Raw genomic sequence first — 144,179 nt, forward strand, 5'->3', positions numbered from 1 at the left:
GGGGAGAGGATGATTTATGTATTGGAAGCCAAGCAGCCGGGAATGCCTGGCCCCTCTCAGTGTGGAACGCTGCCTGCTTCATTTTTGGATGTTACTCCCCTGCCTCAGAGACAGCCTACCGTTAATCAGTTATCAAGATAATCCCCTTAAATGTGCTTGTTCAAGTATAAATTCTATACTGCTTGACTATATATCCTACTCTCCTTGCTTATCTAAAAGATTTGAAATCAATGGATAACTCCTATTCTTTCTTATTTATCTATAAAGCATATGGTTAATATATAAGCCACCTTCAGCTCCTTTGTTAGTTGTTAACTTGTATCTAGTAAATACGGGAGGGTGAAGGTTGAGGGCAGGCCTTAGATGGACTTCCAGAGTTCATTAACTGTGAAGATGTTAATGGGAAACTGTGGGAGGAAAGCTTTCTCAGCAGACAGAGATAATGGCTGGACACATTCCCACTTTCTCCTCTCCCTGTTATTCAACAAATATTTCATGGGCACCTACTCTGTGCCAGGTAACTGCTATATGCGGGACACAGCTGCCAGCAAACATGAATCCTGACTGCAAAAACTTCACAGTCCAGATTACCAAGTGTTCAGGAAGTGGGTTTGGTTTCATTATTATCCCATTTCTGAGAGGAAAACTCTTATAGGGAACTAAAGTGTTGTGACCAGAGGAAAACCACCACTGAGAGTGTCAGCTGGGGTTAGAGTCAAGGTTTCCAAACTGTTTGCCTCAGCTGCCTCTGCATTGTTCTCCACACTTGTCATACTCCACGATTCAGTGATGTGGTCCGACTGTGCCTGCAGGCAGAGCCCCGGCCTCACACTCAGGAGGCGCAGTGCAGGGCTCGCTCTTGACATATGAAGCCGGCCAGTCATACTCTCTGAGCCTCTGGTTCTCCTTCTCTAAGGGGATAATCATCCCTTTCCCAAGGTCCTCCCAGGAATGCTCATTCGGTCACGCATTTACTCACACACTTAGCAAATGTTTCCTGAGCTCACAGTCTGGGAGGTAAAGGCAGTGAACTAACATAGTACAGGAAAACCTGATAAGGCCTCTACTGAAAGAATAAATGGGGCTGGGCCCACCCAGGAAGTAGACATTTAAAAACAAGAATGGGATCCTGAAGGGTGAATAGGAATTCACCAGGTGAAGAGTGCTAGGGAGAGGGATAGGCACTAACTGCTCATGGAGAGCATATGAAAGCACATCTGAGAAGGACAAGTAAGTCTCTCAGCTTCACTTTATTCCTGATTCTCTTTACCCAAATTGACTCCAAACCCATAACTCTGAAAGGAAAACAAGATGTTTTTGTCAGGAGTTCTTTGGAAGGCAGCTTTTCTTCCTGCCCTGTTCCTCACCATCTACCTTATTATTCCTACACCCTCCTCCTGTGGCCGACCTTGTGACAGGAGATTCATTACACAACCCATGGGGCCACAGGTCTCTCCATTTCCCCCTAAGTCCTGGGCTCCTGTCCAAACCCAAGTTTGTGTAACCTCATTACCCATGCCTCTCAACTTTCCTCCATTTCTATACTTATTTTCCACCCCTTGCTGGCCAGGCCCAGGGACTCTGGAGCCTGACTCCTTCCCTTGCTTTCATTAGTACCTAGCACATGAGGGGCGGTTGTGGAGAGAGCTTGGAAGTGGGACAGCCTGGGTTGTAATTCTGGGCATAACTCTGGGTTTGCCCCCTGAGTCCTAGGTTTCCTCTACAGAATTGGGGGCATAATGCTTGGTAATAGGTAGCATTTATTGAGCGTTTACTATATTCTAGACACTGAGCAAGGAACTTCATATGTTTTCCCCACAACAATCCTACAAAACAGATTAAAAAAAAATCCTGAGTGTCAGCATGGGAAGATCCTCCTCAGGGGCAAGGGAGTTTTTTTGTTTTGTTTCTAAAGATTTTATTTATTTATTTGAGAGAGAGAGAGAGAGAGAATGCATGAGTAGAGGTGTGGTGGGGTAGGAGAGAAGTAGAGGTAGAGGGAAGACCAGATACCCTATTCAGCAGGGAGATTGATGCAGGGCTTGATCCCAGAACCCTGGGATCATGACCTGAGCCAAAAGCAGTCCCTTAATCTACTGACCTACCCAGGCACCCCAGGATTTGGACTGTTATTTTTTTTTTAATTTTTAAAAATGTTTAATAAACATATAATGTCTTATTAGTCCCAGGGGTACAGGTTTGTGAATCGCCAGGTTTACACACTTCACAGTACTCATAATATCACATACCCTCCCCAATGTCCATAACCCCACCACTATCTCCCTACCCCCCTTCCCCCGGTCACCCTCAGTTTGTTTTGTGACAGTAAGAGTCTCTTATGGTTTGTCTCCCTCCCAATCCCATCTTGTTTCATTTATTCTTTTTCTACCCCTCAAATCTCCCACATTGCATATACACTTCCTCATATCAGGGAGATCATATGATAGTTATCTTTCTCTGATAGAGTTGGGGGAAATTGGAAGGGGAGGTGAGTCATGAGAGACTATGGACTCTGAAAAACAGTCTGAGGGGTTTGAAGTGTCTGGGGTGTGGGAGGTTGGGGTACCAGGTGGTGGGTATTATAGAGGGCACGGATTGCATGGAGCACTGGGTGTGGTGAAAAAATAATGAATACTGTTATGCTGAAAATAAATAAATTTAATTAAAAAAAAGATATGTCTCCAAAGGCAAAGGAAACAAAAGTAAAATTGAACTTTTGGGACTTCATCAAAATCAAAAGCTTCTGCACAGCAAAGGAAACAGTCAAGAAAACAAAGAGGCAACCCACGGAACGGGAGAAGATATTTGCAAATGACAGTACAGACAAAAGGTTGATATCCAGGATCTATAAAGAACTCCTCAAACTCAACACACACAAAACAGATAATTATATCAAAAAATGGGCAGAAGATATGAACAGACACTTCTCCAATGAAGACATACAAATGGCTATCAGACACACGAAGAAATGTTCATCATCATTAGCTGTATTTGCTTTAAATCAATGTCCAATATATGGGGTTGTTTCTCCCATAAACAGGACTCACCCATTCAGTACATAAGGGATAGAAATAGGAGCAGAACCACTCATTTTTACCCCTAGTGATCTGATTAGCAAAATATGGAGAACTTATCCCTGTAACCTTGTGCTGTATTGTCCTAGTGGTCTGATATCCAAAAGTAAGGGTGCTTCCAGCAGGAGACACAAGAATGACTACATGAAGATAACTCTTGGACACTTTGGTCTCTTCCTTGTCTCCACAAGGGTTAGAGAAGCTTCTTGAGATAGAGGTGGATTCCATTCTTGGACATCAGCACAATTCTTGGAGTGGGAACAGGGACCCTGAAGCAGTGACTGTACTGGATCTATCCTGATTACCAAGGGGGAAATTGCCAGTTTCCTTACGTAAGAAAAAATATGCTGGAAATGGAGGAAATACATAGGCATCTCAGAGAACTACCTTGCCCTGTCATGAGAGTAAGTGGGAAAATGCCACAGCCCAATTCAGGCAAGACTAGTAATGGCTCAGATCCTTTAAGAGTGAAGGTCTGGGTCATGGCACCAGGCAAAAAACACAACCGGTTGAGGTGCTTTCACAGGGCAAAGAAAAGAACTGAATGGGTAGTGGAAGAAGGCTGTTATAAATGCGAAGGATGGCCATGTCCTAGGTTACAGAAATAAAGAGGGTAATTATTTCTAGCATTTTCCTGCTTTGTTATGAATATGATTATGCATGTGTGCACATGGGTTTCAGAATTTTTCTTTCTTGTCTTATATCCTGCACAGAAACCAGACATGTGGTACAAATAGTCAACCTTGTGTCATGGCATGTAGGTCACAGGATTTCAGGGAGAAGAGAGAATACCCTCCAATGACTGCTTCCTGGTTAGGGAAAAGGATCAACACACATTCTATCATATGAAGGTTAGTTGGTAGATGTGTGATTTTATTATATTTAGTTTTCAGATTAAGTATGGTTTAATAAAATGTGTGAATGATAAGAGGACAAATGGTGGACTGTGATGACCAGCTTTATGTATCAACTTGGATTGGCGGGAGTCCCCTTTATTCAATTAAACAAAAGTCTAGATGTTGCACTAAAAATTTTTTTTTGTTTTTTGCACTAAAAATTTCATGGGTACTATTAGCATTTGTAATCAATATGCATTTAAGAACAGCATATTCCTTGATAAATGGGGAGGCCTAATTCCCTCAGTGGATAGTCTTAAGAGCAGACTTTTAAAAGGTAGAAAACGCAAGAGAAGAGATTCTCCCTTAGAGGTTCTGTAACACCTTCATTGTGCCAGGGAGACCCATTTCCTATTTCGGATCTCCTAAGCTACGGGATCATCAACTTGTGCTCTTTTAAGGAACCAAGCCTGTGTAATGCAGTTAAGCAACAAGGAACACACAACCAGGCAGAAAGAGATAGCAATGGGGAGAGGGCAGACAGCCTGGGGGGACAGGCAGCTGATCATGACTTACATGGATAGTCAGAGCTACAGCTGGGTAGGAGAAAGGTAACAGGTAAATAGGTAGGAATCTTAGGAAAGGGTAAGATGGAGAAGGTCAGACTTCTGATGTACAAGGGGAGGAAAGCAGGAGGCTGGCAGTGGGCAGAGTGAAAGTGGGAAGTGGGCAGAAGACAGCAGACAGGAGAGACTGACAGGAAGACATGATGGCAGGCAGGAGGCCTTGGGGCTCATCCTTGTCCCCACAAGGGTTAGAGGAGCTTCCTGAGATGCAGGTGGATTCCATTCTTGGACATCAGCACAATTCTTGGAGTGGGAACAGGGACCCTGAAAGGATCTGGTGCCAGCTCAAAGTGGAGCAGGGTCAGGGCCACTGCCACCTTCATCTCGTTCATGGCAAACTGCTTCCCGATGCAGTTCCTGGGTCAGGGAGGGAAAAGGAAATGAGAAGTGACATCAACCCCCCAGCCAGGAACAGCACTTTCAGGGCCCTCCTGCATGGGCCCAGCCCAGTTCCCTTCCTTCAGGACACACACACATCTCTACGCCTGCCCCACCTTGCTTGTTTCACACTCTCCCCTTGACCTTTGACAAAGCCTACACTCTTCCAGGATTAGCTCTTACTCCTATCTGTGCTCTCAGTAGGCCTGAAATCCCGTTACAAGAAGGTCAGCACCTTGAGCCTCAGGGCCAAGTCAAGGGATCAGTAAAACAGTTAACTATTAAGTTGTTCACTCTGCACATGCCATTTCTGGTTTCACAATGCAGAGCAGGACAGGGCACCATAGGGGGTGGGCTGGGCCATCCTTCAGGCCCTAACCATCTGGGGCGCACAGGGATTCAGCTCCTCAGAGGAAGGACAAGACAGAGTTGGGTAAGGAAGTCAGTGTGGCACAGAGAATATTCTGCAGGGGCAGAGCCTTAGTGACTCTCAACCTGCTGCACCATCTGCCTCCCAGGTTGGATCGAGACTCCTGCCTCCCCCTCAGCCACTCAGTCAACCAGCTGCTGTAGCCTACCAATTCTACTGCAGAAATGTCGCTGCTTGCCATCCCTCTACCTCCTCACCCAGACTTTTCTGTTTCCTGCCTCCACTTCCTCTCCTGAAGCCCCAGCCAGGCTCAGAGCCTCCCATGCCCTCCATCACAGGTACAACATGTCCACATGCCTCAGCTGACATCAAAGTCCTCTCTCGGTTGTTGGCTCACTCACTTTTCACCTGTTCAACTCCTCCTCTTCCCAGTTCAGCTCCAGCTGAGGAAATGCCAGAGAATGCCCTCTCTACACCTCTGACTGTTACATTGTCATGGCTAAGGGCAATGCCAGCCTGCCCTCACCCCGATCTCTGCCCACTGTGTCTCTTTATTCCAGGACCTTGACATCACCCTAACACTTAACTCAAGGACACATCACTTTCCAGAGTCAGACAGTGCCAGGAACTTGGTGCTTCCTATAGTGGGGTCAGTTAGGAAGTGAGTGAGTGAAAGAAAAGAAAGAAAAGGAAGGAAGGAAGGAGGAAGGAAGGAAGGAAGGAAGGAAGGAAGGAAGGAAGGAAGGAAGGAAGGTGTCACTTTTGAGTGGAGGCATTTATTTCTTGACGGTGAAATCTTGGAGTCAAGGGCCGTATGCCATGTCTTAACAGAGGACTTGGCACACAGAGACAGACTTAATAGGCAGTCTTAAAACTGAATGATGTCTATTGAACTGAAAAAAATCCCACCCTGAATGGAATAAAATATGAGTAACCATTACTTCTGAGCTAGGACCTGAGCTATCTACCCCTCTCTTGTCTCTACTGGCAGCCAAATGACTTGCACCAATGTATAGGAGGAAGGACTCAATCCCAGGTAGAAACAAATCCTGGAGGCAGTATCTGGAAGCACAGTTTGCTTAAAGATGTTGTGTGAAATTGGGTTCACTCTGTATGTGAAGGATTGACAGATTCCTGTATTTGGAAAATAACATTTTTCTAGGAATTGCTTACAAAGTTTCCTGCAGTTACTGTTTATAGGACACTCTCAGCAGCACTGGAGGATTTCACGGCAGCCATGCTGGAATATAGTCATCCCAATGAACAGCCACCTTATGTGTGCTTTACATTTTACATACCAGGTAATGTTCAAATGCCATGTATTGTGTATTTATACAACAAACTGGATTTTCTCCCCAAAGCAATTTAAGGTCCTCATTTTTATGTATTTGCCCATTTGGATGACTGGACCCTAAGGGTAATATTAAGGTATATAGAGCCCAGATCATACGTAGTGTTTGGACACCTGGGAAAATTGTCAAGTGTACATGACCAGTACCATAGAGTCAATAATTCATTTGGTTGGTGAAAATAATAACACAGATAAGTCAAGTTCTTTATGAAGCCCCTAAGAGACTGTAGGAAACTTTCCTGTGTATGGCTGAAATATTTGAGGCATGCAGGAAGCTGAGTACGGAAACCCATGGAATGTAGTCAATGGTGCAGTGGGGAGGCAGAATGGGGAGTTGAGTAGAAAAGGCTGGATTGACATTGTGTGTAATGAAAACTTTTGAGTGCATCCTGTCTTTGACTTTGACAACACTTGAAAATTACATGTGAGATAATCTAATTCTGTAAAGTCATACTCACAAAATGAAGAACTCACAAGAATACCCTGAGCTATGGAACACCCACTGATACTGAATTGTGGATGGAGATTGTGTAAGAGCAATGGGTCAAAGTCTCCATGGCATTCAGTGATTACCAACTTTCTTTGCATAGAGACACATACCTCTTTCCCAGCACTCCAACATGCCAGGACATATCTACAGAAACCCACATAAATGTAGCAAGTCACAAACATCAAGTATGTACCCCCCAAATAGCCCCTGCCTCCTCCCATTCTGGTACAAGTGCCTTACCTCGAACCTCCTGAGAAGGGCAGGAAAGCATGGCTGTGTCGAGAGGAGCCCGGTGCAAACCGGGAAGGGTCAAACACCTGCAGAGGGATCACCAGGGCCAGGACAGGTGTGATCAAGCCCTTCCTTCCAATCATCCAAGGGACAGCACACCCAGAGGTGGGCCAGGAAGAGGGTTTGACCTGGAGAGGTCATCCCACCTCCTCCTCCCAAGGTCATCATACCTCTGGGTTTGGCCACACCTTTGGGTTGTGGTGAAGGGCATAAAAGGAGAGCGTCACTAAGAATCCTGTGGGGGCAGAATAGAGAAGGCTGGACATACATGCTTGTGGGGCCCAGCTGCACCCACACACAGCTTGGCAGCCACAATGAGAGCTATTTCTCATCACTGTGAATGGAATGATACTGTTGCAGGAGAGATGGGGCAGACATGGCACAACAGGTGTGAATGTGTGCACAGATTAGAAGATTAACCATGACCAGGCTGAGACGCAGGAAGGAACTGGAGGTTTACTTTTTGGAGCAACTCAAGGGACAACTAACATTTATCAACTACCATCCATGACCTCTTGGAAATATCCATGAACACCTACTTCCTCACAATAACCCTCCAATGAGGGTTCCCATCCTCAATCGTTCCCATGAGGCACCTAATTCTCAGGGAGGCTGAGCAACTTGCCTCTGACCACCCAGCTAGGATGTGGCAGGGCTAGGATTCAGAGCAGAGAGGAGACAAACAGTGGCCTCCGGCCATGGCAGGGATCTCAGATCTGGTCATCAGCTGCTCTCTGCCATCATCCTGAGGGCTCCCTGGAGACTGGACCATCTGAGCCATGATGGTGAATTCTCCGATCTTTCTCATTGGCCTAGACCCTATAAGGAAAAACCTCCTATCCCCCTGCTCTGTCTGATGGTCTCTCAGGCACTCACATCTCAAAGAATGAGAATATTAGGGCAAAACCCAAAGCCACATTTAAGGGCTGTGATGTATTTATTTCTTGGATTAAACTCTGTGGGACTCATACCATATACCTCATCTGAACAACAAAGGAAGTATTCATTTTCTTGAGGGAGAAATGACTATGAAAGACATGCACCAACTGTCCAGAACACGTGGATTTGACTTCCCATGCATTCTTGCTAAGTGTTCATTGAGGGAGAATGGGGAAGTTCACACCTTTGGGTAAGGAGCGTCCGTCAGGGAAGGTGATGGGCTTGCTGAGCTCTCTGCTAACACATAGAACTGGTGGATAGAGTCTCAGTGCCTCCTTGATGCACATGGTGGTGTAGGGCATCTGGTCCAAGTGGTCCCTAAAAGAAAGCTATCCTGAAGGGTGGGCAAGGCCCTGGCAGCCAGGGAATTCTCTACTTCAGAGGAAGGGCCTCCCATCTCATGAGCACTCACCAGGTAATGGAGGCACCACCCCCCAGGAGGCTCTGGATCTCTTCCCGACATTTCTGCTGATGCTCTGGGTGTGTGGCCAAAGCATAGAGGATCCAGGAGATGCCACTGGCTGTGGTGTCATGGCCCTCAAACATGAAGGTGTCCACTTCCGCACGGAGGTCCTTATCAGAAAAGCTGCTCCCATTCTCCATCTGGGAAGACACGAAGAGAGGCCAGGGTTTGAGTTTGCCCCCCTCCTCTACACTTGTAGGTAAAACCTCAGGCCTTCCCTGCCACACTCACTTGGGCAAAGAGGAGGATATCCAGGAAGTCCAAGTGCCTCTTGCTCCTGACCTTCTCCAGGTTTCCCTCCTCCTGCAGCTGAGCCTTCCTCAGCTTGATCACTCGGTCTGTCCAGAACAGTGTTCCCAGGCAGAGCTGAATGCTCTGGGTGCCGAGACACAGACACTCACAGTAGCCCCAGTCAGGGTGCCAGGTGGATCAGGAGGAGTGTGGGAGTGGGTATGGTTGTTGGGGTGGGAGCTCTAGCACCAGGTGCTTGCAGGTCATCATTCTCCTCAACAGCACAGCCCAAGAGGCTCTAATTGAATGCTGCTGGCAGGGACTGTCATTCAGCCTTCACCCATGTGGTAACAGATGTAGTTTCTTGCCTAGCACCTGGCACCCTAACATCTGCAGCAGGGGAGTACTTGGGTGAGTGTTTTTCAGAGTCTGGAGGGACAGCCAGGGGCAGGACTCAGCTGAGGGTTAGGGACAGTCCCTTTGGGATGTGCCTGATGAAGGAGGGGAGCTTCCCAGAGGGCATATACAACCTGTGTGTTGATGGGCAAGCTGGCAGGCCCGTTGGTTCCAGCGACCTTCAGTGGTCAGCTTATAGATGATGTCTTTCCAGTAGAAAACATTGCTCATCCGGGAATACACCAGGTTGTTCAGGTCCCAAATGGCTTGAAGGTAGGACTGTGAGTACCTGAAAGGGAGGATGCAGAATGGATTGGATGGAGGGAAGCATCTGACCTGCAGTGTGGTGGGCCTGTGGGTGGAGTATTCCTCAATCAATGGGACAGGAGACCCTAAGTGTTTGTCATGTCATTCTTACATCTTTGAGACCCTCAGCCCTTTATGAGGGACTTTGGTGTCCAGGTTTCTTCCTGTGACAGAGAGCAGGGTCTGTGCTTAAGGAAGGCTTGGCGCAGGCTGAATCTGACTGTGGCCAGGGGCTCTCGGCAGAATGTGACTTTTTTGGCTGGTAAACATCCAAGCTGTGTTAACTGCCTTTCAGATAGTCAATCCCAGTTGGTAAGAAATAGGACCTCACAACTAAGGATTTTACTGACCTATCTGACTGTTGGTTGCCCTGGTAGCTGAAGGCACACTTCATAAGAGTGTCCAAAGTCATCAAGGAAATGTGTCCAAAGATCTCCAGAGATGAGTTCTGGCTGCGGAGTTCCTCCCATTTGTCCTGTGGTAGAGGGACACATATATCTTTCTCTACTCCTCCAGAAGGCCCATGCTGACAAGGTTAGACTCCCTATCTGCCTCTCCACATATTCTGATAAGATGCCCTCACTTTCTAAAGCAGTTGCATTTCATCAGTTTAGGACCATATAGCCAATTTAGGGAGCAAGAGTCAAGGCAAAGGAAAGATCAAGGGGGTAAGACTGGGGTTTCTAAAGAAGGGATATCAGGGACTTCAGTTCCTCTCACTCAACAAATGTCAGCTGAGTACAGTGAGTGAGAAATATAGTCAGGCTCAGAGGTGATGTTATGGCAAGACCCAGCCCTGGAGGGTAGAGACTTGGTCTCCATTTCACTGCACGGAATGGCTAAAATCCATCAGAGGCTTTCAGCCCTAGCCCAGAGCCCATCTGAGTGACGTCATGGCACGTCCACCATGCCACTGAAGCTGCTACTGTTCAGGCCAGCCAGGGGCAGTTTGTCCTGTTGTCTAGGGGCATTGGCTACTCTTCCCGTCCAAGTCAAAGACCTAGAACAGGGACAAGAAGAGACACTTTATCCACCATGACTGTCTCTCCTGTGGGCAGTGAGCAAAGGGTGGATGTAAACAGGTGCCCAGATACTTTTTTGTTCCATCCATCCCCAGGGGGCCCTGTCTCATAGTATGATATAAGTTGTGATTCTGGAGGGCATGTCTAATGGATGTCTGAGGGACACAGCTGTCTGAGAGTGGACTTTGTGAACTGTGCTGTGGGTGTGAGTGTGCAGGTGAGCAGCGGTTGAACTTACCAGCATCACTTGGACAGAGTCGGCCATGAGCCCCACATAGGGCTTCAGGATGTCATAGTGGAAGGCTGGGGTCAGCATTCTCCGGTGCTGGAACCACGTCTTTCCATTCAACAGGAGCAAACCATACCCTGGGTGTGTGTGTGGGGAAGGAACCTCTCAAGAGTTGTCAGGGACAACTGGGGAGGAGCCCAGGGTGTCAGAAGAAGGGCATCTTGGGCAAGGCAGGAAAGGACAGTGCATTTCAGGAAGGGGGCCTCCCAAATCCTGGTGCACAGCTGTGAGATCGAGGTTGAAACAGAGCAGCACTGGGTTAATGGAGGACTTCAATGAAAAGTTAGTCTGAGATCATTATGGAGGACTGAGAAGTGATGTGGGAGAAACTGAGCTGCAGGAGGGCTTCCCTACCATTAGGAAGGGGTGAGGTTTTTATCTGAAGGAGAGAGAGGAAGCTCAATTCAGATTGAGTGGAGTGACTGTGGTGCTGGTCACCTCGTATTTGTCTGGGTCAAATGGATATTTGTTGGCAACCTAAGCAGAAGATGAACCGTAGTTCTTGTTAAATATACTTACCTATCCAGGGAGCCATGAATCTGTAGGAACTATTGGACTTTGGGTCTGAAAGTAAGAAAGGCATTACAGGAAACTGGAGGTGACCAACGAAGACAGGCTGCCCCCAGGAGTTAACTGTGGTCTAGACCATTGTCCCCCATTCCTTCCTGATGATTGTCAGTTGGCAGTTTGTGTCAACCCACGTCCCACTTGCCTTCCAACCAGGACTCTCTGTCTTTCCTGATAGTTACTATAGGCTCGGGAAAGCCAACTGAGTGTCCCACCACAGAACCCTAGGGAGTAGGAATTTGAATCAGTAAGAAATATAGCTTCTGTCCTCAGTACTCGTGAGAAGACAGTAGCTTGTCCAGTGGGGTTTTTGTTTGTTTGTTTTCTTACTTTTTTGGTTTTGTTTTTGTTTTATGATTTTTTTTTTTTTGTGGTGGCACAGTCATTCCACGTGCCAGCACCGGCAACAGATCAGGGTTCCATGCAAGCCATCATCAATAGGAAATTGTCTTGAGTTCTGGGACTGCACCATTGTGGTGAAGAAAGAAATAAAGAAGGAAAGAATAAAAGGGGAAAAGAATAAAAAGTGGAAAGGAGGGAAGGAAGGAAGGAAGGATGAAGGAGTAGAGAGGGAAGGAAGGAGGGAGGGAGTGAAGGAAGGAAGGAGAGAAAGAAAGAAAGGAAGGAAGGAAGGAAGGAAGAAATAGAGGAGGATGTGGGGTGTGACTCAGACTTGTATCTCAGTGCGCGCATGGAGAGTGCAAATGGCTGTGGTTCTGCTGACTGCCTAGGCTCCCCACCCCTCACAGGAGCCACCACCCAGATGCTCACTAGCCATCAGGGAGATTCAAATTAAAACCACAGTGAGGTACCACCTTACACCAGTTAGAATGGCCAAAATTAGCAAGACAGGAAATAACATATGTTGGAGAGGATGTGGAGAAAGAGGAACCCTCTTATGCTGTTGGTGGGAATGCAAGTTGGTGCAGCCAATTTGGAGAACAGTGTGAAGATTCCTTAAGAAATTAAAAATAGAGCTTCCCTATGACCCTGAAATTGCACTACTGGGTATTTACCCCAAAGATACAGATGTAGTGAAAAGAAGGACCGTCTGTACCCCAGTGTTCATAGCAGCAATGGCCACGGTTGTCAAACTGTGGAAAGAACCAAGATGCCCTTCAACAAATGAATGGATAAGGAAGATGTGATCCATATACACTATGGAATACCCAACTTTCATATCAACATGGACGAGACTGGAAGAGATTATGCTGAGTGAAATAAGTCAAGCAGAGAGAATCAACTATCATACGGTTTCACTTATTTGTGGAACATAAGAAATAACACAGAGGAAGGAAATGGGGAAATGGAGAGGAGAAGGGAGTTGAGGGAAATTGGAGGAGGAGATGAACCATGAGAGACTATGGACTCTGAAAAACAATCTGAGGGTTTTGAAGGGGGTGGGGGTGGGAGGTTGCGGGAGCCTGGTGGTGGGTATTATGGAGGGCACGTATGGCATGGAGCTCTGGGTGTGGTGCTTAAACAGTAAATTCTGTTACTGAAAAGAAATTAAATTAAGTTAAAAAAAGAAAGAAAGAAATAGAGGAGGAAAGAGAGGAAAGAAAGGAAGGAAGAAGAAAGATGGAGAGAGCGGGAGGGAGGGAGGGAGGAAGGAAAAAGAAAGCAAAAGAGGTAATTCCTTACATGTGTTTAAACTTTCAAATTGAGTAACTGTATTTGGGTTTCTTCTGGCTCTTGGGCTTGAGGAATGACAGGTAGAGGATCAGATATTTATGACTGAGCCAGCAGTCTTTCCTGAAATGTCACAGTACCCCAGGAATGTATCCAAGCGGGAAGAACCCCTCCAACAGACAAGTGGGTTTGCACTCACCAGATCGCCCCAGGATCACCTTCATGTAGTCTGGGTCATAGACAACCAGGCTAGCCTCACTCCCCCATAGCCAGCGAGGACTGGCACACGGATATTTCTCTGCCCTTTTCTGAAGCTCTTGTAGTTCCTGACCCTTTTGGAGCTGTAACCAAGGGAAAGACAAATCAATAAAACCTTGCTTCCTCTTTAGGTCCAGTGCTTAGAGAGGGGGTGGAGGGTAGGATGTTCACAGGAAGATAGCTCTGGATATCGGCAGTGATTAGGAGTTTGGAAATGTTTCTGATGAGCAAGGCTCTGATAGGGATTCCAGATTCATGGAACTTATTATGTTCTAGTGGGAGTAGAGGTGGGAAAGTCAATCAGGCCCTACACTGAGAAGTGTTGTCCAATGACTTAAGGAGGCTTCTCTATGCTCCCAGGTCATGTCCACCGCTGCAGCTGCCCTTCTCTTTGGATCTGGTGCAGGGACTGCATTGTGGGAGACTCTTACCATGAAGCTGTGTCACCTCATCCTCCAGGGTCCCTCAAACCTATTCAGTAGGACCCTCTGGGGATCCTGTTTAAGCACAGCTGCGTGCCTCCTTTCAGATTGCTTGCTCTCCAAGCCAGCTGGCTTCCAGAAACTCCTGCTCCTGGGTTGTGTCAGTAGTTCCTCTGGGGAGACCAAGGAGCTAGATGGTGTTCTGCCTGGCTCTTCCTCTCTCTGAGTCACTCTGACACCCACTGGTCTGTCAACTTTCCAGACAACTACTTGGGACAGCCATCTCTTTCTGAGCAGGTGTGGTCAGGACCAGCTGAGACTCTTATAGAGGAGATGGTTCCCCTAGTTTCAGTGGCAGTAACTGTGTAGACTGATACTCAGTGTCTACTGGCTTTTAGGCTGTGGCCACTCACACAGACAGTGAGTGGTCCATGACAGCTGTTTCACCTGCCTCCTCCTGGGAACTGGGGTCACAAAAAATGTCTCCAAGTGAGATACCATGACAGTGGGCAGAAAATAAAGGGTCGGCACAGGCGATCAATTGTCAGGTGCTGTGGGCTGTGCTGACCTGTGGTGGGAGGATCTGGGAAAGATGAGGCTGTTGGGTCGTGGATTCCCATACAGGAGTTCCCCTTTCATGGTTCCTGACTGATTTCAGCCCTATTTAGTGCAGCAGGTTTGGTATTCTATAAACATGCTTATCCTTTATAGGTATTACCATTATAGTTAATTTTTATAATTAGAGTATAACTGTGACCTTTGGCCTGTGCCAGCTGACATTCGAAGATTAGTATAACTCACAGAAGACTATAATAATCATCACTCCCAGTTTACAGATGAGGAAACAGAAGGATAGAGCAAGTATTTGAAGTATGTGGCAGAGCTAAGGTAGAATCCAGGTAGCTTAGCTCAGAGGCCAAATGCTTCCCTGTCTCACTTGTCAGTTGTCACCTGGCCTGAAAGACTAACTTTAACCTACTGCATATGGCAATCTAATTCTTGACTTAGCCAATAACAGAGGTACTGAATAAATGAAGTCTCAGATATGTAGGAGGAAGAAAAATCTGGCTGCAATATATTAGGCTAGCAGAAGCTGAGGGCTGATTGGGCACTGGGCGTAATAGGAGTTATGGAAGTAGAACTTGCGTGCTTACAGAGTCTCCACACCATCCATGTAATGAGAGTCAGTGGAGGAAATTTTAGTGGTTGCTTAGGTCAAATCCTAGCTCAGAAAGGTGACAACTGCATCAAGCAAAAGGTTGCAATTTCTCCAAATGGACAATCTGGAAGTCATCAGTGCAATAATCTGCATGAAGAAACTGGCCTATGACTGTCTCCCTGTGGCTGATGTGAAGTTTCTGTCTTTGGCTCCATTCAGCTGAAATTGCTTGGCCTCCTCAGCAACATCCCCGGGCTAGGCTTGTTCAATCCACACAACACAAGACAGCCCCTCCTCACATGCCCCCACTTACTGATTCCCTGCTGAAGGACCAGTACTGACAGAGCTGGAGAGTAAGTACCATCTCCATCTAGCTGCAAGCTGCTCCTTCCTCTGTCATTCCATAACCTGTCCAGGCATCTCTTGGGGTCAGCTCTGTGCTGGTAACTGGGTACTGGAAGGGGGTGACATTCTTAGCCCAAGGAGCCCACAGTACTGTGGTTGGGGAAGGAGAACTAGGAGGTAAATAGATTCTTTTAATGGTGCAACTCAATGTCAATACTCTTTATCTGCCCCATCCTGGAAAACTTCTCTCTCATGAGTGCCAGTAACTTGTCAGGGTTTTAACACTGAAATCACCAGTCTGGAACATCTCATAGTCTCAGGCAAACCAAGCTGGTTGGTTCCTTGCACTCGACATGACACCCCAGGGTCAGGTGAGCCTATTTTCCAGGGACCTGATGCCTGATTCCTGTCTATGGTCTCCATAAGCTGTGAACCCCTCTGCTGTCTGTGTTCCCAAGCAGCTCAGGGCTAGGCTTCGAGGATGGGATTGAGTGGCCAAGGCAGGGAAGGATCAGGAAGGGTGTTCTGAGAGAGGAGCTGGGGCTCCTCAGCTAGGAGGGGGAAGACTCAGGAAGGAACAGCCATCATCCTTAAGGTGCGGTGTAACCGTCTCTCAAAACAAAGTAGTGTGTAAAATATAACCCATGAGAAATTGAACTAGCCTGGCAAGCATGCTTAAATGTTACCTTAAGAAGAACATGCATTAGCAACAGGTCTCCGGGGGAGAGGATGATTTAGAAGCAGGGCAGCCAGGAATGCCTGCTCCCGCTTAGGGTGGAACACCGCCTGCTTTTTTTTGGATGTTACTCAGAGACAGCCTGCCATTAATTGGTTATCAAGATAATCCCCTTAAATATGCTTGTTCAATTATAAGTTCTATACTGCTTAACCATACATATCCTACTCTCCTTGCTTATATATAAGATTTGTAAAAATTTATAACTCATATTCTTTCTTATTTATCTACAAAGCCTATGGTTAATGTATAACCCTCTTCTGCTCCTTTGTTAGTTGTTACCTTGTTTCTAATAAATACGGGATTGAGGAGTTGTTTGGGATGACAGTCTTCTCTACTGTCAACCCCTGCTCCCTTTCTCTTGCAGCTGACTTATTTTTGCCAAATTCTCTGGTGCACACTCAGGACTGCATTACAGCCTGCAGACCTACTTAAGGAAAGAGGGTGAGACCAGCCTGAGGGCACCAGCAAAGGCTTCTTTCCAGAAGGGAGCTCCTGGGAGTGGAATGAGGAGCCAAAATCTGAGCAGAAAACTGAGTGTTTCCCCAAGGCACATGTGCTAGTCACACAAGAAGCCTAAGTGGCATGCATCTGCTGACCAGGATGATTCTGCAAAGCCCTGGACGCCCACACTTCCCACTCCTCTCCAGCCCCTCTTACCTCATGCATGTGCCCAAAGAGCCAGTGGGAAGGAGGGGACGGGAACTCCTGGACTGCTCTGAGCAGCCACTGCCTGTGCAGGTACAGCTGTGCTGCCTTGAGCAGCAGCAGAACCAGCCCTAGCGCGGAGGCCACTTGCAGGAGCCCAGAGACACCGCCCAGGAGTTTGATGACACTCAGCACAGAGACACTCATGGTGCAGCTGCTGCTGGATTGCTGACTCTCCCTGACTGTCCCTGACTGTTGCTGACCTTCCCTGAGCATCCTGGGCCAGACAGTCAGGGGAGGGTTGCCCTGCCCACCTGGAGGGAGGGTGAAGGTTGAGGGCAGGGCTTAGACTTCTAAAGCTCATTAACTGTGAATATGTTAATGGGAAACTGTGGCGGGGAAAGCTTTCTCAGCAGACAGAGATAATGGCTGGGCACATTCCCACTTTCTCTTCTCCCTGTTATTCAACACTCTGTGCCAGGCAGGTGCTGTATGCTGGGACACAGTTGCCAGCAAACATGAATCCTGACAGCAGACATGAATCCTGGCTGCAAAAACTTCACAGTCTAGCTTACCAAATATTCAGGAAGTGGGTTTGGTTTCATTATTATCCCATTTCTGAGAGGAAAACTCTTATAGGGAACTAAAGTGTTGTGACCAGAGGAAAACCACCACTGAGAGTGTCAGCTGGGATTAGAGTCAGGGTTTCCAAACTGTTTGCCTCAGCTGCCTCTGCATTGTTCTCCACACTTGTCATACTCCACGATTCAGTGATGTGGGCTGACTGTGCCTGCAGGCAGAGCCCAGGCCTCACACTCAGGAGGCCCAGTGCAGGGCTCGCTCTTGACATATGAAGCCGGCCAGTCATACTCTCTGAGCCTCAGGTTCTCCTTCTCTAAGGGGATAATCATCCCTTTCCCAAGGTCCGCCCAGGAATACTCATTTGGTCATGCATTTACTCACTCATGCACTCAGCAAATGTTTCCTGAGCTCACAGTCTGGGAGGTAAAGGCGGAGAACTAACATAGTACAGGAAAACATGATAAGGCCTGTACTGAAAGAATGGGGGTGGGTCCACCCGGGAAGGAGACAACTAATAACAAGAATGGGACCCTGAAGTGTGAATAAGAATTCACCAGGTGAAGAGTGCTAGGGAGAGGGATGGGCACTGCCGAATCATGGAGAGCATATGAAAGTACATCTGAGGAAGATAAGTAGGTCTCTCAGCTTCAATTTATTCCTGAGTCTCTTTACCCAAATTGACTCCAAGCCCATAACTCTGAAAGGAAAACAAGATGTTTTTGTCAGGAGTTCTTTGGAAGGCAGCTTTTCCTCCTGCCCTGTTCCTCACCATCCACCTTGTTATTCCTACACCCTCCTCCTGTGGCCGACCTTGTGACAGGAGATTCATTACACAACCCATGGGGCCACAGGTCTCTCCATTTCCCCCTAAGTCTTGGGCTCCTGTCCAAACCCAAGTGTGTGTAACCTCATTACCCATGCCTCTCAACTTTCCTCCATTTCTATGGTTGCTTTCTGTCCATCTCTGGCCCAGACCCAGGTACTCTGGAGCCTGACTGCTTCCCTTGCTTGGCTCAGTATGAGCTTTGCATTTAGCCTATGAGGGACAATTGTGGAGAGAGCTTGGAAGTGGGACAGCCTAGCTTGCAATTCTGGATGTAACTCTGGGTTTCACTCCCTGAGTCCTCGGTTTCCTCTACAGAACTGGGTGCATAATGTTTGTTAAGAGGTAGCATTTCATGAGCGTTTACTATATTCTAGACACTGAGCATGGAACTTTATGTGTTTTCCCTACAACAATCCTATAAGACAGATTTTTAAAAACCCTGAAGTGTCAGCATGGAAAGATACTCCTCAGGGGCAGGGGAGCAAGTCCACACTGAGATGGGTCCTTTAAGATTTGAGTTCATTTGTTTTGTTTCTAAAGATTTTATTTATTTATTTATTTATTTAAAAAAGATTTTTATTTATTTATTTTACAGACAGATTACAAGTAGGCAGAGGAGATAGGCAGAGAGAGAGGAGGAAGCAGGCTCCCCATCGAGCAGCCAGAGAGCCTGATGTGGGGCTCGATCCCAGAACCCTGAGACCATGACCTGAGCTGAATGCAGAGGCTTTAACCTACTGAGCCACCCAGGCGCCCCTATTTATTTATTTTTTTGAAAGAGAGATTGACAGAGAGAGAATGCATGAGCAGAGGTGTGGTGGTATAGGGGAGAAGCAGAGGCAGAGGGAAAAGTAGACACCGGGTGAGAGGGAGACTGATACAGGGCTTGATTCCAGAATCCTTGGATCATGACCTGAGCCAAAGGCAGTCCCTTAATCTACTGACCTACCCAGGAACTGACAAAGCAAGAAAGAATATCCAATGGAAGAAAGACAGTCTCTTCCATAAGTGGTCTCAACGAAGGTAACTTGGGCATGCAGAAGAATAAAACTGGACCACTTCTTCATACCATAATACCATAATAAACTTATAATGGATGAAAGACCTAAATGTGAGCTAGGAATTTATCAAAACTGTAAAGAAGAACAACAGGAGCAACCTTTTTGATCTCAGGCACAACAATGTCTTCCTAGACACGTCTTTAAAGGCAAGGGAAACAAAAGGAAAAATGAACTCTTGGGACTTCATTGGGATAAAAAGTTTTTGCACAGCAAAGGAAACAACAAAACTAAAATGCAAAAGATGGAATGAGAGAAATTATTCACAAAGGACCTATCAGATAAAAGACTACTCTCCAAAATCTATAAAGTACTCATCAAAGTCAACATCCCAAAAAACAAGAAATCCAGTCAAGAAATGAGCAGAAGACGTGTGGAGACATTCCAAAAAAGACATAAAAATGACAAAGAGACTCAAGAAAAGATGCTCAACATCACTCTTCATTAGGGATACACAAATCAAAACCATAATGAGATACCACCTCACACCAGTCAGAATGGCTATAATTAACAACTCAGGAAACAAAAGATGTTTGCAAGGATGCAGAGAAAGGGAATCCCTTTTACACTGTTGGTGGGAATGCAGTACAGTCACTCTGGAAAAAAGTTGGAGGTTCCTCAAGAAGCTAAAAATAGAGCCACCCTTTAATAGATATTTAGTCAAAAGATAGTGATTTGAAGGGCACATGTACCCCAATGTTTATAGCAACATGTCCACAGTAGTGGATCAACAGATGAATGGATAAAGAAAAAAAAATGTATATATATTATATGTGTATAATGGAACATTACTCATCCATCAAAAAGAAATGAAATCGTGCCATTTCAATGGCGTGGATGGAACTATTATACTAAGCAAGATAAGTCAGTCAGAGAAAGACAAATACTGTGTGATTTCTCTCACATGTGGTGAAGGAAAGGAAAATAAGATAAAAACAGAGGGAGACAAACCATAAGAGACTCTTAAGTATAGAGAACAAACTAAGAGTTGCTTGAGGGCAGGTGGGTGGGAAGTTGGGGTAATTGGGTGATGGGCATTAAGGAGGACCTTGATGTAATGAGCCCTGAGTGTCATATATAAGAATGATTCACTAATTTTACCCTTGAAATTCATAATACATATAATTTAAATAAATTGAATTTAAAAAAATTTAAAAACAAACCAAAAACAAAGAAAAAAGAAGCAAGAAAATAAAGAAAATGAGTCACATGGGGAAGGAAAAGAAATGGAGTTTTGAATCCCAGCCACATGTCAGAGATTAAATGCAGAACACTGGAGCCCAGTGTGCCAACAGCCCTGCACATAAAAGGGGTGAGAGCAGGGATCTGATGGAGGCCTAGGACACAAAATGGAGATTATTCACTTTTCTATGAGGGCTACCTGAACAGTGGTAGGCAAGGGATACCCTTCCCCAGATTAGAAGGTGGGGTGGCACCACTTTCCCCCTTGTCACCAACATGGTTAGACTTCAATGAATAACCGAGCACCCCAAGTGTTGGCTGGAGATGCTTACACCAAACCATGCTACCCTCCTCCTGTCAGGGGCATCTTTACTAGCGCAGGTCTGACTGTGAGCCAGCGCATTGGGTCTCTCCCACAGAAGATGAACGCAGTCCCCATGCATGTACCAAGTCTGCTAACCATAGAGTGCTCTAAAGAGTCAGTACAGTTCTGGTGGAAATAGGACCAGGCATTCTTTCTTTCTATTATGTTCTTTTCTTTTTGTCTTTTTTTCCCCTTTGGAATCAGGTTTATAATATTTGTTTTTGTTTTTGTTGTTGTTTCCTTTAATTTTTTTTTTTTTTGATCAGGCTCTTTTTTTTTTTTTTTCTTCTTCTTCTTCTTCTTTTTCTTCTTCTTGGACACAGGCTTATAGGTTTCGTTTGTTTGGTTATTTGTTTTCAAAGAATTCAAAATGACAATTATCAAGGAGCTAGTTGGGCTTGAAAAAACCGTGAATGATACTACAGAATCCCTTTCTGAAGATATAAAATCCCTTTCTGGAGAAATAAAAGAACTAAAATCTAACCAAGTTGAAATTAAAGAAAAGCTACTAATGAGGTGCAATAAAAAATGGAGGCTCTTACTGCTAGGATTAATGAGGCAGAAGAGAGAATTAGTGATATAGAAGAACAAATGATGGAGAAAAAAGAAGCTGAGAAAAAGAGAGATAAGAAACTACTGGACCATGAGGGAAAAATTAAAGAGAGAAATGATACCATGAGATGAAACAATATCAGAATAATTTGGATCCCAGGAGAAAAAGAAAGCGAGAGAGGGGCAGAAGGTATATTAGACCAAATTATAGCAAAGAATTTTTCCAATTTGGAGAAGGGAACAAGCATCAAAATCCAGGAAGCATAGAGATCCCTCCTCAAAATCAATAAAAGTAGGTCCATACCCTCTCATCTAATAGTAAAACTTACAAGTCTCAGTGGCAGAGCTCAGGACAAGGAGTCTGTAACATACAACAGTAGAAATACTACGTTGGCAGAAAACCTATCCACAGAGACCTAGCAAGCCAGAAAGGACTGGCATGATATATTCAGAGCATTAAACGAGAAAAATATGCTGCCAAAAGTGGTATATCCAACTAGGCTGTCACTGCAAACAGGAGACATAAAAAGCATCTGGGACAAACAAAAACTAAAAGAATTTTCAAACACAAAAGAGACCTACAGGTAATTTTAAAAGGGGTCCTCTAAGCAGAGAGAGAGCCTAGAGGTAACAGACCAGAAAGGAACAGAGACAATTTACAGTAACAGTCACCTTACAGGAAGTACAATGTCACTAAATTCATATCTTTCAATAGCTACTCTGAATGTAAATATGTGTTCTTTTTTTTTATTTTTAAGTTAACATATAATGGATTATTTGCTTCAGGGGTACAGGGCTGTGAATGCCCCAGTCAAGAGACACAGGGTATCAGAATGGATAAAAAAACAAGACTCATCGATATGCTGTCTGCGAGAAACTCATTTTAGAACCAGAGACACCTCCAGATTTAAAGTGAGGGGTGGAAAACAATTTACCATGCTAATGAACATCAAAAGAAAGCTGGGATGGCAATTCTTATGTCAGACAAATTAGATTTTAAGCCAAAGACTAAAATGATAGATGAGGAAGGAGGCTACATCATGGTCCATCCAACAAGAAGATCTAACAATTTTAGATATCTATGCCCCTAACATGGGAGCAGCCAATTATATAAATCAATGAATAACAATATCAAAGAAACACATTGGCAATAATACAGTGAGAGTAGGGGACTTTAACACCGTCCCCTCACTGAAAAGTTCGGATCATCTAAGCAAAAGATCCACAAGGAAATAAGGATTTTAAATGGTACACTGGACCAGACGGACATCCCAGATATATTCAGAACATTCCATCCCAAAGCAACGGAATACACATTCTTCTCTAATGCCCATGGAACATTCTCCAGAATAGATCACATCTCTCTATAGGTCACAAATCAGGTCTCAACCAGTACCAAAAGATTGGAATCATTCCCTGAATATTTTCAGACCACAGTGTTTTGAAACGAGAACTCAACCACAAGAGGAACATTGGAAAGAACCCAAATGCACGGAGGCTAAAGAACATCTACTAAAGAGTGAATGGAAATAAAAAGAAAAAAAAAAAAAAAGAAAAGAAAACACAACTGTTCAAAATCTTTGGGACAAAGCAAAGGAAGTCCTGAGAGGAAAATATATAGCGATACAAGCCTTTTTCAGGAAACAAGAAAGGTCTAAAATACACAATCTAACCCTACACCTAAAGGAGCTGGAGAAAGAATAGCAAAGGAAGCCTAAACCCAGCAGGAGAAGAGAAATAATAAAGATCAGAGCAAAAAATCAATGAAATATGAACCAAAAGAATAGTAGAACAAATCAGCAAAACTAGGAGCTTGTTCTTTGAAAGAATTAATAAGATTGATAAACCCCTGGCCAGGCTTCTCATAAAGAAAAGAGAAAGGACCCAAATTAATAAAGTCATGAATGAAAGAGGAGAGAGCAGAACTAACACCAAGGAAATACAAACAATTATAAGAACATATTATGAGTGACAATACACCAGAAAATCTGATAATCTGGAAGAAATGGATGCATTCCTAGAGATGTATAAACTACCAAAACTGAACCAGGAAGAAATTGGAAACCTGAACAGACCCATGACCAGTAAGGAGATTGAAGCAGTCATCAAAAATCTTTCAAACAAACAAGAGCCCAGGGCCAAACAGCTTCCCAGGAGGATTCTACCAAATATTTAAAGAAGAATTAATACCTAGTCTCCTGACACTGTTCCAAAAAAATAGAAATTGAAGGAAAACTTTCAAACTCCTTTTATGAGGCCAGCATTCCCTTGATCCCCAAACCAGACAAAGACCCCTTCAAAAAGGAGAATTACTGACCAATATCCTTGATGAACACAGACGAGAAAATTCTCACCAAAATACTAGCCAATAGGATCCAACAGTACATTAAAAGGATTATTCACCATGACCAAGTGGGATTTATTCCTGGGTTGCAATGTTAGTTCAACATCTGCAAATCACTCAATGTGATACGGTATACTAATAAAAGAAAAAATGAAAACTGTATAATATTCTCAATAGATGCTGAAAAAGCATTTGACAAAGTACAGCATCCTTTCCTGATCAAAACTCTTCAAAGTGTAGGGACAGAGTGTACATATCTCAATATCATCAAAGCCATCTATGAAAAACCCACAGTGAATATCATTCTCAATGGAGAAAAACAGAGCTTTTCTGCTAAGGTCAGGAACATGACAGGGATGCCCATTATCACCACTGCTATTCAACATAGTACTAGAAGATCTAGCCTCACCAATAAGGCAACTAAAAGAAATAAAAGACATCTGCATTGGCAAACAAAACAAAACAAAACAAAACAAGTCAAACTCTTGCTCTTTGCAAATGATATGATACTTTATGTGGTAAATCCAGCAGACTCCACTCTAAAACTGCTAGAATGTATACAGGAATTCAATACAGTGTCATTGTCAAAATCAATGCACAGAAATCAGTTGTATTTCTATACACCAACAGCAAGACAGAATAAAGAGAAATTAAGGAATCGATTCCATTTACAATTGCACCCAAAACCATATGGTACTTAGGAATAAATCTAACCAAAGAGACAAAGAATCCATACTCAGAAAACTATAAAGTACTCATGAAAGAAATTGAGGAAAACACAAAGAATGGGAAAACTTTATGTGCTCATGGATTGGAAAAACAAATATTGTGAAAATGTCTATGCTAACTAAAGCATCCTAACTAACTAAACTAGTGCTAACTAAAGCACATTTAATGCAAACCCTATCAAAATATCATCAATTTTTTTCAAAGAAATGGGATAAATAACCCCAACATTTATATGGAACCAGAAAAGACCCTCAATAGCCAAAGGAATATTGAAAAACAAAGCCAAAGTTGGTGGCATCACAATTCCACACTTCAAGTTCTATTGCAAAGTTGTAATCATCAGGACAGTAAGATACTGGTATAAAAACAGATACATAGATCAATGGAGCAGAATAGGGAGCCCAGAAATGGATCATCAACTCTATGGCCAACTAATCTTCGAAAAAGCAGGAAAGAATGTTCAATGGAAAAAAGACATCCTCTTCAACAAATGGTCTTGTTAAAATTGGGCAGCCACATGCAGAAGAATGGAACCGGACCATTTCCTTACACCAAACACAAAAATAGACTCAGAATGGATGAGAGTCCTCAATGTGAGACAGGAATCCATCAAAATCCATCAGGAGAACACAGGCAGAAACCTCTTCGACATCAGCTGCAGCAAATTCCTCCTAGAAACAGCACCAAAGGCAAGGGAAGCAAGTGCGAAAATGAACTATGGGGATTTCATCAAGACCAAAAGCTTTTGCACAGCAAAGGGAACAGTCAACAAAACCAAAAGACAACTGACAGAATGGGAGGAGATATTTGCAAATGACATATAAGATAAAGGGCTAGTATCCAAAATCTGTAAAGAACTTATTAGACTCAACACCCAAAGAAAAAAGAATGCAATCAAGAAATGGGCAGAAGACATGAACAGACATTTTTGCAAAGAAGGCATCCAAATAGCCAACAGACACATGAAAAAGTGCTCAACATTACTAGCAGTCAGAAAAATACAAACCAAAACCAAACCACAGTGAGATATCACCTCACACCAGTCAGAATGGCTAAAATTTACAACTCAGGAACCAATAGATGCTGGGAAGGTTGTGGAAAATGGGAACCCTCTTATACTGTCGGTGGGAATGCAAGTTGGTGCAACCACTCTGAAAAAACAGTGTGGAGGTTCCTCAAAAAGTTGAAAATAGAGCTACCCTATGACCCAGTAATTGCTTTACTGGGTATTTACTCTAAGGATACAAATGTAGTGATCTGAAGGGGCACATGCACCTAAATGTTTATAGCAACAATGTCCACAACAGTCAAATGATGAAATGAACCTAGATGTCCATCAACAAATGAATGGATAAAGAAGAATGGTGTGTGTGTGTGTGTGTATGTGTATATATATATATGTATATATGTATATATACATGTATACACACACACACACATATATATATATATATACACATATATATATACATATATATATATGAAAACTTTGCAGGCATCAAAAATGGCATCTGATATCTTGCCATTCATGACATGGATGGAACCAAAGGGTATTATGCTAAGTGAAATATGTCAAAGAAAGAAAGGTAATTGTCATATCATCTCTCTGATATGAGAAATTTGAGAGGAAGGGTGGGGGGTCTTGGAAGGAAGGGAGGGACAAAAAGAAACACGAGGGAGACAAACCATGAGAGACTCCTAATCTCAGGAGACAAACTGAGGGTTGCTGATAAATGGGGGTAGGGATAAGGTGGCTGGGTTATGGGTATTGGGGAGATACCCTCCTCAATGGTGCTATGGTGAGTGCTGTGAATTGTGTAAGACTGATGATTTACAGACTTGTACCCCTGAAGCAAAAACTACATTATATGCTAATAAAATTCTTTTTTTTTCATTTATTTATTTTTAGCATAACAGTATCATTATTTTTTCACCACACCCAGTGCTCCATGTAATCCGTGCCCTCTATAAAACCCACCACCTGGTACCCCGACCTCCCACCCCCCCGCCACTTCAAACCCCTCAGATTGTTTTTCAGAGTCCATAGTCTCTTATGATTCACCTCTCCTTCCAATTTACCCCAACCCCCTTCTCTCTAACTCCCTATGTCCTCCATACTTTTTGTTATGCTCCACAAATAAGTGAAAACATATGATAACTGACTTTCTCTGCTTGACTTATTTCACTCAGCATAATCTCTTCCAGTCCCGTCCATGTTGCTACAAAATTTGGGTATTTGTCCTTTCTGATGGAGGCAAAATACTCCATAGTGTATATGGACCACATCTTCCTTACCCATTAATCCGTTGAAATTCTTTTTAAAAGACCCAATGAGATGCTGCTGGCAAGAAACTCACTTCAGACCCAAAGAAACCCTCAGACTGAAAGCATTGGAGAACCAGTTATCATACTAATGGACATAAAAAAAAAAAAAAAAAAAAAGCTAGGGTAGCCACTCCTACATCAGACAAACTAGATTTTAAAGCGAAGAGGCTTATAAGGGATGAACAAGGGCACTATATCATAATAACTGGGTCTATCTAACAAGAAGATTTAACCATTGTAAATATTTATACCCCCCTCTTGGGAGCAGCCAGATATATCAATCAATTAATAACAAGCTTAAAGAAACTCCTTGATAATAGTGCAATAAGAGTAGGGGACTTTAACACCACACTCAAGGCAATGGACAGATCATCTAAGCAGAAAATCAACATGGAAACAAGGGCTTTGAATGACACACTGGGACAGATACACATAAGAGTTCTATTCAGAGATTTTCATCCTGAAGCAGCAGAATACACATTCTTTTCAAGTGCACATGGGACACTCTCCAGAACAGATGGCATACTGAGTCACAAATCAGGCCTCGACCAATGCAAAAAGAGTGAGATCATACGATGCATATTTTCAGACCACAACACGAGGAAACTTGAAGTCGACCATGGGAAAAAAACTTTGGAAGGACCACAAATACACAGAGGTTAACAACAGCCTACTTAAGAATGAATGGGTTCACCAGGAAATTAAAGAAGAAATAAAATATATACATGGAAGCAAATGAACATGAAAACACGACAGTCCAAAACTTTGGGATGCAGCAAAGGTGGTCAAAAGAGGGAAGTATATAGCAATCCAGGCCTTCCTCAAGAAGCAAGAAGAGTCTCAAATACACAACTTAACCTTAACCTAATGGAGTTCGTGGTGGTGGGGGCACAGCAAATAAAGCCTAGAACCAGCAGAACAAGGGAAATAATAAAGATTAGAGCAGAAATAAATGATATAGAAAATTTTAAAAAACCACTGTAGAGCATATCAATGAAACTAGGAGCTGATTCTCTGAAAGAATCAACAAAATTGATAATCCCTGAACCCAGGTGTATCAAAAGAAAAGAGAAACAACCCCCCAAAATAAAATAACAAATGAAAAGGGAGTTATCACAACCAACGCCACAGAAATACAAACAATTATAAGAGAAGATTATGAGCAACCATAGGCCAACAAATTGGGAGTCTGGAAAAAATGGACAAATTCCTAGAAACATATAATCTACCAAAACTGAAACAGGAAGAAATAGAAGATTTGAATGGACTCATAGTTAGTGAAGAAATTGAATCAGTAATCAAAAATCATCTAATGAACAAGAGCCCAGAGCCAGATAACTTCCCAACAGAATTCTACCAACATTTAAAGAAGAGTTAATAGCTTTCCTTTTGGAACTGTTCCAAAAATTAGATCCAGAAGGAAAACTTCCAAACTCATTCTGTGAGGCAATGATTACCTTGATTCCAAAGCCAGATAAAGACCCCACTAAAAGGGAGGATTACAGACCAATATCCTTGACAAACACAGGTACAAAATTTCTCAACAAGTAACTAGGAAATTGAATTCAATGGTCCATTAAAGAATATTCACGCGATCAACTGGGATTTATTCCTGGACTGTAGGAGGTCCAGAATCTGCAAATCAATCGATATGCTACACCCCATTTATAAAAGAAAGGGTAAGAAACGTATGATCCTCTCAACAGGTGCAGAAAAAGTATTTGACAGCATCCTTTCATGATAAAATCCCTCAAGAAAGTAGGGATAGAAGGAACACACGTCAGCATCCTAAAGACCGTAAGGGAAAGACACACAAGTAATACCATCCACAACGGGGAAACAGCTTTTCCTCTAAGATCAAAACATGACAGGTCTAAGGTCTACTCTCACCACTGTTGTTCAACATAGTACTGGAAAATATGACAGGTCTAAAGTCTACTCTCACCACTGTTGTTCAACATAGTACTGGAAGTCTGAGCCTTGGTAAGCAGACAACAGAAAGAAATAAAAGGCATCCAAATGGGCAAAGAAGAAGTCAAAGTTTGACTCTTTGCAGATGACATTATACTCTATGTCAAAACCCAAAAAGAGTCCACCAAAAAATTGCGAGAACTGGTACATGAATTTGGCAAAGTCTCAGCATATAAAATCAATGTATAGAAGTCTGCTGCATTTCTATACACCAATAATGAAGCAGCAGAAAGAGAAATCAAAGAATCAATCCCATTTACAATTAGATCGAATACCATAAGATATCTAGGAATAAACCTAAACAAAGGGGTAAAAGATTTGAAAACTATAAAACACTTATGAGAAAATTAAAGAAGACACAAAGAAATGAAAAACAGTCTCTATCAAAATACCCCCAGCCTTTTCCCCAGAGCTAGAACAAACATTCCCAAAATTTGTATGAAACCAGAAAAGACCCTCAATAGTCAAAGTAATGTTGAAAAAGAAAAGCAGAAGGAGACATCACAATGCCAGACTTCAAGCTGTCATCATCAAGGCAGTATGGTGCTGGCACAAAAATAGACACAGAGATCAGTGGAACAGAATAGAGAACCCAGAAATAGACCCACAACTATGTGGCCAACTGGTTGACAAAACAGGGAAAACTATCCATGGGAATAAGACAGTCTCTTCAACAAATGGTGTTCGGAAAACTGGACAGTGACATGCAGAAGAATGAAACTGGACCACTTTCTTACACCACACACAAAAGGAAAACTCAAAATGGATGAAGCATTTAAGGTAACACAAGAAACCATCACTTTCCTAGAAGAGAAAACAGGCAGCAACCTTTTTGACCTCAGCCACAGCAACTTCTTCCTAGACACATCTCCAGATGCAACAGGAAGAAAAACCAAAATTCTACCCATTGGACCTCATCAAGATAAATCCCTGCACAGAGAAGAACACAATAAATAAAACTGAAAGGCCAACGACGGAATGAGAGAAGATATTTGCCACTGTCTTATCAGATAAAGGGCTACTATCCAAAGTCTATAAAGAACTTCCCAAAGTCTACGTCCATCAAGCAAAAAAATCCAGTCAAGCGATGGACAGAAGACATGAGCACATATTTCTCCAAAGATGACATACAAATAGCACATGAAAAGATGCTCAACATCACTCATCCTCAGGGAAACACAAATCAAAACCACAATGAGATACTACTTCACACCAGTCAGAGTGGCTAAAAAACAACTCAGGAAACAACTGGTTTTGGTGACGCTGCTGAGAGAGGGGAACCCTCTTGCACTCTTGGTGGGAATACAAACTGGTGCAGCCATCTGGAAAACAATATGGAGGTTCCTCAAATAGTTAAAAATACAGTCACCCTACAACCCAGCATTTGCACTATTAGATATTTATCCAAGGAAACAAAAATAGTGATGTGAAGGAGCTCATGTACCCCAAATACAAACCTGCTGTTTATAGCAGCAATGTACAAAAGCCAAAATGTGGAAAGATCCCAGATATCCATCAACAGATGAACGGATAAAGAAGTGGTATATATATACAATGGAATATTACTTAGCCATCCAAAATAATGAAATCTTGCCATTTGCAAGGATGTGGATGAAACCTGAGGGTATTATGTTGAGAAAAATAAGTCAGTTAGTGAAATATAAATACCATAAGATTTCACTCATAGGTGGAACTTAAGAAACAAAAGAGATGAACATAGGGAATGGGAAGGAAAAATAAAATGAAATAAAAACAGAGTGGGAGGCAAACCATAAGCAACTCTAAACTACAGAAAACAAACTGAGGGTTGTTGGAGGGGAGGTGGGTGTGGAGAAGGGATAAATGGGTGATGGGCATTAAGGAGGATACCTGTTGTGATGAGGACTGAGTGTTAGATGTAAGTGATAAGCCACTAAAGTCTACTCCTGAAAACAATATACACTTTGTGCTAAATAACTTGAATTTAAAATAAATAAATAAATAGATAATTAATTAATGAATTAATTAATCCCATAGTCCTCAAGACACAAGCAAGAAACAAAAAGCTTTGCTATCCCATCCAGGGTCACGCTCCAAGTAAGAGGTGGAGCCAGCATTCACCCCAGGCCGAGTGGCCCCAGAGACCTTCCTGTGAAGGATTTGCTGAAAACCACCTTCCAGCCCACACGTGGTAGCTGCTAAGCTTTGCAGGGGACATTTCATGTTTTTTCTATTTGATCCAGTGTTTCCAGGAGCAGAACTATTTCAGGTATCAATCCCACATGTTGCTATAAATTCAAGCCTCCCTATGCAGAGCAGTTTTTGTGAGCAAGTGTAGAGCACACCACGTGGCTAGATGTAGCAGTCATTGAGCATGATGCTCATGGAGAATTTTTTAGTATGTGAGTAGAGTTTAGAGGAAAGTGAGCAAAGCAGAATGCAGAACTGTCTGCCGAGTATGAGGTCAAGTCTTACTTGTGTTGGCGTGGTCAACATTTATTACCCAGTCAATATCTTTCTCATTCATCTGCTACCCAGACAACCCAACCAAGGAGTCTTTGAAGATGCAACAAAGCAACCTTGTGTCTTTAGGCTTCTGAAGTCTGGGATTGAAGGCTGTGCCTCTGATGATGCCCAGTGAATTCTTACTGTTTGATGAATGAATGCAGGAGGAAATCAGGATCACATTGGACCCATTAGGTCACTGTCCTTTTAAAATTTAATTTAATTTTATGTTTTCATTGTTGCAAGATTCATTGTTTATGCACCACACCTAGTTTTCCATTCAATATGTACCCTCCTTAATACCCACCACCAGGCTCACCCAACCTCCCACCATCCTCCTCTTCAAAACCCTCAGTTTGTTTTTCAGAGTCCATAGTCTTTCATGGTTCATCTCTCCCTTTGATTTCCCCCAGCTCACTTTTTCTTTCCTTTTCCTAATGTCCTCCATGTTATTCCTTATGCTCCACTGCACTGTTTTTCAGTATAACCCATGAGAAATTATACTAGTTACCAAGCATGCTTAGATATAGCCTTAAGAAAAACATACACGGGCAACAGGTCTGTAGGGGACACGACAATATTTATTCTTCCTTAAAGCTGAGCAGCTGGGCATGCCCGATCCACTCAGGGTGGAACACTGCCTGCTTCATTTTTCTGTTATCTCCCCTTCCCTGGAGAGCTCCGGTGGCTAACTAAATGATCCCTTTAAATGTGCTTGCTTAACTATAAATTTTATACTGCTTAACCAGATATATTTTGCCTTCCTTCTTGTTTATCTATAAGACATATGATTTATGCTTCTTGCCTGGGGACTTTGTGTAGGAGGACTTTCTAACTGGAATGAGCTATAAGTCATTCTGAGGAAGTGAGGGTACCTGACCCAGTACTCTGCCTTCTTCAGCTCCTTCTGACCCAGTACTCTGCCAGTATAGCCTTCTTAGGCTCCTTTGTTGATTACTGTCTATATCTAATACATATGGGACTAAGGAATTGTTCAGGGTGACAGTCTTTTCTACTGCTGTCCACAGCTTCCTTTCTCTTGCAGCTGACTTGTTTGTGCCTCATTCTTCTTCTGTGCACTGTCAGGAAGAGTCACTCCACAAGTAAGTGAAACCATATAACTGACCTTTTTCTGCTTGACTTATTTCACTCTGCATAATCTCCTCCAGTCCCCTCCATGTTGATACAAAATTTGGGTATTCATCCTTTCTGATGGAGGCATAATATTCCATTATATATTTGGACCATATCTTCTTCATCAATTCATCTGTTGAAGGGCATCTTGATTCTTTCCACAGTTTGACGATTGTGGCCATTGCTTCTATGAACACTGGGGTACATATTGACCTTCTTTTCACTGCATCTGTAGCTTTGGGGTAAATACCCAGTAGTACACCATCTTAAAGAGACTAGGTTCAGTTTAGGTTGCCACATTTTAAAGGGAAATGAGTACTTTTATTCCTAGAGGCTTCCTGGTTCTGTTAACAGGCCACAGGAAGGCAGAGGAGTGTTTGCAGTCAGTCCCCAAGGTGGCAGCTTGAAGGAATTACTCCTGTGGGAAGAGAAGCCAGGCATTCCTGTTTCTGGGACTGATAACATTCTGTTGGATGCTGATGCAATATATCATACCTTGTTGACTTACACTCCCCTATAAAGACTGCATGTCCCAGCCAAAAGGTTTTCAATCCTGAATATTTCTTTGTTTTTCCTACCCAAGTGAAGACACAGAACTCTCACGTTTATTCTTGCCTGGGGACATTGTTTAGGAAGACTTTCTAACTTGAATGAGCTATAAGTCATTCTGAGGAAGTGAGGGTTCCAGCCCAGTACTCTGCTTGGTGTTGGCATGCAGTAAAGCTTCTAAAATATTTTCTCAATATTTGCGTAGAATTTCCAAAGCACAGACATAACCACTGTACAATTTATTAAACCTTATTTTACAGACAAGAAAACTAAGGCCCAGGGACTTAGTTGACTTTGTCAAGGTCATGAAGTAAGTAAATGTCACAGTTAGGACCATGACCTCAAATTTGTACTCCAGTTTTGCTAGTGCTGGATGCCATTTTTATGTATAATGCTTACTCTGTGTTGGCATGATGCCAGAGCTTTCATATATTCTCTACCTAAAGTTTTATAAAGCATCCTATCTTAGAGTACAACCACCCTCTGAATGCTCTCCATCCTCATCTCAGGCCACCGTCCCACCAGGTGGCAGCTCCTGGAGGACACCATTGTTTTCCCTGCCCCAGAGTTTGTCTTTTTTAAAAAAAATTATTTTATTTTTTCAGTGTTGCAAGATTCGTTGTTTATACACCACATGCAGTGCTCCATGCAGTATGTGCCCTCCTTAATACCCACCACCTGACTCACCCATCCCCCACACCCTCCCTTCCCAAACCCTCAATTTGGTTCTCAGAGTCTACAGTCTCTCATGTATCGTCTCCCCCTCTAATTTTCCCCAATTCACTTTTCCTTTCCTTTCCTTTTCCTAATGTCCTCCATGTTATTCCTTATGCTACACAAGAAAGTGAAACCATACGATAATTGGCTTTCTCTGCTTGACTTATTTCACTCAGCATAATCTCTTCCAGTCCCATCCATGTTGATACAAAAGTTGGGTAGTCATCATTTCTGATGAAGGCATAATATTCCATTGTATATATGGACCATATCTTTTTTATCCATTCGTCTCTTGAAGAGCATCTTGGCTCTTTCTACAGTATGTCAATTGTGGCCATTGCTGCTATGAATATTAGGTTACATATGGCTCTTCTTTTTCTAAACGCTTTTGTGCATGCTGTTTGCTCTACCAGGAATGCTGTCCCTTGCTCTTTGCACTGCCAGATGCTTGTCATCCTCCAGGTTTCCCCTTGAATGTCTTCTCCAACCAGGGGCCATCTCCGATCTCCCTCTCTAAGTAGATGCTCCCTGCTAGTCTCTCCCATAGCAGCATGTCTGCTTCCTTCTTGGCACTTACTACTGGGTGTATTCACACTCCTTAATTGTTTAGTTGAATCTAATCCATCTTCTCATGGAATGAAAGGGTAAGACTCTGTCCATCTCATGCCCTGAGATGTCTAGACAGTGCCCTGCACATAGTAGGGCCTCAGAAAAGTATGTCAAATGACATAGGAGGGGCAGAATTGAGCAGATTTCTGCATTGTACAGCAAGCTGGTGTTATCACTCTCATGAAAACAGCCTTAATGTGAATGAAATCTCTTTCTTGGAATAGCATAAATAGAGGGCTGATGACAGGAACTGGATTGAAGCAAGTTGGACAGCTTGGGGTTGTCGAGCTCACCCAGGTACAAGAAGAGGGTGGCTTGAACTTATAGTGGTCTCTCTGGGGCTGGAGAGGGGACTGACCCCAGAGATATATAGGACTGTGACTGGCTGGGAGGGGGATGCAAGATGAGGGAAGGATGCTCCCAGGATCTGTCTGAGCAGTCCTCTGTCTTCTTTGCCCAGGGATGTATGGCCTGGATGGTGACAGTGGTCTCCTGAAGGGCCTTCCATTTTGTCATATTTCTCATGCAGTAGACAGAGAACCTGGACAAAGTTGTATCCTGGGCTCACCAGTTCTCCTATGCCCGTGCACTTGGGTTTGGACAGTCCCTTGGATTCCTGAATATATATGAGCCTGACTTCCCTAAGTTTTTTTTTTCCCCCCACAACTGATAGGGTCAGCATTGGTGGGAGAATGTAGGGCTTCCTTTGAGTAAAGGGTTCAGATACCATGTGGAAAGGAGTCCTAGTGTCTGCATCAAAAGTTTGGGGAGCTAAGGTCCATGCATGTCCTATTTATCCAGAAGCCTCCTCTGGGAATTTCTCAGTCTGTGCATGACATGATCATCTTTCCCTTATAAATCCCATGATGCCAAATGTGGATTTTTGAGTGGGTTTCCACGAGTGGATTGGTGAGTGGGCACCTACCTTCCCTGCCCTTCCCATCCCTGTCTTCTGGTGCTGGATGACCATGATCATTCCCTGACCTTCCCTTCCCTGCTGTTTCTTTGCTCAGTCAGGCATCCCATCGACTAGAACTTGGTCTTTTAGTTAAGGTCTTTTAAGTTAAGCTGATCAGTGTGAAGACACGGGGAACACAAGAAAGCTACTGGCTGGACAGCAAGTGAGGCTCAGATACACTGTCCTTCTGGGTCTGTTGTTTTCTTGCTGGACAGGCATATATCTATTCCACTGGTTTAGTTTTTCTGGTAGTACTCTGACTAATATAAATTTTGGTACCAAGAATGACTCTAGAGAAACAGAATCTTATGTTTTCTGACTTGGTTCTGGGTTTCATGAATTGGTTCTCTAATAGGATTATTTGGAAAGGGACAGATGACTCTATTACCAATGGTAAAGGGCACACCGGTAGCCCAGGGTCTGATATTGCAATACACAAGACTTCACCATTGGATGCTGCTAATCAAAGTCTTGCAAAAGGCAAGGTTCTGGCGACCAAGTATTGGATGCCTTAAAACATGTTAGTGAAACTAAGGAGTTTCACTAACTCCTTAGTTTATTGTACTGGAGAAAGTGCAAAGAAAGAAGAATAATGTGGAGGATTCAAATTCTCAGACATAAATAAATAAATAAACAAACAAACAAACAAACAAACTTGAAAGCTTCTTTTTATTTATTTATTATTTTTTATAAACATATATTTTTATCCCCAGGGGTACAGGTCTGTGAATCGCCAGGTTTACACACTTCACAGCACTCACCAAAGCACATACCCTCCCCATTGTCCATAACCCCACCCCCCTCCCCCCAGCAACCCTCAGTTTGTTTTGTGAGATTGTGTCACTTATGGTTTGTCTCCCTCCCAATTTCATCTTGTTTCATTGATTCTTCTCCTACCCACTTAAGCCCCCATGTTGCATCACCACTTCCTCATATCAGGGAGATCATATGATAGTTGTCTTTCTCTGCTTGACTTATTTCGCTAAGCATGATACGCTCTAGTTCCATCCATGTTGTTGCAAATGGCAAGATTTCATTTCTTGTGATGGCTGCATAGTATTCCATTGTGTATATATACCACATCTTCTTGATCCATTCATCTGTTGATGGACATCTAGGTTCTTTCCATAGTTTGGCTATTGTGGACATTGTTGCTATAAACATTTGGGTGCATGTGCCCCTTAGGATCACTACATTTGTATCTTTAGGGTAAATACCCAGTAGTGCAATTGCTGGGTCATAAGGTAGTTCTATTTTGAAAGCTTCTTTATCTGCACTGAAGATCACTCTGACCTGTAGCAACAAGCTTTAGTCAGGACCCAGATTCTGAAACTAAACCCAGATATCATCAGGCTGGTGTCTGAATTATCAGCAAAGAATTCCATATCTTCCAAGGTATCTTCTGTTACAATGAGAACACTGAGAATCTGGAATGGGGAATATGGGAAGAGCCCCATGAAACTGGAGCCATCAAACCCCTATATTCTACTGAGTCTTATTTGCCAGTTGGGGAGGATATCTATTCCAGCTAGACATTCCAGAACCAGAGAAATAGCCTCAGGATAGGTTTGGGTATACAGTACCAGCTAGGTGGCAATAACTAGCAGGCTTGAAGGAAGGTTCTCCAGGAAGCTGTGTCTGCTTTAAATCAATGTCCAATATATGGTGCTGTGTCTCTCATAGCCAGGACTCTCCCACCCAGGACTCAAGGGGTGGAAATAGGAGAAACACCACTCATTTTTATCCCCAGTGATTTGACCAACAAAACTGGGAATACTTATCACTGCAACCTTATGTTATGTTGTCCTAGTGATCTCAACTCCAAAAGTAGGAGTGGTTCCACCAGGAGACACAAGAATGACTACATGAAGATAACTCTGGACACTTTGGGCTCCACATGGGTCTAACTCAGAAGCAGTGACTGTACCGGATTGATTCTGGTTACCAAGGGGGAAATTGTCAGTTTCCTTACCATAAAGGTGAGAAAAAATGGAGGAAACAGATGGGCATCTCATAGAACTACCTTGATCTGTCATGAAAGTAAATGGTAAAATGCACAGCCCAATTCAGGCAAGACTAGTAATGGTTCAGGCACTTTAAGAGTGAGGGTCTGGGTCATGGCACCAGGCAAAAAGCACAGTCAGTTGAGGTGCTTTCACAGGACAAACAACCGAATGGGTAGCGGAAGAAGGCTGTTATAAATGCGAAGGATGGTCATGTCCTAGGTTATAGAAATAAAGAGGGTAATTATTTCTAACATTTTCCTGCTTTGTTATGAAAATGATTATGCATGTGTGCACATGCATGTCAGAATTTTTCTTTCTTGTCTTATATCCTGCACAGAAACCAGACATGTGGTACTAATAGTTAACTTTCTATCATAGCATGTAGGTCACAGGATTTCAGGGAGAAGAGAGAATACCCTCAAATGACTGCTTCCTGGTTGGGGAAAAGGATCAACACACATTCAATTGTGTAAAGGTTAGTTGGTAGACGTGTGACTTTATTATACTTAATTTTCAGAGTATGGTTTAATGGAATGTATGAATGATAAGAGGACAAATGGTGACTGTGATGGGTAGCATTATGTGTCAACTTGGATTGGCTGGAGTCCCCATTATTCAATTAAACAAAAGTCTAGATGTTGCACCAAAAATTTCATGGGTACTGTTAGCATCTGTAATCAATTGCATTTAAGAACAGCATATTTCCTTGATAAATGAGGAGGCCTCTCAGTGAATAGCCTTAAGAGCAGACATTTAGAAGGTAGAAAATACAAGAGAAGAGACTATCCCTTAGAGGTTCTGTAATACCTTTGTTGTGCCAGGGAGACCCATTTCCTATTTATGATCTCCTAAGCAACAAGATCATCAGCTTGTGCTCCTTTAAGGAACCAAGCCTGTTTAATGCAGTTAAGCAGCAAGGAACACACAACCAGGCAGACAGGAACAGCAACAGGGAGAGAGCAGACAGCCTGGGGGACAGGCAGCTGATCATGACTTACATGGATAGTCAGAGCTACAGCTGGGTAGGAGAAAGGTAACGGGCAAACAGGTAGAAATCTTGGGAAAGGGTGAGATGGAGAAGGGCAGACAGTCTGATGCACAAGAGGAGGAGAGCAGGAGGCTGGCAGTGGGCAGAGTGAAAGCAGGAAGTGGGCAGAAGACAGCAGACAGGAGAGACTGACAGGAAGACATGATGGCATGCAGGAGGCCCTTGGGGCTCGCCCTTGGCCCCACAAGAGTTAGAGGAGCTTCCTGAGATGCAGGTGGATCCCATTCTTGGACATAAGCACAATTCTTGGAGTGGGAACAGGGACCCTGAAAGGATCTGGTGCCAGCTCAAAGCGGAGCAGGGTCAGGGCCACTGCCACCTTCATCTCGTTCATGGCAAACTGCTTCCCGATGCAGTTCCTGGGTTAGGGAGGGAAAAGGAAATGAGAAGTGGCATCAAACCCCCTGCCAGAAACAGCACTTTCAGGGCCCTCCTGCATGGGTCCAGCCTAGATCCATTTTCCTCAAGACACATGCACATCTCTACATGTACGTACCATTGCTCATTTCACTCTCTTTGACCTTTGACAAAGCCTACACTCTTCCAGGATTAGCTCCTACTCCTATCTGTGCTCTCAGTAGGCCTGAAATCCCGTTACAAGAATGTCAGCACCTTGAGCCTCAGGGCCAAGTCAAGGGATCAGTAAAACAATTAATTATTAAGTTGTTCACTCTGCACATGCCATTTCTGGTTTCACAATGCAGAGCAGGACAGGGCACCAGAGGTGGTGGGCTGGGCCATCCTTCAGGCCCTAACCATCTGGGGCACACAGGGGTCCAGATCCTCAGAGTAAGGACAAGGCAGAGTTGGGTAAGGAAGTCAGTGTGGCACAGAGAATATTCTGCAGGGGCAGAGCCTGAGTGATGCTCAACTTGCTGCACCATCTGCTTGCCAGGTTGTGCCCAGACTCCTGCCTCCCCTTCGGCCCCTCAGTTAACCAGCTGCTATAGTCTTCCAATTCTACTGCAGAAATGTCTCTGCTTGCCATCCCCCTACCTCCTCACCCAGACTTTTCTGTTTCCTGCCTCCACTTCCTCTCCTGAAGCCCCAGCCAGGCTCAGAGCCTCCCATGCCCTCCATCACAGGTACAACATGTCCACATGCCTCAGCTGACATCAAAGTCCTCTCTCGGTTGTTGGCTATCTCAGCTTTTCACCTGTTCAACTCCTCCTCTTCCCAGCTCAGCTCCCACTGAGGAGAACCAAGAGAATGCCCTCCCTCCACCTCTGCCTGTCACATGCTTAAGTCTAAGGGCAATGCCAGCCTGCCCTCACCCCCACCTCTGCCCACTGTGCCTCATCATTCCTGGACCCTGACATCACCCTAATACTTTACTCAAGGACACATCACTTTCCAGAGTTGGACAGTGCCAGGAACATAGAGTTTCCTACAGTTGGGTCAATTAGTAAATGAGTGAGTTAATGAAAAGGATGGAAGGAAGGAAGGAAGGAAGTAAGGAAGGAAAGAAAGAAAGAAGAAAGTGAGAGAAAGGAAGAAAGGAAGGAAGAAGGGAGGGAAGAAACTCAGTCTCTTTTGAGTGGAGGCATTAATTTCTTGACTGTGAACTCCTGGAGGCAAGGGCACAATGCCATCTCATAACAGAGGACTTGGCACACAGAGACAGACTTAATAGGCAGTCTTAAAACTGAATGGTGTCTACTGAACTGAAAAAAAAAACCCACCTTGAATGGAATAAAATATGAGTAACCATTAATTCTGAGCTAGGACCTGAGCTGTCTACACCTCTCCTGTCACTACTGGCAGCCACATGATTTGCACCAATGTCTAGGAGGAAGGACTCAATTCCAGTGAGAAACAAATCCTGGAGCCAGTATTTGGAAGCACAATTTGATTAAAGACGTTGTGTGAAATTGGGTTCACTCTGTATGTGAAGGATTGACAGATTCCTGTATTTGGAAAATAACATTTTTCTAGTAACTGCTTACAACGTTTCCTGCAGTTACTATTTATAGGACACTCTCAGCAGCATTGGAGGATTTCACAGCAGCCACTCTGGATAATAGTCATCCCACTGAACAGCCACCTCATGTGTGCTTTACATTTTACACACCAAGTAACCTTCAAATGCCACATTTCGTATATATACAACAAACTGGATTTTCTCCCAAAAGCAGTTTAATGTCCTATTTTTTAAATAATTGCCCATTTGATTGATTGGACTCTAAATGTAATCTTAAGGTATGTAGAGCCCAGTTTAGATGTACCGATTGAACAACTAGGAAAATTGTCAAGTGTACATGACCAGTACCATAGAGTCAATAATTCATTTGGTTGGTGAAAATATAGCAACAACACAGATTAGTCAAGTATCTTATGAAGCCCCTAAGAGACAGTAGGAACATTTCCTGTGTATGGCTGAAATATTTGAGGCATGCAGGAAGCTGAGTATGGAAACACATGCAATGTAGTCAATGGTGCAGTGTGGAGGCAGAATGGGGAGTTGAGTAAAAAAGCCTGGTTTGAGAATGCGTGCAAAAGAAATCTTTTGATTCACTCCTGACTTTGATATCGACAACACTTGGAAATAACATGTGAGAAAATCTAATTCTGTAGAGTCATACTCATAAAATGAAAAACTCACAAGAATACCCTGAGCTATGGAACACCCACTGATACTGAATTGTGGATGGAGATTGTGTAAGAGCAATGGTTCAAAGTCCCCATGGCGTTCAATGATTACCAACTTTCTTTGCATAGAGACCCAAACCTCCCTCCCAGCACTCCAACATGCCAGGACATATCTACAGAAACCCACATAAATATAGCAGGTCACAAGCCTCAGCCACCCCTCCTCCTGTCCTGGTACAAGTGCCTCACCTTGATCCTCCTGAGAAGGGCAGGAAAGCATGGCTGTGGCGAGAGGAATCTGTTGCAAACCGGGAAGGGTCAAACACCTGAAGAGGGAGCACCAGAGCCAGTACAAGTGTGGTCAAGCCCTTCCTTCCAATCATCCAAGGAACAGCACTCCCAGAGGTGGGACAGGAAGAGAGTTTGGTCTGGAGAGGTCATCCCACGTCCTCCTCCCAAGGTCATCATACCTCTGGGTTTGGCCACACCTTTGGGTTATGGTGAAGGGCATAAAAGGAGAGCGTCACTAAGAATCCTGTGGGGCAGAAGAAAGAAGACTGATCACACATGCCTGTGGAGCCCAGGTGCATCCACATACAACTTGGCACGCATCGTGAGAGCCTTTGTTATCACTGTGAATGGAATGACAGCATTGCAGGAGAGGTATGCATGTGTGCACAGGTTGGTAGATTAACCATGACCAGGCTGAAAAGCAGGGAAGAACTAGAGGCTTACTTTTTGGAGCAACTCATGGGACAACTCACATCAAGTACCATCCATGAGCCCTTGGGGAATATCCATGAACACCTCCATACTCACAACAACCCTCCAGTGAAGGCTCACATCTCCATTGTTCCATGAGGGACCTGAGCCTCAGAGAGGCTGAGCAACTTGACTCTGACTACCCAGCTAGGATGTGGCAGGGCTGGGATTCAGAGTAGAGGGGAGCCGAACAGTGGCTTCCAGCCATGGCAGAAATATCAGATCTGGTCATCGCTACTCTCTGCCATCATCCTGAGGGCTCCCTGGAGACTGGACGATCTGAGCCATGATGGTGAATTCTCTGATCTTTCTCAGACCCTATAAGGAAAGACTGCCTATCTCCCTGCTCTGCCTTATGGTCTCTCATGCACTCAAATCTCATAGTATGAAAATATTAGGTCAAAACCCAAAGCTACATTCAGAGGCTGTCATGTATTTGTTTTTTGGATTAAACTCTGTGGGAATCATACCGTATACATCATCTGAACAACAGGAAATACTGGTTTTCTTGAGGGAGAAATGACTCTGAAAGACATGCACCAATGGCCCAGAACATGTGGATTTCTGACCTCGCACACATTCCTGTCAAGTATTTATGGAGGGAGACTGGGGAAGTTCACACCTTTGGGTAAGGAACGTCCATCAGGAAAGGTGATGGGCTTGCTGAGCTCTCTGCCAACACTTGGAACTGGTGCATAGAGTCGCAGTGCCTCCTTGATGCACATGGTGGTGTAGGGCATCTGGTCCAGGTGGCCCCTAAAACAAAGCTGTCCCTGAAGGGCAGGCAAGGTCCTGACAACCAGGGAATTCTCTACTTGAGGGGAAAATGCCTCCTGTCTCATGAGCACTCACCAGGTAATGGAGGCACCGTCCCCCAGGAGGCTCTGGATCTCCTCCCGGCATTTCTGCTGATGCTCTGGATGTGTGGCCAAAGCATAGAGGATCCAGGAGATGCCACTGGCTGTGGTATCATGGCCCTCAAACATGAAGGTGTCCACTTCCGCACGGAGGTCCTTATCAGAAAAGCTGCTCCCATTCTCCATCTGGGAAGACATGGAGAGAGGGCAGGGTTTGAGTTTGACCCCCTCCTCCTCACTTGTGAGCTAAGCCTCAGGCCCTTCCTGCCACACTCACTTGGGCAAAGAGGAGGATGTCCAGGAAGTCCAAGTGCCTCTTGCTCTTGACCTTCTCCAGGTTTCCCTCCTCCTGCAGCTGAGCCTTCCTCAGCTTGATCACTCGGTCTGTCCAGAACAGTGTTCCCAGGCAGAGCTGAATGCTCTGGGTGCCGAGACACAGACACTCACAGTAGCCCCAGTCAGGGTGCCAGGTGGATCAGGAGGAGTGTGGGAGTGGGTGTGTTTCTTGAGGTGGGAGCTCTAGCACCAGGTGCTTGCAGGCCATTACTCCCCTCAACGGCACAGCCCAAGGAGGCTCTGCTTGAATGCTGCTGGCAGGGGCTCTCATTCAGCCTTCACCCATGGGGTGACATATGTAGCTGCTTGCATAGCACCTGGCACCCTAACCCCTGCACCAGAGGAGTTCCCGGGTGGGTGGGAACTTCCCAGGTCCTGGTTGGGCAGCCCGGGGCAGGACTCAGCTTGAGGGTCAGGGCCAGTCCCTTTGGGATGTGCCTGATGAAGGAGGGGAGCTTCCCAGAGGGCAGATACAACCTGTGTGTTGATGAGCAAGCTGGCAGGCCCGGTGGTTCCAGCGGCCTTCAGTGGTCAGCCTGTAGATGATGTCTTTCTGGTAGAAAACATTCCTTACCCGGGAAAGCACCAGGTTGTTCAGGTCCCGAATGGCTTGAAGGTAGGACTGGGAGTACCTGAAAAGGGAGGATGCAGAATGGACTGGATGGAGGGAGGCATGTGACCTGGAGTGTGGTGGTCCTGTGTATGGAGCATTCCTCAATTAACGGGACAGGCAACTCTAGGCATTTGTCATGTCGTTCTTATACCCTCGAGACTCTTAGCCCTTTATGAGGGTCATGGGCGTCCAGGTTTCTTCCTGGGGCAGGAAGCAGGGTCTGTGCCTAATGAAGGCTTAGCATGGGCTTAATCTGACTGTGGCCTGGGGCTCTCTGCAGAATGTGACTCTTTGGACTGGTAAACATCCAAGCTGTGCTAACTGCCTTTCAGATAGTCCATCCCAGTTGGTAAGAAATAGGACCCTGCAACTAAGGATTTCACTGACCTATCTGCCTGTTGGTTGTCCTGGTAGCTGAAGGCACACTTCATAAGGGTGTCCAAAGTCATCATGGAGATGTGTCCAAAGATCTCCAGAGATGAGTTCTGGCTGAGGAGCTCCTCCCATTTTCCCTGTGGTAGAGGGACACATGTATCTTTCGCTACTCCTCCAGAAGGCCCATGCTGACAAGGCTAGAAGCTGTATCTGCCTCTCCAAATATTCTGATGTGATGTCCTCACTTTCTAATGCAGTTGTGTTTCATCAGCTTAGGACCATAGAGACATGTGTTTGTAATATTTTCTCAGAATGTAGTCTGAGAAAGTTAATTGTTATTTAATTAATCATGATCTCTTACCATCTGACTTAGAAGTTTGGTGGTAACCACCTTTTAGAGGAACAGAAAAAATTGTTTCTCAGGGAACTAAGGGGCAACATTTTGTGTCTTGGGTTGATGTTCACATGAAAAACAGGTGAAGTCCCAATTTAGGGAGCAGGGGTCAAGGCAAAGGAAAGATCAAGGAACTAAGACTGGGGTTTCTGAAGAAGGGATATCAGGGACTTCAGTTCGTCCTATTCAACAAATGTCAGCTGAGCACAGTGTGTGAGAAATAAGGTCAGGCTCAGAGGTGATGTTATGGCAAGGCCCAGCCCCGGAGGGTAGAGACTTGGTCTCCATTTCCCTCCATGGAGTGGTTAAAATCCCATCAGAAGCCCTCAGTCACAACCCAGAGCCCACCTGAGTGACATTTCTGGATGTCCACCTTGCCACTGAAGCTGCTACTGTCCAGGCTAGCCAGGGGTAGTTTGTCCTGTTGTCTAGGGGCATTGACTACTCTTCCTGTCCAGTCAAAGACATGGAAGTGGGACAAGAAGAGACCCTTTATTCACCATGACTATCTCTCCTGTGGGCAGTGAGCAAAGAGTGGATGAAAATGGTGCCTGGGTGTTTCCCCATCCCATCCGTCCTCAGGGGGCCCTATCTCATAGTATGGTATAAATGGGTGAATCCAGGGGCCATGTCTAATGGATGTCTGAGGGACACAGAGTGGACTTTGAGTGTGCAGGTGAGCAGGGGTTGAACTTACCAGCATCACTTGGACAGAGTCGGCCATGAGCCCAACATAGGGCTTCAGGATGTCATAGTGGAAGGCTGGGGTCAGCATTCTCCGGTGCTGGAACCACGTCTGCCCATTCAACAGGAGCAAACCATACCCTGGACCACAATGGATGTGGGGGGTGGGGAAGGAACCTCTCAAGAGTTGACTGGGGACAACTGGGGAGATACCCAGGGTGTCAGAAGAAGGGCATCCTGGGCAAGGCAGGAAAGGACAGTGCATGTCAGGAAGGGGACTTCCCAAACCCTGGTGCACAGCTGTGAGATTGAGGTTGAAACAGAGCAGCACTGGTTAATGGAGGACTTCAATGAAAAGTTAGTCTGAGATCATTATGGAGGACTGAGAAGTGATGTGGGAGAAAATGAGCTGCAGGAGAGCTCCCCTTCCATTAGGAAGGGGTGAGGTTTTTATCTGAAGAAGAGAGAGGAAGCTCAATTCAGAGTTGATGGAGTGACTGTGGTGCTGGTCACCTCGTATTTGTCTGGGTCAAATGGATATTTGTTGGCAACCTAAGCAGAAGGTGAACTGTAGTCCTTGTTAAATATACTTACCTATCCAGGGAGCCATGAATCTGTAGGAACTATTGGACTTTGGGTCTGAAAGTAAGAAAGGCATTACAGGAAACTGGAGGTGACCAACGAAGACAGGCTGCCCCCAGGAGATAACTGGGGTCTAGACCATTGTCCCCCATCCCTTCCTGATGATTGTCAGTTGACAGTTTGTGTCAACCCACGTCCCACTTGCCTTCCAACCAGGACTCTCTGTCTTTCCTGATAGTTACTATAGGCTCGGGAAAGCAGACTGAGTGTCCCACCACAGAGCCCTAGGGAGTAGGAAGTTCAATCACTAAGAAATATAGCTTCTGTCCTCAGTGCTAGTGAGAAGACAGTAGCTTGTTCAGTGGGTTTTTTGTTTGTTTTGTTTGTTTGTTTGTTTTCTTACTTTTTTTGATTTCTTTTTTGATTTTTGATTTTTTTGTGGTGGCTCAGTCATTCCACATGGCATTCCACATGGCAGCACAGGCAACAGATCGGGGTTCCACGCAAGCCATCATGAATAAGAAATTGTCTTGAGTTCTGGGATCACACCATTGTGGTGAAGAACGTTAGAAAGAAAGAAGGAAAGAATCAAAGGTGGAAAGAATGAAAAGTGGAAAGGAGAGAATGAAAGCAGGAAGGAAGGAGGAGAGAGGGAAGGAAGGATGGAAGGAAAGAAGGAAGAAGGGAAGGAGGGAAGGAAGGAAGGAAATTTAAAAAGAATGAAAGAAAAAGAAAGAAAGAAATGAAAGAAGGAAAGAAGGAAGGAAAGAAGGAAGGAGAAAGCAAAAGAGGTAATTTCTTACACATATTTATACTTTCAAATTGAGTAACTGTATCTGGGTTTCTGCGGGTTCTTTGGCTAGAAGAATGGCAGGTAGAGGATCAGATATTTATGACTGAGCCAACAGTCTCCCCTGAAATGTCACAGTACCCCAGGAATGTATCCAAGAGGGAAGAACCACTCCAACAGACAAGTGGGTTTGCACTCACCTGATCGCCCCAGGATCACCTTCATGTAGTCTGGGTCATAGACTATGAGGCCAACCCTGCTCCCCCATAGCCAGCGAGGACTGGCGCATGGATATTTCTCTGCCCTTTTCTGAAGCTCTTGTAGCTCCTGACCATTTTGGAGCTGTAACCAAGGGAAAGACAAATCAATAAAACCTTGCTTCCTCTTTAGGTCCAGTGCTTAGAGAGGGGGTGGAGGGTAGGATGTCCACAGGAAGATAGCTCTGGATATCGGCAGTGATTAGGAGTTTGGAAATGTTTCTGATGAGCAAGGCTCTGTTAGGGATTCCAGATTCATGGAACTTGTGCTCTAATGGGAATAGAGGTGGGGAAGTCAATCATGCTTATACTGAGATGTGATGTCCAATGACTTAAAGAGGCTTCTCTGTGCTCCCAGGTCATGTCTATCGCTGCGGCTGCCCTTTTCCTTGGATCCAGTGCAGGGATTGCATAGTGGGAGCCTCTTACCATGAAGCTATGTTACCTCATCCTCCAGGGTTCCTCAAACCTGTGCTGCAGGTGCTCCTGGGGAATCCTGTTTCAGCACAGCTGCCTGCCTCCTTTCCAATTGCTTGCTCTCCAAGACCAGTTGGCTTCCAGAAACTCCTGCTCCTGGGTTGTGTCAGTAGTTCCTCTGGGGACCCCAAGGAACTAGATGGTGTTCTGCCTGGTAGTTCCTCTCTCTCTGGGTCACTCTGACACCCACTGGTCTGTCAGCTTTCCAGACCAACTGCTTGGGACAGCCATCTCATCCTGAGCAGGTGTGGCCAAGGCCAGGTCAGACTCTTGTAGAGGAGATGGTGCCCATAGTTTCAGTGGCAGTAACTCTATAGGATGATACTCAGTGTCTACTGGCTTTTAAGCTGTGGCCACTCACACAGGAAGTGCTCCATGACAGCTGTTTAACCTGGTTCCTCAAGGGAGGTGGGGTCATAAAAATGTCCCCAAAGTAGGATACCATGACAATGGACAGAAAATAAAGGGTCAGTACAGGCAATCAATTGTCAGGTGCTGTGGGCTGTGCTGACCTGTGGTCTCCAAGACAGGGGGGAGGATCTGGGAAAAGATGAAGTTGTTCAGTCATGGATTTCCAAACAAGAGTTCCCCTTTCATGGTTCCTGACTGATTTCAGCCCTATTTAGTGCAGGTTTGGTAACCTAAAAACATGCTTGTCCTTTTGGGCATTACCATTATATTTAATTTTTATAAGTAGAGAATAACTGTGACCTTAATCTGTGCCAGGTGACATTCGGAGATCAGTATAACTCACACAGGACTATACTCATCATCATCATCTTCATCCCCACTTTACAGATGAGGAAACAGAAGGATAGAGCAAGTATTTGAAGTATGTGGCAGAGCTAGGGTAGAATCCAGGTAGCTGGGCTCAGAGCCCGTATGCTTTCCTCTCTCACTTGTCAGTTGTCACCTGAAAGATTAGCTTTAACCTACTGCACATGGCAATCTAATCCCTGACTTAGCCAATAACAGGGGTATCGAATAAATGAAGTCTCAGATTTGTAGGAGGAAAAAAAAAACTGGCTGCAATATATTAGGCCAGCAGAAGCTGAGGGCTGATTGTGCACAGGGGAATAGGAGTTATGATCCCTAACTTAGCCAATAACAGAGGTATCAAATAAATGAAGTCTCAGATTTGTAGGAGGAAAAAAAAAAAACTGGCTACAATATATTAGGCCAGCAGAAGCTGAGGGCTGATTGTGCATGGGGGAATAGGAGTTATGGAAGTAGAACTTGCGTGCTTACACAGTCTCCATACCATCCATGTAATGGGAGTCAGTGGAAGAAATGTTAGTGGTTGCTTAGGTCAAATCCTAGCTCAGAAAGGTGACAACTGCATCTAACAAAAGGTCACAATTTCTCCAAATGGACAAACTGGAAGTCATCAGTGCAATAATCTGCATGAAGAAACTGGCCTATGACTGTCTCCTTGTGGCTGATGTGAAGTTTCTGTCTTTGGCTCCATTCAGCTGAAATTGCTTGGCCTCCTCAGCAACATCCCCGGGCTAGGCTTGTTCAATCCACACAGCACAAGACAGCCCCTCCTCATATGCCCCCACTTACTGATTCCCCTGCTGAAGGACCAGTACTGACAGAGCTGGAGAGTAAGTACCATCTCCAATCTAGCTGCAAGCTGCTCCTTCCTCTGTCATTCCATAACCTGCTCAGGCATCTCTTGGGGTCAGCTCTGTGCTGGTAACTGGGTACTGGAAGGGGGTGACATCCTTAGCCCAAGGAGCCCACAGTACTGTGGTTGGGGAAGGAGAACTAGGAGGTAAACAGATTCTTTTAATGGTGAAACTCAATGTCAATACTCTATCTGCCCCATCCTGGAAAACTTCTCTCTCATGAGTGCCAGTAACTTGTCAGGGTTTTAACACTGAAATCACCAGTCTGGAATATCTCATAGTCTCAGGCAAACCAAGCTGGTTGGTTCCTTGCACTCGACATGACACCCCAATCTGGCAGGTGAGCCTATTTTCCAGGGACCTGACGCCTGATTCCTGTCTATGGTCTCCATAAGCTGTGAACCCCTCTGCTGTCTGTGTTCCCAAGCAGCTCAGGGCTAGGCTTCGAGGATGGGATTGAGTAGCCAAGGCAGGGAAGGATCAGGAAGGGTGTTCTGAGAGAGGAGCTGGGGCTCCTCAGGAGGGGGAAGACACGGGAAGGAACAGCCATCATCGTTAAGGTGCCATGTAACCGTCTCTCAAAACAAAGTAGTGCGTAAAATATAACCCGTGAGAAATTGAACTAGCCTGGCAAGCATTCCTAAATGTTACCTTAAGAAGAGCATGCATTAGCAACAGTTCTCTGGGGGAGAGGATGATTTACGTCTTGGAAGCCGGGCAGCTGGGAATGCCTGGTCCCGCTTAGGGTGGAACACCGCCTGCTTCATTTTTGGATGTTATTCCCTGCCTAGGGACAACCTACCCTTAATCAGTTATCAAGATAATCCCCTTAAATGTGCTTGTTCCGTTATAAATTCTATACTGCTTAAACATATATATCCCACTCGCCTTGCTTATCTATAAGATTTGAAATCAATGTATAACTATATTCTTTCTATTCATCTACAAAGCATATGGTTAATGTATAACCCTCTTCTGTTCCTTTGTTAGTTGTTATCTTGTTTCTAATAAACATGGGATTGAGGAGTTGTTTGGGGCGACAGTCTTCTCTACTGTCAACCCCTGCTCCCTTTCTCTTGCAGCTGACTTATTTTTACCACATTCTCCGGTGCACACTCAGGAAGCGGCAGGGCAGGACTGCATTACAGCCTGCAGATCTACTTAAGGAAAGAGGGTGAGACCAGCCTGAGGGCACCATCAAAGGCTTCCTTCCAGAAGGGAGCTCCTGGGATGGAATGAGGAGCCAAGATCTGAGCAGTAAGCTGGGTGTTCCCCTAAGGCACATGTGCTAGTCAAATGAGAAGCCTATGTGGGATGCATCTGCTGACCAAGATGATGCTCCAAGCCCTGGACGCCCAGCATTCCCACTCCCCTCCAGCCTCTCTTACCTCATGCATGTGCCCAAAGAGCCAGTGGGAAGGAGGGGACGGGAACTCCTGGACTGCTCTGAGCAGCCATTGCCTGTGCAGGTACAGCTGTGCTGCCTTGAGCAGCAGCAGAACCAGCCCTAGCACGGAGGCCACTTGCAGGAGCCCAGAGACACTGCCCAGGGTTCTGGTGACACTCAGCACAGAGGCACTCATGGTGCAGGTGCTGCTGGATCACTGACTCTCCCTGACTGTTGGGGACCTCCCCTGAGCATCCCAGCCCAGACAGTCAGGGGAGGATTGCCCTGCCCACCTGGAGGGAGGGTGAAGGTTGAGGGCAGGGCTTAGACTGGACTTCTAGAGTTCATTAACTGTGAGGATGTTAATGGGAAACTGTGGGAGGAAAGCTTTGTCAGCAGACAGCCATAATGGCTGGGTACATTCCCGCTTGGCTCTTCTCCCTGTTACTCAACAAATATTTTAGGAGCACCTACTCTGTGCGAGGCAGGGGCTATATGCTGGGACACAGCTGCCAGCAAACATGAATCCTGACAGCAGACATGAATCCTGAGCACAAAAACTTCACAGTCTAGCTTACCAAATGTTCAGGAAGTGGGTTTGGTTTGATTATTATCCCATTTCTGAGAGGAAAACACTTAAAGAAAGCTAAGGTCATGTGACCAGAGGAAAACCACCATTGAGAGTGTTAGCTGGGGTTAGAGTCAGGGTTTCCAAACTGTCTGTCTCAACTGCTTCTGCATTATTCCCCACACTTGTCGAACTCCACAATTCAGTGATCTGGGTTGACTATGCCTGCTGGCAGAGCCCTGGCCTCACACTCAGGAGGCCCAGTACAGGGCTCGCTCATGACATATGAAGCCGGCCAGTCATACTCTCTGTGCCTCAGGTTCTCCTTCTGTAAGGGGGTAATTATCCCTTTCCCAAGGTCCTCCCTGGAATGCTCATTCAGTTACGCATTTACTCACTCCGCACTCAGCAAATGTTTCTGAGCTCACATTCTGGGAGGTAAAGGCAGAGAAGTAACATAGTACAGGAAAACATGATAAGGCCTGTACTGAAAGAATGAATAAGGGGGTGGGCCCACCTAGGAAGGAGACAACTAATAACAAGAATGGGATCCTGAAGGGTGAATAGGAATTCACCAGGTGAAGAGTGTTAGGGAGAGGGATAGGCACTGACTGCTCATGGAGAGCATATGAAAGCACATCTGAGGAGGACAAGTAGGTATCTCAGCTTCACTTTATTCCTGATTCTCTTTACCCAAATTGACTCCAAGCCCATAACTCTGAAAGGAAAACAAGATGTTTTTGTCAGGAGTTCTTTGGAAGGCAGCTTTTCCTCCTGCCCTGTTCCTCACCATCCACCTTGTTATTCCTACACCCTCCTCCTGTGGCCGACCTTGTGACAGGAGAATTATTACATAACCCATGGGGCCACAGTTCTCTCCATTTCCCCCTAAGTCCTGGGCTCCTGTCCAAACCCAAGTGTATGTAACCTCGTTACCCATGCCTTTCAACTTCCCTCCATTTCTATGCTTACTTACCACCCCTTTCTGGCCCAGGCCCAGGGACTCTGGAGCCTGACTCCTTCCTTTGCTTGGATCAGTACCAGCTTTGTACTTAGCACATGAGGGGCAGTTGTGGAGAGAGCTTGGGAAGTGGGACAGCCTGGGTTGTAATTCTGGGCTTAACTCCAGGTTTGCCTCCCCTAGTCCTAGGTTTCCTCTACAGATCTGGGTGCATAATGCTTGGTAATAGGTAGCATTGAGTGAGGGCTTACTAAATACATTCTAGACACTGAGGAAGGAACTTTATGTGTTTTCCCTACAACACTCCTACAAAACAGATTTTTTAAAACCCTGAAGTGTCAGCATGGGAAGACCCTCCTCAGGGGCAGGGGAGCAAGTCCACACTAAGATGGGCCCTTTAAGATTTGGAGTTTTTTTGTTTTGTTTTTAAAGATTTTATTTATTTATTTGAGAGAGAGAGAGAGAGAGAGGGAGAGAGAGAGAGAGAAAATGCATGAGCAGAGGTGTGGTGGGGTAAGGGAGAAGCAGAGGCAGAGGGTAAAGCAGACACCCTGCTGAGCAGGAAGACTGATGCAGTGCTTGATCCCAGAATCCTTGGATCATGACCTGAGCCAAAGGCAGTCCCTTAATCTACTGACCTACCCAGGAACCCCAGGATTTGGAGTTTTGACCCTCAACTCTATGGCCAACCAATCATTGACAAGCAAGAAAGAATATCCAGTGGAAGAAAGACAGTCTCTTCCACAAATGGTTTCAACGAAGGTACATTGGACAGCCACATGCAGAAGAATTAAACTGGACCACTTCCTCATACCATAATGCCACAATAAACTTAAAATGGATGAAAGACCTAAATGTGAGCTAGGAATTTATCAAAACTGTAGAGGAGAACAAAGGGAGCAACCTTTTTGATCTCAGCCACAACAATGTCTTCCTAGACACATTTTTAAAGGCAAGGGAAACAAAAGGAAAAATGAACTCTTGGGACTTCATTGGGATAAAAAGTTTTTGCACAGCAAAGGAAACAAAACTAAAACGCAACAGATGGAATGTGAGAAATTATTCACAAAGGACATATCAGAGAAAGGACTATTATCCAAAATCTATAAAGAACTTATTAAACTCAACATCCCCCAAAACAAGAAATCCTGTCAAGAAATGAGCAGAAGACATGTGGCGACATTTCTCCAAGAAAGACATAAAAATGACTAAGAGACTCATGTAAGGATGCTCAACATCACTCTTCATTAGGGATACACAAATCAAAACCACAATGAGATACCGCCTCACACTAGTCAGAATGGGATAATTAACAATTCAGGAAACAAAAGATGTTGGCAAGGATGCAGAGAAAAGAATCCCTCTTGTACTGGGAATGCAGTACAACCACTCTGGAAAAAAAGTCAGAGGTTCCTCAAGAAGTTAAAAATAGAGCCACCCTTTACTAGGTATTTAGTCAAAGGATACATGCAAGGTGATTTTAAGAGCACATGTACCCCAATGTTTATAGCAACATGTCCACAATAGTGCAAATATGGAAAGAGCCCAGATCAGCAGATGAATGGATAAAGAAAAAGTATATATAGGGGATGCCTGCGTGGCTCAGTTGCTTAAGCGGCTGCCTTTGGCTCAGGTCATGATCCCAGCGTCCTGGGATCAAGTCCCACATTGGGCTCCTTGCTCAGCAGGGAGCCTGCTTCTCCCTCTGCCTCTGCCTGCCATTCTGTCTGCCTGTGCTCACTCTCTCTTTTTCTGACAAATAAATAAAATCTTTAAAAAAAGAAAAAGTATATGTATATATATATATATGTATATATATATACACATATATATATAATGGAATATTACTCATCTATCAAAAAGAAATGAAATCGTGTCATTTACAATGATGTGGATGGAACTATTATACTAAGCAAAATAAGTCAGTCAGAGAAAGACAAATACTGTGTGATTTCTCTCATATGCGCTGATGGTAAGGAAAAATAAGATAAAAACAGAGAGAGAGACAAACCATAAGAGACTCTTAAGTATAGAGCACAAATTAAGGGTTGCTTGAGGGCAGGTGGTTGGGAAGTTGGGGTAATTAGGTGATGGGCATTAAGGAGGGACCTTGATGTAATGAGCCCTGGATTTCATACACAAGAATGATGTACTGATTTTACCCTTGAAATTCATAATACATATATGTTAACTAAATTGAATTAAAAAAATTAAAAACAAACCAAAACAAAAACCAAAAACAAAGAAAAAAGAAGTAAGTAAATAAAGAAAATAAATCACATGGGGAAGGAAAAGAAATGGAGTTTTGAATCCCAGCCACATGCCAGAGATTAAATGCAGAGCACTGGAGCCCAGTGTGCCAACAGCCCTGCACATAAAAGGGGTGAGTGAGGGCAGGGATCTGATGGAGGCCTAGGACACAAAATGGAGATTATTCGCTTTTCTATGAGGGCTTCCTGAACAGTGGTAGGCAAGGGATACCCTCCCCTAGATGAGAACATGGGGTGGCACCACTTTCCCCCTTGTCACCAACATGGTTAGACTTCAGTGAGTAACAGAGCACCCCTAGTGTTGGCTGGAGATGCTTACACCAAACCTTGCTACCCTCCTCCTGTCAGGGACATCTGTCCTAGGGCAGGTCTGACTGTGAGCCAGCACATTGGGTCTCTCCCTCAGAAGATGAATGTAGTCCCCTGCTTATACCAAGCCTGCTGACCATAGAGTGCTCCAAAGAATCAGTACAGTTCTGGTGGAAATAGGACCAGGCTTTCTTTCTTTCTATTATTTTCAATTTTTCTTTTTGTCTTTTTTCCCCCTTTGGAATCAGGCTTATGGTGTTTGTTTTGCTGTTGCTGTTGTTTTTGTCTCCTGTAATTTTTTTTTATTTAAATAAGGCTTATATTTTCTTTTTCTTTTTCTTTGGACACAGGCTTATAGCTTTTGTTTGTTTGGTTATTGGTTTTCAAAGAGTTCCGAATGACAATTATCAAGGAGTTAGCTGGACTTGAAAAAAACATGAATGATACTACAGAATCCCTTTCTGAAGACATAAAATCCCTTTCTGGAGAAATAAAAGAACTAAAATCTAACGAAGTTGAAATTAAAGAAAAGCTACTAATGAGGTGCAATAAAAAATGGAGGCTCTTACTGCTAGGATTAATGAGGCAGAAGAGAGAATTAGTGGTACAGAAGACCAAATGATGGAGAAAAAAGAAGCTGAGAAAAAGAGAGATAAACAACTACTGAACCATGAGGGGAGAATTCGAGAGAGAAGTGATATCATGAGATGAAACAATATCAGAATAATTTGGATCCCAGGAGAAAAAGAAAGTGAGAGAGGGGCAGAAGGTATATTAGACCAAATTATAGCAAAGAATTTCTCCAATTTGGAGAAGGGAACAAGCATCAAAGTCCAGGAAGCACAGAGATCCCTCCTCAAAATCAATAAAAATAGGTCCATACCCTCTCACCTAATAGTAGAACTTACAAGTCTCAGTGACAGAGCTCAGGACAAGGAGTCTGTAACATACAACAATAGAAATATTAAATTGGCAACAAAGCTATCCACAGAGACCTGGCGGGCAAGAAAGGACTGACATGATGTATTCAGAGCACTAAACGAGAATAATGTGCTGCCAAGAATAGTATACCCAGCTAGGATGTCACTGCAAACAAGAGACATAAAAAGCATCTGGGAAAAACAAAAACTAAAAGAATTTTCAAACACAAAAGAGACCTACAGGTAATTTTAGAAGGGGTCCTCTAAGCAGAGAGAGAGCCTAGAGGTAACAGACCAGAAAGGAACAGAGACAATTTATAGTAACAGTCACCTTACAGGAAGTATAATGTCACTAAATTCATATCTTTCAATAGCTACTCTGAATGTAAATATTTCTTTCTTGTTTTATTTTAAGTTAACATATAATGGATTATTTGCTTCAGGGGTACAGGGCTGTGAATGCCCCAGTCAAGAGACACAGGGTATCAGAATAGATAAAAAACCAAGACCCATCGATATGTTGTCTGAGAGAAACTCATTTTAGAACCAAAGACACCTGCAGATTTAAAGTGAGGGGGTGGAAAACAATTTACCATGCTAATGAACATCAAAAGAAAGCTGGGATGGCAATTCTTATGTCAGACAAATTAGATTTTAAGCCAAAGACTAAAATGATAGATGAGGAAGGAGGCTACATCATGGTCCATGCAACAAGAAGATCTAACAATTTTAGATATCTATGCCCCTAACATGGGAGCAGCCAATTATATAAACCAATGAATAACAATATCAAAGAAACACATTGGCAATAATACAGTAAGAGTAGGGGACTTTAACACCGTCCCCTCACTGAAAAGTTCAGATCATCTAAGCAAAAGATCCACAAGGAAATTAGGGTTTTAAATGACACACTGGACCAGATGGACATCCCAGATATATTCAGAACATTCCATCCCAAAGCAACGGAATACACATTCTTCTCTAATGCCCATGGAACATTCTCCAGAATAGATCACATCACTCTATAGGTCACAAATTAGTTCTTAACCAGTACCAAAAGATTGGAATCATTCCCTGAATATTTTCAGACCACAGTGTTTTGAAACGAGAACTCAACCACAAGAGGAATGATGGAAAGAACTCAAATACACGGAGGCTAAAGAACATCCTACTAAAGAGTGAATGGAAATAGGGGCGCCTGGGTGGCTCAGTGGGTTAGGGCCTCTGCCATCGGCTCATGTCATGATCCCAGAGTCCTGGGATCGAGCCCCACATCAGGCTTTCTGCTCCACAGGGAGCCTGCTTCCTCCTCTCTCTCTGCCTGCCTCTCTGCCTAGTTGTGATTTCTCTCTGTCAAATAAATAAAATATTTTTTTAAAAGAGTGAATGGAAATAAAAAGAAAAAAAGAAAAGAAAACACAACTGTTCAAAATCTTTGGGACACAGCAAAGGTGCTCCTGAGAAGAAAGTATATAGCAATACAAGCCTTTCTCAAGAAGCAAGAAAGGTTTCAAATACACAACCTGACCCTACACCTAAAGGAGCTGGATAAAGAACAGCAAAGGAAACCTAAACCCAGCTGGAGAAGAGAAATAATAAAGATCAGAGCAAAAAACCAATGAAATAGGAATCAAAAGAATAGCAGAACAAATTAGCAAAACTAGGAGCTTGTTCTTTGAAAAAATTAATAAGATTGATAAGCCCCTGGCCAGACTTCTCAAAAAGAAAAGAGAAAGGACCCAAATTAATAAAGTTATGAATGAAAGAGGAGAGAGCACAACTAACACCAAGGAAATACAAACAATTATAAGAACATATTATGAGTGTCAATACACCAGCAAATCTGACAATCTGGAAGAAATGGATGCATTCCTAGAGATGTATAAACTACCAAAACTGAACTAGGAAGAAATTGAAAGCCTGAACAGACCCATGACCAGTAAGGAGATTGAAGTAGTCATCAAAAATCTTCCAACAAACAAGTGCCCAGGTTCAGGCGGCTTCCCAAGAGAATTCTACCAAATATTTAAAGAAGAATTAATACCTAGTCTCCCGACACTCTTCCAAAAAAATAGAAATGGAAGGAGAACTTCCAAATTCCTTTTATGAGGCCAGCATTTTCTTGATCCCCAAACCAGACAAAGACCCCTTCAAAAAGGAGAATTACCGACCAATATCCTTGATGAACACAGACGAGAAAATTCTCACCAAAATAGGAGCCAATAGGATCCAACAGTACATTAAAAGGATTATTCACCATGACCAAGTGGGATTTATTCCTGTGTTGCAAGCTTAGTTCAACATCTGCAAATCACTCAATGTGATACAATACATTAATAAAAGAAAGAATGAAAACCATGTGATATTCTCAATAGATGCTGAAAATGAAAAAGCATTTGACAATGTACAGCATCCATTCTTTTTTTTTTTAATGTGTGTGGGGATTCTCACTGATTTTTTTTTAATTTATTTTCAGCATAACAGTATTCATTATTTTTTCACCACACCCAGTGCTCCATGCAATCTGTGCCCTCTGTAATACCCACCACCTGGTACCCCAAACTCCCATCCCCCCACCACTTCAAACCCCTCAGATTGTTTTTCAGAGTCCATAGTCTCTCATGACTCACCTTCCCCTCCAATTTCCCCCAACTCCCTTCTCCTCTCTAACTCCCCATGTCTTCCATGCTATTTGTTATGCTCCACAAATAAGTGAAACCATATGATAATTGACTCTCTCTGCTTGACTTATTTCACTCAGCATCATCTCTTCCAGTCCCATCCATATTGCTACAAAAGTTGGGTATTAATCCTTTCTAATGGAGGCATAATACTCCATAGTGTATATGGACCACATCTTCCTTATCCATTTGTCCGTTGAAGGGCATCTTGGTTCTATCCACAGTTTGGCAACCGTTGCCATTTCTGCTATAAACATTGGGGTATAGATGGCCCTTCTTTTCACAACATCTGTATCTTTGGGGTAAATACCCAGGAGTGCAATTGCAGGGTCATAGGGAAGTTCTCTTTTTAATTTCTTGAGGAATCTCCACACTGTTCTTCAAATTGGCCTCACCAACTTGCATTTCCACCAACAGTGTAAGAGGGTTCCCCTTTCTCCACATCCCCTCCAACACATGTTGTTTCCTGTCTTGTTAATTTTGGCCATTCTAACTGGTGTAAGGTGATATCTCAATGTGGTTATAATTTGAATCTCCCTGAGGGCTAGTGATGATGAACATTTTTTCATGTGTCTGATAGCCATTTGTATGTCTTCATTGGAGAAGTGTCTGTTCATATCTTTTGCCCATTTTTTATATGATTGTCTGTTTTGTGTGTATTGAGTTTCAGGAGTTCATTATAGATCCTGGATATCAACCTTTTGTCTGTACTGTCATTTGCAAATATCTTCTCCCATTCCGTGGGTTGCCTCTTTGTTTTTTTGACTGTTTCCTTTGCTGTGCAGAAGCTTTTGATTTTGATGAAGTCCCAAAAGTTCATCTTCGCTTTTGTTTCCTTTGCCTTTGGAGACATATCTTGAAAGAAGTTGCTGTGGCTGATATCGAAGAGATTACTGCCTATGTTCTCCTCTAGGATTCTGATGGATTCCTGTCTCATGTTGAGGTCTTTTATCCATTTTGAGTTGATCTTTGTGTACAGTGTAAGAGAATGGTCGAGTTTCATTCTTCTACATATAGCTGTCCAGTTTTCCCAGCACCATTTATTGAAGAGACTGTCTTTTTTCCACTGTATATTTTTCCTGTTTTGTCGAAGATTAATTGACCATAGAGTTGAGGGTCCATATCTGGACTCTCTACTCTGTTCCACTGGTCTATGTGTCTGTTTTTATGCCAGTACCATGCTGTCTTGGTGATCACAGATTTGTAATAAAGCTTGAAATCAGGTAACGTGATGCCCCCAGTTTTATTTTTGTTTTTCAACATTTCCTTAGCAATTTGGGGTCTCTTCTGATTCCATACAAATTTTTGGATTATTTGCTCCAGCTCTTTGAAGAATACTGGTGGAATTTTGATTGGAATGGCATTGATCAAAACTCTTTAAAGTGTAGGGACAGAGGGTACATACCTCAATATCATCAAAACCATCTATGAAAAACCAACAGTGAATATCATTCTCAATGGGGAAAAACTGAGAGTTTTTCTGCTAAGGTCAGGAACTTGGCAGGGATGCCCATTATCACCACTGCTATTTAACATAGTACTAGAAGTCCTGGTCTCACCAATCAGGGAACAAAAGGAAATTAAAATTATCCAAGTCAGCAAAGAAGAAGCCTAACTATCACTCTTTACATATGATATGATACTATATGTGGAAAACCCAAAAGACTCCTCTCCAAATCTGCTAGTACTTGTACAGGAATTCAGTAAAGTGTCAGGATATAAAATCAATGCACAGAAATCAGTAGCATTTCTCTACACCAACAACAAGACAGAAGAAAGAGAAATTAAGGAATCAATTGAGAAATCTGAATTGGCAAAAAAAGAAGTCAAACTATTGCTTTTTGCAGATGATATGATACTTTATGTGGAAAACCCAACAGACTCCACTCCAAAACTGCTAGAACACATACAGGAATTCAGTACAGCGCCAGTGCCAAAATCAATGCACAGGAATCAGTTGCATTTCTTTACACGAACAGCAAGACAGAATAAAGAGAAATTAAGGAAAACGGAAAAGACCCTAAATAGCCAGAGGAATGTTGAAAAACAAAGCCAAAGTTGGTGGCATCACAGTTCCACACTTCAAGCTCTATTCCAGAGTTGTAATCATCAAGACAGTAAGGTACTGGCACAAAAACAGATACATAGATCAATGGAGCAGAATAGGGAGCCCAAAAATGGACCCCCAACTCTATGGTCAACTAATTTTTGGCAAAGCAGGAAACAGTGTCCAATGGAAAAAAGACAGTCTCTTCAACAAATGATGTTGGGAAAATTGGAGAGCCACATGCAGAAGAATGGAACCAGATCATTTCCTTACACCACACACAAAAATAGACTCAAAATGGACGAGAATACTCAATGTGAGATAGGAATCCATCCAAATCCATGAGGAGAACACAGGCAGAAACCTCTTCAACCTCAGCTGCAGCAACTTCTTCCTAGAAACAGCATCAAAGCAAGGGAAGCAAGTGCAAAAATGAACTATGGGGATTTCATCGAGACCAAAAGCTTTTGCACAGCAAAGGGAACAGTTAACAAAACCAAAAGACAACCGACAGAATGGGAGGAGATATTTGCAAATGGCATATCAGATAAAGGGCTAGTATCCAAAATCTATAAAGAACTTAACAGACTCAACTCCCAATGAAAAAAGAATGCAATCAAGAAATGGGCAGAAGACATGAACAGACATTTCTGCAAAGAAGACATCCAAATAGCTAACAGACACATGAAAAAGTGCTCAACATTACTTGCAGTCAGAAAAATACAAACCAAAACCATACCACAGTGAGATATCACCTCACACCACTCAGAATGGCTAAAATTAATAACCCAGGAAACAACAGATGCTGGCAAGGTGGTGGAAAATGGGAACCCTCTTATACTGTTGGTGGGAATGCAAGCTGGTGCAACCACTCTGAAAAAACAGTGTGGAGGTTCCTCAAAAAGTTGAAAATAGAGCTACCTTATGACCCAGTAATTGCATTACTGGGTATTTATTCTAAGGATATAAATGTAGTGATCCAAAGGGGCACATGCACCCGAATGTTTATGGCAGCAATATCCACAACAGCCAAATGATGGAATGAACCTAGATGTACATCAACAGATGAATGGATAAAGAAGAGTGGTGTGTATGTATGTGTGTGTGTGTATATGTATATATATATACATATATATATATATGTATATATATATATTGCAGTCATCAAAAATGGCATCCAAAATCTTGCCATTCACAATGTGGATGGAACCAGAGGGTATTATGCTAAGTGAAATATATCAATCAAAAAAACACAATTATCATATCATCTCTCTGATATGAGAAATTTGAGAGGAAGGAGGAAGGGCGGGGGGTCTTGGATGGAAGGGAGGGACAAAAAGAAATACGATGGGCCTGGTGAGGGAGACAAACCATGAGAGACTCCTAATATCAGGAAACCAACTGAGGGTTGCTGAGAGGTGGGGAGAGGGAGAGGTGTCTGGGTTATGGACATTGGGGAGTGTATGTGCTATGGTGACTGCTGTGAACTGTGTAAGACTGATGATTCACAGACTTGTAACCCTGCAGCCAAAACTATATTATATGGTGATAAAATTCTTTAAAAAAGACCCATTGATACGCTGCTTGCAAGAGACTCACTTCAGACCCAAAGATACCCTGACACTGAAAGCAATGGAGAACCAGTTATCATACTAATGGAAAAAAAAAAAAAAAGCTAGGGTAGCCATACCTACATCAGACAAACTAGATTTTAAAGTGAAGAGGTTTATAAGAGATGAACAAAGGCACTATATCATAATAAATGGGTCTATCCAACAAGAAGATTTAACCATTGTAAATATTTATACTCCCCTCTTGGGAGCAGTCAAATATATCAATCAATTAATAACAAGCTTAGATAAACTCATCGATAATAGTGCAATAAGAGTAGAGGACTTTAACACCACACTCACAGCAATGGACAGAACATCTAAGCAGAAAATCAACATGGAAACAAGGGCTTTGAATGACACACTGGGACAGATGCACATAAGAGTTCTATTCAGAGATTTTCATCCTGAAGCAGCAGAATACACATTCTTTTCAAATGCACATGGGACACTCTCCAGAACAGATGGCATACTGACTCACAAATCAGGGCTCACGCAGTACAAAAAGAGTGAGATCATACCATACATATTTTCAGACCACAACACAAGGAAACTTGAAGTCGACCATGAGAAAAAAACTTTGGAAGGACCACAAATACACAGAGGTTAACAACAGCCTACTTAAGAATGAATGGGTTCACCAGGAAATTAAAGAAGAAATAAAATATATACATGGAAGCAAATGAACATGAAAACATGACCAAAAGTCCAAAACTTTGGGATGCAGCAAAGGTGGTCAAAAGAGAGAAGTATATACCAATCCAGGCCTTCCTCAAGAAGCAAGAAGAGTCTCAAATACACAACTTAACCTTAACCTAATGGAGTTCGTGGTGGTGGGGCACAGCAAATAAAGCCTAGAACCAGCAGAACAAGGGAAATAATAAAGATTAGAGCAGAAATAAATGATATAGAAAAATTTTAAAAACCACTGTAGAGCATATCAATGAAACTAGGAGCTGGTTCTCTGAAAGAATGAACAAAATTGATAATCCCTGACCCAGGTGTATCAAAAGAAAAGAGAAACAACCCCCCAAAATAAAATGACAAATGAAAAGGGAGTTACCACAACCAACACCACAGAAATACAAACAATTATAAGAGCAGATTATGAGCAACCATAGGCCAACAAATTGGGAATCTGGAAAAAATGGACAAATTCCTAGAAACATATAATCTACCAAAACTGAAACAGAAAGAAATAGAAGATTTGAACGGACTCATAGCTAGTGAAGAAATTGAATCAGTAATCAAAAACTATCTAATGAACAAGAGCCCAGAGCCAGATAACTTCCCAAGGGATTTCTACCAACATTTAAAGAAGAGTTGACAGCTATCCTTTTGGGACCATTCCAAAAATTAGACACAGAAGGAAAACTTCCAAACTCATTCTGTGAGGCAATGATTACCTTGATTCCAAAGCCAGACAAAGACACCACTAAAAGTCAAGCAGAGAGAGTCAATTATCATATGGTTTCACTTATTTGTGGAGCATAACAAAAAACATGGAGGACACGGGGAGTTAGAGAGAAGGGGCTTGGGGTAAATTGGAAGGGGAGGTGAATCATGAGAGATTATGGACTCTGAAAAACAATCTGAGGGATTTGAAGTAGCGGGGGGGGGGAGGTCGGGGTACCAGGTGGTGGGTATTATAGAGGGCACGGATTGCATGGAGCACTGGGTGAGGTGAAAAAATAATGATACTGTTATGCTGAAAATAAATAAATGAAAAAAAAAAAGGAGGATTACAGACCAATATCCTTGACAAACACAGGTACAAAATTTCTCAACAAGTAACTAGGAAATTGAATTCAATGGTCCATTAAAGAATATTCACACGATCAACTGGGACTTATTCCTGGACTGTAGAGGTGGTCCAGAATCTGCAAATCAATCGATGTGCTACACCCCATTTATAAAAGAAAGGGTAAGAAACATGATCCTCTCAACAGGTGCAGAAAAAGCATTTGATAGCATCCTTTCATGATAAAAACCCTCAAGAAAGTAGGGATAGAAGGAACATACGTCAGCATCCTAAAGACCATAAGGGAAAGACACATAAGTAATACCATCCACAATGGGGAAACAGCTTTTCCTCTAAGGTCAAAACATGACAGGTCTAAGGTCTACTCTCACCACTGTTGTTCAACATAGTACTGGAAGTCTGAGCCTTGGTAAGCAGACAACAGAAAGAAATAAAAGGCATCCAAATGGGCAAAGAAGAAGTCAAAGTTTGACTCTTTGCAGATGGCATTATACTCTATGTCAAAACCCAAAAAGAGTCCACCAAAAAATTGCGAGAACTGGTACATGAATTTGGCAAAGTCTCAGCATATAAAATCAATGTATAGAAGTCTGCTGCATTTCTATACACCAATAATGAAGCAGCAGAAAGAGAAATCAAAGAATCAATCCCATTTACAATTAGATCGAATACCATAAGATATCTAGGAATAAACCTAAACAAAGGGGTAAAAGATTTGAAAATTATAAAACACTTATGAGAAAATTAAAGAAGACACAAAGAAATGAAAAACAGTCTCTATCAAAATACCCCCAGCCTTTTCCCCAGAGCTAGAACAAACATTCCCAAAATTTGTATGAAACCAGAAAAGACCCTCAATAGTCAAAGTAATGCTGAAAAAGAAAAGCAGAAGGAGACATCACAATGCCAGACTTCAAGCTGTCATCATCAAGGCAGTCTGGTGCTGGCACAAAAATAGACACAGAGATCAGTGGAACAGAATAGAGAACCCAGAAATAGACCCACAACTATGTGGCCAACTGGTTGACAAAGCAGGGAAAACTATTCGTGGGAATAAGACAGTCTCTTCAACAAATGGTGTTCGGAAAACTGGACAGTGACATGCAGAAGAATGAAACTGGACCACTTTCTTTTTTTTTTCTTTTTTAAAAATTTTCTATTTTTTATAAACATATATTTTTATCCCCAGGGGTACAGGTCTGTGAATCGCCAGGTTTACACACTTCACAGCACTCACCAAAGCACATATCCTCCCCAATGAACTGGGCCACTTTCTTACACACAAAAAGAAAACTCAAAATGGATGAAGCACTTAAGGTAACACAAGAAACCATCACTTTCCTAGAAGAGAAAACAGGCAGCAACCCTTTTGACCTCAGTCCACAGCAACTTCTTCCTAGACACATCTCCAGATGCAACAGGAAGAAAAACCAAAATTCTACCCATTGGACCTCATCAAGATAAATCCCTGCACAGAGAAGAACACAGTAAACAAAACTGAAAGGTCATCCACAGAATGAGAGAAGATATTTTCCGCTGTCTTATCAAATAAAGAGCTACTATCCAAAATCTATAAAGAACTTCCCAAGGTCTACAGCCATAAAGCAAAAAATCCAGTCAAGCGATGGACAGAAGACATGAGCAGATAGTTCTCCAAAGAGGACATACAAATGGCCAACAGACACATGAAAAGATGCTCAACATCGCTCATCCTCAGGGAAACGCAAATCAAAACCACAATGAGATACTATTCCACATCAGTCAGAGTGGCTAAAAAAACAATTCAGGAAACAAGTTTTGGTGAGGCTGCTGAGAGAGGGGAACCCTCTTGCACTCTTGGTGGGAATACAAACTGGTGCAGCCACTGTGGAAAACAGTATGGAGGTTCCTCAGAAAAGTAAAAATACAGCCACCCTACCATCCAGCATTTGCACTATTAGATATTTATCCAAGGAAACAAAAATAGTGATGTGAAGGAGCTCATGTACCCCAAATACAAACCTGCTGTTTATAGCAGCAATGTACAAAAGCCAAAATGTGGAAAGATCCTAGATATCCATCAGCAGATGAATGGATAAAGAAGTGGTATATATATACAATGGAATATTACTCAGCCATCCAAAAGAATGAAGTCTTGCCATTTGCAAGGATGTGGATGAAATTTCAGGGTATTATTCTAAGCGTAATCAGTCTGTTAGTGAAAGAAACAGTCTGTTAGTGAAAGATTTCACTCATACGTGGAACTTAAGAAACAAAGGAGATGAACATAGGGAATGGGAAGGAAAAATAAAATGAAATAAAAGCAGAGAGGGAGGCAAACCATAAACAACTCTAAACTACAGAAAACAAACTGAGGGTTGCTGGAGGGGAGGTGGGTGGGGGGAAGGGGTAAATGGGTGATGGGCATTAAGGAGGATACCTATTGTGATGAGGACTGAGTGTAATATGTAAGTGATAAATCACTAAAGTCTACTCTTTTTTTAAAAAATTTTATTTATTTTTTTGACAGACAGATCACAAGTAGGCAGAGAGGCAGGTAGATACAGAGAGAGAAGGAAGCAGGCTCCCCACTGAGCAGGAAGCCCAATGCGGGGCTCGATCCCAGGACTCTGGGACCATGACCTGAGCCGAAGGCAGCGGTTTTAACCCACTGAGCCACCCAGGTGCCCCCTAAAGTCTACTCTTGAAAATGATATACACTTTGTGTTAAATAAGTTGAATGTAAAATAAATAAATAAATAGACAGATAATTAATTAATTAATAAAATAACCCCATAGTCCTCATGACACAAGTAAGGCACAAAGAGTTAAGCTACCCTGCCAAGTGTCACATTCCTGGTAGGAGTTGGAGCCAGCATTCACCCTAGGGTTGTGGCCCCAGAGACCTTGCTGTGAAGGATTTGCTGAAAACCATTTTCCAGCCCACACGTGGTAGCTGCCAAACTTTGCAGGGGACATTTCATGTTTGTTCTATTTGATCCAGTGTTTCCCAGGAGCAGGACTGTATTTCAGGTATTAACCCCACATAAATGCAAGCCTCCCTATGCAGGGCAGTTTTTGTGAGCAAGTATGGAGCACACTACGTGGCTAGATGTAGCAGTCATTGAGCATGATGCTCATGGAGAATTATTTAGGATGTGGGTAGAGCTTAGAGGAAAGTAAGAAAAGCAGAATGCAGAACTGTCTGCCAAGAATCAGCTCAATTCTTAATTGTGCTGACGTGGTCAATGTTTATTACACAGTCAATATCTTTCTCATTCATCTGCTACCCAGACACCCCAACCAAGGAGTCTTTGAAGATTGCAACAAAGCAACCTGTGTCTTTAGGCTTCTGAAGTCTGGGACAGAAGGTTGTACCTTTGATGATGCTGAGTAAATTCTTACTGCTTGATGAATGAATGGAGGAGGAAATCAGGATCACATTGGACCATTAGGTCACTGGTTTTTTTAAATCTAATTTAATTTTTTCATTGTTGCAAGATTCATTGTTTATGCACCACACCTAGTGCTCCATGCAATACGTGCCCTCCTTAATACCCACCACCAGGCTCACCCAACCTCCCACCATCCTCCCCTCCAAAACCCTCCATTTGTTTCTCAGAGTCCACAGTCTCTCATGGTTTGTCTCCCCCTTTGATTTCCCCCAGCTCACTTTTCCTTTCCTTTTCCTAATGTCCTTCATGTTATTCCTTATGCTCCACTGTAACTGTTCTTCAGAACAATATATTACTTAAAATATAACTTATGAGAAATTATACTAGTTACCAAGCATGTTTAGATATAGCCTTTAAAAAAACATACACTGGCAACAGGCCTGTGGGGGAGAGGATGATATACGTCCTTGAAGCTGAGAAGCTGGGGATGCCCAGCTCAGGGCGGAACACCACCTGCTTCATTTCTCCATTATCTCTCCTTCCCTGGAGAGCACCAGTGGCTAATTAAATGATCCCTTTAAATGTGCTTGTTTAACTATAAACTCTGTACTGCTTAACCAGAATATATTTTGCCTTTCTTCTTGTTTATCCTCAAGACATATGATTAATGTGTTGCCTTCTTCAGCAACTTTTTTTCTAAAGATTTTATTTATTTATTTGACAGAGAGAAATCACAAGTAGATGGAGAGGCAGGCAGAGAGAGAGAGAGAGGGAAGCAGGCTCCCTGCTGAGCAGAGAGCCCGATGTGGGACTCAATCCCAGGACCCTGAGATCATAACCTGAGCTGAAGGCAGCGGCTTAACCCACTGAGCCACCCAGGTGCCCCAGCAACTTTGTTAATTACTGGCTATATCTAATACATATGGAACTAAGGAGTTGTTCAGGGTGACAGTCTTTTCTACTCTTGGCCCCTGCTCCCTTTCTCTTGCAGCTGACTTGTTTGTGCCTCATTCTTTTCCTGTGCGCTGTCAGGAAGTGGCACTCCACAAGTAAGTGAAACCATATAATTATGTTTTTCTGCTTGACTTATTTCACTCTGCACAATCTCCTCGAGTTCCCTCCATGTTGATACAAAAGTTGGGTATTAATCCTTTCTGATGGAGGCATAATATTCCATTATATATTTGGACCATATCTTCTTCATCAATTCATCTGTTGAAGGGCATCTTGGTTCTTTCCACAGTTTGGCAATTGTGGCCATTGCTTCTATGAACACTGGGTACATATTGCCCTTCTTTTCACTACATCTGTATCTTTGAGGTCAATACCCAGTGGTGCACTGTTTTAGAGACTAGATTCAGTTTGGGTTGCCACATTTTAGAGGGAAATTAGTATTTTTATTCCTGGAGGCTTCCTGGTTCTGTCAACAGGCCACAGGAAGACAGAGGAGTGTTTGCAGTCAGTCCCCAAGGTGGCAGCTTGAAGGGATTACTCCTGTGGGAAGAGAACGCCAGGCATTCCTGTTTCTGGGACTGATAACATTCTGTTGGATGCTGATGCAATATATCATACCTTGTTGACTTGTACTCCCCTATAAGGACTGCATGTCCCAGCCAACAGGTTTTCAATCCTGAATATTTGTTTGCTTTACCCACCCAAGTGAAGACACAGAACTCTCATGTTTTTTCTTGCCTGGGGACATTCTGTAGCAGGACTTTCTAACTGGAATGTGCTATAAATTATTCTGAGGAAGTGAGGGTTCCTGACCCAGTACTCTGCTTGGTGTTGGCATGCAGTAAAGCTTCCAAAATATTTTCTTAATATTTGCATAGGATTCCAAAGCACAGACATAACCACTGAACAATTTATTAACCTTAATTTACAGACAGGAAAATGAAGACCCAGGGACTTAGTTGACTTTGTCAAGCTCCTGAAGAAAGTTAATGTCACACTTAGGACCATGACCTCAAATTTGTACTCCAGTCTTGCTAGTGCCAGATGCCATTTTTTAAAAAAAAGATTTTATTTATTTACTTGACAGAGATCACAAGTAGGCAGAGAGAGAGGGGGAGGCAGGCTCCCTGTTAAGCAGAGAGCCCGATGTGGGGCTCGATCCCAGGACCCTGAGATCATGACCTGAGCTGAAGGCAGATGGTTTAACCCATTGAGCCACCCAGGCGCCCCCCAGATGCCATTTTTATGTATAATGCTTACTCTGTGTTGGCATGATGCCAAAGCTTTTTATATTCTCTACCTAATTTTTAAAGCATCCTATCTTAGAGTACAACCACCCTCTGAATGCTCTCCAGCCTCGTCTCAGGCCACTGTTTCAGCAGGTGGCAGCTCCTGAAAGACACCATTATTTTTCCTGCCCCAGAGTTTGCTTGTTGTTTTTTTTTTTTTTTTTTTTTTTTTTTTAGTTTTATTTTTTCAGTGTTTCAAGAGTCATTGTTTATACACCACACCCAGTGCTCCATGCAGTATGTGCCCTCTTTAATACCTACCACCAGGCTCACCCATCCCACCCCCTCCCTTCCAAAACACTCAGTTTGTTTCTCAGAGTCTATAGTCTCCCATGGGTCATCTCCCCCTCCGATTTCCCCAATTCAGTTTTCCTTTCCTTTTCCTAATGTCCTCTGTGTTATTCTGTATGCTCCACAATTAATGAAACCATATGATAATTGGCTTTCTCTGCTTGACTTATTTCACTCAGCGTAATCTCTTCCAGTCCCATCCATGTTGATACAAAAGTTGGGTATTCAGAGGAGTCAAGATGGTGGAGAACTAGCAGGCTGAGATGATATGAGGCAGCAGGAGATCAGCTAGATAGGTTATCAAACCATTATGAACACCTACAAATCCAATAGGAGATTGAAGAGAAGAAGAGCAGCAATTCTAGAAACAGAAAATCAACCACTTTCTGAAAGGTAAGACCCTTGGAGAAGTTAATCTGAAGCGACAGAAAGATAGACTGTGGGGGGAGGGACTGGCTCCTGGCAAGTGGTGGAGCAATGGAGCACAAATTCGGAACTCTTAAATGTCTGCTCCACTGAGGGACATCACTCGAGAGGCTAAGCTGGGGTGAAGCTATGTGGGGACAGCATGGTCTCAGGTCCTGTAGGGTCACAGAAGGATCGGGGGTGTCTGAGTGTTGCAGAGCTTGCAGGTATTAGAGTGGGGAAGCTGGTACAGAGATAGAGCTGAGGAGTGAGCTCTCAACTCGGGGTTACCTTAAACTGTGATTCCTGGCACAGTCAGGCCACTACTCTTTGAGCAGGGACCCTACAAGATCCAGGGAGACACCCCCACCCCCAGGAAAAGCACAGGGATCTGCGGGGTTTGGAGACTCCAGGCGGGGCTGTGTGCCAGAGACAGAGACAGTTGGTCACAGGCTGGGTGAGCTCAGAGTGCAGCCAGCGAACACGGAGATGAGAGTGATTGAGCATTTTCTCTGAGGGTGCACTGAGAAGTGGGGCCCTGATCTCTCTTCTCCTCTGGGCTGGAGATTGGGAGTCTGCCATTTTCATTCCCATCCTCTGGAACTCTACGGAGAGTGTTCACGGAACAAAAACTTCCAAAAGCAAACCTGAGCGGATTCTTAGCCTGGCCCCTGGTAAAGGTGGTGAAATTCTGCCTCAGGCAAAGATACTTGAGAATCATTACAACAGGCCCTTCCCCCAGAAGATCAGCAGGAAATCCAGCCAAGACCAAGTTCACTTACCAAGGAGAACAGCAGAATTCCAGAGAAGGAGAAAGAAAAGCATGGAATTTATGGTTTTCTCCCCATGATTATTTAGTCTTGCAAAGTTAATAAATTTTTTAATTTTATTTTTTCTTATGCTAAAATTTTTTAACTTTTACTCTTTCCTCTTTTGATGTTTTTAAAACTAGTTTATCTTAACAATACCTTTCATTAAAAAATCTTTTTTGAACCTTCATTATTATAGTCATAATTTATCCTTCATTGTATCTTACTTTATTTTTTGTATACACATAGGGTTTTTTTCTTCTAAAAAAATCTGGGATACAACTTCTTCTAATAGATCAAAATATACCCTAAATCTAGCACAGGGCATTGTTCTAGTCTCCAGCCTGAGCAAATTCTATCCACTTTTTTTTTTCTTTATTCTCCCAACCAACTTATCTTATCAACTCCTTTCTTTAAATTTCTTTTCAGTATTCATTGTTTTTTGCACCACACCCAGTGCTCCATGCAATACGTGCCCACCGTAATACCACCACCTTGTTCCCCCAACCTCTCACCCCCTACCCCTTCAAGACCCTCAGGTTTATCAACTCATTTTTAACAAATTAAAAAAAATTATCTTTATAGTCATATTCCATCCCTTCATCAAGTTTACCCTTATATGTTTTCATTCATTAAAATTTGGGAGGTAGTTTCTTCCAAGAGACCAAAATACTCCCCAAATTAAGAGGGTGACCCTGTTCTAGTCACCAGACTAATATATATATTTTTCTTTTTTATATTTTTTCTTCTAAAATTTTTTTTTCTGAACTTCTTTTTACCCCCTTTCATCCCCCCACAATTTGGGGTCTCTTCTGATTTGGTTAAAGCACATTTTCCTGGGGTCTATGCCACCCTTTTAGTACTTTATTCTCTCCTTCATATATTCTTCTCTGGCTAAAATGAGAAGGTGGAAAAACTTACCACAAACACATACGCATGTGTGCACACACACGCAAAAAACAAAAGGCAGTACTGAAGGCTAGGGACCTAATCAATACGGACATTGGTAATATGACAGATCTAGAGTACAGAATGATGATTCTCAAGGAGCTAGATGGGCTTGAAAAAGGTATGGAAGATATTAGAGAAACCCTGTCTGGAGAAATAAAAGCCCTTTCTAGAGAAATGAAAGAACTGAAATCTAACCAAGTTGAAATCAAAAAAGCTATTAATGAGGTGCAATAAAAAATGGAGGCTCTTAATGCTAGGATAAATGAGACAGAAGAGAGAATTAGAAGACCAAATGACAGAGGATAAAGAAGCTGAGCACAAGAGAGACAAACAAGTACTGGACCATGAGGAGAGAATTCGAGAGATAAGTGATACCATAAGATGAAACAACATTAGAATAATTGGGATTCCAGAATAATAAGAAAGAGAGAGGGGAGCAGAAGGTATATTGGAGAGAATTATTGTAGAGAATTTCCCTAATGTGGCAAAGAGACCAAGCATCAAAATCCAGGAGGTGCAGAGAATATCCCTCAAAATCAGTAAGAATAGATCTATACCCTGTTATCTAATAGTAAAATTTATAAGTCTTAATGACAAAGAGAAAGTCCTGAAGGCAGCCCAGGAGAAATCTGTAACATACAATCGTAAAAGTATTAAATTGACAACAGACTGGGGCACCTGGGTGGCTCAGTGGGTTAAGCCGCTGCCTTCGGCTCAGGTCCTGATATCAGGGTGCTGGGATCGAGTCCCGCATCAGGCTCTCTGCTCAGCGGGGAGCCTGCTTCCCTCTGTCTCTCTCTGCCTGCCTCTCCATCTACTTGTGATTTCTCTCTGTCAAATAAATAAATAAAATCTTTAAAAAAAAAATTGACAACAGACTTATCCACAGAGACATGGCAGGCCAGAAAGAACTGACATGATATATTTAGAGCACTAAATGAGAAAAACATGCAGCAAAGAATACTATATTCAGCTAGGTTATCATTGAAAATAGAAGGAGAGATAAAAAGCTTCCAGGACAAACAAAAACTAAAAGAATTTGTAAACACCAAACCAGCTCTATAGGAAATATTGAAAGGGGTCCTCTAAGCAAAGAGAGAGCCTAGAAGAAGTAGATCAGAAAGGAACAGAGACAATATACAGTAACAGTCAACCTACAGACAATACGATGGCACTAAATTCATATCTCTCAATAGCTACCCTGAATGTAAATGGACTAAACGCCCCAATCAAAAGACACAGGGTATCGAAATGGATAAAAAAACAAAACACATCAATATTGTGTCTATAAGAAACTCATTTTAGACCCAAAGACACCTCCAGATTTAAAGTGAGGGGTGGAAAACAATTTACCATGCTAATGGACATCCAAAGAAAGTTGGGGTGGCAATCCTTATATCAGATCAATTAGATTTTAAACCAAAGACTATAGTAAGAGATGAGGAAGGACACTATATCATACTCAAAGGGTCTGTCTAACAAGATCTAACAATTTTAAATATCTATGCCCCTGACATGGGAGCAGCCAACTATATAAACCAATTAATAACAAAATCAAACATTGGGGTACAGATGGGCAAACAAACAAACAAACACATCAACAATAATACAATTATAGTAGGGGACTTTAACACTCCCCTCACTGAAATGGACAGATCATCCAAGCAAAAGATCAACAAGGAAATAAAGGCCTTAAATGACACACTGGACCAGATGGACATCACCGACATATTCAGAATATTCCATCCCAAAGCAACAGAATACACATTCTTCTGTAGTGCACATGGAACATTCTCCAAAATAGATCACATACTGGGTCATAAATCAGGTCTCAACTGGTATCAAAAGATTGGGATCATTCCCTGAATATTTTCAGACTACAATGCTCTGAAGCTAGAGCTCAATCACAGAGAAAATTTGGAAAGAACCCAAATACATAAAGAGCATCCTTCTAAAAAATGAATGGGTCAACCAGGAAATTAAAGAAGAATTGAAGAAATTCATGGGAACAAATGATATTGGAAACAACAGATCAAAATCTGTCAGATACAGCAAAAGCAGCCCTGAGAGGAAAATATATAGAGATACAAGCCTTTCTCAAGGAACAAGAAAGGTCTCAAATACACAACCTAACCCTACACCTAAGAGAGCTGGAGAAAGAACAACAAAGAAACCCTAAACCCAGCAGGAGAAGAGAAATCGTAATGATCAGAGCAGAAATCAATGAAATAGGATCCAAAAAAACAATAGAACAAATCAACAAAACTAGGAGCTGGTTCTTTGAAAGAATTAATAAGATTAATAAACCCCTGGCCAGACTTATCACAAAGAAAAGAGAAAGGACCCAAATAAATGAAATCATGAATGAAAGAGGAGAGATCAGAACCAACACCAAAGAAAGGCAAACAGTTTTAAGAATGTATTATGCGCAACTATACGCCAGGAAATTTGACAATCTGGAAGAAATGGATGTATTCCTGGAGACATATAAACTACCAAAACTGAACCAGGAAGAAATTGAAAACCTGGACAGACCCATAACCAGTAAGGAGATTGAAGCAGATAAAAAATCTCCCAACAAACAAGAGCCCAGGGCCAGAGGGCTTCCCAGGAGAATTCTACAAAACATTTAAAGAAGAATTAATACTTAGTCTCCTGACGCTGTTACAAAAAAATAGAAATGAAAGGAAAACTTCCAAACTCATTTTATGAGGGCAGCATTGCCTTGATCCCAAAACCAGACAAGGATCCCATCAAAATGGAGAATTACAGATCAGTATCCTTGATGAACACAGATGAGAAAATTCTCACCAAAATACTAGCCAATAGAATCCAACAGTACATTAAAAGGATTATTCACCATGACCAAGTGGGATTTATTCCTGGGCTGCAAGGTTGGTTCAATATCCACAAATCAATCAATGTGATATAATACATTAATAAAAGAAAGAACAAGAACCATATGATACTCTCAATAGATGCTGAAAAAGCATTTGACAAAGTACAGCATCCCTTCCTGATCAGAATTCTTCAAAATTAGGGATAGAGGGTACATACCTCAATATCATCAAAGCCATCTATGAAAAACCCACAGTAAATGTCATTGTCAATGGAGAAAAACTGAGAGCTTTCCCGCTAATGTCAGGAACATGGTAGGGATGCCCATTATCACCACTGCTACTGAACATAGTACTAGAAGTCCTAGCTCCTCGCACCAGTCAGGCATCAAAAAGAAATTAAAGGCATCCAAATCAGCAAAGAAGAAGTCAAACTATCACTCTTTGCAGATGATATGATACTATATGTGGAAAACCCAAAGACTCCACTCCAAATCTGCTAGAACTTGTACAGGAAATCAGTAGAGTGTCAGGATATAAAATCAATGCACAGAAATCAGTTGTATTTCTTTACACCAACAACAAGACAGAAGAAAGAGAAATTAAGGAGTCAATCCCATTTACAGTTGCACCCCAAACCATAAGATACCTAGGAATAAACCTAACTAAAGAGGCAAAGAATCTATACTCAGAAAACTCTAAAGTACTCAAGAAAGAAGTTGAGGAAGACACAAAGAAATGGAAAAATGTTCCATGCTCATGGATTGGCGAACAAATATTGTGAAAATGTCTATGCTGCCTAAAGCAATCTACACATTTAATTCAATCCCTACCAAAATTCCATCCATTTTTTTTCAAAGAAATGGAACAATTAATCCTAACATTTATATGGAACCAGAAAAGACCTCAAGTAGCCAGAGGAATATTGAAAAAGAAAGCCAAAGCTGGTGGCATCACAGTTCCACACTTCAAGCTCTACTACAAATCTGTCATCATCAAGACAGTATGGTACTGGCACAAAAACAGACACATAGATCAATGGAACCAAATAGAGAGCCCAGAAATAGACCCTCAACTCTATGGTCAACTAATCTTCAACAAGCAGGAAACAATGTCCAATGGAAAAAAGACAGCCTCTTCAACAAATGGTGTTGGGAAAATTGGACAGCCACATGCAGAAAAATGAAACTGGACCATTTCCTTACACCACACAAGAAAATAGACTCAAAATAGATGAAGGACCTCAGTGTGAGAAAGGAATCCATCAAAATCCTTGAGGAGAACACAGGCAGCAACCTCTTTGACCTTAGCCACAGCAACTTCTTTCTAGGAACATCGCCAAAGAGAAGGGAAGCAGGGGCAAAAATGAACTATTGGGACTTCATCAACATCAAAAGCTTTTGCACAGCAAAGGAAACAGTTAACAAAACCAAAAGACAACTGACAGAGTGGAAGAAGATATTTGGAAACAACATATAAGATAAAGGGCTAGTATCCAAAATCTATACAGAACTTATCAAACTCCACACCCAAAGAACAAATAATCCAATCAAGAAATGGGCAGAGAACATGAACAGATATTTCTGCAAAGAAGACATCCAGATGGCCAACAGACACATGAAAAAGTGCTCCACATCACTCAGCATCAGGGAAATACAAATCAAAACCACAATGAGATACCACCTCACACACCAGTCAGAATAGCTAAAATGAACAAGTCAGGAAATGACAGATGCTGGCAAGGATGCGGAGAAAGGGGAATCCTCCTACACTGTTGGTGGGGATGCAAGCTGGTGCAACCACTCTGGAAAACAGCATGGAGTTTCTTCAAAAAGTTTAAAATAGAGCTACCCTATGACCCAGCAATTGCACTACTGGGTATTTACTCTAAAGATACAAATGTAGTGATACAAAGGGGCATGTGCACCTGAATGTGGCAGTGGAATACTATGCAGCCATGAAAAGAAATGAAATCTTGCCATTTGCAATGACGTGGATGGAACTAGAGGGTATTATGCTTAGCGAAATAAGTCAATCAGAGAAAGACAATAATCATATGATCTCCCTGATATGAGGAAGTTGAGAAGCAAAGTGGAGGGTTTAGGGGGTAGGAAAAGAATAAATGAAACAAGATGGGATCGGAGAGGGAGACAAACTGTAAGAGACTCTTAATCTCACAAAACAAACTAAGGGTTGCTGGGGGTAGGGGGGGATGGAGAGGGTGGTGGGGTTATGGACATTGGGGGAGGTGTGTGCTATGGGGAGTGCTGTGAAGTGTGTAAACCTGGTGATTCATAGACCTGTACCCCTGGAGCTAATAATACATTATATGTTAATTTTAAAAAATTATTAAAAAAAGTTGGGTATTCATCCTTTCTGATGAAGGTAGAATATTTCATTGTATATATGGACCATATCTACTTTATCCATTTGTCCATTGAAGGGCATCTTGGCTCGTTCTGCAGTATGGCAATTGTGGCCATTGCTGCTATGAACATTAGGTTACATATGGCTCTTCTTTTTCTAAACGCTTTTGTGCATGCTGTTTGCTCTACCAGGAATGCTGTCCCTTGCTCTTTGCACTGCCAGATGCTTGTCATCCTCCAGGTTTCCCCTTGAATGTCTTCTCCAACCAGGGGCCATCTCCGATCTCCCTCTCTAAGTAGATGCTCCCTGCTAGTCTCTCTCATAGCAGCATGTCTGCTTCCTTCTTGGCACTTACTACTGGGTGTATTCACACTCCTTAATTGTTTAGTTGAATCTAATCGGTCTGCCCATGGAATGAAAGGGTAAGACCCTGTCCATCTGATGCCCTGAGATGTCTAGACAGTGCCCTGCACATAGTAGGTCCTCAGAAAAGTGTGTCAAATGACATAGGAGGGGCAGAATTGAGAAGATTTCTGCATTGCACAGCAAGCTGGTATTATCACTCACATGAAAACAGCCTTAATGAGAAGGAAATCTCTTGGAGAAGCATAGATAGAGGGCTGATGACAGGAACCGGATTGAAGCAGGTTAGCCAGTTTGGGGTTGTTAAGCTCACCCAGTTACAGCAAGAGGGTGGCTTGAACTTATAATGGTCTCTCTGGGGCTGGAGAAGGGACTGATCCCAGAGATATATAGGACTGTGACTGGCTGGGAGAGGGATGCAAGATGAGGGAAGTTTGCTCCCAGGGTCTCTCTGGGCAGTCCCCTGTCTTCTTTGCCCAGGGACGTAGGGACTGGCTGATCACAGTGATCTCCTGAAGGGCCTCCCATTCATATTTCTGATACAGTAGACAGAGAGCCTGGACAAAGTCGTAACCAGGGCCCATCAGTTCTCCTATGCCCATCCACTTGGGTTTGGACACTCCCTTGGATTCCTGAACATCTATGAGCCTGACTTCCCTAAGGTTTTTGTTTTTTGTTTTCTTTGTAACAACTGACAGTGTCAGCACTGGTGGGAGAGGGTGGGGCTTCCTGCTTGTAAAGGTCTCAGGCACCATGTGGAAAGGAGTCCTGGGGTCTGCATCAAAAGTTTGGGGAGCTAAGGTCCATGCATTTCCTATTTATCCAGAAGCCTCCTCTGGGAATTTCTCAGTCTGTGCATGACATAATCATCTTTCTCTTATAAATCCCATGATGCCCAACGTGGATTTGTGAGTGGGTTTCCACCAGTGTATTGGTGAGTGGGCACCTACCTTTCCTGCCCTTCCCATCCCTGTCTTCTGGTGCTGGCTGATCATGATCATTCCCTGACCTTCCCTTCCCTGCTGTGTCCTCACTCCATCAGGTATCCCATCAACTAGAACTTGGCCCATTAGTCCCCTTTCTTAGTTTAGCTGCTCAGTGTGAAGACACGGAGAACACAAGAAAGCTACTGGCTGGACAGCAAGTGAGGCTCAGATACATTGTCCTTCTGGGTCTGTCGTTTTCCTTCTGGACAGGCATATATCTATTCCACTGGTTTCATTTTTCTGGTGGTACTCTGACTAATATAAATTTTGGTACCAAGATTGACTCTAGAAAAACAGAATCATAAGTTTTCTGATTAAGTTCTGGGTTTCATGAATTGGTTCTTTACTAGGATTAATTGGAAAGGGATTGATGACTCTAATACCAATGGTAAAGAGCACACCAGTAGCCCGGGGCCTGATGTTGCAATACACAAGACTTCACTATTGGATGCTGTTAATCAAAGTCTTGCAAAAGGTAAGGTTCTGGTGATCAAGTATTGGATGCCTTAAAGCATGTTAGTGATACTAAGGAGCATACATAACAAAATTCACTGGATGTCCATATTGTACTGGAGAAAGTGTGAAAAGGGAAGAGCAATGTGGAGGATTCAAATTCTCAGACAAATAGATAAATAAATAACCTGAAAGCTTCTATGTCTGCACTGAAGATCACTCTGACCTGTAGCAACAAGCTTTAGCCAGGGCCCAGATTCTGAAACTAAACCCAGATATCATCATGCCAGTGTCTGAATTAGCAAAAGGATTCCATATCTTCCAGGGTATCTTCTGTTATAATGAGAACACTGAGAAACTGGAAAGGGGACATATGGGAAGAGCCCCATAAAACTGGAGCCATCAAACCCCTAAATTCTACTGAGTCTTCTTTGCCAGTTGGGGAGGATATCCATTCCAGCTAGGTGTTCCAGAAGCAGAGAAATTACCTCAGGATGGATTTGGGTATACAGCACCAGCTGGGTGGCAATAACGAGCAGGGTTGAAAGAAGGCTCTCCAGGAGGTTGCATCTGCTTTATTATTTTTTTTCTCCTTTTTAAAAAAATTTATTTTCAGCATAACAGTATTCATTGTTTTTGCACCACACCCAGTGCTCCATGCAATCCGTGCCCTCTCTAATACCCATCACCAGGCTAACCCAATCTCCCACCCCCGCTTCAAACCCCTCAGATTGTTTTTCAGAGTCCATAGTCTCTCATGGTTCACCTCCCCTTCCAATTTCCCCCAACTCCCTTCTCCTCTTTAACTCCCTTTGTCCTCCATCCTATTTTTATGCTCCACAAATAAGTGAAACCATATGATACTTGACTCTCTCTGCTTGACTTATTTCACTCAGCATAATTTCTGCTTTAAATCAATGTCCAGTATATGGTGCTGTCTCTCATAGCCAGGACTCTCCCACCCAGGACTTAAAGGGTGGAAATAGGAGAAATACCACTCATTTTTACCCCAGTGATTTGATCAGCAAAGCTTGGAGTACTTATCACTACAACCTTATATTTTGTTGTCCTAGTGATATTACATCCAAAAGTAGGAGTGCTTCCACCAGGAAACACAAGAATGACTACATGAAGATAACTCCTGGATACTTTAGGCTCCTCATGGGTCTAACTCAGAAGCAGTGACTGTACTGGATCGATCCCAATTACCAAGGAGGAAATTGGCAGTTTCCTTACCATGAAGGTAAGAAAAAATAGGCTTGGGATGGAGGAAATACATGGGCATCTCATAGAAATACCTTGCCCTGTCATGAGAGTAAATGGGAAAATGCCACAACCCAATTCAGGCAAGACTAGTATTGGCCCAGATACTTTAAGAGTGAGGGTCTGGGTCATGTCATCAGGAAAAAAAAAATTTTTTTTTAAATTTTAAAAACCCTGACTGAGGGGCATTCAGAGTGTAAAGCAAGTATGGAATGGGTAATGGAAGAAGGTTTTTATAAATACAAAGGATGGCCATGTCCTAGGTTATAGAAATAAAGAGGGTAATTATTTCTAGCATTTTCCTGCTTTGTTATGAATATGATTATGCTTGTGTGCACATGGGTGTCAGATTTTTTCTTTCTTGTCTTATATCCTGCGCAGAACCCAGACATGTGGTATTAATAGTCAACTTTCTATCATAGCCTGTAGGTCACAGGATTTCAGGGAGAAGAGAGAATACCCTCCAATGACTTTGCTTTGTGGTTGGGGAAAAGGATCAACACGCATTCAATCATATGACGGTTAGTTGGTAGACGTGTGCCTTTATTATACTTAAATTGCAGATGAAGTATGGTTTAAAGGAATGTGTGAATGATAAGAGGACACATGGTAGACTGTGATGACTAGCTTTATGTGTCAGCTTGGATTGGCTGGAGTCCCCATTATTCAATTAAACAAAAGTGTAGATGTTGCACTAAAAATTTCATGGTTACTGTTAGCATTTGTAATCAATTGCATTTAAGAACAGCATATTTCCTTGATAAATGGGGAGGCCTAATCCCCTCACTGAATAGCCTTAAGAGCAGACATTTGGAGGGTAGAAAATGCAGAAGAGATTCTCCCTTAGAGGTTCTGTAACATCTTTGTTGTGCCAGGGAGACCCCTTCCCTATTTCTGATCGGTTAAGCTACAGGATCATCAAGTTGTGCTCTTTTAAGGAACCAAGTCTGTGTAATGTGGTTAAGCAGCAAGGAACACAAAGCAAGCAAAAAGGAACAGCAATGGGGAGAGAGCAGACAGCCTGGGGGACAGGCAGCTGATAATGACTTACATGGATAGTCAGAGCTACAGCTGGGTAAGAGAAAGGTAGGAATCTTGGGAAAGGGTGTGATGGAGAAGGGAAGACAGTCTGATGCACAAGAGGATGAGAGCAGGAGACTGGCAGTGGGCAGTGAAAGCGGGAAGTGGGCAGAAGACAGCAGACAGGAGAGATTGAAACGATGGTAGGCAGGAGGCTGTCGGGGCTTATCCTTGCCCCCCACAAGGGTTAGAGGAGCTTCCTGAGATGCAGGTGGATTCCATTCTTGGACATCAACTCAATTCTTGGATTGGGAACAGGGACCCTGAAAGGATCTGGTGCCAGCTCAAAGCAGAGTGGGGTCAGGGCCACCACCACCTTCATCTCATTCATGGCAAACTGCTTCCTGATGCAGTTCCTGGGTCAGGGAGGGAAAAGGAAATGAGAAGTGGCCTCTACCTCCCTGCCAGGAACAGCACATTCATGGCCCTCCTGCATGGGCCCAGCCTGGATCCTTTTCCTTTCACTCTCTTCCCTTGACCTTTGACAAAACCTACACTCTTCCAGGATTAGCTTCTATTCCTATCTGTTCTCTCAGCAGGCATGAAATACCGTTACAAGACAGTCAGCACCTTGTGCCTCAGGGCTAAGTCTAGTGATTACTAAAACTGTCAATTATTAATTTGTTTGCTCTCTGTACAAGCCGTTTCTGGTTTCACAATGGGGACAGCAGGACAGGGCACCAGAGGTGGTGGGCTGGGCCATCCTTCAGGCCCTAACCATCTGGGGCACACAGGGGTCCAGATCCTCAAAGGATGGACAAGACAGAGTTGGGTAAGGAAGTCAGAATGGCACAGAGAAGCTTCTGCAGGGGGAGAGCCTTAGTGACGCTCAACCTGCTGCACCATCACCTGCCAGGTTGGGTCCAGACTCCTGCCTCCCCCTCAGCCCCTCAGTCAACCAGCTGCTGTAGTCTTCCAATTCTACTGCAAAAATGTCTCTGCTTGCCATCCCTCTACCTCCTCACCCAGACTTTTCTGTTCCCAACCTTCGCTCCATTCCCATGAAGCCTCAGCCAAGCTCAGAGCCTTCCTCGCCCTTCATCACAGGTACAACATGTCCACATGCCTCAGCTGACATCAAAGTCCTCTCTCGGTTGTTGGCTTACTCACTTGTCACCTGCTCAACTCCTCCTCCTACCAACTCAGCTCCTGCTGAGGAGATCCCAGAGAATGCCCTCCCTCCACCTCTGCCTGTCACATGCTCAAGGCTAAGGGCAATGCCAGCTTGCCTTCATCCCCACTTCTGCCGATTGTGCCTCTTCATTCCTGGACCCTGACATCACCCTAATACTTTAGTCAAGGACACATAATTTTCTATTTTGGACAGTGCCAGGAACATAGAGTTTCCTACAGTGGGGTTAATTAGTAAATGAGTGAGTGCACACAAAAAAGTAAGGAAGAAAAGGAGGGAGGGAGGAACAGTGGGAGGAAGGAAGGAAGGAAGAAGGGAGAAAGGGAGGGAGGGATGGAGGAAGGGTGGGAGGAAGGAAAGAAGAATGAAAGAAGGAAAGAAAAAGCGAGAAAGGAAAGAGAGAGGGAAAGAAATAAATAAATTAAGGAAGGAAGGAAGAAGTCTCATTTGAGTGGGGGCATTTATTTCTTGACTGTGAACTCCTGGAGGCAAGGGCACTATGCCATCTCATAGCAGAGGACTTGGCACACAGAGACAGTCTTAAAACTTAATGATGTTCTTGAACTGAAAAAGAAACCCACCTTGAATGGAATAAAATATGAATAACCATTAATTCTGAGCTAGGAACTGAGCTGTTTAGCCCTCTCCTGTCTCTACTGGCAGCCACATGACTTGCACCAATGTCTAGGAGGACGGACTCAATCCCAGAGAGAAGCAAATCCTGGAGCCAGTACCTGGAAGCACAATTTGCTTAAAGGTGTGGTGTGAAAATGGGTTCACTCTGTATGTGAAGGATTGACAGATTCCTGTATTTGGAAAAAAATGGTTTTCTAGTTACTGCTTATAACGTTTCCTGGAGTTACTATTCATAGTATACTCTCAGCAGCACTGGAGGATTTCACAGTAGCCACGCTAGACAATAGTCATCCCACTGAACAGCTACTTCATGTGTGCTACACCAGGTAACCTTCAAATGCCACGTGTTGTATATATACAACAAACTGGATTTTCTCCCCAAAGCAATTTAATGTCCTCATTTTTAAATAATTGCCCATTTGATTGATTTGATTCTAAATGCAATATTAAGGTATGTAGAGCCCAGATCAGATGTACCAATTGAACAACTGGGAAAACTTTCAAGTGTGAATGACCATTACCTTAGAGTCAATAATTCATTTGATTGGTGAAAATATAACGAAAACACAGATTAGTCGAGTACTTTATGAAGCACTTAAGAGACACAGGAGCCTTTCCTATGTATGGCTGAAATATTTGAGGCATGCAGGAAGCTGAGTATGGAAACACATACAATGTAGTCAATGGTGCATGTGGAGGCAGAATGGGGAGTTGAGTAGAAAAGGCTGGTTTGAAATTGTGTGCAATGAAAACTTTTGTGTCCATCCTCTCTTTGACTTTGACAACACTTGAAAATTACATGTGAGAAAATCTAATTCTGTAAAGTCATACTCACAAAATGAAGAACCCACAAGAATACCCTGAGCTATGGAACACTCACTGATACTGAATTGTGGCTGGAGATTGTGTAAGAGCAATGGGTTAAAGTCTCCATGGCATTCACTGATTACCAACTTTCTTTGCGTAGAGACACACACCTCTTTCCCAGCACTCCAACATGCCAGGACATATCTACAGAAACCCACATAAATGTAGCAAGTCACAAACATCAAGTATGTACCCCCAAAATAGCTCCTTCCTCCTCCCATTCTGGTACAAGTGCCTCACCTCCATCCTCCTGAGAAGGGCAGGAAAGCATGGCTGTGTCGAGAGGAGCCCAGTGCAAACCGGGAAAGGTCAAACACCTGCAGAGGGAGCACCAGGGCCAGGATAGGTGTGGTCAAGCCCTTCCTTCCAATCATTCAAGGGACAGCACCCCGTGGTGGGCCAGGAAGAGGGTTTGATCTGGAGAGGTCATCCCACGTCCTCCTCCCAAGGCCATCATACCTCTGGGTTTGGCCACACCTTTGGGTTGTGGTGAAGGGCATAAAAGGAGAGCGTCACTAAGAATCCTGTGGGGCAGAAGAAAGAAGATTGATCACACATGCCTGTGGAGCCCAGGTGCATCCACACACAGCTTGGCAGCCATTGTGAGAGACTTTCTCATCACTGTTAATGGAATGACAGCATTGTAGGAGAGGTGGGATAGACACAGCACAACAGGCATACATGCGTGCACAGGTTGGTAGATTAGCCATGACCAGGCTGAAAAGCAGGGAAGAACTGGAGGCTTACTTTTTGGAGCAACTCACGGGACAACTCACATCAAGTACCATCCATGAGCCATTGGGGAATATCCATGAACATTTCCATACCCACAACAACCCTCCAGAAAAGGCTCACACCTCCATTGTTCCATGAAGGACCTGAGCCTCAGTGAGGCTGAACAATTTGTCTCTGATCACTTAGCTAGGATGTGGCAGGGCTGGGATTCAGAGTAGAGGGGAGCCAAACAGTGTCTTCCAGGCATGGCAGGGATTTCAGATCTGGTCATAGGATACTCTCTGCCATCATCCTGAAGCCTCCCTGGAGACTGGACGATCTGAGCCATGATGGTGAATTCTCTGATCTTTCTCATTAGCATAGACCCTATAAGGAAAGACCTCCTACCTCCTTGCTCTGTCTGATGGTCTCTCAGGCACTCATATCTCAAAGAATGAGAATATTAGAGCAAAACCCAAAGCCGCATTCAGGGGCTGTCATGTATTTGTTTCTTGGATTAAACTCTATGGGAAGCATACCATATACCTCATCTGACAAACAAAGGAAATATTGGTTTTCCTGAGGGAGAAATGACTCTGAAAGACATGTACCAACTGCCCAGAACATGTGGATTTCTGACCTCGCACATGTTCCTGTCAAGTATTTATGGAGGGAGACTGGGGAAGTTCACACCTTTGGGTAAGGAGCGTCCATCAGGGAAGGTGATGGGCTTGCTGAGCTCTCTGCCAACACTTGGAACTGGCGGATAGAGTCGCAGTGGCTCCTTGATGCACATGGTGGTGTAGGGCATCTGATCCAGGTGGTCCCTAAACAAAACTATCCTGAAGGGCGGGCAAAGCCCTGGCAGCCAGGGAATTCTCTACTTGAAGGGTCGGGACCTCCCGTCTCATGAGCACTCACCAGGTAATGGAGGCATCGTCCCCCAGGAGGCTCTGGATCTCCTCCTGGCATTTCTGCTGATGCTCTGTGTGTGTGGCCAAAGCATAGAGGATCCAGGAGATGTCGCTGGCTGTGGTGTCATGGCCCTCAAACATGAAAGTGTCGACTTCTGCACGGAGGTCCTTGTCGGAAAAGCTGGTCCCATTCTCCATCTGGGAAGACACAGAGCGAGGACAGGGTTTGAGTTTGCCGGCCTCCTCCACACTTGTAAGCAAAGCCTCAGGCCTTCTCTGCCACACTCACTTGGGCAAAGAGGAGGATGTCCAGGAAGTCTAAGTGCCTCTTGCTCTTGACCTTCTCCAGGTTTCCCTCCTCCTGCAGCTGAGCCTTCCTTAGCTTGATCACTCGGTCTGTCTAGAACAGTGTTCCCCGGCAGAGCTGAGAGCTCTGGGTGCCCAGACACAGACACTCACAGTAGCCCCAGTTAGGGTTCCAGGTGGATCAGGAGGAATGTGGGAGTGAGTGTGTTTGGTGGGGTGGGAGCTCTAGCACCAGATGCTTGCAGGTCATCACTCCCCTCAGCAGCACAGCCGAGGAGGCTCTGCTTGAATACTGCTGGAAGGGGCTCTCATTCAGCCTTCACCCATGGGGTGACACATGTAGCTGCTTGCATAACACCTGGCACCCTAGCCCTGCACCAGAGGAGTTCCCAGGCGGGTGTACCCAGGCCCTGGTTGGGCAGCAGGACTCAGCTTGAGGGTCAGGGCCAGTCCCTTTGGGATGTGCCTAATGAAGGAGAGGAGCTTCCCAGAGGGCAGATACAACCTGTGTGTTGATGGGCAAGCTGGCAGGCCCAGTGGTTCCAGCGGCCTTCGGTGGTCAGCCTGTAGATGATGTCTTTCTGGTAGAAAACGTTCCTCACCCATAAGAACACTAAGTTATTCAGGTCCTGAATGGCCTGAAGGTAGGACTGGGAGTATCTGAAAAGGAGGATGCAGAATGGACTGGATGGAGGGAGGCATATGACCTGGAGTGGGGTGGGCCTGTGTATGGAGCATTCTCAATCAATGGGACAGGCAACTCTATGCATTTGTCATGCCGTTCTTATACCCTCGAGTTTCATGGCCCTTAATGAGGGACTTCAGCATCCAGGTTTCTTCCTGTGGCAGAGAGCAGGGTCTCTAATGAAGGCTTGGTGCGGGCTGAATCTGACTGTGGCCAGGAGCTCTTGGCAGAATGTGACTCTTTGGACTGGTAAACACCCAAGCTTGCTAATTGCCTTTCAGATAATCCATCCCAGTGGTAAGAAATAGACCCTGTAGCTAAGGATTTCACTGACCTATCTGTCTGTTGTTTGCCCTGGTAGCTGAAGGCACACTTCATAAGGGTGTCCAAAGTCATCAAGGAGAAGTGCCAAAGATCTCCAGAGATGAGTTCTGGCTTAGGAGCTCCTCCCATTTGTCCTGTGGTAGAGGGACACATGTATCTTTCTCTACTCCTTCAGAAGGCCCTTGCTGACAAGGTTAGACTCTCTCTCTGCCTCTCCTCATATTCTGATAAGATGCCCTCACTTTCTAAAGTAGTTGCATTTCATCAGTTTAGCACCATATAGCCATGTGTTTGTAATATGGTAAGCATTTTCTCAGAATGCAGTCAGAGAAAATTAGTTAATTGTTATTTAATTAATCATGATGTCTTACCATCTGACTTAGAAAGAAGTTTGGTAGTAACCACCTTTTAGGAGGTCAGAAAACATTGTTTCTCAGGGGACTAAGGGGGAAAATGTGTCTTGGGGTTGATCTACACATGAAACAGGTAGGGAGCAAGGCAAAGGAAAGGGCTAAGACTGGGGTTTCTAAAGAAGGGATATTAGGGACTTCAGTTCCTCTTATTCAACAATGTCAGCTAAGCACAGTGAATGAGAAATAGGGTCAGGCTCAGAGGTGATGTTATGGCAAGACCCAGCCCTGGAGGGTAGAGACTTGGTCTCCATTTCACTGCACGGAATGGCTAAAATCCATCAGAAGCCTTCAGTCCTAGCCCAGAGCCCACTTGAGTGACATCATGGGATGTCCACCTTGCCACTGAAGCTGCTACCGTTCAGGCCAGCCAGGGGCAGTTTGTCCTGTTGTCTAGGGGCATTGACTACTCTTCCTGTCCAAGTCAAAGACATGGAAGAGGGACAAGAAGAGACCCTTTATCCACCATGTCTGTCTCTCCTCTGGGCAATGAGCAAAGAGTGGATGAAAATGGGTACCTGGGTACTTCCATGTTCCATCCATCATCAGGGGGCCCTGTCTTATAATATGGTATAAGTGGGTGATTCTGGGGGCCATGTCTAATGGATGTCTGAGGGACACAGCTGTCTGAGAGTGGACTTTGTGAACTGTGCTGTGGGTGTGAGTGTGCAGGTGAGCAGCGGTTGAACTTACCAGCATCACTTGGACAGAGTCGGCCATGAGCCCCACATAGGGCTTCAGGATGTCATAGTGGAAGGCTGGGGTCAGCATTCTCCGGTGCTGGAACCACGTCTGCCCATTCAACAGGAGCAAACCATACCCTGGACCACAATGGGTGTGTGTGTGTGAGGGGAAGGAACCTCTCAAGAGTTGTCTGAGGACAACTGGGGAGATACCCAGGGTGTCAGAAGAAGGGCATCCTGGACAAAGCAAGAAAGGACAGTGCATGTCAGGAAGGGGACTTCCCAGAGCTTGGTGCACAGCTGTGAGATTGAGGTTGAAACAGGGCAGCACTGGGTTAATGGAGGACTTCAATGAAAAGTTAGTCTGAGATCATTATGGAGGACTGAGAAGTGATGTGGGAGAAACTGAACTGCAGGAGGGCTCCCCTACCATTAGGAAGGGATGAGGCTTTTATCTGAAGAAGAGAGAGGAAGCTTAATTCAGAGTTGATGGAGTGACTGTGGTGCTGGTCACCTTGTATTTGTCTGGGCCAAATGAACATTTGTTGGCAACCTAAGCAAAAGGTGAACCGTAGTCCTTGTGAAATATACTTACCTATCCAGGAAACCATGAATCTGTAGGAACCAAGAGGCTTTGAGTCTGTAAGTAAGAAGGGCATTACAGGAAACTGGAGGTGACCAGTGGTCACCTTTTAGTGGTATAACTCAGTGTCAATACTCTTTATCTGCCCCAGTCTGGAACATCTCATAGTCTCAGGCAAACCAAACCAGGAGGTATCTGTTGTCTACACCATTGTCCCCATCCCTTCCTGATGATTGTCAGCGGGCAGTTTGTGTCAACCAACCTCCCACTTCCCTTTCAACCACGTCTCTCTGTCTTTCCTGATAGTTACTGCTCAGGAAGGCAGACTGAGTGAGTGTCCCACCCCAGAGCCCTATGAAGTTGAATCAGTAAGAAATATAGCTTCTGCTCTCAGTGCTAGTGACAAAACACTAACTTGTCCAGTGGGTTTTTTTTTTTGTTTGTTTGTTTGTTTTCTTCCCTTTTTTGTTTTGGTTTGTGATTTTTGATTTTTTGTTGTGGCTCAGTCATTCCACGTGGCAGCACAGGCAAAAGATCGGGGTTCCACGCAAGCCATCATGAATAAGAAATTGTCTTGAGTTCTGGGATCACACTATTGTGGTGAAGAACGTTAGCAAGAAAGAAGGAAAGAAAAAAAGATAGAAAGAATGAAAAATGAAAAGGAGGAAAGGAAGGCAGGAAGGAAGGAGACAGGGAAGGAAGGAAAGAAAGGAGGGAGGGAATGAAGGAAGGAAGGGGATTAAGAAAGAAAGAGAGAGTTAGAGAAAGAAAGAAGGGAAAGGAAGGAAGGAAGAATAAAGAAAGAAAGAAAGAAAGAGTAAAGAAAAAAAGCAGAGAAGAGAAGAAAAAGGAAAGAAAAGAAGGAAGGCAGGAAGGAAGGAGAAAGAAAAAGAGAAAAGAAAAAAGAGAAGAAAAGAAAAAAGGAAAGGAAAGGAAAGAAGGAAGGAAGGAAGAAAGAAAGGAAGGAAGGAGAAAGCGAAAGAGGTAATTCCTTACAGGTGTTTAAACTTCCAAACTGAGTAACAGTATTCAGGTTTCTGCTGGCTCTTGGGCTTGAAGAATGGCAGGTAAAGGGTCAGAGTTAATGACTGAGCCAACAGTCTCCCCTGAAATGTCACAGTACCCCAGGAATGTATCCAAGAGGGAAGAACCCCTCCAACAGACAAGTGGGTTTGCACTCACCTGATCGCCCCAGGATCACCTTCATGTAGTCTGGGTCATAGACTATGAGGCTAACCCTGCTCCCCCATAGCCAGCGAGGACTGGCGCATGGATATTTCTCTGCCCTTTTCTGAAGCTCTTGTAGCTCCAGACCCTTTTGGAGCTGTAACCAAGGGAAAGACAAATCAAAAAAACCTTGCTTCCTCTTTAGGTCCAGTGCTTGGAGAGGGCGTGGAGGGTCGATGGCCACATGGAGATAGTTCTGGATATCGGCAGTGATTAGGAGTTTGGAAATGTTTCTGATGAGCAAGGCTCAGATAGGGATTCCAGATTCATGGAACTTATGTTCTAGTGGGAGTAGAGGTGAGGAAGTCAATCATGCCCTATACTGAGATGTGTTGTCCAATGACAAAGAGGCTTCTCTGTGCTCCCAGGTCATGTCCATTGCTGCGACCACCCTTCTGCTTGGATCCAGTGCAGGGACTGCATAGTGGGAGCCTCTTAACATGAAGCTATATTACCTCATACTCCAGGGTCCCTCAAACCTGTGCAGCAGGGGCTCCTGGGGAATCCTGTTTCAGCACAGCTGCCTGCCTCCTTTCCAATTACTTTCTCTTCAAGCCAGTTGGCTTCCAGAAACTCCTGGTCCTGGGTTGTGTCAGTAGTTCCTTTGGGGACCCCAAGGAGCTAAACGGTGTTCTGTCTGGCTCTTCCTCTCTCTGGGTCACTCTGACACCCACTGGTCTGTCAGCTTTCCAGACAACTGCTTGGGAAAGCCATCTCTTCCTGAGCAGGTGTAGCCAGGGCAGGAGAGACTCTTATAGAAGACATGATGCCCATAGTGGCAGTGGCAGTAACTCCGTAGGCTGATACTCAGCTTTTAGGCTGTGGCCACTCACATAGGCAGTGGTCCATGGCAGCTGTTTCACCTGCTTCCTCCTGGGAACTGGGGTCACAAAAAATGTCCCCAAGTGAGATACCATGACAGTGGACAGAAAATAAAGGGTCAGCACAGGCGATCAATTGTCAGGTGCTGTGGTCTGTGCTGACCTGTGGTCTCCAAGACAGTGGGAAGGATCTGGGAAAAGATGAGGCTGTTGGGTCATGGATTCCCATACAGGAGTTCCCCTTTCATGGTTCCTGACTGATTTCAGCCCTATTTAGTGCAGCAGGTTTGGTAACCTACAAACTTGCTTGTCTTTCATAGGCATTACCATTATTTTCAATTTTTATAATTAGAGTGTAACTGTGACCATTGGTCTGTGCCAGCTGACATTTGGAGATTAGTATAACTCACACGAGACTATAATAATCATCATCCCCATTTTACAGATGAGGAAACAGAAGGATAGAGCAAGTATTTGATGTGGCAGAGCTAGGGTAGAATCCAGGGAGCTTGTCTCAGAGTCCATATGCTTCCCTGTCCCATTTGTTATTTGTGACCTGGCCTAAAAGATTAGCTTTAACCTACTGCACATGGCAATCTAATTCCTGACAGCCAATAAGAGCGATACCAAATAAATGAAGTCTCAGATTTGTAAGAGGAAGAAATATCTGGCTGCAGTATATTAGGCCTGCAGAAACTGAGAGCTGATTGGGCACTGGGGGTAATAGGAGTTATGGAAGTAGAACTCGTGTGCTTACAGTATCCATACCATCCATGTAATGGGAGTCAGTGGAAGAAATTTTAGTGGTTGCTTAGGTCAAATCCTACCTCAGAAAGGGGACAACTGCATCTAACAAAAGGTAGCAATTTCTCCAAATGGACAATCTGGAAGCCATTAGTGCAACAATTTGCATGAAGAAACTGGCCTATGACTGTCTCCCTGTGGCTGATGTGAAGTTTCTGTCTCTGGCTCCATTCAGTTGAAATCGCTTGACCTCCTCAGCAACATCCCTGGGCCAGGCTCATTCAATCCATACACCACAAGACAGCCCCTCCTCATAAGCCCCCACTTGCTGATTCCCTGCTGAAGGACCAGTACTGACTGAGCTGGAGAGTAAGCACTGTCTCCAATCTAGCTGCAAGCTGCTCCTTCCTCTGTCATTCCACAACCTGCTCAGACAGGAAGGAAAACTGGAAGGTAAACAGATTCTTTTAGTGGTATAACTCAGTGTCAATACTCTTTATCTGCCCCATCCTGGAAAACTTCTGTTTCATGTGTGCCAATAAGTTGTCAGGGTTTTAACACTGAAATCACCAGTCTGGAACATCTCATAGTCTCAGGCAAACCAAGCTGGTTGGTTCCTTGCACTCGACATGACACCCCAATCTGGCAGGTGAGCCTATTTTCCAGGGACCTGACGCCTGATTCCTATCTATGGTCTCTATAAGCTGTGAACCCCTCTGCTATCTGTGTTCCCAAGCAGCTCAGGGCTAGGCTTTCAGGATGGGATCGAGTGGCCAAGGCAGGGAAGGATCAGGAGGTGTGTTCTGAGAGAGGAGCTGGAGCTCCTCAGCTAGGAGGGTGAAGACTCAGGAAGGAACAGCCATCATCCTTAAGGTGCAGTGTAACCGTCTCTCAAAACAAGGTAGTGCTTAAAATATAACTTATGAGAAATTGAACTAGCCTGGCAAGCATGCTTAAATGTTACCTTAAGAAGAACATGCATTAGCAACAGTTCTCTGGGGGAGAGGATGATTTAGGTCTTGGAAGCTGAGCAGGCAGAAATGCCCGGCCCTGCTCAGGGTGGAACACCGCCTGCTTCATTTTTTGATGTTACTCCCCTGCCTCAGAGACAGCCTGCCATTAATCAGTCATCATGATAATCCCCTTAAATGTGCTTGTTCAATTATAAGTTCTATACTGCTTAACCATATATATCCTACTCCCCTGCTTATCTAAAAGATTTGAAATCAATGTATAACTCCTATTCTTCCTTATTTATCTGTAAAGCATATGGTTAATATATAAGCCGTCTTCAGCTCCTTTGTTAGTTGTTATCATGTATCTAATAAATACGGGACTGAGCAGTTGTTTAGGGCGACAGTCTTCTCTACTGTCAACCCCTGCTCCCTTTCTCTTGCAGCTGACTTTTTTGTGACTTATTCTTCTCCCATGCACCCTCAGGAAGCGGCAGGGCAGAACTGCATTACAGCCTGCAGATCTATTTAAGAAAAGAGGGTGAGACCAGCCTAAGGGCACCAGCAAAGGCTTCCTTCCAACATTGGAGCTCCCAGGAGTGGAATGAGGAGCCAAGATCTGAGCAGAAAGTTGGGTGTTCCCCCAAGGCACATGTGCTAGTCACACAAGAAACCTATGTGGGATGCATCTGCTGACTGGGTTGATGCTCCAGGAGCCCTGGATGCCCAGCATTTCCACTCCCCTCCAGCCCCTTCCTACCTCATGCCTGTGCCCAAAGAGCCAGTGGGAAGGAGGGGGCGGGAACTCCTGGACTGCTCTGAGCAGCCACTGCCTGTGCAGGTACAGCTGTGCTGCCTTGAGCAGCAGCAGAACCAGCCCTAGCACAGAGGCCACTTGCAGGAGCCCAGAGACACCACCCAGGGGTCTAATGACACTCAGCACAGAGACACTCATGGTGCAGGTGCTGCTGGATTGCTGACTCTCCCTGACTGTCCCTAACTGTTGGGGACCTTCCCTGAGAATCCCGGCCCAGACAGTCAGGGGAGGATGGCCCTGCCCACCTGGAGGGAGGGTGAAGGGTGAGGGCGGGGCTTAGACTGGACTTCTAAAGTTCATTAACTGTGAGGATGTTAATGGGAAACTATGGGAGGAAAACTTTGTCAACAGACAGCTATAATGGCTGGGCATATTACCACTTGCTCTTCTCTCTGTTATTCAACAAATATTTCAGGGGCACCTACTCTGTGCCAGACAGCTACTATATGCCAGGACGCAGCTGCCAGAAAACATGATCCTGACAGCAGACATGAATCCTGAGCACAAAAACTTCACAGTCTAGCTTACCAAATGTTCAGGAATTGGGTTTGATTTGGTTATTATCCCATTTGTGAGAGGAAAACACTTACAGAGAGCTAAAGTGATGTGACCAGAGAAAAACCACCATTGAGAGTGTCAGCTGGGATTAGAATCAGGGGTCTCCAAACTGTCTGCCTCAGCTGCCTTTGTGTTGTTCCCCACACTTGTCCCAGTCCATCATTCAGTGATGTTCTGGGATGACCATGCTGGCATGCAGAGCCCTGTCCTCACACTCAGGAGGCCCAGTCCAGGGCTCGCTCATGACATATGAAGCCAGCCAGTCATACGCTCTGTGCCTCAGGTTCTCCTTCTGTAAGGGGGTAATCATCCCTTTCCTAAGTAATGCTCATTTAGTCAGGCATTCAGTCATACATGCCCTCAGCAAATGTTTCCTGAGCTCACAGTCTGGGAGATAAAGGCAGAAAACAAACGTAGTACAGGAAAACATGATAAGGCCTGTACTGAAAGAATGAATAGGACATGGGCCCACCCAGGATGGAGACAACTAAAACAAGAATCAGACTCTGAAGTGTGAATAGGAATTCACCAGGTGAAGAGTGCTAGGGAGAGAGATGGGCACTGAAAACTCATGGAGAGTATATGAAAGCACATCTGAGAAAGACAAGTTAGTCTCTCGGCCTCACTTTATTCCTGATTCTCCTACAACTCCTAGTCCATAACTCTGAAAGGAAAACAAGATGTTTCTGTCAGGAGTTCTTTGGGAGGCAACTTTTCTACTGCCCTGTTCTTCACCATCTACCTTTTTATTCCTATACCCTCCTGCTGTGGCTGACCTTGTAACAGGAGATTCATTACACAACCCATGGGGCCACAGGTCTCTCCATTTTCCCATAAGTCCTGGGATTCTGTCCAAACTCAAGACTGTGTAACCTTGTTACCCATGCCTCTCAACTTTCCTCCATTTCTATGCTTACTTACCACCCCTTTCTGGCCCAGGCCCATGGACTCTGGAGCCTGACTCTTCCCTTGCTTGGATCAGTACCAGCTTTGCACCTAGCACATGATGAGCAGTTGTGGAGAGAGAGCTTGGAAGTGGGACAGCCTGGGTTGAAATTCTGGGTGTAACTTCATGTTTACCTCCCTGAGTCCTCAGTTTCCTTTACAGAAGTGGGTGCATAATGCTTGGTAATATGCAGCATTTAGTGAGTGTTTATTATATTCTAGACACTGAGCAGGAACTTCATGTGTTTTCAGCAGAAGAATCCTACAAAACAGATTAAAAAAAAAAAAAACCTGAAGTCTCAGCATGGGAAGACCCTCCTCAGGGGCAGGGGAGCAAGTCCACACTGAGATGGGCCCTTTAAGATTTGGAGTTTTTTGTTTTGTTTTTAAAGATTTTATTTATTTATTTGAGAGAGAGAGAGAGAGAGAGAATGCATAAGCAAGGGTGTGGTGGGGTAAGAGAGAAGCAGAAGCAAAGGGAAAAGCAAACACCCTGCTGTGCAGGGAGATTGATGCAGGGCTTGATCTCGAACCCTGGGATCATGACCTGAGACAAAGGCAGTCCCTTAATCTACTGACCTACCCAGGAACCCCAGGATTTGGAGTTTTGACCCTCAACTCTATGGCCAACCAATCTTTGACAAAGCAAGAAAGAATATCCAGTGGAAGAAAGACAGTGTCTTCCACAAATGGTTTCAACAAAGGTACATTGGACAGCCACATGCAGAAGAATGAAACTGGACCACTTCCTCATACCATAATACCATAATAAACTTAAAATGGATGAAAGACCTAAATGTGAGCTAGGAATTTATCAAAACTGTAGAAGAGAACTAAAGGAGCAACCTTTTTGATCTCAGCCACAACAATGTCTTCCTAGACACATTTTTAAAGGCAAGGGAAACAAAAGGAAAAATGAACTCTTGGGACTTCATTGGGATAAAAAGTTTTTGCACAGGGACGCCTGGGTGGCTCAGTTGGTTAAGCAGCTGCCTTCGGCTCAGGTCATGATCCCAGCGTCCTGGGATCGAGTCCCACATCAGGCTCCTTGCTCAGCAGGGAGCCTGCTTCTCCCTCTGCCTCTGCCTGCCAGTCTGTCTGCCTGTGCTCGCTCTCTCTCCCTCTCTCTCTCTGATAAATAAATAAAATCTAAAAAAAAAAAAAAGTTTTTGCACAGCAAAGGAAACAACAAAACTAAAACGCAACAGATGGAATGGGAGAAATTATTCACAAAGGACATATCAGAGAAAGGACTACTACCCAAAATTTATAAAGAATGTATTAAACTCAACATCTCAAAAAAAAAATCCTGTCAAGAAATGAGCAGAAGACATGTGGAGACATTTCTCCAAGAAAGACATAAAAATGACTAAGAGACTCATGTAAGGATGCTCAACATCACTCTTCATTAGGGATACACAAATCAAAACCACAGTGAGATACCGCCTCACACCAGTCAAAATAGCTGCAATTAACAACTCAGGAAACAAAAGATGTAGGCAAGGATGCAGAGAAAGGGAATTCTTCTTACACTGTTGGTGGGAATTCAGTACAACCACTCTGGATAAAAGTTGGAGGTTCCTCAAGAAGTTAAAAATAGAGCCACCCTTTACTAGGTATTTATTGAAAGGATACAAGCATAGTGATTTGAAGGGGCACATGTACCCCAATGTTTATAGCAACATGTCCACAATAGTGAAAATATGGAAAGAGCCCAGATCAACAGATGAAAGGATAAAGAAAAAAAATGTATATATGTAATGGAATATTGCTCATCCATCAGAAAGAAATAAAATCATGCCATTTACAATGACAAGGATGGAACTGTTATACTAAGTAAAATAAGTCAGTCAGAGAAAGAAAAATACTATGTGATTTCTCTCATATGTGGAGAAGGAAAGGAAAATAAGATAAAAACAGAGAGGGAGACAAACCATAAGAGACTCTTAAGTATAGAGCAAAAATTAAGGGTTGCTTGAGGGAAGGTGGGTGGGAAGTTGGGGTAATTAGGTGATGGGCATTAAGGAGGGACCTTGATGTAATGAGCCCTGGATGTCATATACAAGAATGATTCATTAATTTTACCCTTGAAACTCATAATACATATATGTTAACTAAATTGAATTTTTTAAAAAATTCAAAATAAACAAAAGAAAAAGAAAGAAAAAAGAAGTAAGTAAATAAAAAAAAATAAATCACATGGGGAAGGAAAAACAAATTGGAGTTTTGAATCCCAGCCACACGCCAGAGATTAAATGCACAACAGTGGAGCACAGTGTGCCAACGGCCCTGGGCACAGAAGGGGTGAGGGCAGGGATCTGATGGGGGCTTGGGACACAAAACAGAGATTATTTGCTTTTCTATGAGGGCTTCCTGAACAGTAGTAGGCAAGAGATATCCTCCCCCAGATGAAAACGTGGGGTGGAACCATTTTCCTCCTTGTCGCCAAGATGGTTAGACTTCAGTGAATAACACAGCACCCTCAGTGTTGGCGGGAGCTGCTTACACCAAACCTCGTTACCCTGTTTCTGGCAGGGATATCTTTACTAGGGCAGGTCTGACTGTGAGCCAGCGCAATGGGTCTCTCCCTCAGAAGATCAACGCAGTCCCCCTGCATGTACCAAGTCATCTGACCACAGAGTGCTACAAAGCCTCAGTGCAGTTCTGGTGGAAATAGGACCAGGCTTGCTTTCTTTCTGTCATTTTCATTTATTCTTTTTGTCTTTTTTTCCCCTTTGGAATCAGGCTTATTGTGGTTTTTTGTTGTTGTTGTTGTTTGTTTCCTTTAATCTTTTTTTTTTTTTGGATAAGGCTTCTTTTCTTCTCTTTTTCTTTTTCTTTGCACACAGGCTTATAGTTTTTATAACTATAAATTAAATAAATTAAATTTATATTTAATTAAATTTTAATTATTTCTTAAATAAATTATTCAATTTTAATTTATTTAATTAAATTTAAATAAATTTTATTTATTTACTTATAAATAAATTTAAAATAAATTAAATTAAAATTTATAATTTTTATAGTTCCAAACACTCTCCACTGCAAGAAGGGTGCAACTCTGAACAGGACTGACCTGTGGGAAAGAGCAGTCAAAATGAAACAGCATAATGCACAGCTTACACCAGAAGCACTTCCTGAGGTACCAGGTCCTTGACAGTACATGGCACTTCTTAATGTAGTGTTAATCTGAGGAGAAAAAAACATACAAAATGATAAGGCAGAGGAATTCTCCCCAAAAGAAAGGTCTAAAGGAAATCACATATAGGGATTTTCTCAAAACAGATATAAGCAATATATCTGAATAAGAATTTAAAGCAATAGTCATTAGAATGCTAGCTTCTTTCAAGCTGAAAGAAACATAGAAAACAGCAGAAACTGACACTTGGGTGACTTGGTGAGTTAAGCATCTGCCATCAGTTCATGTCATGATCATAGGGTCCTGGGATGGAGTTCCATATTGGGCTCCTTGGTCAGTGGGAAGCCTGATTCTCCCTCTGCCTGCCACTCCCCCTGCTTATGCTCACTCTCTCTCACAAACAAATAAATAAATACAATCTTGAAGAAGGAGAAGAAGGAGGAGGGGAGGAAAAGGAAGAAGACGATGACACCAGAGAAACCCTTGTTGCAGAGATAGAAGATCAAAAGCCTAGTCAGGCTGAAATTTAAAAATGCTATAAGTGAGATGCAAAACCCACTGTATGTAATCACAACAAAGATGGAAGAGGCAGAGGAACAAATAGGTGAGATAGAAGATAAAATCATGGAAAATAATGAAGCTGGAAAGAAGAGAGAACGAAAAATATGAGCTCATGAAGGTGCACCTAGTGAACTCAGCAATTCCATAAAGGACAATAATATCTATATCATAGGAATCCCAGAAGAGAGGGGCATGAAAAAGGGGCAGAAAGTGAATTTGAACAAATTATACCTGAGAATTCCCCTAGTCTGGAGAAAGTCCAAGTCCAAGAAGCACAGAGGTAGTTCTCTACCTCCAAGATCAACAAAAACAGGTCAACACCAAGACATATCAGTGTGAAATTTGCAAATACAAGAGAAGAGAGAATTCTGAAAGCAGCTAGGGTTAAAAGGTACTTAACGTACAAGTGTGGACACATAAGGTTAGCAGGGGACCTGTCCACAGAATCTGGCAGGCTGGAAGAAAGAGGCATCATATAATCAATGTGGCAAGGGGGGGTTACGCAAACAAGAATTCTTTATCCAGCAATTCTGTCATTCAGAATAGAGGGAGAGAGAAAGAATTTCCATTGCAAGCAAAAACAAAAGGAGTTCATGAACACTAAACCAGCTCTGCAAGACATATGAAAGAGGAGGCTTTAAGTGGGAAAGAGAGTGAAAGAAAGGAAAAAAAAAAAAAAGGAAAGGAATAGAGGCAATCTACAGTAACAATGACTTTATAGGTAACACAATGTCACTAAATTCATACTTATCAATAATCACTCTGAATGTGAAGAGACTAAATGCTCCAATCAAAAGACATAGGATATTGGAATGGGTTAAAAAAAAAAAAGACCCAGGCTCTTGAGCAAGATGGCGGAGGAGTAGAAGACCTAAATATCGTTGGGTCCCAGGAGTTCAGCTAGATAGTTAACAAACCAATCTGGATACCTACAAACTCAACAGGAGTTTGAAGAGAAGAGCAGCAATTCTAAGAAGAGAAAAGTGACCACTTTCTAGAAGGTAGGACATGCAGAGAAGTGAATCCAAGGAGATATGAAGGAACCTAGATCTTGTGGGAGGTGGCAGATCTTGGCAAGCGGTAGAACAGTGGAGCACAAAATTGGAACTTTTAGAAGTCTGTTCTACTGAGGGACATTGCTCCAGAGGCTAAGTGGGGGGATGGAACCCTCACGGGGACAGCATGGTCTTGGGACCCATGGGATCACAAAAAGACCAGGGGTGTCTAAGTGTAGCAGAGCTCCCTGGTATCAGAGAGGGGAAGCTGGATGTAGAGATGGAGTCAAGGAATGGGCTCTCAGCTCAGAGTTACCTTAAGCCATGATCCAAGGCACAGTCGGGCCACTGCTCTTTGAGCAGAGACCCCACAAGCAGCAGATTCAGGGAGACTCACCTTCCTTTTCTGGGAGACACTGATTCCAGGAATCAGCTGGGTTTGGAGACTCCAAATGGGTTGTGCACCAGAGATAGAAATGCTCAGTCAAAGGCCGGGTAAGCACAGACTGTAGCAAGACACCAGGGAGATGGGAGTGATTGATTGCTTTTCTCTGAGGGCACACTGAGGAGTGGGGCCCTGATCTCTCAGCTTCTATGGAGCCTGAGACTGGGAGGCCACCATCTTCATTCCTGTTTTCCAAATCTGTACAGAGAACATTCAGGGAACAAAAGCTCCCGAGACAAAAACCGAGCAGATTACTTATCCTGGCCCCTGGAAAGGGCAGTGCAATTCCACCTCAGGCAAAGACATTTGAGAATCACTGCAACAGTCTCCTCCCCCAGAAGACTAGCAAGAACATTCCTCCAAGACCAAGTTTACTGATCAATGAGAACTGCGGAACTCTAGGTAGGGGAATGCAACACAGAATTTATGGCTTTTTTCCTACAATTCTTCAGTCTTTCAAAGTTAAATTTTTGAAATTTTCTTTTTCCTTATTCTACTTTAAAATTTTTTTCCTCTTTCCTATTTTAACTGTTTTAAACTATTTTATCTTATCAATGCCTTTACAAAATATTTAAAATTTTTCATTGTTATAGTCACATTCTATCTCTTCATTGTATTTAACCTTTTTTTTTCTTTTTTTTTTTTTTTATTCATATAGGTTTTTTGTTCCTTAAAATTTTGGGATACAGTTCCTTCTAACAGATCAAAATATATCCTAAATCTAGTGCATGGCTTTGTTTTAGTCTTCAGCCTGATTACATTCTTTTTTCTTTTTTAATCAGCCTCTTAATTTATCAATTCCTTTTTTATAATCTTTTTTAATTTTCATCTTTGCAGTCATATTCCATCCCCTCATCATATTTACCCTTATTTATGTGTGTGTGTGTGTGTGTGTGTGTGTGTGTGTGTGTATAAGTTTATATATAACTTAAAACTTTAAACTTTAAAACTTTGGGAGGCAGTTTCTTCTAACAGACCAAACTACACCCAAAATCAAGTGTATGACTCTGTTCTATTCACCATTCTAAAAAGAAATACACACACACACACACACACACACACATATATATATATATATACACACTCTCCTTTCTTCTCCCCCAGGTTTTGGGTCTTTTCTAACTTGGTCAGTGTGTATTTTTCTGGGGTCATTGCTACTCTTTTAGTGTTTTGTTCTCTCATTCATCTATTCTTACCTGAATAAAATGACAAGGCAGAAACACTCACCTCAAAAAACAAACAAACAAACAAACAAACAAAAAAACAAGAGGCAGTACCAATAGCTAGGGACCTAATCAATACAGACATTAGTAAGATGTCAGAACTAGAGTTCCAAATGATGATTATCAAGGAGCTAGCTGGGCTTGAAAAAACCATAGAAGATACTAGAGAATCCCTTTCTGGAGAAATAAAAGAACTAAAATCTAACCAAGTTGAAATTTAAAAAGCTATTAATGAGGTGCAATGAAAACTGGAAGCTCTTACTGCTAAGATTAATGAGGCAAAAGAGAGAATTAGTGATATAGAAGACCAAATGATAAAGAATAAAGAAGCTGAGAAAAAGAGAGATAACTACTGGACCACAAGGGGAGAATTTGAGAGATAAGTGATACCATGAGATAAAACAATATTAGACTAATTGGGATCTCAGAAGACGATGGGGAGTGCAGAAGGTATATTGGAGCAAATTATAGCAAAGAATTTCCCTAATTTGGCGAAGGGAAAAAGCATCAGAATCTAGGAGGCACAGAGAACCCCCCCAAAATCAATAAAAATAGGTCCATACCCCCTCATCTAATAGTAAAACTTACAAGTCTCAGTGGCAAAGAGAAGATCCTGAAAGCAGCTCAGAACAAGAGGTCTGTAACATGCAATGGTAGAAATATTAGGTTGGCAGCAGACCTATCCACAGAGACCTGGCAGACCAGAAAAGACTGGCATGATATATTCAGAGCACTAAAAGGGAAAAATATGTTGCCAAGAATAGTATATCCAGCTAGGCTGTCGTTGAAAATAGGAGAGATTAAAAAACAACAACAACAACAACAACAAAAAACCTTCCAGGACAAACAAAAACTGAAAGAATTTGCAAACACCAAACCAGCCCTATAGGAAATTTTGAAAAGGGTCCTCTAAGCAAAGAGAGAGCCTAGAAGTAACAGACTAGAAAGGAACAAAGACAATTTACACTAACAGTCACCTTACAGGAAGTACAATGGCACTAAATTTATATCTTTCAATAGTTACTCTGAATGTAAATATTTATTTCTTTTATTTTACTTTTAAATCAACATATGGTGGATTATTTGCTTCAGGGGTACAGGGCTATGAATGCCCAATCAAAAGACTTCTCTCTCTCTCTCTGCCTGACTCTCCGCCTACTTGTGATTTCTCTCTCTGTCAAATAAATAATAAATAAAATCTTTAAAAAAAAAAAAAAAAAAAGGGGGCGCCTGGGTGGCTCAGTGGATTAAGCCGCTGCCTTCGGCTCAGGTCATGATCTCAGTGTCCTGGGATCGAGCCCCGCATCGGGCTCTTTGCTCAGCGGGAGCCTGCTTCTCTCTCTCTCTCTGCCTGACTCTCCGCCTACTTGTGATTTCTCTCTCTGTCAAATAAATAATAAATAAAATCTTTAAAAAAAAAAAAAAGACACATGTAGCAGAATGGATTAAAAAAAGAAGACCCATTGATATGCTGTTGTGAAAAACTCATTTTAGAACAAAAGACACCTCCAGATTTAAAGTGTGGGGGTGGAAAAAAATTTACCACACCAATGAACATCAAAAGAAAGCTGAGGTGGCAATCTTTATATCAGATAAGTTAGATTTTAAGCCAAAGACTAAAATGATAGATGAGGAAGGATGCTACATCATGGTCTATCCAACAAGAAGATCTAACAGTTTTAGATATCTATGCCCCTAATATGGGAGCAGCCAATTATATAAACCAATGAATAACAAAATCAAAGAAACACACTGGCAACAATACAGTAAGAGTAGGGGACTTTAACACCTCCCTCACTAAAAAGTTCAGATCATCTAAGCAAAAGATCAACAAAGATATAAAAGCTTTATTTTTTTTAAGATTTTATTTATTTATTTGACAGACAGAGATCACAAGTAGGCAGAGGCAGGCAGAGAGAGAGAGAGGAGGAAGCAGGCTCCCTGCTGAGCAGAGAACCTGATGCGGGGCTCGATCCCAGGACCCTGGGATCATGACCCCAACTGAAGGCAGAGGCTTTAACCCACTGAGCCACCCAGGCGCCCCAAAGATATAAAGGCTTTAAATGACACACTGGACCAGATGGACATCCCAGATATATTCAGAACATTCCATCACAAAGCAACAGAATACACATTCTTCTCTAATGCCCATAGAACATTCTTCAGAATAGATCACATTCTTCTATCTATAGATCACAAATCATGTCTCAACCAGGACCAAAAGATTGGCATAATTCCTTGAATATTTTCAAACCACAACGCTTTGAAGCTAGAACTCAACCACAAGAGGAACATTGGAAAGAACTCAAATACATGGAGGCTAAAGAACATCCTCCTAAAGAATAAATAGAAATAAAAAGAAAAAAGAAAAGAAAAGAAAACAGCTGCTCAAAATCCTTGGGACCAGGTAAAGGTGGTCCTGAGAAGAAAGTATATAGCAATACAGGACTTACTCAAGAAGCAAGAAAAGTCTCAAGTACAACACCTAACCCTATACCTAAAGTAGCCAGAGAAAGAACAGCAAAGGAAGCCTAAACCCAGCAGGAGAAGAGAAAAAATAAAGATCAAGCAAAAAATCAATGAAATAGGAAGCAAAGGAATAGTAGAACAAATCAGCAAAACTAGGAGCTTGTTTTTTGAAAGAATTAATAAGATTGATAAGCCCCTAGCCAGACTTCTCAAAAAAAAAAAAAAAAAAAAGAGAGAGAGAGAGAGAACGGACCCAAATTAATAAAATTGTGAATGAAAGAGGAGAGAGCACAACTAACACCAAGGAAATACAAACAATTATAAGAAGATGTCATGAGCAACAAAATACCAGCAAATTTGACAATCTGGGAGAAATGGATGCGTTCCTAGAGATGTATAAACTACCAAAACTGAACCAGGAAGAAATTGAAAACCTTAACAGACCCATAACCAGTAAGGAGATTGAAGCAGTCATCAAAAATTGCACTCCTGGGTATTTACTCCAAGGATACAGATGTCATGAAAAGAAGGGCCATCTGTACCCCAATGTTTATAGCAGCAATGGCCACGGTCGCCAAACTATGGAAAGAACCAAGATGCCCTTCAACGGACGAATGGATAAGGAAGATGTGGTCCATATACACTATGGAGTATTATGCCTCCATCAGAAAGGATGAATGCCCAACTTTTGTAGCAACATGGACAGGACTGGAAGAGGTTATGCTGAGTGAAATAAGTCAAGCAGAGAGAGTCAATTATGATATGGTTTCACTTATTTGTGGAGCATAACAAATATCATGGAGGACAAGGGGTGTTAGAGAGGAGAAGGGAGTTGGGGTAAATTGGAAGGGGAGGTGAATCATGAGAGACTATGGACTCTGAAAAACAATCTGAGGGGTTTGAAGGGGTGGGGGGTGGGAGGTTGGGGTACCAGTTGGTGGGTAGTATAGATGGCACAGATTGCATGGAGCACTGGGTGTGGTGAAAAAATAATGAATACTGTTCTCCTGAAAATAAATAAATTGAAAAAATTAAAAAAAAAAAAAAAAGAAGAAGTGAGGGTTCCTGACCCAGGACTCTGCTTGCTGTTGGCATGCAGTAAAGCTTCCAAAATATTTTCTCAATATTTGCATAGAATTTCCAAAGCACAGACATAACCACTTTACAATTTATTAACCTTAATTTACAGGCAAGAAAACTAAGGCCCAGGGACTTAGTTGACTTTGTCAAGGTCATGAAGAAAGTAAGTATCACAGTTAGGATCATGACCTCAAATTTTTTACTCCAGTTTTGCTAGTGCCAGATGCCATTTTTATGTATAATGCTTATTCTGTGTTGGCATGATGCATATATTCTCTCTTAAAATTTTAAAGCATCCTATCTAAGAGTACAAATACCCTCTGAATGCTCTCCAGCCTCATCTCAGGCCACTGTCCCACCAGGTGGCAGCTCCTGGAAGACACCATTACTTTTTCCTGCCCCAGAGTTGTTTTGTTTTGTTTTTTAATTTAAATGTATTTTATCATGTTGCAGGATTCATTGTTTATACGCCACACCCAGTGCTCCATGCAATATGGCCCTCCTTAATACCCACCACCAGGCTCACACATCTCCAACCACTCTCCCTTCCAAAACCCTCGGTTTGTTTCTGAGTCTACAGTCTCTCATCGTTCATCTGCCCCTCTAATTTCCCCTATTCATTCTTCCTTTCCTTTTCCTAATGTCCTCCATGTTATTCCTTATGCTCCATAAGTAAGTGAAACCATATGATAATTTACTTTCTCTGCTTGATTTATTTCACTCAGCATAATCTCCTCCATCCCCACCCATGTTGTTACAAAAGCTGGGTATTCATCCTTTCTAATGGAGGCATAATATTCCATTGTATATATGGACCATATCTACTTTATCCATTCGTCTGTTGAAGGGCATCTTGGTTCTTTCTACAGTTTGGCAATTGTGGCCTAACATGAACATTAGGGTACTTATGGCCCTTGTTTTCATTACTGCACTTTTGTACTTGCAGTTTGCTCTACTGGGAATCCTGTCCCTTGCTCTTTGCACTGCCAGATGCTTGTCATCCTCCAGGTTTCCCCCACGAATGTCCTCTCCAACCAGGGGCCATTTCTGATCTCCCTAAGTAGATACTCCCTGCTAGTCTCCCTCTGCTTCCTTCTTAGCACTTACTACTGGGTGTATTCACACTCCTTAATTGTTTAGTTGAATCTAATCAGTTTGCCCATGGAATAAAAGGGCAAGACCCAGTCCATCTCATGCCCTGATACATCTAGACAGTGCCTGCACATAGTAAGGCCTCAGAAAAGTGTGTCAAATGACATAACAGGGCAGAATTGAACAGAATTCGGAATTGCCCAGCAAGCTGGTGTTATCATTCTCATGAAAACAGTTTTTTTTAATTTATTTTTTATTTATTTTCAGCATAACAGTATTTGTTATTTTTGCACCACACCCAGTGCTCCATGCAGTCCGTGCCCTCTATAATACCCACCACATGATTCTTTATATGGGAAACCCAAAAGACTCCACCCCCAAACTACTAGAACTCAGGCGCCCCTGAGCCTGACTTTCATAAGGCTTTGTACAAACTAGAGGGTCAGTGTTGGCAGGAGAGGATGGGGCTACCTGCTTGTAAAGGGCTCAGGAACCTTGTAGAGATGAGTCCTGGTGTCTGCATCAAAAGTTTGGGGAACTGGGCATCTGGGTGGCTCAGTGGGTTAAGCCGCTGCCTTCGGCTCAGGTCATGATCTCAGGGTCCTGGGATCGAGTCCCGAATAGGGCACTCTGCTCGGCAGGGAGCCTGCTTCCTCCTCTCTCTCTCTCTGCCTGCCTCTATGCCTACTTGTGATCTCTCTCTGTCAAATAAATGAATAAAATCTTAAAAAAAAAAAGTTTGGGGAACTAAGGTCCATGCATGTCCTATTTATCCAGAAGCCTCCTCTGGGAATTTCTCAGTCTGTGTATGACATGATCATCTTTTCCTTATATATCCCATGATGCCCAGTGTAGATTTGTGAGTGGGTTTCCACCAGTGGATTGGTGAGTGGGCAAATACCTTTCCTGCCCTTCCCATCCCTGTCTTCTGGTACTGGCTAACCACGATCTTTCCCTGACCTTCCCTTCCCTGCTGTGTCCTCACTCAGTCAGGTATCCCATCAACTAGGACTTTGTCCTTTAGTCCCCTTTCTTAGTTTAGCTGCTCAGTGTGAAGACACGAAGAACACAAGAAAGCTACTGGCTGGACAGCAAGTGAGGCACAGATACATTGTCCTTCTGGGTCTGTCATTTTCCTTCTGGACAGGCATATATCTATTCCACTGGTCTCATTTTTCTGGTAGTACTCTAATATAAATTTTGGTACTAAGATTGACTCTAGAAAAACAGAATCGTAAATTTTCTGACTTAGTTCTGGGTTTCATGAATTGGTTCTCCAATAAGATTATTTGGAAAGGCACTGATGACTCTAATACCAATGGTATAGAGCACTGGTAGCCCAGGGCCCGATGTTGCAATACACAAGACTTCACCATTGGATGTTGCTAATCAAAGTCTTGCAAAAGGTAAGGTTCTGGTGACCAAGTACTGGATGTCTTAAAACATGTTAGCATAAGAAGACTGACTGGATGTCTGGGCTAAAGTTGAAAAAGTGCGAAAAGGAAAGAACAATGTGGGGGATTCAAATTCTCAGATATAAATAAATAATGAATGAATGAATAAATAACCTGAAAGCTTCTATGTCTACACTGAAGATCACTCTGACCTGTAGAAACAAGCTTTAGCCAGGACCCAGATTCTGAAACTAAATCCAGCTAACATCATGCCTGTGTCTGAATTATCAGCAAACTGATTTCTGTATCTTTCAGGATATCTTCTGTTACACTGAAAACGCTGAGAAACTGGAATGGAGACATATGGGAAAAGTCCCATGAAGCTGGAGCCATCAAACACCTATATTATACTGAGTCTTCTTTGCCAGTTGGGGAGGATATCCATTCCAGCTAGGCATTCCAGAACCAGAGAAATAACCTCAGGGTAGGTTTGGGTATACAGCACCAGCTAGGTGGCAATAACTTGCAGGAAGGCTCTCCAGAAGGCTGCATCTGCTTTAAATCAATGTCTAATATATGGTGCTGTGTCTCTCATAGCCAGGACTCACCCACCCGGGACTCAAGGGATGGAAATAAGAGCAGCACCACTCATTATTACCCACAGTGATTTGATCAGCAAAACTTGGAGTACTTATCACTGTAACCTTAGGTTCTGTTGTCCTAGTTATCTCGCCTCCAAAAGTAGGAGTACTTCCGCTGGGGGATACAAGAATAACTATGTGAAGGACTCCTGGACACTTTGTGCTCCTCATGGGTCTAACTCAGAAGCAGTGACTGTACTGATCAATCCTGACCACCAAGGGGGAAACTGGCACTTTTATTACCATGAGGATAAGAAAAAATATGCTTGGAATGGAGGAAATACATGGGCATCTCATAGAACTACCCTGCCCTGTCATGAGAATAAATGGGAAAATGCCACAGCCCAATTTAGGCAAGACTAGTAATGGCTCAGATCCCTTAAGTGTGAAGATTTGGGTCATGGCATCAGGCGAAAAAAACCACAACCAACTGAGGGACATTCAGAGGGTGAAGCAAGTATGGAATGGGTAGTGGAAGAAGGCTGTTATAAATGCGAAGGATGGCCATGTCATAGGTTATAGAAATAAAGAGGGTAATTACTTCTAGCATTTTCCTGCTTTGTTATGAATATGATTATGCATGTGTGCACATGCGTGTCAGATTTTTTCTTTCTTGTCTTATATCCTGCGCAGAACCCAGACGTGTGGTACTAATAGTCAACTTTGTATCATAGCATGTAGGTCACAGGATTTCAGGGAGAAGAGAGAATACCCTCCAATGACTGCTTCCTGGTTGGGGAAAAGGATCAACACACATTCAATTGTGTGAAGGTTAGTTGATGGAAGTGTGACTTTATTATACTTAAATTGCAGATGAAGTATGGCTTAATGGAATGTGCAAATGATAAGAGGACACATGGTAGACTGTGATAGACTAGCTTTATGCATCAGCTTGGATTGGCTGGAGTCTCCGTTATTCAATTAAACAAAAGTCTAGATGTTGCACTAAAAATTTCATGGGTACTGTTAGCATCTGTAATCAATTCTAATTGTAATCAATTTAAGAACAGCATATTTCCTTGATAAATGGGGAAGCCTAATCCCCTCACTGAATAGCCTTAAGAGCAGACTTTTAGAAGGTAGAAAATGCAAGAAAAGAGATTCTCCCTTAGAGGTTCTGTAATACCTTTGTTGTGCCAGGGAGACCCATTTCATATTTCTGATCAGCTAAGCTGCAGGATCAGCATCTTGTGCTCTTTTAAGGAACCAAATCTGTGTAATGTGGTTAAGCAGCAAGGAACACAAAGCAGACAGAAAGTAACAGCAACAGGGAGAGGGCAGACAGCCTGGGGGACAGGCAGCTTATCATGACTTACATGGATAGTCAGAGTTACAGCTGGGTAGGAGAAAGGTAACAAGCAAACAGGTAGGAATATTGGAAAAGGGTGAGATGGAGAAGAGCCTACAGTCTGATGCACAACAGGAGGAGAGCAGGAGACTGGCTGTGGGCAGAGTGAAAGTGGGAATTGGGCAGAAGACAGTAGACAAGAGAGACTTCAGGAAAACATGATGGTAGGCAGGAGGCCATCGGGGCTCATCCTTGTCCCCACAAGGGTTAGAGGAGCTTCCTGAGATGCAGGTAGATCCCATTCTTGGACATTAACACAATTCTTGGAGTGGGAACAGGGACCCTGAAAGGATCTGGTGCCAGCTCAAAGCGGAGCAGTGTCAAGGCCACCGCCACCTTCATCTCGTTCATGGCAAACTGCTTCCCGATGCAGTTCCTGGGTCAGGGAGGAAAAAGGAAATGAGAAGTGGCATAAACCCCTCTGCCAGGAGCAGCACATTCATGGCCCTCCTGCATGGACACACAGCCCAGTCCCTTTCCCTCAGGACACACACACATCTCTACGCCTACCCCACCTAGCTTGTTTCACACTCTCCCCTTATCCTTTGACAAAGCCTACACTCTTCCAGTATTAGCTCCTACTCCTATCTATGCTCTCAGTAAGCCTGAAATTCTGTTGCAAGAAGGTCAGCAACTTGTGCTCAGGGCAAAGTCAAGGTATCACTAAAATAGTTTATTATTAAGTTGTTGACTCTCTGCACATGCAATTTCTGGTTTCACAATGGGGAGAACAGGACAGGGCACCATGGGGGTGGGTTGGGCCACCCTTCAGGCTCTAACCATCTGGGGCACACAGGGGTCCAGATCCTCAGAGTAAAGACAAGGCAGAGCTGGGTAAGGAAGTCAGTATGGCACAGAGAAGCTTCTGCAGGGGCAGAGCCTTAGTGACTCTCAACCTGCTACACCATCTGCCTGCCAGGTTGGGTCCAGACTCCTACTTTCTTCTTGGTCCCTCAGTCAACCAGCTGCTGTAGTCTTCCAATTCTACTGCAGAAATGTCTCTGCTTGCCATCACTTTACCTCCTAACCCAGACTTTTCTGTCTCCTGCCTCCACTTCCTCTCCTGAAACCCCAGCCAAGTTCAGAACCTCCCATGCCCTCCATCACAGGTACAACATGTCCAAATGCCTCAGATGACATCAGAGTCCTCTCTCGGTTGTTGGCTCACTCACTAGTCACCTGTTAACTCTCTCCTCCTTCCAGCTCAGCTCCTGCTGAGGAGATCCCAAGGAATGCCCTCCCTCCACCTCTGCCTGCCACATGCTCATGGCTAAGGGCAATGATAGCCTGTCCTCACCCCAACTCCTGCTCACTATGCCTCTTCATTCCTGGACCCTGACATCACCCTAATACTTTACTCAGGGACACATCGCTTTCCAGAGTAGGACAGTGCCAGGAACATGGAGCTTCCTATGGTGGGGTCAATTAGGAAATGAGTGAGTAAGGGAAAAAAAAGAAAAGAAAGAAGGAAGGAAGGAAGGAGAAGAAAATGAAGAAAGAAAGAAAGAAAGAAAGAAAGAAAGAAAGAAAGAAAGAAAGAAAGAAAGAAAGACTCTTTTGAGTGGAGGCATGTAGTTCTTGAGTGTAAACTCCTGGAGGCGAGGCCAGTATGCTCTCTCATAGCAGAGGACTTGGCACACAGAGAGAAGCTTAATAGGTAGTCTTAAAAATGAACGATGTCTATTGAACTGAAAAATAAACCCATGCTGAATGGAATAAAATGAGTAACCATTAGTTCTGAGCTAGGAGCTAAGCTGCCTACTCCTCTCCTGTCTCTATTGGCAGCAACATGACTTGCACCAATGTCTAGGAAGAAGGACTCAATCTCAAGGAAAAACAGATCCTGGAGCCAGTATCTGGAAGCACAATTTGCTAAAAGATGTGGTGTGAAAGTGGGTTCACTCTGTATGTGAAGGGTTGACAGATTTCTGTGTTTGGAAAAAAACATTTTTCTAAGAACTGCTTACAAAGTTTCCTGCAGTTACTATTTATAGGACACTCTCAGCAGCACTGGAGGATTTCACAGCAGCCATGCTGGACAATAGTCATCCCACTGAACAGCTACTTCACGTGTGCTTTACATTTTACACACCAGATAACGTTCAAATGCCATGTGTCATATATATACAACAGATTGCATTTTCTTCCAAAAGCAATTAAATGTCCTCATTTTTATATATTTGCCCATTTGGATGTCTGGACTCTAAGTGTAATATTAAGGTATATAGAGCCCAGATCATATGTACTGATTGGACACCTGAGAAAATTGTCAAGTGTACATGACCATTACCATAGAATCAATAATTCATTTGGTTGAAGAAAATATAGCAACAGCACACATTAGCCGAGTACTTTATGAAGCACTTAAGAGACACAGGAACCTTTCCTGTATATGGCTGAAATATTTGAGGCATGCAGGAAGCTGAGTACGGAAGCACATGCAATGTAGTCAATGGTGCAGTGTGGAGCAGAATGGGGAGTTTAGTAGAAAATCTGGTTTGAGGGACGCCTGGGTGGCTCAGTTGGTTGAGCAGCTGCCTTCGGCTCAGGTCATGGTCCCAGCATCCTGGGATCGAGTCCCACATCGGGATCCTTGCTCTGCAGGGAGCCTGCTTCTCCCTCTGACTCTGCCTTCCACTCTGTCTGCCTGTGCTCGCTCTCACTCGCTCTCTCTCTGACAAATAAATAAATAAAATTTAAAAAAGAAAAGAAAATCTGGTTTGAGATTGTGTGCAACAAAAACTTTTGTGTCCATCCTGTGTTTGACTTTGACAACACTTGAAAATTACATGTGAGAAAATCTAATTCTGTAAAGTCATACTCACAAAATGAAGAACTCACAAGAATACCCTGAGCTATGGAACACCCACTGATACTGAATTGTGGATGGAGATTGTGTAAGAGCAATGGGTCAAAGTTTCCATGGCATTCAGTGATTACCAACTTTCTTTGCATAGAGACACATACCTCTTTCCCAGCACTCCAACATGCCAGGACATATCTACAGAAACCCACATAAATGTAGCAAGTCACAAACATCAAGTATGTACCCCCAAAATAGCCCCTGCCTCCTCCCATTCTAGTACGAGTGCCTCACCTTGATCCTCCTGAGAAGGGCAGGAAAGCATGGCTATGTCGAGAGGAGCCTGGTGCAAACCGGGAAGGGTCAAACACCTGCAGAGGGAGCACCAGGGCCAGGACAGGTGTGATCAAGCCCTTCCTTCCAATCATCCAAGGGACAGCACACCCAGAGGTGGGCCAGGAAGAGGGTTTGATCTGGAGAGGTCATCCCACCTCTTCTGCCCAACGTCATCATACCTCTGGGTTTGGCCACACCTTTGGGTTGTGGTGAAGGGCATAAAAGGAGAGCGTCACTAAGAATCCTGTGAACCAGAAGAGAGAAGGCTAGACATACATGTTTGTGGAGCCCAGCTGCACCCACACACAGCTTGGCAGCCACATTGAGAACCACTCCTCATCACTGTGAATGGAATGATAGTGTTGCAGGAGAGATGGGGCAGACATGGCACAACAGGTGTGCATGTGTGCACAGATTAGAAGATTAATCATGACCAGGCTGAGACGCAGGAAGGAACTGGAGGCTTTTTGGAGCAACTCAAGGGACAACTCACATTTATCAACTACCATCCGTGACCTCTTAGAAATATCCATGAACGCCTACATCCTCACAATAACCTTCCAATGAAGGCTCACATCTCCATCATTCCCATGAGGCACCTGATTCTCAGAGAAGCTGAGCAACTTGCCTCTGACCACCCAGCTAGGATGTGGCAGGGCTGGGATTCAGAGCAGAGAGTAGACGAACAGTGGTCTCCAGCTATGGCAGGGATCTGAGATCTGGTCATCAGCTACTCTCTGCCATCATCCTGAGGGCTCCTTGGAGACTGGACCATCTGATCCATGATGGTGAATTTTTTGATCTCTCTCATTAGCCGAGACCCTATAAGGAAAGACCACATCTCCCCCAGTCCCATCTGATTTTCTCTCAAGCACTCATATCTCAAGGAATGAGAATATTAGGGCAAAACACAAAACCACTTTCAGAGTCTATCGGGTTTTTATTTCTTGGATTTAAGCTCTGTGCAAAGAACACCATATACCTCATCTGAACAACAAATGAAATACTAGTTTTCCTGAGGGGTAAGGTGTCTCAAAGACATGCACAAACTGTGGTGTACATGTGGATTTCTGGTATCTCATGCATTCCTGCTGACAGTTTATGAGTGAGAATGGGGAATTTCACACCTTTGGGTAAGGAGCGTCCATCAGGGAAGGTGATGGGCTTGCTGAGCTCTCTGCCAACACCTGGAACTGGTGGATAGAGTCGAAGTGCCTCCTTGATGCACATGGTGGTATAGGGCATCTGGTCCAGGTGGCCCCTAAAACAAAGCTATCCTGAAGGGTGGGCAAGGCCCTGGCAGCCAGGGAATTCTCTACTTGAGAGGGAAGGGCCTCCCATCTCATGAGCACTCACCAGGTAATGGAGACACCACCCCTCAGGAGGTTCTGGATCTCCTCCCGGCATTTCTGCTGATGCTCTGGGTGTGTGGCCAAAGCATAGAGGATCCAGGAGATGCCGCTGGCTGTGGTGTCATGGCCCTCAAACATGAAGGTGTCCACTTCCGCACGGAGATCTTTGTCAGAAAGGCTGCTCCTGTTCTGCATCTGGGAAGACACAGAGCAAGGGCAGGTTTGAATTTGCCCCCCTCCTCCACACTCGTGGGACAAGCCTCAGGCCTTCCCTGCCACACTCACTTGGGCAAAGAGGAGGATGTCCAGGAAGTCCAAGTGCCTCTTGCTCCTAACCTTCTCCAGGTTTCCCTCCTCCTGCAGCCGAGCTTTCCTCAACTTGATCACTCGGTCTGTCCAGAACAGTGTTCCCAGGCAGAGCTGAATGCTCCGGGTGCCCAGACACAGACACTCACAGTAGCCCCAGTCAGGGTGCCAGGTAGATCAGGAGGAATGTGGGAGTGAGTGTGTTTGGTGGGGTGGGAGCTCTAGCACCAGGTGCTTGCAGGTCACCACTCCCCTCAGCAGCACAGCCAAGGAGGCTCTGCTTGAATACTGCTGGCAGGGGCTCATTCAGCCTTCACCCATGGGGTGACACATGTAGCTTCTTGCATAGCACCTGGCACCCTAACACCTGCACCAGAGGAGTTCCCAGGTCGGTGTTTCCCAGGTCCTGGAAGGGCAGCCCGGGGCAGGACTCAGCTTGAGGGTCAGGGCCAGACCCTTTGGGATGTGCCTGATGAAGGAGGGGAGCTTCTCAGAGGGCAGATACAACCTGTGTGTTGATGGGCAAGCTGGCAGGCCTGGTGGTTCCAGTGGCCTTCAGGGGTCAGCCTGTAGATGATGTCTTTCCAGTAGAAAACATTCATCATCCGAGAAAACACCAGGTTGTTCAGGTCCCAAACGGCTTGAAGGTAGGACTGGGAGTTCCTGAAAGGGGAGGATGCAGAATGGACTGGATGGGGAGAGGCATGTGACCTGGAGTGTGGTGGGCCTGTGTATGGAGCATTCCACAATCAATGGGACAGGCAACTCTCGGCATTTGTCATGTTGTTCTTATACCCTCGAGACTCTTAGCCCTTTATGAGGGACATGGGCATCCAGGTTTCTTCCTGGTGCAGAGAACAGGGTCTGTGCCTAATGAAGGGTTGTTGGGGGCTGAATTTAACTGGGGCCAGGGGTTCTCTGCAGAATGTGACTCTTTGGGCTGGTAAACATCCGAGATGTCCTAACTACCTCTCAGATACGTTCACCCAAGTTGGTAAGAAATAGGACCTTGCACCTAATAAGGATTTCACTAACCTTTCTGTCTGGTGGTTGGCCTGGTCACTGAAGGCACACTTCATAAGGGTGTCCAACGTCATCAAGGAGATGTGTCCAAAGATCTCCAGAGATGAGTTCTGGTTGAGGAGCTCCTCCCATTTTTCCTGTGGTAGAGGGACACATAAACCTTTCTCTACTCCTTTAAAGGACCCATGCTAACAAGGCTAGACTCTCTCTCTGCCTCTCCAAATATTCTGAAAGATGCCCTCACTTTCTAAAGCAGTTGTGTTTCATCAGTTTAGGACCATATAGCCATTTGTTTGTAATGCAGTGAGTATTTTCTCAGAATATACTCTGAGAAAGTTGTTAGTTAATTTTCATTTAATTAATCATGATCTCTCACCATCTGACTTAGGAAGAAGTTTGATAATAACCGCCTTTTAGCAGATCAGAAAATATTGTTTTTCAGGGGACTCAGGGTAAATATTTGTGTCTTGGGGTTGATCTACACATGAAAAACAGGTGAAGTCCCAATTTAGGGAGCAAGAGTCAAGGCAAAGGAAAGGTCAAAGGGCTAAGACTGGGGTTTCTAAAGAAGGGATATCAGGGACTTCGGTTCCTCTTTTACAACAAATGTTAGTTGAGCAGAATGAGTGAGAAATAGAGTCATTCTCAGAGTTGATGTTATGGCAGGACCCAGCTTTGGGGATAGAGACCTGGTCTCCAATTCCCTCCATGGAGCATCTAAAACCCATCAGAAGCCTTCAGCCCCAGCCCAGAGCCTACCGGAGTGAACACATGGGATATCCACCATGCCTTTGAAGCTCCTACTGCCCATACCAACCAGGGGAAGCTTGTCCTGTTGTCTAGGGGCATTGACTACTCTTCCTGTCCAAATCAAACACATGAAAGCAAGAGGAGAAGGGACCCTTTATCCACCATGACTGACTCTCCTATGGGCAATGAGCAAAGAGTGGAGAAAATAAGTGCCTGGGTCCTTTCCTATTCCATCTATCCTCAGGGGGCCCTGTCTCATAATATGGTATAAGTGGGTGAATCTGGGTGCCATGTCTAATGGATGTCTGAAGGACACAGCTGTCTGAGAGTGGACTTTGTGAACTGTACGGGGGTGTGAGTGTGCACGTGGGCAGGGTTTGAACTTACCAGCATCACTTGGACAGAGTCGGCCATGAGCCCCACATAGGGCTTCAGGATGTCATAGTGGAAGGCTGGGGTCAGCATTCTCCGGTGCTGGAACCACGTCTTCCCATTCAACAGGAGCAAACCATACCCTGGACCACAATGGGTGTGTGGGGGGGAGGGAGGAACCTCCCAAGAGTTGTCTGGGGACAACTGGGGAGGAACCCAGGGTGTCAGAAGAAGGGCATTCTGGGCAAGGCAGGAAAGGACAGTGCATGTCAGGAAGGGGACTTTCCAAAGCCTGGTGCGCAGGAAGTGGTTATAACAGTTGCAAAAATCAAGCCTGAAACAGAGCTAAGGCTGGTTTATAGAAGGACTTTAGTGAAAAGTTGGGCTGAGATCATTGGTGAGGACTCAGAAGTGATGTGGGATAAACTGAGAATCAGGAGGTCTCTCCCACCATCAGGAAGAGGTGAGGTTTTTATTAGAAGAAGAGAATGGAGACTCAACTCAGAGTTAAGTGAAGTGACTATGGTGCTGGTCTCCTCTTATTTAATCTGGGTCAAATGAATAGGTGTTGGTAAACCTAAGCAGAAGGTAAACCACAGTCATAATTAAATGTACTTACCTAACCAGGGAGCTAGGAATCTGTAGGAACCATCAGACTTTGGGTCTGAAAGTAAGAAGGGCATTACAGGAAACTGGAAGTGACCAACATAGACATGATGTTCCCTGGAGGTAGCTATGTTTCAGACCATTGTCCCCCATCCCTTTCTGATGATTGTTAGCTGGCAATTAGTGTCAAGGCACCTCCTACTTGCTTCCAACGCGAACTCTCTTTCTTTCCTCATAGTCACTGAAGGCTGGGGAAGGCAGACTCAAAGTCCCCCTGAAGAGCCCCACTGCATCAGGTAGGTATATTCAGCAGAAACAAGGGCTCTGTTTTAGTGCCAGTGAAAAGACAGAGTCTCAGGTATTTTGAGGAATCGTGGTGACTTGGCCATACCATTACCCATCATAGAGAACACTTAGAAGTACCAAACTGAAGTTATCTTGTATAAGAAATTGTCTTTCAGATCTGGAATTGTCTCAGTTTGGTTAAGAAAGGAAGGAAAGACAGCAACAGCCAGGCAAAAAGGAGGAAGGGAGGAAGGAAGGAGGAGAGGAAGGAAGGAAGGAAAGAAGGGGAGAAGAACAGAATGAACAGTACACAACAGAAAGGATAAGAAAAAGGAATAGAAAAAGGAAAAAAGCAGCCCAACACAGCTGTTTCCACGTTCAATTTATATAATATCTGGCCTTCTGCTGGCTCGTATGCTGGGAGGGTCATAGGTAGAGAGTCATGTATTGATAGCTGAGCCTCCAGTGTCTTGTGCAAGTTCACAGACCCCTGGGCATGTATCCAAGAGGGAATAGCTACTCCAACAGGTATGCGGGTGTCCTCTCACCAGATCGTGCCAGGATCAGCTTCATGTAGTCAGGGTCGTAGATCACGACCTCCATTTCTGTGCCCCATAGCCAGCGAGGACAGGCACATGGAAATTTCTCTACCCATTTCAGTAGCAGTTGCAGCTGCTCTTCTTTTTGCAACTGTCACCAAAAGAAAGAGAAATCAATAGGGCGCCTGGGTGGCTCAGTGGGTTAAAGCCTCTGCCTTCAGCTCAGGTCATGATCTCAAGGTCTTGGGATCAAGCCCCGCATCTCTGCTCTGTGGGGAGCCTGCTTACTCCTCTCTTTCTGCCTGCCTCTCTGCCTACTTGTGATCTCTGTGTGTCAAATAAATAAATAAAATAATCTTAAAAGAAAGAAAGAAAGAGAAATCAATAAAACCTTTCTTCTGGTTCTGTGGCTAGATCCAGGGGTAAGGGCAAGATGGACATAAGAGAGAGTTCTGGATCCATCAGAAACCTAAGTGTTCAGAACTGTTTCTTATGACTTTGGCTCTGATCCACACTTTCCTGGCTGTCCAAGGTTTATCCTAAGCTAGGTTATGTCCCATTGTCGAGTGGAGTTAGTGGCCTTCACAATCAACAGCCTACAGAAACTTGTCAGGGATTAACTCCATGTTGTACAAAACTACTGGAAGCCAACATTTGCATGATAAACTTATGACAACTTTTATCACATGGTAAGCAATTGTGCCATACAATTTTATTTGGAGCATAAAGTAGATTGTATTTCAAAATTTAAATTTGTATATTAATACTACTTTGATGACAGCAGATTAAGAGGCCATGACACTAGAGGATAATTAATGTTATGATGGAGGGAAGCCCAAGTTTGGGGGGAATATTTGGACACTCTGAATTGGCCATTAGAATCCCTTCCTCATGCATTTGTTCATTCATCAAGTCATCATTTACCAAAATGCTATTGGGTTACTTGGGTCTGTTGACTACGACTGCTCAATGGACTTTGACCATTTGTTGAAACCATAAACACTTGGTGAGCCCCTCCACATGTGGATTTTCCCTTTGCCATGGGCAGCCCTCACACCAAGCCAGTGCTGGCACATAGCTAGTGTTGGGTGGGTGGTTGCTGCCTTCCCCAGCTGACCCCACCCTTCCATCCCCAGTCCAGCCCCTTCCTACCTCATGCCTGTGCCCAAAGAGCCAGTGGGAAGGAGGGGACGGGAACTCCTGGACTGCTCTGAGAAGCCACTGCCTGTGCAGGTACAGCTGTGCTGTCTTGAGCAGGAGCAGAACCAGCCCTAGCACGGAGGCCACTTGTAGGAGCCCAGGGACACCGCCCAGGGGTCTGATGACACTCAGCACAGAGACACTCATGGTGCAGGTGCTGCTGGATCGCTGACTCTCCCTGACTGTCCCTGACTGTTGCTGACCTTCCCTGAGAATCCCGGCCCAGACAGTCAGGGGAGGATGGCCCTGCCCACCTGGAGGGAGGGTGAAGGGTGAGGGCGGGGCTTAGACTGGACATCTAAAGTTCATTAACTGTGAGGATGTTAATGGGAAAATATGGGAGGAAAGCTTTGTCAGCAGACAGCGATAATGGCTGGGTACGTTCCCGCTTGCCTCTTCTCCCTGTTACTCAACAAATATTTTAGGAGCACCTACTCTGTGCCAGGCAGGGGCTATATGCTGGGACACAGCTGCCAGCAAACATGAATCCTGACAACAAACATGAATCCTGACTGCAAAAACTTCACAGTCTAGTTTACCAAATGCTCAGGAAGTGGGTTTGTTTTATTATCTCATTTGTGAGAGGAAAACACTTACAGAGAGCTAACATGATGAGATCCCCATAGGAAAACCACCATTGAGAGTGTCAGCTGGGATTAGAATCAGGGATCTCCAAACTGTCTGTCTCAGCTGCCTCTGTGTTGTTCCCCATGCTTGTCCCAGCCCATCATTCAGTGATGTTCTGGGATGACTGTGCCTACAGGCAGAGCACTGGCCTCACACTCAGGAGGCCCAATCCAGGGCTTGCTCATGACATATGAAGCCAACCAGTCGTACTCTCTGTGCCTCAGGTTCTCCTACTATAAGGGAGGGTAATCATCCCTTTCCCAAGGAATGCTCATTCAGTCACACATGCACTCAGCAAATGTTTCCTCAGCTCACAGTCTGGGATATAAAGGCAGAAAACTAATGTAGTACAGGAAAAACATGATAAGGCCTGTACTGAAAGAATGAATAAGGGGGTGGGCCCACCCAGGAAGGAGACAACTAAAAACAAGAAAGGGACCCTGAAGGGTGAATAGGTATTCACCAGGTGATGAGTGCTAGGGAATGGGATGGGCACTGAAGACTCATGGAGACCATATGAAAGCACATCTGAGGAGGACAAGTAAGTCTCTCAGCCTCACTTCATTCCTGATTCTCTTCCCCCAAATTGACTCCAAGCCCATAACTCTGAAAGGAAAACAAGGTGTTTTTGTCAGGAGTTCTTTGGAAGGCAGCTTTTCCTCCTGCCATGTTCATCTCCATCTACCTTGTTATTCCTACACCCTCCTCCTGTGGCTGACTCCTGAGGACTCAGGAGGCAAACATGGAGTTACACCCAGAATTGCAACCCAGGCTGTTCCACTTCCAATCTTTCTCCACAACTGCCCATCATTGTGCTAGGTGCAAAGCTGGTACTGATCCAAGCAAGGAAAGGAGTCAGGCTCCAGAGTCCCTGGACCTGGGCCAGCAAGGCATGGAAAGTAAGCATAGAAATGGAGGAAAGTTGAGAGGCATGGGCAATATGATTACACACTCCTGGGTTTGGACAGTGGCCCAGGACTTAGGGGGAAATGAAGAGACCTGTGGCTCCATGGGTTGTATAATGAATCTCCTGTTACAAGGACCTGAAGCACCAAGTCCTCAACAGTGTATGACACTTCTTAATGTAGCATTAATCTGAGGAACAGGAAACATACAAAATAAGAAGGCAGAGGAATTCTCCCCAAAAGAAAGGTCTAGAGGAAATCACATCTAGGGATTTTCTCAAAACAGATAAAGGCAATATACCTGAATAAGAATTTAGAGCAATAATCATTAGAATGCTAGCTTCTTTCAAGGTGAAAGAAGCATAGAAGACACCAGAGAGGAACACCTGGATAACTCAGTCAGTTAAGCATCTGCCATCAGCTCATGTCATGATCTCAGGGTCCTGGGATGGAGTCTTATATTGGACTCCTTGGTCAGTGGAGAGTCTGCTTCTCCCTTTGCCTGCCACTCCCCCTGCTTGTGCTCGCTCTCTCTTTCTGACAAATAAATAAAATCTTAAAAATAAATAAATAAAAAAGAAGTAGAAGACACCAGAGGAAGCCTTGCTGCAGAGGTAGAAAATCTAAAACTTAATTAGGCTGAAATTAAAATATGCTATAAATGAGATGCAAAACCCACTGTATGCAATCACAACAAAGAAGAAGTAGAGGAATGAATAGAAGAGATAGAAGATAAAATTATGGAAAATAATGAGGCTGGAAAGAAGAGAGAAAGAAAACTATTAGATCATGGAAGTAGACATTGAAATCCGCAATTCCTTCAAGCACAATAATATCCATATCATAGGAGTCACAGAAGAAAAGACCAGGAAAAAGGCTCAGAAGGCTAATTTCAACAATGTACAGCTACAAACTTCCCAATCTGGGGAAGGAAATAGGCATTCAAGTCCAAGGAGCATAGAGAACTATCTTCAGAGTCAACAAAAACAGGTCAACACCAAGATATATCACTATGAAACTTGCAAAATGCAAGATAAAGAGAGAATTCTGAAAGCAGCTAAGGACAAAAGATCCCTACAAGGGTAGACACGTAAGGTTAGCAGCAGAGTTGTCCACAGAAATCTGGCAAGCGGGAAAAGAGTAGCATCATATAGTGAATGTGCCAAAGGGGAAAAAGATGCAGCTAAGAATATCTTATCCAGCAAGGCTGTCATTCAGAATAGAGGAGAGATAAAGAGTTTCCTAGACAAGAGAAGTTGTAAATACAAACCCAGGCCTGCAAGACCTATGAAGGAGGACCCTTCGAGCAGGAAGGAGAGGCCACAATCAAAACAACAACAACAACAACAACAACAACAACAATAACAACAACAACAACCTAGAAAAGAACAGAGGTAATCTACAAGAACAGTGCCTTTACAGGTAATGCAATGGCTTTAAATTCATACTCATCAATAATTGCTTTGAATGTAAATGCACTAAATGCTCCAATCAAAAGACATAGTGTATCAGACTGGATTTTTTTTTAAAGCCCCATTAATATGCTGCTTACAGGAGACTCATTTTAGACACAAAGACACCTCCAAATTGAAAGAGAGGGGAATAGGGAACCATTTATCATGTTAATAGACATCAAAAGAAAGCTGGAATCATCATACTTATATCAGACAAACTAGATTCTTTTTTATTTTGTTTTTTATTATGTTCACTTAGCCAACATACAGTACATCATTAGTTTTTGATGTAGTATTCAATGATTCATTAGTTGCATAAAACCCCCAGGGCTCATCACCACACACACACCCTCCTTAATATCTGTCACCCAGTTACTGCATCCCACCACTGCCCTCCATTCGGTAACCTATAGTTTGTTTCCCAGAGTCCATAGTATCTCATGGTTTATTTCCTTCTCAGATTTCTTTCCATTCAGTTTTCTCTCCCTTCCCCTCTGGGTCCTCTGAACTATTCCTTAACATCCACATACAAATCAAACTATATGATAATTGTCTTTCTCTGCTTGACTTATTTCACCTAGCATAATCCCCTCCAGATCCATCCATGCTGATGCAAATGATGGGTATTCATCCTTTCTGATGGCTGTATAATATTCCATTGTGTATATGGACCACATCTTCTTTATCCATTCACCTGCTGAAGGACATCTCAACTCCTTCCACAGTTTGGTTATTGTTGACATTGCTGCTATGAACATTGGGGTGCATGTATCCCTTCTTTTCACTACATCTGTATCTTTGGGGAAAATACCTAGTAGTGCAATTACTGGGTCATAGGGTAGGTAGATCTATTTTTAATGTTTTAAGGAACCCCCATGCTGTTTTCCAGAGTGGTTGTATCAGTTTGCATTCCCACCAACAGTGTAAAAGTGTTCCCCTTTCACCAACATTTCTCCAACATTGTTGTTTCCTGTCTTATTCATCCTCTGCCATTCTAACTGGTGTAAGGTTGTATCTTATTGTGGTTGCAATTTGTATTTCCCTGATGGCTAGTGATGTTGAACATTTTCTCATGTATCTGTTAGCCTTTTGTATGTCTTCTTTGGAGAAAGTCTGCTCATGCCTTCTGCCAATTTCTTGACTGGATTTCTTGTTTTTTGGAGGTGTTGAGTTTGATAAGTTCTTTATAGATCTTGGATATCAGCCCTTTGTCTCTTATGTCATTTGCAAATATCTTTTCCCATTCCGCGGGTTGTCTCTTAGCTTTGTTGACTGTTTCCTTTGCTGTGCAAAAGCTTTTTATCATGATGAAGTCCCAAAAGTTCATTTTTGCTTTTTTTTCCCTTGCCTTTACAAACTTGTTTTGAAAGAAGTCGCTGTGGCCAATGTCAAAGAGGTTGCTACCTATGTTCTCCTCTAGGATTTTGATGGATTCCTGTCTCACATTTAGGTCTTTCATCCATTTAGATGTGTATGGTGTAAGAGAATGGTCCAGTTTCATTCTTCTGCATGTAGTTGTCTAATTTTCCCATCACCATGTATTGAACTGACTGTCTTTTTTCCATTAGATAGTCTTTCCTGATTTGTCAAAGATTACTTGAACATAGAGTTTGTTGGCCTGGCAGAAAGGGCTACTTAAAATGGTGAAAGTTCCCACCACAAGACCTGAGCTCAGACAGGAGAACAAAGGCCCAAGCAGGAATCTGAGACCCTCCCGCCCCGGGCTCCAGTGGACCAATGGGACCCCGACAAGCAGGCGAAATATCCAAATAAGGGAAACTTGCCAAAAGACCCCCAAGCTCTCCCCTCGAGACCCCTTAAAAGCCCCCTCCTCCCTGCCTTCGGCGCGACTTCCGCCACTCTGCTTTCCAGAGTCGTGGATCCTCGTCGGAGGGTGCCCACCTCCTCCCGGCACAACTTTCCTGGCTCCCCTTCTCCTGAGCCCTGAAACTTCACCGGAGAGTGTTTTTAATAAATCTTGCCTTGCACCCACTTTGCCTGGTGTTGTGTTTATCTCCCCGGAAAAAACTTTACATTTGGTGCCGAAACCCGGGAAGGAGATTGAGCCCCCACACAGTAGGGAGGCTCTCTCCTTTCCCAGGCTGGACCGGACCTGCCTTTCCGAATGCCACTTCCAAAGCTGTGGTGAGTTTCCCCGATTCCGCGCCTCCTTCCAGAAAGCCCTGCCCTAATCGCGGCCGCATCAGGGTGGGCCCCACCGGTCACCAGGTGACCTCCGTGACTCCGAGAGGCTGGGAGACGTCCTAACCTCAACGGCAGTCAACACAGTTTTTCCACAACCCAGTGGTGGATGAGGGGACGCCTTCCTCCAGCCCTTGGGTTGCCCGGCAACGAATCATGGGGACCTCCCAATCCAAATTCAACCCTAGAACATCCCGGGGGTGTTTTAGGCCTGTTGGCCAATCTTAAAACCCTGGAACTGGACCAGGACCTGTGAAAACGACATTACTGTATTGTCACTTGGCCACAATACCGATTAGACAATCAGTCCCAATGGCCTCTGGAAGGCACGTTTAATTATCAGATTTCCATGGACCTAAATAACCTCAGCAGACACCAAGGCAGATGGGCCAAGGTCCCTTATGTCCAGGCTTTCTGGACTCTGCGCTCTCGCCCCTTCCTCTGCTCTCACTGCTCCACCTCACAGGTCCTCTTGGCCCGCTCCCCTCCCCCTACCCTGCCACCCACTGCTCCCAAAGACTCAGACCTCTCCTCCCTGTCTCCTCTCTCTGAATCCCCGGAGAGCTTCACCCACCCATTGACAAGAGGGCCCCTGGTTCCTCCTCCTCCTCCTTACCGCGATCCCTTACCCCAAGGTCCCTTAAGTTCAGGATTTCTGAACCTCGTCTACCCCTCCTTCTCCCCCTCCCCACTCCTATCCGAACTCCTGACAAATTTATCTGCAGTAAACGGGAAACTCAAATCAAAGTTTACTGAAGGTCAAATAGGCTCTTGTTATTTGTTAAAATCTGCTAGCAAAGAGATGACTAGAACTGATGGTTACTTGTGTGTCTCAGAGTTTTAGTGGGTAATTCTTTTTTTTTTTAAAGATTTTATTTATTTATCGGGGCGGGGGGAGAGAGCGAGCACAGGCAGACAGAATGGCAGGCAGAGGCAGAGGGAGAAGCAGGCTCCCCGCTGAGCAAGAAGCCCGATGTGGGACTCGATCCCAGGACGCTGGGATCATGACCCGAGCTGAAGGCAGCTACTCAACCAACTGAGCCACCCAGGCGTCCCTTAATGGGTAATTCTTAAGGTAACTTTCAAAGTCTTTGGTAACCTTTAACAGAATGGGATAAAATACCAGAGCGCTTGTCTCTGGAACTAGGTTTACGCTTTTGAAATCTGTTGGTAAACATCTTTTGTGCTTAATTGAATTCTGTTGTAACAGCCGCAGGGCTACTGTTTGAGCTAGATCCTTTCATAAAGAATGGAAGGGGAGACTGATCACCTCCCATTAGCCAGGGATACCCAAAGGGGAGGGTGTCCAATCTGTTTGAATCTGAAGAGTGCCTGACTGCGTGAATGTGTCTGTAGGGCTCCACCCGCACTAGGGCTCCAAAGCCCTCCCCTGAGTTAGTCTGCCCCCTAAGGGAGGTTGCTGGAGTTGAGGAAGTTCATGCGCCCGCCGGTCTCTCTACAAGACCTTTCCCAAATTGAGAAACATTTGGGCTCCTTTTTGGCCAGTTCTGATAACTGTATTAAAGAATTCCAATATCTGGCCCAAGCCTATGACCTCACCTGGCATGATTTACATGTGGTCCAGACCACCACCCTCACCACAGAGGAGAGGGAATGCATCCAGGCTGCTGCCCGGGAGCATGCGGATCAGATCCAGCTCACTGATGCTGCCATGCCAGTTGGAGCCCGGGCAGTCCCAGCTGTAGAACCAGGTTGGGATTATCAGGATGGCCAAGATGGCCACTGTCACCGCGACTGCATGGTCCAATGTCTCATAGCCAGCATGCGGGCAGCCTCTAATAAGGCCGTTAATTACGACAAGATTAGGGAGATTGTCCAGGCCCCTACAAAAACCCCACCATGTTTCTTAACCAATTGACTGAGGCTTTAACCCAGGACACTCGCTTGGACCCCACCTCTCCTGCAGGGGCCACGGTACTGGCTACTCATTTTATCTCTCAATTGGCACTGGATATACGGAGAAAGTTAAAGAAGGCTGAGGAGGGCCCTCAGACCCCCATTTCTGACTTGGTGAAAATGGCATTTAAGGTCTTTAATTCCTGTGAGGAGGCGGCTGAGCTTAAACGACAAGCCAGATTCCAGCAAAAGGTTCAGTTGCAGACCCCAGCCTTGGTAACAGCCCTGTGGCCGGCCGGCTCCAGGAGCCAGCAGAGAGGGGCAATAAATTGCACCCCCCCCAGGGGGCCTGTTTAAATGCGGGGCCAAGGGACATTGGGTTCGCCAGTGCCCCAATCCAAAGCCGCCAACTTGGCCTTGCCCTCAATGCCATTTGATGGGCCACTGGAAATCTGACTGCCCTAACCTCGGGGTATCTTTGGCGCCTCAACGTGGGGACCCCCCGAGACAGTAAGTCCAGCCTTTCAACTGCTTGGATTGGAGGACGACTGATGAAGCCCAGACTCGGCCACCCCTCTCACCCAGGCTGAGCCCAGGGTTACGCTCCAGGTAGCGGGTAAGTCCATCTCTTTTTTGCTGGACATGGGGGCTACCTACTCTGTTCTGCCTTCCTACTCGGGACTTACTCGAACCTCACCAATTACGGTTATGGGGATCAATGGGACCTCCTCCAATCCTAGGGTGACCCTTCCCCTTACCTGTAGCCTGGATGGGTTCCCCTTCCCCCACTCGTTCCTATGATTCCTTCCTGCCCGGTCCCTCTACTGGGTAGGGACATTCTCCAGAAACTAAGGGCAACTATCTGCCTCTCCCCTTCCTCCCCTCCCTCCACCTCAACCCGTCTCATCCTACACCTCTCCACTCCCTAGACACCCGCTCCAGATGACCTACCCACTGTAGATCCTCGGGTGTGGGACATCTCAGAGCCCATCATCGCTTCCCACCTTACCCTGGTTAAAGTACAGCTTAAGGATAACTCTAAGTTTCCCTCTCGAGCTCAGTTTCCTATTTCCTTGGCCCACCGCCCGGGCCTGAAACCTATCATAGAACGGCTTTAACGTCAGGGACTCCTGATCCCCATCATTTCCCCCTGTAACACCCCATCCTCCCAGTACACAAGCCCTCAAGGGCTTATCGACTGGTACAAGACCTTAGGCTTATCAATGAGGCCATGGTCCCCCTCCACCCAGTCGTTCCTAACCCTACTGTCTCACGTTCCCCCAAACACCTCTCACTTGACTGTACTGGACCTAAAGGATGCCTTTTTCACCGTCCCCTTGCACCCTGATTCTTATTTTCTTTTTGCCTTCACCTGGGAGGATCCTGACATGCATGCTTCTGGACAACTAACTTGGACTGTTCTACCCCAGGGGTTCAGGGATAGCCCTCACATTTTCGGCCAGGCCTTGACTACAGACTTACAGCAGTGCGTCCTTAAGGCCAGTACTCTACTACAATATGTGGATGACCTCCTCCTCTGTAGCCCCTCCCTCTCGGTCTCCCAAGACGACACCTCCACCCTACTTAACTTCCTGGGGGCCAAGGGATATCAAGTCACCCCCTCTAAGGCCCTCAACATGACCTTAGGGCAGCCCATCCTGATCTACTCTCCTGCCGACTCACAGACCTTAGCCACCGATCCCTGGCCCATCTGACTCCTCGTCTCCAGCTATTCCATCTGCTATTCCTAGAAAACCCACATCTCTCTCTCTCTACCTCCCCCCGCTTAAACCCTGCAACTTTACTGCCTATACCCTCACCAAATAAGGGGTGGATCTACATTCAGGACATTCACCTGCCAAGCAATCTGGTGCATACCTTGATTACTGACATCCACCGATCTCTCCATAGTGGCCCATAGGCTCTCCACCAATTTCTTCAGCCATTGTTCTATCATCCTTCCTTATCTAAGTTAATTGAAGTTGTCCACAGAGCTTGCAAAACCTGTTCCTCTGTGAATTCACAAGGAGGAATCCGCAGACCAGGGTCTAACCATCAGCTCCAAGGCCATCAGCCGGGGGAAGACTGGCAACTGGACTTCACTCACATGCCTCACCATAAAACCTTTCGCTACCTATTAACCTTGGTTGATACGTTCACAGGTTGGATCGAGGCATACCCCACAGCTCGGGAAACAGTGGACGTAGTGGCTACAATACTCATCGAGCACATCATCCTGAGGTTTGGATTGCCCCGGACCCTCCAGTCAGACAACGGACCTGCCTTCATCTCCAGTGTAACCCAACAGGTAGCAGAGAGCCTCAACGTAACCTGGAAACTTCACATCCCGTACCACCCACAGTCATCAGGTAAGGTAGAAAATCGTCTTTCCTGGCCTACACTTCTGCCTATGGATCTCACCAGACTCCTGGCTACGCCCCTCGGGCCTTTGGGCTTAAGCCCATTTGAATTACTATATGGCCAGCCCTTTCTTATAAATCATAGCCTTCCGGCCATTTCCCCGTCTCTTTTATCCTATCTACCTTACCTCACCCTACATTGTAGGGATACCCCTCCCTATTGACTGGCCACTCCTCAACTTCAGGGCCACAAATAATACGGTCCATATTGGCCCCATCGGGGGAAACATACCTATTATTAATGTGTCCTCCCCCCTTACCACCGCAGCTGCCATATCACTAACTCCTCCCTCCTATACTGTACTCTCTCGGGAATATTTCTCTCGTGCCCTCAGGGAACCTATCGCTGCCTGACCACTAATGACTCCCTGGGATGTATATTCATTCTACTATCTCCTTCTACCACTATCTACTCTGAATCCCAGCTGTTATCCATCCTATTCCCCCAACACCGTGGAGGAAGGGCTGCCTTCCTCCCATTCATAACAGGGGCAGGAGTAGCCACAGGAGTGGCAACTGGAACAGCGGGGATAGGGACTTCCATGGACTTTCATGACGAACTCTTCCAAGCCCTGGATGATGGCACGGAATGGGTTGCTGACTCCCTCACAGTCCTACAGATGCAAGTCACCAGCCTGGCAGCCTTAGCTCTACAGAACCGACGGGCCTTAGACTTTCTGACCGCTGAAAAAGGGGGGACCTGCCTATTCTCAAATGAAGAATGTTGTTACTTTGTTAACCAATCAGATATAGTTACCTCCAGGATCAAAGAACTCAGCGATCGGATCCAAGCACAGTGGTGAGACACGTCCTCCTGGGGCCTGGACCCCTACACCTGGGTAACCTGGCTGCTCCCTCTGGTGGGACCTGTATGCATAATCCTCCTTCTAGTCTCAGTTGCTTCCTGTCTTTTCCAATACTTGCAGGGTCGCCTACAAGAACTTGCCATCAAACAACTCCTCCTTCAGCCCTACTCTCGCCTGCCCACTTCCGACTACCCCTATGACGACGCCCCTCATCAGCAGGAAGTAGCCAGAACCGAGTCAACGTCCCTGACACCATTATATTAAGCAAAAGGTCGGAATATTGGGCTGGCAGAAAGGGCTACTTAAGATGGTGAAAGTTCCCGCCACAAGACCTGAGCTCAGACAGGAGAACAAAGGCCCAAGCAGGAATCTGAGACCCTCCCACCCTGGGCTCCAGTGGACCAATGGGACCCCGATGAGCAGGCGAAATATCCAAATAAGGGAAACTTGCCAAAAGACCCCTGAGCTCTCCCCTCCAGACCCCTTAAAAGCCCCCTCCTCCCTGCCTTCGGCGCGACTTCCGCCACTCTGCTTTCCAGAGTCGCGGAACCTCACCCGAGGGTGCCTACCTCCTCCCAGCGCAACTTTCCTGGCTCCCCTTCTCCTGAGCCCTGAAACTTCACTGGAGAGTGTTTTTAACAAATCTTGCCTTGCACCCACTTTGCCTGGTGTTGTGTTTATCTAGTCGGAAAAAACTTTAGAGTTGAGGGTCTGTTTCTGGGGTCTCTATTTTGTTCCATTGATCTATGTGTCTGTTTTTGTGCCAATACCATGCTGTCTTAATGATCACAGCTTTGTAATGTAGCTTGAAGTCAGGAATTGTGATGGACCCAGCTTTGATTTTCTTTTTCAACAATCTCCTGGTGATTCAGGGTCTTTTCTGGTCCCATACAAATTTTGGGATTGCTTGTTCCAGCTCGGTGAGAAATGTTGATGGTATTTTGACAGGTATTTCCTTGAAAGTGTAGATTGCTCTGGGCAATGTAGACATTTTCACCATGTTTATTCTTCCAGTCCATGAGCATGGAATGTTTTTCCATCTCTTTGTGTCTTCCTCAAACTCCTACATAAGTGTCCTATAGGGTCTAGAGTATAAATCTTTTACCTCTTTGGTTAGGTTTATTTCTAGGTATCTTATGGTTTTTGATGCTATTATAGATGGAATTGATTCCTTAATTTCTCTTTCTTTGGTCACACTGTTAGTGTATAGAAATGCAACTGATTTCTGTGCACTGATTTTGTATCTTATCACGTTGCCGAATTGTTGTATGAGTTTTAGTAATTTGGGGTTGAAGTCTTTTGTGTTTTCAACATAAAGTACCATGTCATCTGCAAAAAGAGAGTTTGATTTCTTCTTTGCCAATGTGAATACATTTTATTTCTTTTTGTTGTCTGATTGCTGAGGCTAGGACATCTAATATTATATTGAACAAATGTGGTGAGAGTGGGAATCCCTGTTGCCTTCTGACCTTAAGGGAAAACCTCTCAGTTTTTCCCCATTGAGAATGTGGACTTTTCATAGATGGCTTTTCTGATATTCAGGTTGTTCCCTCTATCCCTATATTTTGAAGAGTTTTAATCAGGAAAGGATGTGTATTTTGCCAAATGCTTTTTCTGCAACAATTGAGAGGATCATGAGGGTCTCCTCTCTTCTTTTGCTAATGTGATCTATCACGTTGATTGACTTGCAAATGTTGAACCACCCTTGCAGCCCAAGAATAAATCCCACCTGTTCCTGGTGAATAACCCTTTTAATCTTTTGTTGGATCCTATTGGCTAGGATCTTGTTGAGTATTTTGGCATCCTTGTTTATCAGGGATATTGGCCTGTAATTCTCCTTCTTGATGGGGTCTTTGTCTGGTTTTGAGATCAGGGTAATGCTGGCCTCATAGAAGGAGTTTGGAAGTTTTCCATTCATTTCTATTCTTTGGATTTTTTGGAACAGCTTTAGTAGAATAGGTACGATTTCTTCTTTAAATATGTGGTAGAATTCTCCTGGCCCTGGACTCTTGTTTTCTGGGGTGACATTTTTTTTTTTAAGATTTTATTTATTTATTTGACAGACAGAGATTTCAAGTAGGCAGAGAGGCAGGCAGAGAGAGATGAGGAGATTTTTGATTACTGCTTCAATTTCCTTGCTGGCTATTGGTCGATTCAGATTGTCTATTTCTTCCTGTTTCAGTCTTGGTAGTTTATAAGTATCCAGGAATGCATCCATTTCTTCTGGATTGCCTAGTTTGTTGGGATATAGCTGCTGGTAATAAGTTCTAATAATTGTCTCTATTTCCTTGGTATTGGTCTTGATTTCTCCCCTTTCATTCATGATTTGATTGGTTTGGGTTCTTTCTCTTTACTTTTGGATAAGTCTGGCCAGAGGTTTATCGAAGTTCTTAATTCTTTCAGAGAACCTGCTTCTAGTTTCATCAATCTGTTCTACTGTCCTTCTAGTTTCTATTTCATTGATTTCTGCTCTAATCTTCATTATTTCTCTTCTTCTGCTTGGTTTAGGCTTTATTGGCTCTTCTTTCTCCAGATCCTTTAAGTATAAAGGTCACCTTGTGCATTTGGGATTTTTCTAATTTTTGAGAGAGGCTTGGATGGCTATGTACTTCCCTCTAAGGACCACATTTGCAGTATCCCATAGGCGTTGAGCCAGTGTGTTTTTATTTTCATTGGTTTGCATGAATTGTTTAAGTTCCTCTTTAATTTCCTGGTTGACCCATTCATTCTTTAACAGTGATGAAGTTCTAGAATGTAGGTGAGGTTCGGTGGGCTGGGGTCTGGAGCCAATGACCAAGAAAGAATTCTTGAGACATCTTTGGTGCAAAATGGTGGTTTATTAAAGCACGGGGACAGGACCCGTGGGCAGTAAGAGCTGCTGCCCCAGGTTGTGAGGGATGGCAGGTTTTGTACCCTGTGGTTGGGGGAAGGTGAGGGGAAGGAAGGTTTCAAAGGAGTTTTCATATGCTAAAGAGGCCTACAAGGTGCCAGGATACCGGAGGCCTTGTGGCTTGATCAATGTTCTTTTGGCAAGCTATTCACATTTCTACTATCAAGCGTCTTTGTTAGTGAGAGTTGGGTTTAGAAGAAATTTAACTTTATTTAGGGCTGAGGAACTGAGTTATTTGCCTCTGGAAATTTGTGCTATTGATAAGGTAACTCCTTTGTTTGTATATCTCTAGGACATTTGTAAATCAAGGGAGACTCTGTCTTGCAGGACTGTGATCTCTGCAAGTTAACTATTTTTTTTTATCGTTCATGGCAGTCAGGGGTGCCTGAGGAATGCTACACATATGACTGAGGGGAAGCAGATGGAGAGGGGGTGCAAGGTGCCAGCTTTTGCTTTGTCTTCAGCCAGCCTCCTGCTGCTTCATCAACAGGATTCTTTTTTTTTTAACCTCCAAGTGTGTGCATTCCTTCCAAATTTTCCTTGTTGTTAAGTTCCAGTTTCAAAGCACTGTGGCATGAAAATATGTAGGGAATAATCTCAGTCTTTTGGTATTGGTTGAGACCTGATTTGTGACCCAGTATGTGATCTACTCTGGAGACAGTTCTGTGCACTTGACAAGAATGAGTATTCTGTTGTTATAGGATGGAAAGTTCTGTATGTATCTACAAGGTCCATCTCGTCCAATGTGTCCTTCAAAGTTTTTGTTTTTGTTGATCTCCTATTTAGATGATCTGTCTATTGTTGTGTGTGAAGTTTGAAGCCTCCTACTATTAATGTAGTATTAACAATATTGTTCTTTATTTTGGTTATTGTTGGTTTATGTAGTTGGCTGCTCCCATGCTGGGAGCATAGATATTTACAACTGTTAGATTTTCTTGTTGGATAGACCTTTTAAGTATGATATAGTGTCCATCTACAACTCTTACTATGGTCTTTGGTTTAAAATCTAATTGTTTGATAGAGAATTGCTACCACACCTTTCTTTTGTGGTCCATTGGCATGGTAAATGGTTCTCCATTGCCTCAATTTCAATCTGGAGGTGACTTTAGGTTCAAAATAAGTCTCTTGTAGACAGCTTATGGATGTTTCCTTCTTTTTTAATCCTATCTGTAATCCTCTGTCTTTTGCTTCATAAATAAGCAAAACCATATGATAACTGACTCTCTCTGCTTGACTTATTTCACTCAGCATATGTCTATGTCTTTTGATGGGAACATTCAGTTCATTCACGTTGAAATTAACTATTGGAAGATATGGTTAGTGTCATTGTATGGCCCATAAAGTCCCTGTTTCTATTTATTGTCTCTGTTACTTCCTGGTCCATGTTACCCTTGGGAGTCTTTCTTCTTTTATAGAATCCCCCTTAATATTTCTAGCAGGGCTATCTTTGAGGTCACATATTCTTTCAGTTTCTGCCAGTCCTGAAACCTCTTTATCTCCCTGTCCATTCTGAATGACAGACTTGCTGGATAAAAATTTTTTTTTTGGCTGCATATTCTTCTCATTTAGTACTCTGAATATGCCTTGCCAGCCCTCTCTGGCTTGCCAGGTCTCTGTGGATAGGTATGGTGTTATTCTGATGTTCCTTCCTTCATACGTAAGAAATCTCTTCCCCCTAGCTGCTCTCAGGATAGTTTCCTTGGCTGTAAGATTTGCACTTATTGCACTAAGATTCATGGTTCTATGTCAGGGTGTTGATCTATTTTTATTGATTTTGGGAAGGGTCCTCTCTGCCTCTTGAACATGAATGCTTGTTTCCTTCCCCCAGATTAGGGAAGTTCTCAGCTATGATTTACTCAAATATACCTTCTAGTTCTCTCTCTTTCTCTCTCCACTCCTTGGGGAATCCCAATAATTCCAACACTGGAACATTTCATGGCATCATTGATTTCTCTAAGTCTATTTTCATGGGTTATTAGCTGCCTATCCCTAACTTCCTCAGCTTCCTTCCTTTTTATCAGCTTATCTTATGGATCATTGCTTCATTCTTCTGCCTCATTTACTCTGTGCTGTAAGAATATCCAGGTTAGGCTGCATCTCATGGATAGTATTTTTTTTAATTAATTAATTTATTTTTAAAATAAACATATAATGTATTTTTATCCCCAGGTCTGTGAATCACCAGGTTTACACATTTCACAGCACTCATCATAGCACATACCCTCCCCAATGTCCATATCCCCACCACCCTCTCCCGTCCGCCCTCCCCCCAGCAACCCTCAGTCTGTTTTTTGAGATTGAGTCTTTTATGGTTTGTCTCCCTCCCAATCCCATCTTCTTTCATTTTTTCTTTTCCTACCCCTCAACCCCTCCACATTGCTTCTCCACTTCCTCATATCAGGGAGATCATATGATAGTTGTCTTTCTCTGATTAACATATTTCGCTAAGCATGATACCCTCTAGTTCCATCCACGTCGCCACAAATGGCAAGATTTCATTTCTTTTGATGCTGCATAGTATTCCATTGTGTATATATACCACATCTTCTTTATCCATTCATCTGTTGATGGACATCTAGGTTCTTTCCATAGTTTGGCTATTGTGGACATTATTGCTATAAACATTCAGGTGCACGTGCCCCTTTGAAGCACCATGTTTGTATCTTTAGGATATATACCCAGTAGTGCAATCGCTGGGTCATGGGGTAGCTCTATTTTCAGTTTTTTGAGGAACCTCCACACTGTTTTCCAGAGTGGTTGCACCAGCTTGCATTCCCACCAACAGTGTAGGAGGGCTCCCCTCTCCCTGCATCATGGATAGTATTTTTAAGTTCAGCCTGATTAGATCTCATTTCTGCCCTTAGAGGTTCTATATTGTCACTAATGTTTTTTCCAAGCCTATCATTTCAAGCCCATAATTGCTATCCTGAAGTCTGTCTCTAACATCTTGCTTATATCCATATCCATTAGTTCTGTGGCAAAGAATATTTTCTCTGGTTCTTTTCTTCATTGGGAGTTCCTCCTCCTAGTCATTCTGTTGAGGATGGTTGAGCAAATGGATAGAGTCCAAAATACCAACCATGACCCAAGCAAAATCAACTTGGAAAAAATCTGACAGGGTCAAAAGCTACCACAGATATGCCACCAAAGCTGAGATGATCCAAAACAATTTAAAAAAAAAAAGAATTAAAAAAAAAAAAGAGGACGGGCAGGGAGAGAGTTTATGATCTTTCAGGGTGGACAAAGTAGGGTGATTTGCCTCTTCCTGATTTATTTTGGTCTCTGTGTTAGTAGACATTATATCCCCAAATTGCAAAGAAATCAGAACTTTTATATATGTCGAGATAAAATTGAATAGAGTGAAAAACAGACTAGTGTGAGGCATAAATCTATAAAACATGTAAAAAAAATAAAAGTTAAGAAGCAACTTAAAAATACAGGCTGGGAAATAATCTATCTGAAAAGGTAACAGGGTGGGAAAAAAAAAGAAAAATGAAAGAATAAGAAAAGAAATGAAAATAGAAATGTAAATTTAAAATTTAAAATTTTAGCCTGAAGTATACACGAGTCATGAGGGAGCACCTGGAGCTCCCCATATTATTTTCCCCTGGTGCTGGAGTTTTACAGTCCTGTGGGAAATAAGCTTATCATTCACCTGTTCTTCCAGTCTGTCTTCTGGGGAAGGGACCTGCTGCTCAACTTCTCAGGGGTCTTTGCCTGGGTAAAGTTGCCACATCCCTTGTTTGGGGGATGGGCTTAATGCGAGCTGCTTGGCTGTTTGGCTCTTGTTCCCTGGTGTCTTTCCACTTCTCTTTAGAGGGTCAGAGCAAATATGGCCCTGGGGGAATCTCTGGCCCAGAGCTACAATGTTGTGTCCCTACGCTCCTCCCCCCACCCTGCTGCCTCAACAAATCCTCCAGGTCAAAATGTCTCCACTTCTGCAGTACTCAACTCCACAGACTCATGCAATTCCTGACTGCTGCACCTCTCATGGGGGAGTCATGGGGACCCGAGACTGTCTCTGTGCTTTGAGACTCTGTAACTGCTAGCAGCTATGGGTTAACTCAAGCACCCTCTTCCCCATGCTTGTTGCTGTCCCAGTGTCTTTTCCCAGACAACACCACCCTGAGAGCTGTCCCTCACATGGGCACAAGCTGTTTTATATCTCCCCTAGTATGTTAAACAGCCTGCACCTTCTAGCTCTTTTCAGGGTGGTCAGGCAGAGAGTGGTCTCTCTACTGGCTTGGTTCATGGTTTATGGTGACCAGAGCTGAGAGTCTCTTCTGGGCTGGCTGACTGTAACCAGTCTCCCAGCTCCACTGATAGGTTGGGCACTCTATCAGATCAGGCTCCCCCCTTCTTTCTGAGTCTCCAGAAATCCTGAGACCAAATTAATCCACCTAGAATTCTGCCCTTTTCAATCCCTGTGCCCTTTTCAGAAGGGGGTGGCCCTCACTAGAGCAGACTTTCCAGGGTCCAGTGTTATATCACTTTCCAACAGCCAACTTAATGAGGGCTCCCTCTTGCCTCCGTTTATCTTTGGATATTTTCCCTGAAGATTCAAGTTTCCACACCTTCTACCTTGCAAAAAGTAGTTGTTATTCTGCTTGTGGAAATACAGATGAATCTTCCTACATCTTAGCTTGAATTTGTGTGTGCTTGGAATGGTTTGATAGATAGCCAGCAAAATTTGAGGTGCCAAATGAATCAAGGTCCCCTACTCTCCTGCCATCCTGCCCCCAGACAAACTAGATTTCAAATCAAAGAGGGTTAAAAGAGGTGAACGGGGCACTATATCATAATAATGGGTCTACCCAACAAGAAGATCTCATGATTGTAAATATTTATGCCCCCAATGTGGGAGCAGCCAAATATACAAATTGATTAATAATGAGCTTAAAGAAATGCATTGATAATAGAGCGATAAGAGTAGGGGACTTTAACACCCCACTCACCAATGGACAGATCATCTAATCAGAAAATCAACAAGGAAACAAGGGCTTTGAATGAACACTGGACTGGATGGACTTAGCAGTTATACTCAGGGATCTTTATCCTAAAGCAGTGGAATATACATTCTTTTTGAGCGCACATGAAACATTCTCCATAATAGATGACATACTAGGTCACAAATCAGGCCTCAACCAGTACAGGAAGAGTGAGATCATATCATGCATATTTTCAGACCACAACATTATGAAACTTGAAGTCAACTGCAAGAAAAACGATGGAAGGACCACGAATACATGGAGGTTAGGGAAATGTATTTAACATGAACATGTAGAAATAAAGAATATACATGGGAGCAAGGGTGCCTGGGTGGCTTAATCAGTTAAGAGTCTGCCTTTGGCTCAGGTCATGATCCCGGGTCATTGAACCCCACAGGGGGCTCCCTGCTCAGTGGGAAGCCTGCTTCTATCTCTCCCCCTTCCCCTGCTTGTGTTCCCTCTCTCACTGTGTCTCTCTCAGTCAAATAAATTAATAAAACCTTAATATATATACATACACACACACATGGAAGCAAATGAAAATGAAAACACTGCAGTCCAAAACTTTGGGGTGCAGCAAGAGGGAAGTAGGTAGCAATCTAGGCCTTCCTCAAGAAGCAAGTCTCAAATACACAATCTAATCTTACATCTAATGGAATTGGGGGGAAAAAACAGGAAATGAAGCATAAATGAGTAGAAGAAGGAAAATAATAAAGATTAGAACAGAAATAAATGATATAGAAATTTTAAAACACCAACATAGAACAGATCAAGGAAACTAGGAGCTGGTTCTTCAGTTTGTTTTATGGCATTCGTTATATATATACCAAAGGCTATATAGCCTTTGTTCCTTTTTAAAAGATTTTATTTATATGACAGAGAGAGTGAGAGACCACAAGCAGGAGGAGCAGTAGAGGGAGAGGGAGAAGGAGGATCCCCACCAGGGGTCCCAACATGGGGCTGGATCACAGCACCCTGGGATCATGACCTGAGCCGAAGGCAGATGCTTAACCATCTGAGACACCTAGGAGCCCCTAGGAGCTGGTTCTTTGAAAGAATTAACAAAATTGATAATCCCTGGCCCAGATGTATGAATAAGAAGAGAAAGGACTGAAATAAATAAAATCACAAATGAAAGAAGAGTGATCACAACCAACACCACAGAAATACAAACAATTATAAGAGAAGATTATGAGCAACCATAGGCCAACATATTGGACAATCTGTAGGAAATGGATAAATCCCTAGAAACATATAAACAACAAAACTGAAACAGGAAGAAATAGAAAATTTGAATGGACCCATAACCAGTAAAGAAATTGAATCAGTTAGTCATGATCTCTTCCTTTTCATTCATATTTTTATAAATTTGGGTCCTCTCTCTTTTCTTTTGGTTTAGTTTGGCCAATGGTTTATCGATCTTATTGGTTCTTTCAAAAAAAAAAAAAAAAAGCTTCTAGTTTCATTGATGCATTTTACTGTATCTCTAGTTTCTATCTCATTGATCTCTGCTCTAATCTTGATTATTTCCCTTCTTGCATGTGGGTCTGGCTTAATTTGTTGTTGATTCTCCGGTTCTTTATGGTGTAAAGAGAGCTGGTGTATCCTGGATTTTTCAATTTTTTTGAAGGAGGCTTGAATGGCTATGTACTTCCCCCTTAGGACCACCTTCCTATATCCCCTAGGTTTTTGACTGAAATGTCTTCATTCTCATTGGTTTCCATGAATTACTTAAGTTCTTCTTTGATTTCCTGGTTGATCCAAACATTCTTAATCAAGGAATCAAGGTGTTCTTTAGCTTCCAGGTGTTTGAATTCCTTCCAAACTGTTTCTTGTGTTTGAGTTCCAGTTTGAAAGCACTGTGGTCTGAGAATATGCAGGTTGAGTCCTGATTTGTGACCCAGTACATGGTCTATTCTGGAGAAGGTTCCATGTGCACTCAAGAAGAATGAGTATTCTGTTGTTTTAGGGTGGGATGTTCTGTATATATCTATGAGGTCCATCTGGTCCAATGTGTCATTCAAATGCTCTTGTTTCTTTGTTGATTTTCTGCTTGGATGATCTGTCTATTACTGAGAGTGGCATGGTAAGACCCCCTACTATTAATGTGTTCATATCCATATGACTCTATCTTGATTAACAGTTGTCTTATGTAGTTGGCTGCTCCTGTATTGGGGCCATAAATATTTACAATTATTAGATCTTCATGGTGGATAGACCCGTTAAGAATGATATAGCATCCTTCTTTATCTATGACTATGGTCTTTAGTTTAAAATCTAATTTACCTGGTACGGGAAATCACTACCCCAGCCTTCTTTTGAGGACTATTGGCATGAAAGATGCTTCTTCATCCCTTCACTTTCAGTCTGGATGCATCCTTAGGTTCAAAATGGGTCTTTTGTAGACAACATATGGATGGGTCCTGTCATTTTATCCAATCTGAAAACCCTGTGGCATTTTATGGGAGCATTTAAGCCATTCAGTTGAGAGCGATTATTGAGAGATACGTTTTTATTGACATCATGTTGCTTGTGAAGTCCTTGTTTCTATAGATTGTCTCTATAAATTTCTGTTCTATGACACCCTTGGGTTCTTTCTTCTTTTATAGAACCCCCCCCCCCCTTAGTATTTCTTGTAATGCCAGCTTGGTGGTCACATACTCTTTTAAACCTTGCCAATCTTGGAAGCTCTTTAAGCTAAGATTCTCAACAAGATGCTAGCTAAAAGAATCCAGCAGTACATTAAAAACATTATCCACCATGACCAGGTGGGATTTATCCAAGGGAGGCAGGGGTGGTTCAACATTCGCAAATCAATCAATGTGATAAAAAAAAATCAATAAGAGAAGAGAGAAAAAGCCACATGTTCTTCTCAATTGATGCAGAAAAAACATTTGACAAGACACAACATCTGTTCCTGATTAAAACAATTCAAAGTATAGGGAGAGAGGGAACATTCCTCAGCTTCATAAAATCTATGAAAAACCCATAGCGAATATCATCCTCAATGGGGAAAAGCTGACAGCCTTCTCTTTGAGATCAGGAATGTGACAAGGATGCCCACTCTTGCCACTCTTGTTCAACATAGTATTAGAAGTACTAGCAACAGCAATCAGACAACAAAGAGAAATAAAAGGTATTCAAATTGGCAAAGAAGAAGTCAAACTCTCTCTCTTCACAGATGACGTGATATTTTATATGAAAACCCAAAAGACTCTGTCCCCAAACTACTAGAACTCATACAACAATTCAGTAATGTGGCAGGATACAAAATCAATGTACAGAAATAAGTTGCTTTCTTATACACTAACAATGAAAACACAGAAAGGGAAATTAGAGAATCGATTCAATTTACTATAGCACCAAGAACCATAAGATACCTGGGAATAACCAAAGAGGTAAAGGATCTGTACTCAAATAACTACAGAAGACTCATGAAAGGAATCAAAGACATGAAAAGATGGAAGACCATTCCACACTCATTGATCAGAAGAATAAACATTGTTAAAATGTCTATACTGCTTAAAGCAATCTATACTTTTAATGCCATTCCGATCAAAATTCCACCAGTGTTCTTCAAAGAGTTGGAGCAAACAATCCTAAAATTTGTATGGAATCAGAAGAGACCCCGAGTTGTTAAGGAAATGTTGAAAAAGAAAAATAAATCTGGCAGCATCACATTGCCTGATTTCAAACTGTGATCACCAAGACAGCATAGTACTGGCACAAAAACAGACACATAAACCAGTGGAACAGAGTAGAGAGCTCAGATATGGACCCTCAACTTTATGGTCAAATAATCTTCAACAAAGCAGGAAAAAATATACAGTGGAAAAAATCTCTTCAATAAATGGTGCTGGGGAAACTGGACAGCTATGTGTAGAATAATGAAACTCGACCATTCTTTTACACCATACACAAAGATCAACTCAAAATGGATTAAAGACCTTAACATGTGGCAGGAATCCATCAAAATCCTAGAGGAGAACATAGGCAGTAACCTCTTTAACATCAGCCACAGCAACTTCTTTCAAGATATGTCTCCAAAGGCAAAGGAAACAAAAGCAAAAATGAACTTTTGCGACTTCATCAAGATGGAAAGCTTCTGCACAGCAAAAGAAACAGTCAACAAAACAAAGAGGCAATTCACGGAATGGGAGAAGATATTCACAAATGACAGACAAAGGGCTGATATCCAAGATCTATGAAGAACTCCTCAAACTCAACACACAAAACAGATAATCACATCAAAAAATGGGCAGAAGACATGAACAGACACTTCTCCAAAGAAGTCATACAAATGGCTAACAGACACATGCAAAAATATTCATCATCACTAGCCATCAGGGAGGATCAAATCAAAACCACATTGAGATACCCACCTTACACCAGTTAGAATGTCCAAAATTAACAAGACAGGAAAGAACGTGTGTTGGAGAGGATGTGGAGAAAGGGGAACCCTCTTACATTGTTGGTGGGAATGCAAGTTGGGGCAGCCACTTTGAAAAAAAAGTGTGGAGATTCCTCAAGAAATTAAAAATAGAGCTTCCCTATGACCCTGCAATTGCACTACTGTGTATCTACCCCAAAGATACAGATGTAGTGAAAAGAAGGGCCATCTGTATCCCAATGTTCATAGCAGCAATGGCCACAGTCGCCAAACTGTGGAAAGAAGATGCCCTTCCACAGACGAATGGATAAAGGAGATATGGTCCATATATACTATGGAGTATTATGCCTCCATCAGAAAGGATGAATACCCAACTTTTATATCAACATGGATGGGACTGGAAGAGATTATGCTGAGTGAAATAAGTCAAGCAGAGAGAGTTAATTATCATATGGCTTCGCTTATTTGTGGAGCATAAGAAATAACATGGAGGACATGGGGAGATGGAGAGGAGAAGGGAGTTGAGGGAAATTGGAGGGGGAGATGAATCATGAGAGGCTATGGACTCTGAAAAACAATCTGAGGGTTTTGAAGGGGCGGGGGTTGGAAGGTTGGGTGAGGCTGGTGGTGGGTATTACGGAGGGCATGTATTGCATGGAGCACTGGGTGTGGCTCATAAAAAATGAATTCTGGTACACCAAAAAGAAACTTTAAAAAATTAAAAAAAAAAAAACTATTCACATGATCAACTGGGATTTATTCCTGGACTGTAGGGGTGGTTCAGAATCTGCAAATCAATTGGCATGTTACACCACATTAATAAAAGAAGGGATAAAAAACACATGACCCTCTCAACAGATGCAGAAAAAACATTTGACAAAATACAGCATCATTTCATGATACAAACTTTCAAGAAAGTAGGGATAGAAGGAACATGCCTCAGCATCATAAAGACCATATGTGAAAGACACACAACTAATATCATTCGCAATGTGGAATTCTCACTTTTCCTCTAAGGACTTTTCCTCTAAGGACAAAACATGACAGGGATGTCTACTCTAACCACTGTTGTTCAACACAGTATTGGAAGTCCAAGCCTTGGCAATCAGAAAACAGAAAGAAATAAAAGACATCCAAATGAGCAAAGAAGAAATCAAACTTTGACTTTTGCAGATGACATTATACTGTATGTAGAAAACTGAAGAGTCCACCAAAAAATTGTGAGAACTGGTACATGAATTCAGTAAAGTCTCAGCATATAAAATCAATTTACAGAAATCTGCTGCATTTCTATACACCAATAACGAAGCCGCAGAAGGAGAAATCAAGATTCGATCTCATATGCAATTGCATTGAAAACCATAAGATACCTAGGAATAAACATTAAAAAGAGGGTAAAAGATCTGAAGCTGAAAACTACAGAACACTTATTTAAAAAAATTGAAGAAGACACAAAGAAATGAAAAGCAATCTCTATCAAAATACCACCAGAATTTTCCCCAAAGCTAGAAAAAACAATCCTAACATTTGTATGGAACCAGAAAATATCCCAAATAGCCAAATTAAAGTTGAAAAAATAAAGCAGAGGGAGACATCACAATTCCAGACTTCAAACTATATTACAAAGCTATCATCATCAAGACGCTATGGTACTGGCACAAAAATAGACACAGAGATCAGTGGAACAGAAGAGAGAACCCACAAGAATGTGGCCAACTAATCAACAAAGTAGGAAAGACTGTCCATGGGGAAAAGACAGTCTCTTCAACAAATGATGTTGGGAAAACTGGACAGTGACATGCAAAATGAAACTAGACCAATTTCCTACACCATACGCAAAAGGAAACTCAAAATGGATGAAACACTTAAAGTAAGACAAGAAACCATCACTTTGCTAGAAGAGAAAACAGGCAGCAACCTTTTTGACCTCAGCCACAGCAACTTCTTCCTAGACACATCTCCAGATGCAAGGGAAAGAAAAGCGAAAAATCTACCTATTGGACCTCATCAAGATAAATCCTCTGCACAAAGAACACAATAAACAAAACTAAAAGGCCATCGATGGAATAAGAGAAGATATTTGCCACTGTCTTATCAGATAAAGGGCTACTATCCAAAATCTATAAAGAACTTATCAAACTACACACCCAAACAGCAAAAAATACAGTTGAGAAATGGACAGAGGACATGAGCAGATATTTCTCCAAAGAAGACACACAAATGGCCAACAGACACATGAAAAGGTGCTCAACATCACTCATCATCAGGGAAGCACAAATCAAAACCACAATGAGATACCAGCTCACACCAGTCAGAATGGCTAAAAGGAAGGAACATATTGCATGGAGCACTGGGTGTGATGCATAAACAATGAACCTTGGAACACTGAACAAATAAAGTTTTATTTTGTTTTTTAAAAGATTTTATTTATTTATTTGACAGAGAGCGAGTGAGAGAGTGCACAAGAGAGGGAACAAAAGCATGGGGAGTGGGAGAGTGAGAAGCAGGCTTCCCGCTGAGCAGGGAGCCCGATGTGGGGCTGGATCCTAGGACCCTGGGATTATGACCAGAGCTGAAGGCAGACGCTTAAGGACTGAGTCACCCAGGTGCCCTTCCTTTTTTTTTTTTCTTTTAATTTTATTTATTCTGAACAAATAAAGTTTTAAAAGAAAAAAAGGATGGCTAAGAAACAACTGAGGAAACAACAGATGTTGGTGAGACTGTGGAAAGAGGGGAATCCTCTTGCACTGTTGGTGGGAATACAAGCTGGCGCAACCACTGTGGAAAACAGTGTGAGGTTCCACAGAAAGGTAAAAATATAGCCACCCTACAACCCAGCAATTGCACTATCCAGCATTTACCCAAGGAAACAAAAATAGTGTTGGGAAGGAGCACATGTACCTCAAAGTTTATATAAGCAATGTACAAAATAGCCAAAATGTGGAAAGATACCAAATGTCCATCAACAGATGAATGGATAAAGAAGTGGTATGTGTGTGTGTGTGTGTATATGTATGTATGTGTGTGTATATATATATATATATATATTACTCAGCCATACAAAAGAATGAAGTCTTGCCATTTGCAAGGATGTGGATGGAAGGAACTGGAGGGTATTATGTTAAGCAAATAAGTCAGTTAAAAGATAAATACCATACGATTTCACTTGTAGATGGAATTCAAGAAACAATACAGATGAATATAGGGGATGGGAAGGAAGAATAAAATGAAATAAAAACAGAGAGGGGGCAAACCATAAGAAACTCGAAACTACAGGAAACTGAGGGTTGTTGGAGGGGAGGGGAGTGGGGGGAAGGGGTAAATGGGTGATGGGCATTAAGGAGGATACCTGGTGTGATGAGGACTGAGTGTTCTATGTAAGCGATAAAGCACTAAATTCTACTCCTAAAAACGATATACACTATGTGTTAACTAACTTGAATTTAAACTAACTAAATACATACGTGTGTGTGTGTGTGTGTGTGTGTGTGTGTGTGTGTATACATAAAATAATCCCATAGTCCTCGTGGCAAAAGTAAGGCACAAAGAGCTTAGCTACCCTGGCCAGGGTGACACTCCTGGTAAGAGGTGAAGCCAGCATCCACCCCAGGCAGTGTGGCTCCAGAGACGTTGCTGTGAACCATTTGCTGAAAACCATCTTCCAGCCCACATGTGGTGGTAGCTGCCAAACTTTGCAGGGGACATTTCATGTTTCTTCTATTTGATCCAGTATTTCCTGGGAGCAGGACTGTATTTCAGGCATCAACCCCACATATTGGCAGAGCAGTGTTTGTGAGCAAGTGTAGAGCAC

The 144,179-nt window shown here is 43.6% G+C and overlaps 3 protein-coding genes and 1 pseudogene across 7 annotated transcripts; all 4 read right to left on the reverse strand.

Annotated features, from left to right (window-relative positions):
- Positions 1-4,594: 4,594 nt before the first annotated feature.
- Positions 4,595-17,107, reverse strand: LOC101674954 (cytochrome P450 4A6). 2 transcript variants are annotated; one of them, XM_004740378.3, is made up of 12 exons: positions 16,842-17,107; positions 13,461-13,602; positions 11,582-11,626; positions 11,012-11,139; positions 10,102-10,226; positions 9,580-9,734; positions 9,050-9,156; positions 8,768-8,958; positions 8,540-8,673; positions 7,587-7,651; positions 7,366-7,442; positions 4,595-4,893 (listed from the first exon to the last, which is right to left on the reverse strand). In XM_004740378.3, exons 1-12 carry the CDS (start codon positions 17,103-17,105, stop codon positions 4,725-4,727), a joined length of 1,602 nt encoding a protein of 533 aa, XP_004740435.2. In that variant the 5' UTR covers positions 17,106-17,107; the 3' UTR covers positions 4,595-4,724. The 2 variants fall into 2 exon arrangements, 1 of the variants encoding a protein (XP_004740435.2); XR_001175996.2 differs by lacking the exon at positions 7,587-7,651 and having other exon boundaries at positions 4,871-4,893.
- A 21,207-nt stretch (positions 17,108-38,314) lies between these two features.
- LOC101673985 (cytochrome P450 4A11) lies at positions 38,315-50,295 on the reverse strand. 4 transcript variants are annotated; one of them, XM_004740376.2, is made up of 12 exons: positions 50,003-50,295; positions 46,450-46,591; positions 45,472-45,516; positions 44,891-45,018; positions 43,812-43,936; positions 43,289-43,443; positions 42,753-42,859; positions 42,471-42,661; positions 42,241-42,391; positions 41,327-41,344; positions 41,106-41,182; positions 38,315-38,626 (listed from the first exon to the last, which is right to left on the reverse strand). In XM_004740376.2, the coding sequence occupies exons 1-12, from the start codon at positions 50,195-50,197 to the stop codon at positions 38,458-38,460; spliced, it is 1,503 nt and encodes a 500-aa protein (XP_004740433.1). In that variant the 5' UTR covers positions 50,198-50,295; the 3' UTR covers positions 38,315-38,457. The 4 variants fall into 4 exon arrangements, 2 of the variants coding, with proteins under 2 accessions (XP_004740433.1, XP_004740432.1); XM_004740375.2 differs by having other exon boundaries at positions 41,327-41,391; positions 42,241-42,374; positions 50,003-50,293; XR_198578.2 differs by having other exon boundaries at positions 38,607-38,626; positions 41,327-41,391.
- A 30,443-nt stretch (positions 50,296-80,738) lies between these two features.
- Positions 80,739-92,505, reverse strand: LOC101673714 (annotated as a pseudogene).
- A 15,170-nt stretch (positions 92,506-107,675) lies between these two features.
- Positions 107,676-118,058, reverse strand: LOC101672647 (cytochrome P450 4A11). The gene is given in 13 exon segments (XM_004740371.2): positions 107,676-108,469; positions 108,471-108,633; positions 111,355-111,431; positions 111,576-111,640; positions 112,524-112,657; positions 112,753-112,943; positions 113,034-113,140; positions 113,563-113,717; positions 114,090-114,214; positions 115,215-115,342; positions 115,819-115,863; positions 116,639-116,780; positions 117,782-118,058. Coding segments are annotated over 13 exon segments (1,782 nt in total). The 5' UTR covers positions 117,977-118,058; the 3' UTR covers positions 107,676-108,214.
- Positions 118,059-144,179: the final 26,121 nt, after the last annotated feature.

Source organism: Mustela putorius, unplaced genomic scaffold (genome assembly GCF_011764305.1).
Source record: "Mustela putorius furo isolate JIRA1106 unplaced genomic scaffold, ASM1176430v1.1 tig00003853_pilon_pilon_pilon, whole genome shotgun sequence".
Lineage (NCBI taxonomy): Eukaryota > Metazoa > Chordata > Mammalia > Carnivora > Mustelidae > Mustela > Mustela putorius.

What these genes read in the sequence shown, in the direction of transcription:
- LOC101674954 (XM_004740378.3), bottom strand. Translation starts at nt 17,105, where the DNA reads ATGCTCAGGGAAGGTCAGCAACAGTCAGGGACAGTCAGGGAGAGTCAG. An exon ending in GCTTGCCCATCAACACACAG is followed by an intron (nt 9,157 to 9,579) that starts GTTGTATATGCC and finishes TGTTCTGGACAG; the next exon opens with ACCGAGTGATCAAGCTGAGG. An exon ending in CGGACGCTCCTTACCCAAAG is followed by an intron (nt 7,652 to 8,539) that starts GTGTGAACTTCC and finishes CTGCCCCCACAG; the next exon opens with GATTCTTAGTGACGCTCTCC.
- LOC101673985 (XM_004740375.2), bottom strand. Translation starts at nt 50,197, where the DNA reads ATGAGTGCCTCTGTGCTGAGTGTCACCAGAACCCTGGGCAGTGTCTCT. An exon ending in ATTCATGGCTCCCTGGATAG is followed by an intron (nt 45,019 to 45,471) that starts GTAAGTATATTT and finishes ATTGTGGTCCAG; the next exon opens with GGTATGGTTTGCTCCTGTTG. An exon ending in ACATCCTCCTCTTTGCCCAA is followed by an intron (nt 42,662 to 42,752) that starts GTGAGTGTGGCA and finishes ATGTCTTCCCAG; the next exon opens with ATGGAGAATGGGAGCAGCTT.